Source organism: Oncorhynchus mykiss, chromosome 15 (genome assembly GCF_013265735.2).
Source record: "Oncorhynchus mykiss isolate Arlee chromosome 15, USDA_OmykA_1.1, whole genome shotgun sequence".
NCBI classification, from domain to species: Eukaryota; Metazoa; Chordata; class Actinopteri; order Salmoniformes; family Salmonidae; genus Oncorhynchus; species Oncorhynchus mykiss.
Window position 1 is genome coordinate 15648187 of NC_048579.1, and position 144179 is coordinate 15792365.

Genomic DNA, 144179 nt, shown 5'->3' on the forward strand with positions numbered 1-144179 from the left:
CCGTTCGTCTCTCCCTCTCTCCGCTCCAGTCTCTCCCTCTCTCCGTTCCAGTCTCTCACTCTCTCCGCTCCAGTCTCTCCCTCTCTCCGTTCCAGTCTCTCCCTCTCTCCGTTCCAGTCTCTCCCTCTCTCCGCTCCAGTGTCTCCCTCTCTCTGTTCCAGTGTCTCCCTCTCTCTGCTCCAGTCTCTCCCTCTCTCTGCTCCAATCTCTCCGCTTCAGTCTCTCTCTCTCTCCGGTCCAGTCTCTGTCCGCTCCAGTCTCTCCGCTCCAGTCTCTCCCTCACTCCGCTCCAGTCTCTCCCTCTCTCCGCTCCAGTCTCTCTCTCGCTCCGCTCCAGTCTCTCCCTCTCTCCGCTTCAGTCTCTCTCTCTGCTTCAGTCTCTCCCTCTCTCCGGTCCAGTCTCTGTCCGCTCCAGTCTCTCCGCTCCAGTCTCTCCCTCACTCCGCTCCAGTCTCTCCCTCTCTCCGCTCCAGTCTCTCTCTCTCTCCGCTCCAGTGTCTCCCTCTCTCCGCTCCAGTCTCTCTCTCTCTCTCTCTGCTCCAGTCTCTCCCTCTCCCCGGTCCAGTCTCTGTCCGCTCCAGTCTCTCTCTCTCTCTGCTTCAGTCTCTCCCTCTCTCCGGTCCAGTCTCTGTCCGCTCCAGTCTCTCCGCTCCAGTCTCTCCCTCTCGCCGCTCCAGTCTCTCTGTATTCATGCACATCCCCATCCCCTGAGAGAGCCCAGACACACTGAGGCAGGGATCAGGTTTTCATGCGTAGCCGAACCCTCTCCACCTCACTCTCCAATCATTCCAGCCAGCACGCTCGGAGGATCTCCCCTGATTCTCATTCCACCACCAGGATCCTCTCCTCCACCATTTATCTCTGTAATGTCCTCAGCCTTTAAGTGGATAATGTGGTTATTACTGCATTCTTTGGCTTCATTTCTTCTCTCACCGCTTATCCCCTACTCACATTCACACTCTCTCTCCCTCCTTTTCTTTCTCCCTCCCTTCCTCCACTCTTTCTTTCTGAAACTGTTGAACTGGTAAGTTCAATGCAGAGGCAAGTATTCACAGTGGAAAGGTAATCTAGCAGCCTGTTGAGCCATGACAAATAGGGACAGCTGCCCTAATTGAATCATTTGAGCTAAGACAGCTCAACTTGGTTATCCCCACCGCAGACCACACTGATATTAGTGCAGCGGGAATCATTAGCCATGAAATCATGTCTGCTCCCTCTGACTGCATCCTTTATGATGTGACAGCCTTCCTCTCTCTTGCCCTCTCTCCCTCTTTCTCTCTCTCCCTCTCTCCCCCTCTTTCTCTCTCTCCCTCTCTCTATCTCTCTCTCTCTCTCTCTATATATATATATATATATGTATATATTTTGCTCTCTCTCCCCCTCTCTCTCTCTCTCCCCCCTCTCTCTCCCCCTCTCTCTCTCTCTCTCTCTCTCTCCCCCCTCTCAATCTCTACCCCTCTCCCCTTCTCTCTCTCTCCCTCTCTTTCTCTCTCTCTCTCCCTCTCGCCCTCTCTCTTACCCTCTCTCCCCTCTCTCTCTCTCTCTCTCTCTCTCTCTCTCTCTCTCTCTCTCTCTCTCTCCCTCTCTTTCTCTCTCTCTCTCTCTCCCTCTCTCCCTCTCTCTCTCTCTCTCTCTCTCTCTCTCTCTCTCTCTCTGTCTCTATTGAAAAGAGCACTCCATCACAAACAGGCACAGAGGTAACTAATATTAACTACTCATTAAAGGGATGAGCTTTTATATGACTAAATACAACGCAAAATGTTAGGGTTGTAAAGGATGTACAAGCTCAAGAAAATTGATTATCAGATATGTTTAACACGTGGAGCAACTCACAGCGTGTTAAACTCACATATCATTTAGAGAAAACTCGGAGCTGTGCTTGCCTCAGCAGCAAATCTGAACATTTACAATCTAAACAGATCAAGAAATGTATCAGGTTTTCTTTTGGTCAGTGACTGAACGTCTATTGTCTATCCATGGGTGATTTGGCGGGATAGTCAATGTGCGATTTTGACAAAAGCCAATCTCTGTTTTAGGGTCCTCCTGTCACACTTCACAGGCTGTAATGACACACAATTACACTCATTCCTGAAGACCATTTGCCAGTAATGCAATCAGGTGCGCATGATAGGTTCCTCCATAGCGTGGGGGCCCCCACAGTGGGGTGGTGAGGGGTGCCACATGTTCTGAGACCCCTCCTGCCTTACGGCCTGTTTTCTTTGGTTCCTCTCGGCAAGGTACCCAGCCATGCCATGGGCAACTATAGAGTTGGAGATGGCACAGCAGACAGAGAGACAGACAGAGAGCAGGAAAACAGACAGCAAAGCAGCCATGTTTTCTACAGATTAGGCTAGGCAAGGGATGGTGGCCATCTTGGGTGCTATTGTTAGCAGTTATACAGTATTTTAGGAAGTTCATTTTGAGAATATGAATAGACCTCATTGTTTGGTTACCAACAATTTTGTATTGTTTATTCCTATGTGGCCAAACCCCTTCCCTGTGCCACCAAGCCCCACTCCCACCTTGTTGCTGTGGTGCTGCTATATAGATGGAGTGTAGCGGAGGGGGTTAAGGACACAATGGTGTTATGGTGTTATGTTATGACAGGATGAATGTTCCTGGTCCTCACTATAATCATGGTGGTGTTATGTTATGACAAGATGAATGGTCCTGGTCTCGCTATAATCATGATGGTGTTATTTCGCACGCATGGTAGCATTTCGCTACACTCGCACTAACATCTGCTAACCATGTGTATGTGACAAATAAATTTGATTTGATTTGATTTTTTTGTTATGACAGGATGAATGGTCCTGGTCTCACTATAATCATGATTGTGTTATGGTGTTACGTTATGACAGGATGAATGGTCCTGGTCTCACTATAATCATGGTGGTGTTATGTTATGACAGGATGAATGGTCCTGGTCCTCACTATAATCATGATGGTGTTATGTTATGACAGGATGAATGGTCCTGGTCTCACTATAATCATGATGGTGTTATGTTATGACAGGATGAATGGTCCTGGTCCTCACTATAATCATGATGGTGTTATGTTATGACAGGATGAATGGTCCTGGTCTCACTATAATCATGATGGTGTTACGTTATGACAGGATGAATGGTCCTGGTCTCACTACAATCATCTACATCCATCCCTGCTGGCTTGGCTGGTTTAATGGAGCTCATGCAACCGGGGATACTGTGGCAATGTTCAGGCCCATTTCCCTTCCACTCACATCCCACAGGAGCGCCGTGACCCCAATGAGACGGCTGCTTTATTCTGGTGGCTACCCCCCCAGAGCAGGGTAGCGAGCAGACCGCTTTCCACCCATTTGTCCAGGCTTAAAAACACAGCAGACACCGAAGCAGACACACTCCCACACACACATTTTATAGACACACACTCAGTCAGCCTTTTGCTCACACCCTCAGGGCTCCAGCCCACTTTCAAGGAAAATTTGACACAAGCAATTATTGGGGGCTTGGAAATGACAGGTCTATTCCAGGTTTCAAAAGGAGCGGAGAGGAGAGACGGGATGACAATCGTCTGGAAAGGTAGAATTACTTCCCAGCCTCAGTGTCCTGGACTACCCATGCTCTCTTTCTCTCTCTCTCTCTCTCTCTCTCTCTCTCTCTCTCTCTCTCCCTCTCCCTCTCCCTCTCTCTCTCTCTCTCTCTCTCTCTCTCTCTTCCTCCCTCTGGGCTTTTTGAATGAGTGTTCCCCATGCAGCCTTCTCCTGGATGTTTACCCATCATTAATGGTCCTCCATCTCTCCCCTCTTTACTCCTTTAAAAAGAAGCGATGTGAGTCCAAGGCGTACCAATAGACAGTTCCTGGTCAAGCGTGACAGAAAGGAGAGCTGTAGATATGGGTGATTATTTTACAGGGGAACGAACGGGGTCCATAAGACAGTGAGACAAAGGGACAGTTTATGTCAGAGTGGTGGGAGATGGTGCTGAGCCGTTGGGACAGTTTATAGCAGAGTGGTGGGAGATGGTGCTGAGCCGTTGGGACAGTTTATAGCAGAGTGGTGGGAGATGGTGCTGGACCGTTGGGACAGTTTATGTCAGAGTGGTGGGAGATGGTGCTGGGCCGTTGGGACAGTTTATAGCAGAGTGGTGGGAGATGGTGCTGAGCCGTTGGGACAGTTTATAGCAGAGTGGTGGGAGATGGTGCTGAGCCGTTGGGACAGTTTATGTCAGAGTGGTGGGAGATGGTGCTGGGCCGTTGGGACAGTTTATGTCAGAGTGGTGGGAGATGGTGCTGGGCCGTTGGGACAGTTTATGTCAGAGTGGTGGGAGATGGTGCTGAGCCGTTGGGACAGTTTATAGCAGAGTGGTGGGAGATGGTGCTGAGCCGTTGGGACAGTTTATGTCAGAGTGGTGGGAGATGGTGCTGGGCCGTTGGGACAGTTTATGTCAGAGTGGTGGGAGATGGTGCTGGGCCGTTGGGACAGTTTATAGCAGAGTGGTGGGAGATGGTGCTGGGCCGTTGGGACAGTTTATAGCAGAGTGGTGGGAGATGGTGCTGGGCCGTTGGGACAGTTTATAGCAGAGTGGTGGGAGATGGTGCTGGACCGTTGGGACAGTTTATGTCAGAGTGGTGGGAGATGGTGCTGGGCCGTTGGGACAGTTTATGTCAGAGTGGTGGGAGATGGTGCTGGGCCGTTGGGACAGTTTATAGCAGAGTGGTGGGAGATGGTGCTGGGCCATTGGGACAGTTTATAGCAGAGTGGTGGGAGATGGTGCTGAGCCGTTGGGACAGTTTATAGCAGAGTGGTGGGAGATGGTGCTGAGCCGTTGGGACAGTTTATGTCAGAGTGGTGGGAGATGGTGCTGAGCCGTTGGGACAGTTTATAGCAGAGTGGTGGGAGATGGTGCTGGGCCGTTGGGACAGTTTATGTCAGAGTGGTGGGAGATGGTGCTGGGCCGTTGGGACAGTTTATAGCAGAGTGGTGGGAGATGGTGCTGGGCCGTTGGGACAGTTTATAGCAGAGTGGTGGGAGATGGTGCTGGGCCGTTGGGACAGTTTATAGCAGAGTGGTGGGAGATGGTGCTGGGCCGTTGGGACAGTTTATGTCAGAGTGGTGGGAGATGGTGCTGAGCCGTTGGGACAGTTTATAGCAGAGTGGTGGGAGATGGTGCTGGGCCGTTGGGACAGTTTATAGCAGAGTGGTGGGAGATGGTGCTGGGCCGTTGGGACAGTTTATAGCAGAGTGGTGGGAGATGGTGCTGGGCCGTTGGGACAGTTTATAGCAGAGTGGTGGGAGATGGTGCTGGGCCGTTGGGACAGTTTATGTCAGAGTGGTGGGAGATGGTGCTGAGCCGTTGGGACAGTTTATAGCAGAGTGGTGGGAGATGGTGCTGGGCCGTTGGGACAGTTTATGTCAGAGTGGTGGGAGATGGTGCTGGTCCGTTGGGACAGTTTATGTCAGAGTGGTGGGAGATGGTGCTGGGCCGTTGGGACAGTTTATGACAGAGTGGTGGGAGATGGTGCTGGGCCGTTGGGACAGTTTATAGCAGAGTGGTGGGAGATGGTGCTGGGCCGTTGGGACAGTTTATAGCAGAGTGGTGGGAGATGGTGCTGGGCCGTTGGGACAGTTTATAGCAGAGTGGTGGGAGATGGTGCTGGGCCGTTGGGACAGTTTATAGCAGAGTGGTGGGAGATGGTGCTGGGCCGTTGGGACAGTTTATGTCAGAGTGGTGGGAGATGGTGCTGAGCCGTTGGGACAGTTTATGTCAGAGTGGTGGGAGATGGTGCTGGGCCGTTGGGACAGTTTATGTCAGAGTGGTGGGAGATGGTGCTGAGCCGTTGGGACAGTTCATGTCAGAGTGGTGGGAGATGGTGCTGAGCCGTTGGGACAGTTTATGTCAGAGTGGTGGGAGATGGTGCTGAGCCGTTGGGACAGTTTATGTCAGAGTGGTGGGAGATGGTGCTGGACCGTTGGGACAGTTTATGTCAGAGTGGTGGGAGATGGTGCTGAGCTGTTGGGACAGTTTATGTCAGAGTGGTGGGAGATGGTGCTGAGCCGTTGGGACAGTTTATGTCAGAGTGGTGGGAGATGGTGCTGGGCCGTTGGGACAGTTTATAGCAGAGTGGTGGGAGATGGTGCTGAGCCGTTGGGACAGTTTATGTCAGAGTGGTGGGAGATGGTGCTGAGCCGTTGGGACAGTTTATAGCAGAGTGGTGGGAGATGGTGCTGGGCCGTTGGGACAGTTTATGTCAGAGTGGTGGGAGATGGTGCTGAGCCGTTGGGACAGTTTATGTCAGAGTGGTGGGAGATGGTGCTGGGCCGTTGGGACAGTTTATGTCAGAGTGGTGGGAGATGGTGCTGGACCGTTGGGACAGTTTATGTCAGAGTGGTGGGAGATGGTGCTGGACCGTTGGGACAGTTTATAGCAGAGTGGTGGGAGATGGTGCTGGGCCGTTGGGACAGTTTATGTCAGAGTGGTGGGAGATGGTGCTGGGCCGTTGGGACAGTTTTTGTCAGAGTGGTGGGAGATGGTGCTGAGCCGTTGGGATAGTTTATAGCAGAGTGGTGGGAGATGGTGCTGGACCGTTGGGACAGTTTATGTCAGAGTGGTGGGAGATGGTGCTGGGCCGTTGGGACAGTTTATAGCAGAGTGGTGGGAGATGGTGCTGAGCCGTTGGGACAGTTTATGTCAGAGTGGTGGGAGATGGTGCTGGGCCGTTGGGACAGTTTATAGCAGAGTGGTGGGAGATGGTGCTGGGCCGTTGGGACAGTTTATAGCAGAGTGGTGGGAGATGGTGCTGGGCCGTTTTAGAATTTACGTTTTGCGGTGCGTGTTGGATCTCCTACATCTCCTTCATTGAATCATGGGATATTCCATTTGACTGTTTCTCTTTTAAACTCATATTAAACTACTTGGGAGAAAATTCTGTACTTTAATTTCTATTAAAATATTAGTTGATATTTATTGTGGTTGTTGAATGTTTAGTCAATGTATTCATTTATATGATAAAAAAATAAAGGCAATCTAAAAAACATTCAAAGTCCAAATATCATTCAGAAAAGTGTTTGCGGAATTCTTTGCCCCATTAAAACATCTTTGACTTCAGAAGAAGACAAAAAGAGCTGGGAGAAAGAAAGTCTGCTGTGTGGCAGACCCCTTACACAACACTGGTAATGAAGCATTGGCAGAATGTGATCATTATTTTAATTAATGATAATGGATTTAATTATTCAACATTTTGGCTAATTGATTATGATTGATTGCACATTACTAAACAAGGAGAGTGAATCAGGGAAGTAATCAGGGAGATGACAGCTACAGGTCAACACTACAGCGTGACGGAACATTCAGCACACATACTAATCAGTTCTGGAGGGAGGGAGGGAGGGCGGGAGAGGGGGGGTGGAGGGGGGAGGGGGGGGGAGGGGGAGGGAGGGAGGGAGGGAGAGGGGAGGGGGGAGAGAGGGAGAGAGGTGGGGAGGGAGGGAGAGAGGGAGGGAAGGAGGGAGGGAGGGAGGGAGGGAGGGAGGGAGGGAGGGAGGGAGGGAGGGAGGGAGAAAAAGTAGAGACTAAAATAAATGTACACAAAAGATCTATCAATCATTTCTAAAAAACAATTGTTTTGCATGTAATAACACCTTTTCATTTGTATGATAACTGCAAGCGAGCAAGTACAATTGTCTTTTGTGTGTGCGCTTGTGTGCGTGTAGGTTTAGTGCGTGCACGCGCGTGTGTGTGTGCAGTATGTAACCTTGTGTGGTGAGACTTTTTGTGGCCATCTGAAGAGTCATCTGTACATGATAAGTACAGATGTGGCAGTGCAGCTTGGTTGAGAGAAGACCCAGAAAGACCCAGAAAGACCCAAAAACTACTCTCCATTCACCACCCAGACATTATAACAGAGGAGTCCATGACACCCACATCTCACACACGCCTCATCACAGCATCTCCATGTTTGTTTGTGTCGCTGCGGGATAACCATCCTCACCCCACGTCACCCCCTCCCTGACGCAGGAGGTAATTGTGCTCTCGATCTGTTTTGGGCATCAAGCCTCTCTCTCCGCATTTCCTCCGTCCCTTCCCCCTCTCTTACGGTTGTTTGCTCCACAGAGAGAGGACACTTGTCAGAAGAATTTTGCCTCTTACACTACCCCCCGATGCGAGCGCATGCAGACACTCACACACACACTTATCCGCTCTCCGCAGTCCCCTTCATCAGTAGCTATTGTCTAACCCAGCCCCCCAAAAAGCCCCTGACATGCAAATCTGTCCCCTTTATTTCACTTTGGAGAGACAGTGAGTGGAGTAGTGGAGTGGAGTGGAGTGGCCCTGCCCTCTGCCACCGAACCAACCCCCTCCACTCTATTCCCCTCCACCTCATGGATGGTGCAGTCCTCCTCAGAGTAGATTGACTGGGTTAGGTTTTAATTAATGAAATGTATGATAATGTGATTTCTTTAATAGAATGACATAGTCTAATAGTGTTGTGTGACGATGATTAATATAGTACTTTGGGACGTGGCTACAGTGCCCAAGGGCTAAACGAGGCCCTCCTCTCTCTCTCTTAGTTCCAACCCTGGATTCATTTCAGACCCTGTCTTGGAACCTGATACAGTGCTAATGGGGACTGTGGCTAAGCTCAGGTATATGGACCAGAGAATGCCTAGCTATGCTTCATCAAATCCTGAACCATTACCTAACCAGGTTATATCATGTCCTAATACATTAAGCATATGCTCTTATCCAGAGAAACTAGGTTTAGTGCCTTGCTCAAGGGCAGATCAACATATTTTTAACCTAGTCGGCTCAGGATTCGAACCAGCAACCTTTCAGTTACTGGCTAAATGCTCTTAACCTCTAGGCTATCTTTACACCACATATAACCCTCAACCTCAACTCTGGACCTCAAAACCAGTTCCACTGCATTGTTTCATTGTTCCCCTCTATTCAGGAACTGATTTAGACCTGGGACACCAGGTGGGTGCAATTAATTATCAGGTAAAACAGAAAACCAGCAGGCTCCGGACCTCGTAGGGTCAGAGTTGAATACCCCTGTCATATACGGATTTCACAATCTAACTCTGTGATTGGCTTTAAGTTTTCACTGCATTTGGACTGACATGATTCATTGTGTTTAGAATTCATGTGTGTCACATTCAGGCTGCTTCACTGCCTCAGCTCTCCTCCAGGTCCAATTGTTTGAAGGTGGTGTGAAGGACGGGAGTGTGTCATCAGGAGAAACAGGAGGTTTGAGGGAAGAGCTTATCCACAACCGTTCGTCACTCTGATACCTGGTAAATGTGATAATTAATACTGTAATTTAACTAAACCTACTCTGCAAGGTCTGTAATTAAAACTGATGTACCTACTTAGCGCTCCCAGCATCACAGGTGGGCCCAAATTAATCTACAAATAGAGCTAAATTGCCTGCACTTAGCGTTTTCGTCAACGTCAAACGTTTTCGTCAACGTTTTGGGGGAAATATGGGTAATTAATTCCGATATAACAAAATCATACATTTGAGGTTAAATGCGGTGTTGGTGGCAGTCGTGCTGACAGGCAGGACCTCATCTGATGTTCCCAGATGGGACCCAATACCCTGGTATCTTGGCTGGGAGTCTGGGAGTTTAGAGGAAGATGGGAAGATCACTGAGATAAAGTCCCTTTGCGTTCGAGGATTGTTCAGAACTTTATCGGTCAGTTTGTGTCTGATTCTAGAGCAGAAAGAAAAAATATTTTAATTCCACAACACTTTTGCATCTAAAACCAAAAAGTAGAATATTTGAAGGGGCATCAGGATTGACCATAATCAATATGTATCTATTTCATTGTTCCCTAAATACAATACTATTATTTTGCTAAAATCCCAACAGTATTTTTAGTCAAAAAGCTCATCTTATTTCAGAGAATGGGTTAGGGAATATGTTTGAATCCAAATATAATAATACTAATTTCCTCCTTGGTTTTAGTTTTTGGTGGCATAGACAGCACACTCCAATAGGCTGCTATTGTTTAATGATTATAGTAGATTAAACCGAAACGCAGGGAAATCAAATAAATAATCACACGTTTATGCATATTTTACATCATAGTCATGGCAAATAAGGCGAGTAATTAGTAGTTTCCATAAATTAGCAAATTGTTATTTATGTTATGTTAATGAGAGATCTTCAGTTTTACTCATGAATAATTTATGAATGAACAAAAAGTTTAACGCAAAGATAAAAAAAGTCACAATTTGTCTGTCTATTAATGTGGGCAGAGAAACACGTGTACACACACTGACAGACACATGCACACCCGAACAGCACACAGCTCTCCATCAGTTACTATGTAAGGATTTCCATAGGATGGTGAGGATTTGGGTGGCTGTGGGTTATTGATGATTGTATGAGTTAGAGAGCTGAGATCCAGGCCCCTCTGTGTCCAGTACTAGCTATAGAGACAGAACGTTGAAGGCCCCTCTGTGTCCAGTACTAGCTATAGAGACAGAACGTTGAAGGCACCTCTGTGAGGCAGAGGCCGAGAGAGGCAGGTCAGTCACAGTAGAGACAGTTGATAGTTGCTACTATCACAACAGTTTGAGTGGTGAGATCTCGAATTCCTCACCACCACTCATGGTAGAAAATTCACCAGACATTTTTGTATTCAGGATTCACTCAAACATCGTTTTAAGCTTTGTTTTACTATTGACTGTTACAGCTGATTTTGGAATTGTATATCAATTTGCTTTCCTTAAATATGAGTCATCTGATTTATTAGTTTCAGTCTCTGAATTGCTTAATCACACTTTTCACAGCCAGCTCCTGATATCAGAGCATAAAAACTACAATCTGTCTCCTGAATTATCCTAGTGCTCAGCTGGCAACCATGCGCACTAGGCCTGAGATCATTTTCTCCGGTATTCGCTGGCTAAACTAGCTGGCTAGTTTTCGTCCTCATTGCCAAACTTCACAAATACTGCATGACGAAGGTGACATTAAAATATCATTGCTAACTAACTCAGATCCAAGTTCAGTTTTGAGGTCCACTGGCGTCATTGGCATAGGGTTCGATGGGAGTTTCTGACTGGTCTTGGAACTGTGACAACAGGCAGCGTCTCCCCACTTGGCTCGATGGGATATGTAGTGATTTTGCCAACACAGCCAGATACAGTTCCTTCAGAAAGTATTCATACCCCTTGACTCATTCCACATTTTGTTGTGTTACAGCCTGAATTCAAAATGGGTTAAATAAAATACATTCTCACCCATCTACACTCAATACCCCATAATGACAAACATGTTTTAAGACATTTATGGAGAAATATCTAATTGATCTAATTCAACCCACTGAGTCAATACATGTTGGAATCACCCTTGGCAGTGATTACAGCTGTGAGTCTTTCTGGGTAAGTCTCTAAGAGATGTTCACACCTGGACTGTGCAATATTTGCACATTATTCTTCTGAAAATTATTCAAGCACTGTCAAGTTGGTTGTTGATCATTGCAAGACAGCCATTTTCAAGTCTTGCTTCCGTAGATTTTCGATTGAAGTCCAAACTGTAACTAGGCCACTCAGGAACATTCAATGTCATCATGGTAAGCAACTCCAGTGTATATTTGGTCTCTTCCGTTTTACTTTAGTGCCTTATTGCAAACAGGATGCATGTTTTGGAATATTTGTATTCTGTACAGGCTTCCTTCTTTTTACTCTGTCAACTGGGTTAGTATTGTGGAGTCACACAACGTTGTTGACCCATCCTCAGTTTTCTCCTATCAGAGCCATTCAACTCTGTAACTGTATCTTTGTTTTGCCACGGCATCATGGTGAAATCCCTGAGCGGTTTCCTTCCTCCCCGGGAACTGAGTTAGTAAGGACGTCTGTATCTTTGTAGTGACTGGGTGTATTGATACAGCATCCAAAGTGTCATTAATAACTTCACCATGCTCAAAGGGATATTCAATGTTGGTGTTTCTACCCATTCCAATAGGTGCCCTTCTTTGTGAGGCATTGGAAAACCTCCCTTGGTGGTTGAATCTGTGTTTGAAATTCACTTATCGACTGAGGGACCTTACAGATATTTGTATGTGTGGGGTACAGAGATGAGGCAGTCATTCAAAAAATCATAATAAACACTATTATTGCACACAGAGTGAGTCAATGCAAATTAATATGTGACTTGTTCAGAACATTTTTACTCCTGAACTTATTTAGGCTTGCCGTAACAACGGGGTTGAATGCTTATTGACTCAAGACATTTCAGCTTTTAATTTTTACTTAATATGTGAACATTTCTAAAAACACAATTCCACTGACATTATGGGGTGTTGCATGTAGGCCAGCGACACACAATCTCAATTGAATCCATTTTAAATTCAGGCTGTAACACAACAAAATGTGGAAAAAGTCAAGGGGTGTGAATACTTTGTGAAAGCTCTGTGTGTGTAGTCTTATACCCTTAACCTTTTTTCAACTGACTATCGTATTTGTTGATTAAATCTGACTATATTCATATAATGAGTAATCCAGGAATATCACGAGTTAATTGACACGAGAAAACTGGCGAAAATAGCAACTCTACGGATTGCAATGACTACAATGAATGGCAAAATTTGTTCCGGACACTAAGGGTCCACGAAGCTCCTCCTCCTCACAACTCTATGAAGATCCTAATAAAATGCCAAATACCAATACACTCTCACCTCCACAGTGGCCAGATAGGGAGCTCACTTACTGTAGGGGGTTGGAAGAAGGGGTACAGTAGGAGTCAATATTGTAGTGTTTGTGGGGGCACGCCACGGATGGAGGGATAGGGGGTCTAGTTAATGTGAGGGTGAAGGAGGGGTACCAGGGGAGGCAGTGAGTCAGAAAACAAGAGCAAAACAAATCTGTGATGTGGAACTTTCCGGAGCCAGCCACTCAGGGGGGATAAATGAGGAATAGGAAGCTGTGAAATTACGTGGCCTTTGAGTGGGGAGAATGGCCCTAGCAGAGCATGGCCCTGAAATGAGGTGATAGAAACTTCACCTGATCCACAATTAACAGTGTCACGCACAGGCAAGGGGGGAGCTGAGAGGGGGTCACAGCAGGGCAGGGAGAAATTACAATTCTCTGTGTGTCAAATTATCACCCCCCCAAAAAGCACAACCATGAGAAACTGGGACCAAGCAGAGGGAGGAGAACGAGTATTTATACACCTCCGTTTATTACAGAGAAAGAAACAGGGGAGAGAGACACAGTGATTGAGATAAATTGACAGAGAACAACAGATAGGCAGAGACAGAAGTAGAGAGAGACAGAGATACAAAGAGACAGAGACATAGAGAGACAGGGAGACAGAGACAGAGAGACACAGAGAGAGAGAGACACAGAGAGAGACACAAAGAGACAGGGAGACAGAGACAGAGAGACACAGAGAGAGAGACAGAGACAGAGAGACACAGAGAGAGAGAGCGAGAGACACAGAGACAGAGAGAAACACAGAGACAGACAGAGAGACAGAGATGGAGACACAGAGACAGAGACAAAGAGACACAGAGCGATAAAGAGACAGAGATACCGAGATAAAGAGACTGAGAGACACAAAGGGACAGAGAGACACTGAGATAGACACAGAGAGAAACACAGAGACAGACAGACAGAGACAAAGAGACACAGAGAGATACAGAGATAAAGAGACAGAGACACAGAGACACCGAAACCGAGATAAAGAGACAGAGACACAAAGGGACAGAGAGACACTGAGATAGAGACAGAGAGACATAGATGAAGAGACACAGAGACAAAGATAGAGAGAGATAAAGAGACTCAGAGAGAAAAACTGATAGACAAAGAGTTGGTTCAAGTTTTAATGCCACGTGCACAAGTACACATGAAATGACTTTCATGCAAGCTCCTAATCCAACAATGCAGTAATCAATATCAATGTAGTACTGAAAATAACATAAAATAGAACAAAAACACACGAGAAAGTAAGAAGCTTTATATTGGTCAGGTCCAATACCATATTTACAATATGCAGGGATACTGGAGTGGTAGGGGTATATATATAGGGGTAAGGTGACTAGGCATCAGGATATATGATAAATAGAGTAGCAACAGCATAAATTAAGATTGTATGTGAGTGTGTGCTTGTGTGTAGAGTCAGTATAAATGTGTGTGCATGTTATGTGTTTTTCTGTGTCAGTGTGAGTGAGCGAGTGAGTGTGTAGATTCCTGTGAGTGTGCATAGAGACAGTGCAAAACATAAATACAAGAGTCAACTCAGATAGCCAGTTTGTTAGGTATTTAGCAGCATTATGGCTTGGGGGTAGAAGCTGTTCAGGAACCTGTAGGTGTCAGACTTCATGAGCCAGTACCGCTTGCTGTGTGGAAACAGAGAGAACAGTCTATGGCTTTGGTGGCTGGAGTCTTAACAATTTTCCAGGCCTTCCTTTCACACCGACTGATATAGAAGTCCTGAATGGCAGGAAGCTCGGCCCCAGTGATGTACTGGGCTGTCCGCACCACCCGGCAGCGTATGCGATCGAGGGTGGTGCTGTTACCATTCGAAGAAGTGATGCAGCCAGTCAATATGTTCTCAATGGTGCAGCTGGAGAACGTTTTGATGTTTTGAGGGCCACACCAAACTTCCTATGGGGGAAGAGGAGCTGTCGCGCTTTCTTCATGACTGTGCGCGTGTGAGTGGACCATTTTAAGTCCTTAGTGATTTGGACCCAGAGGAACTTGGGGAGAAGTCAAATTTCAGCGGGTTCATTCTGTTTTGGTAAGAGGGTGAGGTGGTGTGACAGGGTTCATTATGTTGTGGTAAGAGGGTGAGGTGGTGTGACAGGGTTCATTATGTTGTGGTAAGAGGGTGAGGTGGTGTGACAGGGTTCATTATGTTGTGGTAAGAGGGTGAGGTGGTGTGACAGGGTTCATTCTGTTGTGGTAAGAGGGTGAGGTGGTGTGACAGGGTTCATTCTGTTGTGGTAAGAGGGTGAGGTGGTGTGACAGGGTTCATTCTGTTGTGGTAAGAGGGTGAGGTGGTGTGACAGGAGTCACATGATTAAAGGAACACTTGTTTGCCAGGCCCATCTTTGTGTGCCTTTGTTGTCTGTTCTAGCAGCAGGCTTAATCTGTGTGTAATTCTCTCTCTGATGAAATGTGTTGAATTGGGATCGAAGGACCCGTCCTGACATGATTATGAGAGATTCGTCTGAAGCCATCTGTCACCGTTATGAAAAGGGGGTGAGGGAGGACTAACAGAGAGAGATGGATGGGGGAGGGAGAGAGGTAGCGAGGGAGGGAGAGACCAGGAGAGAGGAAGGGATGGAAAGAAAGAGAGAGGGGGAGAGAGAGGGAAGGAGAGACAGGGAAAGAAGAGTGCAGACCTTCTGTTCAACAGCCCTGCCACAAACCCGCAATTACACAGGCCCTCAGCATACAGTGTTACTTTACATCGAGGTCTGGAGGTGAGAGAGACTACAATTCAATCAACACTGATAACCAGCTGGCTGGCTAAGACTTCTAGAACTGTGTAAATTAACATGCAAATTCATCCATAAAACCACATTTAATGTGTATATAAAACAATAGGTAATGAGTCTCATTTAAACATTATGCTCTCTTGCCGATAGAAAAACACTGTCTTGACTACATTAACCTACACTGTACACTATTAGGTTATTTCTGCCTGTAATACAGCCATTTTGTGGGGGAAAACTAATTCTGATTGGCTGGGCCTGGCTGCCAAATAGGTGGTCCTATGCCCTCCCAGGCCTACCCATGTCTGCACTCCTGCCCAGTCATGTGAAAGTCATAGATTCAGGCCTAATTCATGTATTTCCTGATATGAACTGTAATCCAGTAAAACATTTGAAATTGTTGCATGACACATTTATATTTTTGTTCAGTATAAATACTATTTTGACCTGGTTAGGGCCTTGAGTTTACACAATCAAATGAGGTCAGAGGTCAGTTTCCCATGTCCAATGCCATCCCTTTTGGTACCTTGTAGAGTCCATGCCCCGAAGACTTTAAGCTGTTCTGAGGGCAAAAGGGGCTGTAACTCAATACTAGGCAGGTTCCTAATGTTTTGTACACTCAGTGTATATGCCATATCTTCCAGGTAGCAGTGGCTCTGGGCTGGTAAAAATGTCATCTATACTTCATGTTCACACACCAGTTGGAGGAGAGGACACACCAGTTGGAGGAGAGGACACACCAGATGGATCCATTGCTCATCACGACGTCCACTAGCTGTTGAAGAGGAGAAGGCGGACGGAGGCCTCAGCCAACATGCCTGGAGTTGTGTAACAGGCTTCAGTGCCACATGGAAAATGTACACGTTTTCTTTCATGTCCCATATCAGCCATGTACTGCAGCTTCAAATAGATTCCATATCAGCCATGTACTGCAGCTTCAAATAGATTCCATATCAGCCATGTACTGCAGCTTCAAATAGATTCCATATCAGCCATGTACTGCAGCTTCAAATAGATTCCATATCAGCCATGTACTGCAGCTTCAAATAGATTCCATATCAGCCATGTACTGCAGCTTCAAATAGATTCCATATCAGCCATGTACTGCAGCTTCAAATAGATTCCATATCAGCCATGTACTGCAGCTTCAAATAGATTCCATATCAGCCATGTACTGCAGCTTCAAATAGATTCCATATCAGCCATGTACTGCAGCTTCAAATAGATTCCATATCAGCCATGTACTGCAGCTTCAAATAGATTCCATATCAGCCATGTACTGCAGCTTCAAATAGATTCCGTAATTGATATGCTCAAATGTAATGGATTTATTCACAATCTGAAGTTCAACTGTAAAAAAACAAAACAAGTCAAATTTACTTTTGGGGTTATTTTCATGGCAGATTGTCATTGTTCATATCACACATATGTAGAGCACTGGAAGTAAAGTGGATGAAATGACATCAACTTCATCTTTAAGTATAGGAGAAAGAGAAGCCTAAGTACAACTGGTCAACAGTGAATACTAGCTTATCGCATAAACTCAGTTGTCAAACAATCTCCTATAACAAACACAGCCACCCCTCAGCTACTCAACCCTCCCCATATTACCCACCTGTTACAAAGACAAATCCAGAGAGGAAAGTCAGCTGTAAAAATGATCCGGCTGTGATACAAGGTTAGCCCTACTACCTCTCTCACTTTTCCTGTGTTATAACAAAGTGCCTATTTCATTCCCTGCCATTCATTCTCAGCATTACTTCACATTACAGGTCAACGTTATGGTGCTTAATTATGTGCCGGCTGCTTGGCTCTCCTAATAACCTGTCATTGGGGGGAATTCGAATGTCACACCATATTGTTGAGCCCTAATGGTGGACGGCAGATCCACTGATGAGCGGTTTTGGGACAATTACAGCAGATATTCAAATCACAGGTGGGGTGTGGAGAAACCCACCTCACACTGGAATATACATACACACATTGAAGCATGGACACACACACACCCTTGAAGTATCTTGACCCCATAATCCAGCACTCTTGACACTGATAAAACAGACACCTCCCTCCTTCGCCTGCTAAAGAGTTTTAACTGCAGCCTGAACACTTTTATTATCCTCCTAATCCAGATATCCACCATGTCATCAGGCCAAGAGGATTATGCATATCATGAATTATTTTGACACTGGGACCTTTTCATTTTCGACGGCAACATTTCATCCCACCAATCAGTGCCTGGAGTGGTTGTCGCCGGGCGGACGTGGCGGTGTCAGAGGACGAGGCTCCCCTGGCTGCTCCAAATCATCCGAGGGTCATAATGAACTACGGCCACAATTATGAGCTACAGCCTCTCGCTCTCACTTGGTGTGTGTGTGTGTGTGTGGCATGCATCTCATCAGGACCATTTCACAGGGAGCGAAGGAGGACTACTTACACACAGGCAGTAGATATATACGCAATCATAATAATACCCACAATACATCCTCCATAGGCGGAGGGTGGGGCCCACACAGCATTCTAAATAACAAGGGTACATAGTGATAGTCATCTTCTCTGTGCCTTTTTCTGGCTGACAAGTACACTTATTTATGCACTCCAGTGTTGCCCATCCTGGCTGAACTAAAAGTGCCATGACTCCATTGATCCTGTTGTAAGTGTAAAGATTAGCGTTGAATGTTGAGCATGATAATGACATCAATGGCCTCTCAGTGCTCTGCTCCTCCGGTGTCTTTCCACTCTTTATCCCCCATAGAGACTGAACCCTGCATGAGAAAATTGGATCTCCAACCCAGTCTGCCTGTGACCTTCCCTCCCCCCCCCCCCCCCCCATCTAAAGAGAGGCATTACATCTCGTTATACAACAACACGCCGCTCGCTCAGCGCTTAAGATAAAGAAAAATGTCTCAATTAAATCTCCACCGGGGCCCTCAGCCCGAGAGTTATGACGCCTCTGTAACGCTGATTGCTACACTCACACATCCTGAAAAGTTATTTGACATAAATTACAGGAGCCACATCATTTCACGCCGTGCACAGCGCAGGAGGATTTACAGCTGATCTCATTGACTGGATGCTGAACCTGGAATCAAATCGCCAAAGCGGCTCCGCAGATACACCGTTCTTCCCTATCCATCTTCTCACACTCAGACCCTCATCCCTGGCAAGCATAGATTAAAAATGCATATAGCGCTGCTCCTAGTGATATGCACAAATATGCAAGAGGGGGGCTGATATCGCAGACGAACAAGGAGTGTTTAGGAGAAGGGCACTAGTGCCGTTTGATCAGACAAGATGTGGGTGGAAGTGGAATCTTATTTGAAATATCAAAGAAATTAAAACCTTTTTGTGAAATTAATTCTCAAAATAAGATAAGCTGCTAGTTCTCTCCACTATTCCAGAAACCCAGCAAACACAGTTCTAGATCTGCAGGGAGGTGTAGCTGGCTCTGTTACTTCTCTCCCTGGCAAATAGTTGCTTTCTTCAGGATGTGTGGGTGTATCCGTAGGAGTTTGTGAGTGAATATTGGAAGAATATTTAGAGAATTTATGAGACTTGTTAAAAGAAAAACCCTGGTAGAAAATAATATATTTGGTGTTCCTCAATGCTGCATTGCCTACAACCAGAGGACAGGTATTTATAAATGATAATTATGAAACCATGTAAGTCAAGTTTGAACGCGTAGGCTACCCTGTTCAATTACTACTTCGCTCTGCTTACCTTGTACTTTTATTGGGGGGGAACGATACATCCCAAATCTACAATACATCCCAGATCTTTTAATAGAATCATGGGCCTGACTTCAAAGAACTGCTCTAGAACTCTCTATTGCTAAAACAGTTGATAGTCTTAAATCAGACTGAAACTATGTTTTTAGGCAACTATTCTGTTAATGTAGAAACACAGTTGTCAGTATGTTTGTCCATGTCCTCTCCGTTGACATGAGATTTATCGGTGAATTTTGAGTCGTTTTTCACATTTGTTGGTCACAATTTGTCATTTCCATTTTTTCTCAGCCAAGACTCCCTCTAGTGGAGAGCACATCACATTACCCTGAAAACTGGAAAACTGAAAACCAGACAGTATTCAATACAGGGTAGCTTCATCAGAATAGATTATAGGTGGGGCCATGATAGGTGGGTTCATAATAACAGGAACTTAGTTTAAGGTCAAATTATGTACCAGTATGTATAATAAATAACAGAAAATCAATATATTACATTATTGCAATGTTTTACTGAAAGCATTGCATGACCTCAATGAACTCTTGATCCTTCCCTCACTGAGCCTTCTGTGTTCAGGACTGTTCACCTCATATAAAGTTGGGTGAAATTAAGGCCAGATCCTTCCACGTTGATCTGTATGAAAATCAACAGGGAAATACCCAGTCTCCTCTCCAGCCAGTCCACATACATCCAGCTGATAGCTGTGAGATTCACTAACTACACCTCTCTACTTGCCTGACGAAGCCCTCTGGCACATGGTGAACAGAGGAGCACAGCCACCCGGAGATGTGCACCAGCAGTACTGCCTTGGGGGGGGGGGGGGGGGGGGGGGTGTACTGGCTAGGCTGGAGAGGTGAACTGGCTAAGTTGGGGAGCAGCAGGGGGAGGTGGACTGGCTAGGCTAGGGGAGCAGCAGGGGGAGGTGGACTGACTAGGCTAGGGGAGCAGCAGAGGGAGGTGGACTGGCTAGGCTGGAGAGGTGAACTGGCTAAGTTGGGGAGTAGCAGGGGGAGGTGGACTGGCAAGGATGGAGGAGCAGCAGGAGGAGGTGGACTGGCTAGGCTGGGGGAGCAGCAGGGGGGGTGGACTGGCAAGGCTAGGGGAGCAGCAGGGGGAGGTGAACTGGCTAAGTTGGGGAGCAGCAGGGGGAGGTGGACTGGCAAGGCTGGGGGAGCAGCAGGGGGAGGTGGACTGGCTAGGCTAGGGGAGCAGCAGAGGGAGGTGGACTGGCTAGGCTAGGGGAGCAGCAGGGGGAGGTGGACTGGCTAGGCTAGGGGAGCAGCAGAGGGAGGTGGACTGGCTAGGCTAGGGGAGCAGCAGGGGGAGGTGAACTGGCTAAATTGGGGAGCAGCAGGGGGATGTGGACTGGCTAGGCTGGAGAGGTGAACTGGCTAAGTTGGGGAGCAGCAGGGGGAGGTGGACTGGCAAGGCTGGGGGAGCAGCAGGAGGAGGTGGACTGGCTAGGCTGGGGGAGCAGCAGGGGGGTGTGGACTGGCTAGGCTAGGGGAGCAGCAGGGGGAGGTGAACTGGCTAAGTTGGGGAGCAGCAGGGGGAGGTGGACTGGCAAGGCTGGGGGAGCAGCAGGGGGAGGTGGACTGGCTAGGCTAGGGGAGCAGCAGAGGGAGGTGGACTGGCTAGGCTGGAGAGGTGAACTGGCTAAGTTGGGGAGCAGCAGGGGGAGGTGGACTGGCAAGGATGGGGGAGCAGCAGGAGGAGGTGGACTGGCTAGGCTGGGGGAACAGCAGGGGGGGGTGGACTGGCAAGGCTAGGGGAGCAGCAGGGGGAGGTGAACTGGCTAAGTTGGGGAGCAGCAGGGGGAGGTGGACTGGCAAGGCTGGGGGAGCAGCAGGGGGAGGTGGACTGGCTAGGCTAGGGGAGCAGCAGAGGGAGGTGGACTGGCTAGGCTAGGGGAGCAGCAGGGGGAGGTGGACTGGCTAGGCTAGGGGAGCAGCAGGGGGAGGTGGACTGGCTAGGCTGGAGTGGTGAACTGGCTAGGTTTGGGAGCAGCAGGGGGAGGTGGACTGGCTAGGCTGGGGAGCAGCAGTGGGAGGTGGACTGGCTAGGCTGGAGAGGTGAACTGGCTAAGTTGGGGAGCAGCAGGGGGAGGTGGACTGGCAAGGATGGGGGAGCAGCAGGAGGAGGTGGACTGGCTAGGCTGGGGGAGCAGCAGGGGGGGGTGGACTGGCAAGGCTAGGGGAGCAGCAGGGGGGGGTGGACTGGCAAGGCTAGGGGAGCAGCAGGGGGAGGTGAACTGGCTAAGTTGGGGAGCAGCAGGGGGAGGTGGACTGGCAAGGCTGGGGGAGCAGCAGGGGGAGGTGGACTGGCTAGGCTAGGGGAGCAGCAGAGGGAGGTGGACTGGCTAGGCTAGGGGAGCAGCAGGGGGAGGTGGACTGGCTAGGCTAGGGGAGCAGCAGAGGGAGGTGGACTGGCTAGGCTAGGGGAGCAGCAGGGGGAGGTGAACTGGCTAAGTTGGGGAGCAGCAGGGGGAGGTGGACTGGCTAGGCTGGAGAGGTGAACTGGCTAAGTTGGGGAGCAGCAGGGGGAGGTGGACTGGCAAGGCTGGGGGAGCAGCAGGAGGAGGTGGACTGGCTAGGCTGGGGGAGCAGCGGGGGGGGGGGGGGTGGACTGGCAAGGCTAGGGGAGCAGCAGGGGGAGGTGAACTGGCTAAGTTGGGGAGCAGCAGGGGGATGTGGACTGGCTAGGCTGGAGAGGTGAACTGGCTAAGTTGGGGAGCAGCAGGGGGAGGTGGACTGGCAAGGCTGGGGGAGCAGCAGGAGGAGGTGGACTGGCTAGGCTGGGGGAGCAGCAGGGGGGTGTGGACTGGCTAGGCTAGGGGAGCAGCAGGGGGAGGTGAACTGGCTAAGTTGGGGAGCAGCAGGGGGAGGTGGACTGGCAAGGCTGGGGGAGCAGCAGGGGGAGGTGGACTGGCTAGGCTAGGGGAGCAGCAGAGGGAGGTGGACTGGCTAGGCTGGAGAGGTGAACTGGCTAAGTTGGGGAGCAGCAGGGGGAGGTGGACTGGCAAGGATGGGGGAGCAGCAGGAGGAGGTGGACTGGCTAGGCTGGGGGAACAGCAGGGGGGGTGGACTGGCAAGGCTAGGGGAGCAGCAGGGGGAGGTGAACTGGCTAAGTTGGGGAGCAGCAGGGGGAGGTGGACTGGCAAGGCTGGGGGAGCAGCAGGGGGAGGTGGACTGGCTAGGCTAGGGGAGCAGCAGAGGGAGGTGGACTGGCTAGGCTAGGGGAGCAGCAGGGGGAGGTGGACTGGCTAGGCTAGGGGAGCAGCAGGGGGAGGTGGACTGGCTAGGCTGGAGAGGTGAACTGGCTAGGTTTGGGAGCAGCAGGGGGAGGTGGACTGGCTAGGCTGGGGAGCAGCAGTGGGAGGTGGACTGGCTAGGCTGGAGAGGTGAACTGGCTAAGTTGGGGAGCAGCAGGGGGAGGTGGACTGGCTAGACTGGGGAGCAGCAGAGGGAGGTGGACTGGCTAGGCTGGAGAGGTGAACTGGCTAAGTTGGGGAACAGCAGGGGGAGGTGGACTGGCTAGGCTGGAGAGGTGAACTGGCTAGGTTGGGGAGCAGCAGGGGGAGGTGGACTGGCTAGGCTGGGGAGCAGCAGTGGGAGGTGGACTGGCTAAGTTGGGGAGCAGCATGGGGAGGTGGACTGGCTAGGTTGGGGGAGCAGCAGCGGGAGAAGGACTGGCTAGACTGGGGGAGTGGACTGGTTAGGTTGGGGAGCAGCAGGGGGAGATGGACCAGGCTGGGTAGATGGACCTGGCTGGGGGAACAGCAGGGGGAGGTGGACCAGGCTGCGGTAACAGCAGGGGGAGGTGGACCAGGCTGCGGTAACAGCAGGGGGAGGTGGACCAGGCTGCGGTAACAGCAGGGGGATGTCCTATGGCAGTACATTTCTGCACTTGCAAGGAAAACAGATTTGATCATATCTCCTTTCTCTCGGCTACCCTCAGCATTTTGATCTGGAAACACGAGCAGGTTTACAGCTACTATGGCCATGGTAGATGACTGCGTGCCAAGGCCAAAGTATTCTCTTCCAATAAGGATCGTCATCACAGCACACACTCTGCTGACATCAAATTACATTTTATTAGTCAATGCGACGATTACAACGTGTACAGTGAAATGCTTACTTACGAGTTCCTAACCAACAATGCATCACAACCCACACTCGGCTAACATCACAACACACTACTGACAACACCATTCTGCTGACATCACAACACACTACTGACAACACCATTCTGCTGACATCACAACACACTACTGACAACAACATTCTACTGACATCACAACACACTACTGACAACAACATTCTGCTGACATCACAACACACTACTGACAACAACATTCTGCTGACATCACAACACACTACTGACAACAACATTCTGCTGACATCACAACACACTGCTGTACTCTACCTACATGTACATATAGCCTCACTACTGTTATAGCCTCGCTGCTGCTCTAACTATCCAACCATGTTATTTTTTTTGTACTTATTTTTTACTTAACACTTATTTTTATTAAAACTGCATTGTTGGTTAAGGGCTTGTAAGTAAGCATTTCACCTTAAGGTCTACACCGGTTGTATTCGACGCATGTGACAAAATTTGATTTGACAACACACGGCCGACATCACCACACACACTGCTGACATCACAACACACACTGCTGACATCACAACAGACGCAAACAATTGTAATTCTTTTTAATATTTGAATTGGGAATGAACTGTTTTGAGATCTGCAATATATTATATTACGTTATATGTCAGATAAACACTGTATATGAGAAGAAGCTACTATTCTGAGGACTTGATACACGATTCTGTCAGCCATCCTGATGCAGTGGCTATTAAAGGATAGGGTGGGATTAAAAACTGACTGCATATCACATGGGGGATTTAAACAGAGACAAAATAACGTGTTCAAGTATTTATGATAAACAGTACAAGGGGTATAACATATATATTACAATTAACTCCATGGTGCGAATCTTGACTGATTCTGTGGATGTGAGAGAAAAAAGGAAGACTAAGGATTGGGATTAAATATAACACTGAGGATTTCTCAACTTCATCCTATGACTTGTTGTTGTCGTGTTCGTTGTTGTTGGTAAGCACTACTTTTGAGGGCTGGTGCTAGATAAGAGACACTCACTTTAGTGGATATATGTTATTAGGCTAATTCTTTGAGGTCATTTTAAATCATACTATTCGACTAGCCATGTGAGCTGTGAGTATGGCCTCCAGCAGGAGACTATTCATTGTCTGGTCGGCACTTCCTTTACACAATGCATGTCAATCACACTCAAATCAGATGAGATCATGAAGGCAGGATTACAGGCATGAAAGGCTCTCAAAAGAAAATTAAGTCAATCCAAAACCAGTTCTCTGCAAGAACCTACATCATACTTTAAATGTATCGGAAATTAGTCAAAGCCTCTTGATAAAGGGTGTTATCTACATCCAAAAGTATATTCTGTGACATTTTTCAACAAAGTAAAATGCAGACGAAGTTGAACTGTAACAGAAAAAAAAACATGATTTCTGAAATCAGGACAGAGATTAACATAGATTGGAGACCAGGAACCATTTACAAAATGTACCACCCCCCGATGCTGCTTACACCTCTACAGTCTTCCTCTCAGCAGCAATGGTGTGTGTGTGTACTTTGTTTTAAGGACACAGCTGGCTAAAAGGGGGTAAAACAAACATTAAAGTGGCTGGGCCACAATAGTGAAGATGTTGATGAGCTTTAGGTTGAGAGACACATTTAGGGCGAGATACTTTACTCCACTACAATGATTTAGGCCTAGTTGATTACTCTCTGACCTTTCAGAACGCCATATGATAATGCTATACAGAAACCGTGTAGAAGGGGAAAGGAACTAAGAAGTCAATTCAGGACGTCAGTCAATACATCACAACAACGATCTGTCTGAACACACCTCTACTGTACTGTTCAACCAAGGGATTCCCAAGTCCTCGGAGACTAACAAGAGGTAACACGTGGACCAATGCAGATGGCTATAGTAGAACCGTAACCATCACAATGTCCCTTTTCCTTCTGCATCAACAGTCCTCTATGTGGAAGCTAGTGTCATTTGACTGACTGGACCGCAGCCTTCGCTGGGGTCTCGTTTCCTTACGACAGATATGACATCTCCCTGTGAGAGACATGACGTGCTGGGGCAAACAAGCTCCGGACGTAGAGGACCCGAGATTGCATTATTCACAAGGCTTCAGAGGTTTAGAGCAAAGTTCAAATGGACCACTAGATAGTAATACATTGCAGCAAAGCATGAAAAAGGCAACGAGCAAGATCAGCACACACAAAATAATTACAGCACGCTTTAAACAGGCTCCCCACATGAGGGAACCAAAAGTGAATGAGAGGTTGGCAAAAGACAGAAAAAGGTGAAAAAAGCCTCTTTTTTTTAAATGAGGAAAAGATGAGAACTCAAACTCAAGCACAAAAATAACCTATTTCCACAAGCACAGCATCATCCAATGCAATCGCTCCAACTCAGAAGACTACGCAATGCCATGCATTCCCACAATGCAATTTGGTTTCAAAGAGATGATGGACCGCCGGGCATCAGAGAAAGCTCATTTTCTAAAGGAAAAGAAGAGAAGCTGATTCTGAAGTCCTCCGTCGATGGCTTGTGAGGTGCATAATGTGTAACGGTTGAGTGTGTATTTAGTGTGCAGTGCTTTACCTGTGGTACAGTAGCTAGCATGTTCTTAGCTTATTTCCTCTTATATACAAGTGAAGGTTATTCCAGGAACTTTCAATAAATGACCTGGTTTTCCAGAAATCCTGGTAGGAGGTTACCAGCTTTCCTGCTTATTCCCTCCTGATTCCGGGAATCCTCCAACCGGGATATCTGGAAAACCAGGGAGTTTATTGAATGTTCCTGGAATTTTGCAACCCTATTCAGGGTGCGCATGGCAGTCCAGTGCTCCATATAGACACTGAGCAGAGTGGTACTCTGTGTGGCTGCTGAGAGGGACTAGAGAGTAGAAGGGCTGGATGACCGGGGAAGGGGATAGGCAAGGCTGGTGGGCTAAGGCGACCGACCGTCAGTTGGTAGTTTCGGGTTGTGACGATGGGTACTGACACAGGAAGTGGTCACCAGTAGAAGGAGCGGGACAGGAAGTTGGCGGCGGTGCTGAGCCAGCCCACGCCATCTGTGATGGAGCCCACACGGGTCACGGCCTTGTCCTGCTCCTGAGACGGGCTTTCCTCCTCAGGGAGGTAGTCTGGGACGTCCACGTTGTGCTCCACCACCACCACCTCCGCACCCTCCTGGAATGGAAGCATCAGCTGGGGGAACAGACGGTGGAAGGGAGGGTGGGACAGACGGAGGGAGAGGGTGGGACAGACGGAGGGAGAGGGTGGGACGTAAGGACGGTGGAAGGGAGGGTGGGACAGACGGAGGGAGAGGGTGGGACATTAGGACGGTGGAAGGGAGGGTGGGACAGACGGAGGGAAAGGGTGGGACAGACGGAGGGAGAGGGTGGGACAGACGGAGGGAGAGGGTGGGACAGAGGGAGGGAGGGGGTGGGACAGACGGAGGGAGGGGGTGGGACAGACGGAGGGAGGGGGTGGGACAGACGGAGGGAGGGGGTGGGACAGACGGAGGGAGGGGGTGGGACAGACGGAGGGAGGGGGTGGGACAGACGGAGGGAGAGGGTGGGACAGACGGAGGGAGAGGGTGGGACGTAAGGACGGTGGAAGGGAGGGTGGGACAGACGGAGGGAGAGGGTGGGACAGAGGGAGGGAGGGGGTGGGACAGACGGAGGGAGGGGGTGGGACAGACGGAGTGAGAGGGTGGGACAGACGGAGGGAGGGGGTGGGACAGACGGAGGGAGGGGGTGGGACAGACGGAGGGAGGGGGTGGGACAGACGGAGGGAGAGGGTGGGACAGACGGAGGGAGAGGGTGGGACAGACGGAGGGAGAGGGTGGGACAGACGGAGGGAGAGGGTGGGACAGACGGAGGGAGAGGGTGGGACAGACGGAGGGAGAGGGTGGGACAGACGGAGGGAGAGGGTGGGACAGACGGAGGGAGGGGGTGGGACAGACGGAGGGAGGGGGTGGGACAGACGGAGGGAGGGGGTGGGACAGACGGAGGGAGGGGGTGGGACAGACGGAGGGAGGGGGTGGGACAGACGGAGGGAGGGGGTGGGACAGACGGAGGGAGGGGGTGGGACAGACGGAGGGAGGGGGTGGGACAGACGGTGGAAGGGAGGGGGTGGGACAGACGGTGGAAGGGAGGGTGGGACAGACGGAGGGAGAGGGTGGGACAGACGGAGGGAGAGGGTGGGACAGACGGAGGGAGAGGGTGGGACAGACGGAGGGAGAGGGTGGGACAGACGGAGGGAGAGGGTGGGACAGACGGAGGGAGAGGGTGGGACAGACGGAGGGAGGGGGTGGGACAGACGGAGGGAGAGGGTGGGACAGACGGAGGGAGGGGGTGGGACAGACGGAGGGAGGGGGTGGGACAGACGGAGGGAGGGGGTGGGACAGACGGAGGGAGGGGGTGGGACAGACGGAGGGAGGGGGTGGGACAGACGGTGGGAGGGGGTGGGACAGACGGAGGGAGGGGGTGGGACAGACGGAGGGAGAGGGTGGGACAGACGGAGGGAGAGGGTGGGACAGACGGAGGGAGAGGGTGGGACAGACGGAGGGAGAGGGTGGGACAGACGGAGGGAGAGGGTGAGACGTAAGGATGGTGGAAGGGAGGGTGGGACAGACGGAGGGAGAGGGTGGGACAGACGAGGGAGAGGGTGGGACAGACGAGGGAGAGGGTGGGACAGACGAGGGAGAGGGTGGGACAGACGAGGGAGAGGGTGGGACGTAAGGACGGTGGAAGGGAGGGTGGGACAGACGGAGGGAGAGGGTGGGACAGACGGAGGGAGAGGGTGGGACAGACGGAGGGAGAGGGTGGGACAGACGGAGGGAGAGGGTGGGACGTAAGGACGGTGGAAGGGAGGGTGGGACAGACGGAGGGAGAGGGTGGGACAGACGGAGGGAGAGGGTGGGACAGACGGAGGGAGAGGGTGGGACAGACGGAGGGAGAGGGTGGGACAGACGGAGGGAGAGGGTGGGACAGACGGAGGGATGGAGGGGGTGGGACAGGCGGAGGGAGGGGGTGGGACGTAAGGACGGTGGAAGGGAGGGTGGGACAGACGGAGGGAGAGGGTGGGACAGACGGAGGGAGAGGGTGGGACAGACGGAGGGAGAGGGTGGGACAGACGGAGGGAGAGGGTGGGACGTAAGGACGGTGGAAGGGAGGGTGGGACAGACGGAGGGAGAGGGTGGGACAGACGGAGGGAGAGGGTGGGACGTAAGGACGGTCGAAGGGAGGGTGGGACAGACGGAGGGAGAGGGTGGGACAGACGGAGGGAGGGAGGGGGTGGGACAGACGGAGGGAGGGAGGGGGTGGGACAGACGGAGGGAGGGGGTGGGACGTAAGGACGGTGGAAGGGAGGGTGGGACAGACGGAGGGAGAGGGTGGGACGTAAGGACGGTGGAAGGGAGGGTGGGACAGACGGAGGGAGAGGGTGGGACAGACGGAGGGAGAGGGTGGGACAGACGGAGGGAGAGGGTGGGACAGACGGAGGGAGAGGGTGGGACAGACGGAGGGAGAGGGTGGGACAGACGTAGGGAGAGGGTGGGACAGACGGAGGGAGAGGGTGGGACAGACGGAGGGAGAGGGTGGGACGTAAGGACGAACGTAAGGACGGTGGAAGGGAGGGTGGGACAGACGGAGGGAGGGGGGAGAGAGAGATAGACAACAATTGTTCAGAATCCCTGCCTAGTGGCAAACTGGTTTAATTAAACAAGGCAACAGTAAACATGTCATCCCCCACAAATGATGCAGCCCCCACCCCTTGGGCCAATTAGTGACAACAATTCAAACTAGACTATACTGGTAGTAATAAAATATGTCCCCGTTATAGTGCCACCATGTGGTCGATATGAATGTTCTTGCATTTGTTGAGCCTTGACAGTTTTTGCAACATGTTTACCAAATGTTCTTACAATATGAATATCTGTGACTGAATTATATGCATTTATGTGCCAGACCACACCCACGTTAATGTTTATTGGTCAATAGTGGCCATCTTGTTTTAGGTACAAGTCTGGAAAATATTGTGTGTTGGTGGACCTTTGTTCATAGCAGCATATGAAGTTGCATGCAGATCAGTCTTCGGTGCCAGAGGACTGGTGTTTAAAGTTTTTTTCACAAAATTCTAAAAGGCTAAAATCCATCATGGCGGACCTTATGGGTCCCTGAGGTAAATGTGTTCCTTTGTGAGGAGAGGGACATATGAACTGAATTTCAGGACTTCAGGTCAAACGAGGTGAGTGGCGTGAGCTTTCAAGGCTGGCATTTGCAATCGCTTGTTATAGTGCCACCATCTTGACATTCTGTGTAATTATGTAAATGTTAGATCTCTATGGCAAGACGCATCATTCACAGAAGTTACGTCAAAATCGGGCCAGTGCTGTCTAAGATATTGCATGTGACGAACATACGGACGTAGACAGATCCAGTCCCCTCCCCGATTTCATTGTGGGGGACAAAAACAGTGCAGACAAAACAACACCAGGCTCAGGCAATTTCAAGCTATCCTCTACCTCTCCAGGGTCATCTCTGAAACATAAATGAACCAGCTCTGCCCCCTGATGGACATAACAGGAACAGCAGCAGGTCAGTGAGGAGCTGTCGGTTGTGTTGGAGAGGGACATTTCAGGCCACGATTGAGCACCTAAAGGAAGAAATCTCCCCCTAATCTAACTACTTCAGACGGGAGTGGGAGTTCTGTTGCTGGCTCTTCTCCTCTGATGGGGGTTGCAGTTTCCCAAAGATACATGGTGTCGTGCCACACTGCTCCCAGGGCATGCTGGGATTGGTCATGTGACCTGGCGGTGAGTAATCCCCTCAGGTTAGAGAGAGATGACCAGCTAATGGTGTCACTCCAAATAACCAAGATTCATCTGTAATCAAGCTACCATCCCAAGCACACCAGGATATAAACATATTCCCAGCACGCAGCAGCTACACAGACGAGCTCTACCATGCCTACTCCCACTGGGTGTGGACATTTTGAAAAACAATAAGCCCTAGCCAAAGCTGCAACAGCAGACGTTTCAAAACCTACCCTTTTAGCCTGAAGATGAATACATTATTTGACAGTTATTTAGCACAGCCTTGAATCAACCATTTAAATATGATTTTGTTTTATATTATTAACTTCTGTTCACCTTCATTTGATTGTTTTACTGTAAAGTGAGTTGTAATTTAATTTGACAGTACTATCCCTCCCTCCCTCCATTTACCTCTCCTCCATCCTCTCCCTTCACTACCTGTGCAGCCTTCATCACCTTGGTGGAGTTGATCGCCGTGCCCAGCGCCTGAGGAACACAAAGATGGATGTTCTTCATCACAGGATCACAAAGTCATCAAAAAAGGGATGTTCTTCATCTATTTCCCAGTGCCGTGGAATGACATTGTGGAGAGAGCAACTCACCTCAGCCTTGAGGTCAGAGCGGATCCTGACCACACACCTCTTCACAGCCATCTGGAAGGTGAAGCTGATCACCCCTGGGATCTTCAGCAGGGCCTCCTCACACAGACTTCTACGAGTCTGAGGGACGGAGAGAGAAAGGGAAGTTGTGCAGAGAACAAGACCAATTCAGTCTTAAATAAAATGGTCACCCAGTAACCCTGTAAACCTTCACATTCTATTCAGATTAAGGTGTTTAATGCTGCATGCATATGCAACACGGTAATAGACATGAAATGTCAAAAGAGCTCATCTTCCATTGTCTTGTGGTATGAGTGTTGGTCACTGAGGCTGTCTGTCTGGTGTAATGTGATCAGGGACAGGTGCAGCTCTCCTGTGGTGTGATGTTCAGGTTTAATCTCAACACCCTGCTGTTCAATGGCTGACATTTACAACACTGACCCACATTACTTGACAATGTGTGTTAAGACTGCGTGGTCACATTGACAACAGGGCGACAATATGCCGAACTCAAGGGTTCTTGGAGGTGGTGACTTATCGACTGTGTTAACCTATCACAATAACGAAGAAAGCGATTCTATTTTTTCACCTGTTTTCATCCCAAGGAGACACATTAAAAGCAAGAAGTCATGAAGCAAGCAGCCAGTTTGGAATGGAGCCTGGGCCGTTGGTCTGGCAAACTGCTCTCCTCAGGTGTGTTAAGGAATTGTGTGTGTACAATGTGGAAACACCACTATCCACTCACTGAGTCGTCCAGGCCGTCGATGTGCAGCACCACGGTCATGGCCCGCTTGTTGGTGGAGCCCATGAAGAAGTGGGCCTTGCGTCTGCAGGAGACGGCTTCAGCCTCGGCCTGCTCTGCCTGGTCATTACCAGCCACCTGCAGAATCTCATAAATCTCAGACGCCAGAAGCTTGGTCTCCCCTGGGGAGGTGCTCCTGAGGGAGGGTTAGGGAGGAGAGAGGTGGGAGGGGGAGAATAGAAGGTGGGAGAAAGAGAGGTTAAGTATCAAAAGGTAAACATTTTTTCAAGTACTTTTGTGGACAGTCTCAGCAAACTTGCTGTGTGAGATTTTACATTTTACACATGTTATTTCGTCATGTCCAAGTCCTCTCTTCAAATCCAGACAAGGGCAAGATGGTACCAATGAATCCAAGTCAATAAGGAAGTGGACGCATAAAGAGTAAAGTTTCCATGTCTACTCTTCCCCTCTGTGCAACACGACAACGGTGGTCTCCATTACAGCTGGGTGTCCTCTCCTGTGGTCTGGGCCTGTCCAAGTCTCTCCCAGAGCCCACTGGGCTGAGTGGTTGATATTTCTACAAGTAGTCTCATTGCCAGACGCACAGTAAGAGAGCTGTCCAGCTGCATGGAGGAGGTAGGGTGGGATGGGGGGGGTGGTCCCCGACAGAGAGCCAGTGTGACAGGCCTGTCACCACCTAACCTTTCCACTGTATAAATAGCCAGCCTCGTAGGAGGAGAAATGACCACACTACACTCATAAAACGACCATACATTTACTAAGGTCTCCGTCCCTCTCTAAAAGGTTCAATAATAATACTGTTAATGAAAGTATTAGTCTAATGTCATTTAAAAGCCGCAATGTGTCACTTTTTTTTGTTGTTGATCAAATTCACTTGGAAATGTGTGTTCTAGATCTGTCACTCATTGAAGGCAAGTCTAAGAATTGGTAGATCTGTTCTGTGTGCGGTGTCTATGCTTCCCGTGATAAAGATTTGTTTTTGCGTCTTCTACTTTGGTTTTGAAAACAAGCTTCAAAACAGATAGAAATACAATGTGTGTGGTTATGGAACATATATTTCACAGTGGTTTAGATGGTAAAATGATTATCAACACTATATTTGTTTTGTCACAAACTGAAATTAGGCGAACTATTACAAATTTAGCAACCAGGAAATGGCGGAGCAATTTCTACATAGTGCATCTTTAACAGAAAAATGTAGACATAAGTAAATAATCCCTGTCGAATCAGAGAGACTGATCATGATTTATAAAGCATACATGAGCTAAGTACATTGTCTCCTTTGTGGAGACAGAGCATGGCTAGAGGACAGCAGTATTCCTCGACACAGACATACGTGGTCAGTACTGCCATACTGTGATGGTCCCAGGATGCCCCTGCAGGCTAATACTATACATGTCACCAAGACATCATTCAGCCAATATAACCAGATAGGACGTCTGTTGTCTGGCATAGTTGAGTTGTGCAAACCAGCCTTCCAATTCTGGATTTAAAGGTGTCCACATACATACAGTACCAGTCAAAAGTCTGGACACACCTACCCATTCCAGGGTTTGTTTTATTTTTTGCTATTTCCTACATAGTGAAGACATCAAAACTATGAAATAACACATAAGGAATAATGTAGTAACCGAAAATGTGTTAACCAAAATATATTTTATATTTGAGAATCTCCAAAGTAGCCACCCTTTGCTTTGATGACAGCTTTGCACACTCTTGGCATTCTCTCAACCAGCCTCATGAGGTAGTCACATGGAATACATTTCAATGAAAATGGATGCCTTGTTAAAAGTTAATTTGTGGAATTTATTTCCTTATTAATGCGTTTGAATCAATCAGTTGTGTTGTGACAAGGTAGGGGTGGATAGCCCTATTTGGTAAAAGACCAAGTCCATATTATGGCAAGAACACCTCATATAAGCAAAGAGAAACAACACTCCATCATTACTTTAAGACATGAAGGCCAGTCAATCCGGAGGTTTTCAAGAACTTTGAAAGATTCTTCAAGTGCTGTCGCAAAAACTCATCAAGACCTATGATGAAACTGTCTCTCATGAGGACCGCCACAGGAAAGGAAGACCCAGAGTTACCTCTGCTGCAGAGGATAAGTTCATTAGAGTTACCAGCCTCAGCTCACAGGCCAAATAAATGTTTCAGAGTTAAAGTAACATAAACATCTCAACATCAACTGTCCAGAAGACACTGTGTGAATCAGGCCTTCATGGTTGAATTGCTGCAAAGAAATCACTATTAAAGGACACCAATAAGAAGAGGAGACTTGCTTGGGCCAAACTCCTGCAACCTCCTGCATTAAAAAAGAAAGACAAACTAGATAACAGATGTAGAAATGTGAACAATAAAACAGTGAACCTTGAGGGTTACCCTACAGTCAGCTGAGGTCACTGTACAGCCTTACCTGTGGATTGTGCCCCCATGAAACTAATGATCAGCCTACTCAGACACCCACTGATCATAACTATGTAGAGTTTACCCAAATATTAGCGTCTCAGCTTTATTGCAGGACTCTGAAACAAGCCACATTAGCTCACCAGTTAACTTACTATGTGCATTGAACGTTCACAGCTAATGTGGCTCATTTCACAGTGGTTTCAGAGTCCTTCAGTACGAGTTAGAACTAATATGTATGTAAACTCTACATAGTTGCGTTCTGTGGGTGTCACTGAGTAGGACGATACCTATTGCACCCATGAAATGGGGTAAGGCTGTACAGTGAATATAAGTATGCCCGCAATGCAATTATGCAGTCTAATACATCAGTGGGATTTCAATTGGTTTTTTTTCTATTTATTGTCAAATTAATGTGTTTAATTAAATTATGTAAAAACATTGCAAACTTGTTTAGCATTATCTCGTCCAAATATGGCATGATTCCACCATTTGTTCCATTTGCATCACTTTAAATAAGGGACTTATTTTGAAGGCAACCCACAAATTCCACCAATCCACAGACAGAAGTCGTGCCCTGGGACCTGTAGATGCTGGGGTATCACCACAGATAGAACAATGAGACAACTTCACTGGATGGAAACTCAGCAACAACAAAGAAACAGCCCTTTTTCAGGACGCTGTCTTTCAAAGACAATTCGTAGAAATCCAAATAACTTCACAGATCTTCATTGTAAAGGGTTTAACACTGTTTCCCATGCTTGTTCAATGAACCACAAACAATTAATGAACATGTACCTGTGGAACGGTCGTTAAGACACTAACAGCTTACAGACGGTAGGCAATTAAGGTCACAGTTATGAAAACTTAGGACACTAAAGAGGCCTTTCTACTGACTCTGAAAAACACCAAAAGAAAGATGCCCAGGGTCCCTGTGTGAACGTGCCTTAGGCATGGTGCAAGGAGGCATGAGGACTGCAGATGTGGCCAGGGAAATAAATTGCAATGTCCGTACTGTGAGACGCCTAAGACAGCTCTACAGGGAGACAGGACGGACAGCTGATCATCCTCGCAGACCACGTATAACAACACCTGCACAGGATCGGTGCATCCGAACATCACGCCTGCAGGACAGGTACAGGATGGCAACAACAACTGCCTGAGTTACAACAACTGCCTGAGTTACATCAGGAATGCACAATCACTCCATCAGTGCTCACCAGACAGGACTGGCAAAAAGTGCTCTTCACTAACGAGTCGCGGTTTTGTCTCAACAGGGGTGATGGTCGGATTCGCGTTTATTGTCGAAGGAATGAGCGTTACACCGAAGCCTGTACTCAGGATCGATTTGGAGGGAGGGTCATCATCGGACTGAGCTTTTGTCATTGCAGGCAATCTCAACGCTGTGCATTACAGGGAGGACATCCTCCTCCCTCATGTGGTACTCTTCCTGCAGGCTCAACATGACATGACCCTCCAGAATGACAATGCTACCAGCCATACTGCTCGTTCTGTGCGTGATTTCCTGCAAGACAAGAATGTCAGTGTTCTGCCATGGCCAGCGAAGAGCCCGGATCTCAATCCCATTGAGCACGTCTGGGACCTGTTGGATCAGAGGGTGAGGGCTTGGGCCATTCCCCCAGAAAAGTCTGGGAACTTGCAGGTGCCTTGGTGGAAGAGTGGGGTAACATCTCACAGCAAGAACTGGCAAATCTGGTGCAGTTCATGAGGAGAAGATGCACTGCAGTACTTAATGCAGCTAGTGGCCACACCAGATACTGACTGTTACTTTTGATTTTGACCCCTCCCTTTGTTCAGGGACACATTATTCCAGTTCTGTTAGTCACATGTCTGTGGAACTTGTTCAGTTTGTCTCAGTTGTTGAATCTGGTTATGCTCATTCAAATATTTACACGTTACGTTTGCTGAAAATAAACGCAGTTGACAGTGAGAGGCCATTTATTTTTTTGCTGAGATTAGAAATGTGAAGCATCCACTTGGCGATTCCACTCACTACCAAACATGGCGGGCAGTGGGAGAAGATGGCGCAAAATGGATTTTGGCTGACATTGTGCAAATTTTCATTGTTGAAAATTTGATCCCAATACAGTTCTGTCCCCAAAACTAGAATATGCCATGAACAGAGTGGACTAAGGTTTGTAGACTTTACCCTTTGCAAACGTTTTTAAAAATTGGCTTGTTTGGGAGGAGTGCAAAGGCAAATTGAGTTATTGCACCACGAACACACAGAGTAGGCGTTCCTTAACGGAAATATGCAGAGGATGCTAGAACCCTCCAATAGGATCTCGCTACCTTGGCTCTGCCCCCCTCCTTGCTTGTTCTGCAGACTATGACTAATTTGTTACCATTGGAAACGACAGGCTGTGGTCTATCTTGGTTTAGTTATAACAATCTTTGGTATAACCATGCAGGCATTTGTGTCAAGCATGGTGGAATGCAAATGCACCACAACCAATGAAAACGTGGTGTGCTGGACAATAGGGCCTATCTTTTTTATTTTACTTGGCTAATGTGTGAAAGTTACATATTTCAAAAAAATATTATTTTCAGCGGAGTGTTGTCGAGGGGTCCCGCTAGCGGAACGCCTGCCCTAGAAAGGCTAAGAACAAATTCTTATTTTCAATGACAGTGGGTTAACTGCCTTGTTCAGGGGCAGAATGACAGATTTTTACCTTGTCAGCTCAGGGATTCGAACTTGCAACCTACCAGTTACCAGTCTAACGCTCTAACCACAAGACTACCTGCAGCTCCCGTGTCTCTCTAGTTAAAAGAGAGCAAACACTTAATTGAATCATCCTGTCGATAGGTCAACAGTAGGGGTGGGAACTATCACCGACAAAGGGGTGTAGACTTCGGCTACTACACATCGACTTGCCTCAAGAAAAAATTGTGGCGCCGACAGCCGAACACCAAAACTATCAAAAATAACATTATATAAATATATATATTTTAATCCAGTTGAATAAACACTCCAAATAGCCTACACGACAGCTTGGAGGCGTCTGCATGGTCCTAAAGCACACCGTTGCCTCATTTTGTATCGCATTTCAATGATAAAATGGGGGACAAAAATGTAATTTCAGAATGTGTGTGTGGGGGGACGGATATGCGACAGGCATTGTTCTTCTGTGTGAATGGACTAGACAAAGCTCCATTCACAAGCTAAATCTCTGTACCAATAATAATAATGCAGAGCCTTGGGAGTGGTAACTTGGCTAGACTTTCCCTTCAGTCTTGTGTTCACAGTCTCTCCAGCCATTAATGACCTCCACCCAAAGTCACTGTGTGGAATGGGAGCAGAGGGAGTCGGGGTGACCGCAGGACCCATCTTGATAGGGCCTGTTGCTAGCTGAAGTGACTGGCTGGTTAGCCCAGGGTCAGTCTCACAGAGAGTTGTGCCCTGGGAGAAGATCATACAGCCTGATACCAGGCCTGCCAACCGCTGGCACACTTCTGAGAGCCAATCATAAAAAGCAGTCACTTACCACACACCCTCCAGTTCCTCTCACTAGGAGGGGGAGCACACAACAACCCTATCTGGAGGTCTAGCGACCCCACTGGGTGACCAGAATGTGGAAGCAATATTGATTTAGCAAGGTACCCAAAAGGTAACAGAGGGCATACTTTTTAACCATCTTTTTGTTAGTAGTGATAAGGGGGGGGGGGGGGGGATCACAATATTATTTTGGAAGATATTACAAATCCATACTTTGACTCAGTATCAATTAGTAAAAACAAATACTTGTTTTTGTTGCCGCTAGATAGCGTTAGCTAACGCTAGTGGGCTGTACCTGCGCCAAAACTGTATTTTTCATGCTACAGCTGGTTCCCCATATTTTTAAATAGTGAGCTAACATGTTGCTTTCATCACTTTTCTGTCCATGACTGATTTTAAAAAATAAAATCATCCTCTCATATCCCTCTGCAACAGTAACATCAAACTGCAATAAAAACCGCAGTATAAAATCTCAATACATACCGTATCGGTACAAAGTATGGTGATAACATCGCATTGTGAGGTTCCTGGCAATTCCCAGGCCTAGTTTACAGTGAAGGAAAATTAAATGTTTCATGTTTTATGCCTAACTAAAGGGCATTTAATGGACATTAACCTGTATTTATTTGAAGAGACAGATGCAGCGATGAAAGTGTAGACTTAGCTGCTTAGCCAATAACGGTCCATGAGAAAAATACCTGGCAACCCTAACATTATTCAGAATGTAACAAAAAAAAGTGGGGATACTGACTAGATCGGGGCGGCAGGTAGCCTAGTGGTTAGAGTGTTGGACTAGTAACCTGGAAGGTTGCAAGATCAAATCCCCTGACAAGGTAAAAATCTGTGGTTCTGCCCCTGAACAAGGCAGTTAACCCACTGTTCCTAGGTCATCATTGAAAATAAGTATGTGTTCTTAACTGACTTGCCTAGTTCGCTTGTTGAGTGTAGGGGGCAGTATTTTGATGTTTGGATGAAAAACGTACCCAAACGAAACTGCCTATTTCTCAGGCCCAGAATCTAGAATATGCATATAATTGTCAGATTAGGATAGAAAACACTCTAAAGTTTCCAAAACGGTCAAAATATTGTCTGTGAGTATAACAGAACAAATATTGCAGGCGAAAACCTGAGGAAAATCCAACCAGGAAGTGCTGTCTTTCCTGAAAGCTCTCTGTTCCATTGCATGCCTTCCCTCCATTTAAAGGGATATCAACCAGATTCCTTTTCCTATGGCTTCCACATGGTGTGAACAGTCTTTAGACATAGTTTCAGGCTTTTATTCTGAAAAATTAGTGAGAAAGATCACATCTCGTCAGTGGATGGCTGGGTGCCAGCAACGTTTTGCATGCCCCAACAGAGTGGAGCAGACTTTTTCTCTCTCTCTCTCTCTCTCTCCTATTGAAGAAGCTACGGTCCGGTTGAAATATTATCGATTATATATTGTAAAAACAACCTGAGGATTGATTATAAAAAACATTTGGGATTTGTGTCTGCCTGGTCGTGACCGCTCGAGCCTGTGGATTTCTGAACATAAATACCTCCATTTGGTTGGCGCGTTTGGATAGAAAAATAATCTTTTTTAAATTTTATTTTTTTAAGAAAAATAATCTTAATGGAACAAAAGGCACATTTATTGTTTAACCTGTTAGATCTCTAGGGGCGCTATTTCATTTTTGGATAAAAAACGTTCCCGTTTTAAGCGCGATATTTTGTCACGAAAAGATGCTCGACTATGCATATTCTTGACAGTTTTGGAAAGAAAACACTCTGAAGTTTCAGAATCTGCAAAGATTTTGTCTGTAAGTGCCCCAGAACTCATTCTACAGGCGAAACCAAGATGATGCATCAACCAGGAATTAGCAGAATTTCTGAAGCTCTGTTTTCCATTGTCTCCTTATATGGCTGTGATTGCGCAAGGAATGAGCCTACACTTTCTGTCGTTCGCCCAAGGTCTTAGCAGCATTGTAACGTATTTGTAGGCATATCATTGGAAGATTGACCATAAGAGACTACATTTTCCAAGTGTCCGCCTGGTGTCCTGCGTGGAATTCGGTGCGCAATTGCCAGCTGCTCGTACTTTTCCATTTGATATAGGGGAGAAACCATGTGTCCAAGAACGATGTATCAATGAAGAGATATGTGAAAAACACCTTGATGATTGATTCTAAACAACGTTTGCCATGTTTTCAGTCAATATTATGGAGTTAATTTGGAAAAAAGTTCGCGTTTTGAGGACTGAATTTTCGGATTTTTTTTGGTAGCCAAATGTGATGTATAAAACGGAGCTATTTCTAATACACAAAGAATCTTTTTGGAAAAACTGAGCATCTGCTATCTAACAGAGTATCCTCATTGAAAACATCAGAAGTTCTTCAAAGGTAAATTATTTTATTTGAAGGCTTTTATGTTTTTGTTGAAATGTTGCGTGCTGGATGCTAACGCTAATGCTAACGCTAATGCTAACGCTAAATGCTAACGCTAGCTAGCTACTTTTACACAAATGATTGTTTTCCTATGGTTGAGAAGCATATTTTGAAAATCTGAGATGACAGTGTTGTTTACAAAAGGCTAAGCTTGAGAGATGGCATATTTATTTCATTTCATTTGCGATTTTCATGAATAGTTAACGTTGTGTTATGCTAATGAGCTTGCTGATAGATTTACACAATCCTGGATATCTGAGAGTCTCCTCATTGAAAACATCTGAAGTTCTTCAAAGGTAAATTATTTTATTTGAATGCTTTTCTGTTTTTTTGTGTAAATGTTGCCAGCTGAATGCTAATGCTAAATGCTACGTTAGCCATCAATACTGTTACACAAATGCTTGTTTTGCAATGGTTGAGAAGCATATTTTGAAAATCTGAGATGACAGTGTTGTTAACAAAAGGCTAAGCTTGAGAGCTAGCATATTTATTTCATTTCATTTGCGATTTTCATGAATAGTTAACGTTGCGTTATGGTAATGAGCTTGAGTCTGTATTCACGATCCCGGATCCGGGATGGGGAGACCAGAAAGGTTAACTGGGAGTCTCGTGAGTGCAAACATCCGAAGATCATCAAAGGTAAGTGATTAATTTTATTGTTTTTCTGACTTTGGTGACCAATCTACTTTGCTGCTAATGTTTTGTCTGCTGAGAGAGATGTCCTTACATAAATGCTTGGTATGCTTTCGCCGAAAAGCTTTTTTGAAATCTGACACGCCAGGTGGATTAACAACAAGCAAAGCTGTGTTTTGCTATATTGCACTTGTGATTTCATGAAAATTTAATATTTTTAGTAATTTAATTTGAATTTGGCGCTCTGCAATTCAGAGGATGTTGACGAAAATGATCCCGCTAACGGGATGTGTGTGTCAAGAAGTTAAATAAAGGTGAAATAAAAAAATTGAAAAGTGGCAGGTTGCATCAAATCCCTAAATGTGCAGAAACAGCTAATTAATTGTTTAGCGGCAAACTTTAATTCTGGATTGATCAAATTCAACCTGACATGACAACCTTCCGGTCAAGAAAATTTGCAGACAGGCACGGAGGCAATTATTGTCCTCTGAAAACAAGAGAAATATCAGGATCAGGTTTTTAGTGAAAAGTGCAGTGTGTGTGTGCTCAGTCCGATACAGTGCAGTGCGGTGACAGGTAGGGGACTTACTTCTGCATGACATTCTGCAGACTCAGCATCATGCCCAGCTCTCCCTTCATCTTCTCTCTGTTGGACCGACATTCTGCAAGGTAGCGCACTGCCTGGAAGGACAAGGGAAGCCATTACAGCTTAAACAAACCTAGGGCTATCACTCTCTCTGGTTGTGTATGTGTGTGTGTGTGTTAAAACTCAGCCAGGCAAAGATGCATACACACAATCACAGTGAGAGCCAGTGATGGAAAAAGCACTCAAATGTCATACTTGAGTAGAAGTAAAGATACCTTAATAGAAAACAACTCAAGTAAAAGTGAGTCATCCAGTAAAATACTACTTGAGTAAAAGTCTAAAAGTATTTGATTTGAAATATAATTAAGTATAAAAATGAAAATGGAATTACTAAAATATACTTAAGTATCAAAAGTAAGTATAAATCATTTCAAATTCCTTATATTAAGCAAAGGAGATGGCACAATTCTTGTTTATTTATTTACGGATAGCCAGGGGCACACTCAGACATTATTTACAAACACAGTAGGAATGACCATGGATGTTCTCTTGATAAGTGAGTGAATTGGACCATTTTCCTATCAAAATTAATGAGTACTTTTGGGTGTCAGTGAAAATGTATGGAGTAGAAAGTATTTTATTTTCTTTAGGAATGTAGAAGTAGAAAAGTGTAAATAGTAAAGTACATATAGCTGAAAAAGCAACTTAGTAGTACTTTAAAGTAGAGGTTGACCGATTATGATTGTTCAATGCCGCTACCGATTATTGGAGGACCAAAAAAAGCCGATACCGATTAATCGGACAATTTTTTTAATTGATTTGTAATAATGACAATTACAACAATACTGAATTAACACTTATTATACATTTATATAATACATCAATAAAAATCTATTTAGCCTCAAATAAATAATGAAACATGTTCAATTTGGTTTAAATAATGCAAAAACAACATGTTGGAGAAGAAAGTAAAAGTGCAATATGTACCATGTAAAAAAGCTAACGTTTAAGTTCCTTGCTCAGAACATGAGAACATATGAAAGTTTAACATGAGACTTCAATATTCCAAGGTAAGAGGTTTTAGGTTGTAGTTAATATGGTATTTATAGGACTATTTCTCTCTATACCATTTGTATTTCATATACCTTTGACTATTGGATGTTCTTATAGGCACTTTAGTTTTGCCAGTGTAACACTATCGCTTCCGTCCCTCTCCTTGCCCATACCTGGGCTCAAACCAGGAACACATTGACAACAGCCACCCTCGAAGCATCGTTACCCATCGCTCCACAAAAGCCGCGTCCCTTGCAGAGCAAGGGTAACAACTACTCCAAGTAGTGAAACGCTATTATTGCGTACCCCACTACCCAGCCAGCCATTTCACATCGGTTACACCAGCCTAATCTCGGGAGTTGATAGGCTTGAAGTCATAAACAGCTCAATGTTTGAAGCATTGCGAAGAGCTGCTGGCAAAACTCACGAAAGTGCTGTTTGAATGAATACTTACGAGCCTGCTGCTGTCTACCATCGCTCAGTCAGACTGCTCTATCAAATCAGACTTAATTATAACATAATAACACACAGATCTACGAGCCTTAGGTCATTAATATGGTCGAATCCGGAAACTATCATTTCGAAAACAAAACGTTTATTATTTCAGTGAAATACAGAACCGTTCAGTATTTTATCTAACGGGTGGCATCCCTAAGTCTAAATATTCCTGTTACATTGTACAACCTTCAATGTTATGTAATAATTATGTAAGATTCTGGCAAATTAGTTCGCAACGAGCCAGGCTGCCCAAACTGTTGCATATTCCCTGACTCTGCGTGCAATGAACACAAGAGAAGTGACACAATTTCATCTGGTTAATATTGCCTGCTAACCTGGATTTCATTTAGCTAAATATGCAGGTTTAAAAATATATACTTCTGTGTATTGATTTTAAGAAAGGCATGGGTGTTTATGGTTAGATAGTCATGCAAAGATTGTGCTTTATTCGCAAACGCGCTTTTGTTAAATCATCCCCCAGCGTTGCATCGATTATACGCAACGCAGGACACGCTAGATAAACTAGTAATATCATCAACCATGTGTAGTTAACAAGTGATTATGATTGATTGTTTTTTATAAGATAAGTTTAATGCTAGCTAGCAACTTACCTTGGCTTACTGCATTCGCGTAACAGGCAGGCTCCTCGTGAGGCAGGTGGTTAGAGCGTTGGACTAGTTAACCCTAAGGTTGCAAGATTGAATCCCCGAGCTGACAAGGTAAAAATCTGCCATTCTGCCCATGAACATGGCAGTTAACCCACAGTTCCTAGGCCGTCATTGAAAATAAGAATGTGTTCTTAACTGACTTGCCTAATTAAATAAAGGCGTGAAAAACAAACAATCAAATCAGCCAAATCGGTATCCAAAAATACAGATTTCCGATTGTTATGAAAAATTGAAAATCGGCCCTAATTAAATCGGCCATTCCGATTATTCTGTCGACCTGTACTTTAAAGTATTTTTACTTCCGTACTTTACACCACTGGTGAGAGCTAGTACTGTGTGTTGCATAACCAATGCAACAAGTACAGGCTTTGAGTGTACACTGTCCAGGTCACCACTAAATAAGAACAATTATATAAAGCACTCAGATGTGTGTGTATCCTAGGAGATGTGCCCGAGAACACTCTTCTTCAAACACTGACATTGTTGATCGTGTAGCTACAAGAAAATACAACTGTATTTTTGTTGCAGTCTCAGATATGGGTGATGCAACCTATCACTTCTCTTTTTTTCCCCTGTTGATATTTTTTTGTTTATTTTGCAACTAGTTTTAATTAACATCTCTTTCATATCGTCTGAGATCCCCAAGGATTGGAAAGCTGTCGCAGTCATCCCCCTCTTCAAAGGGGGAGACACCCTGGACCCAAACTGTTACAGACCTATATCCATCCTGCCCTGCCTATCTACGGTCTTCGAAAGCCAAGTCAACAAACAGGTCACTGACCATCTCAAATCCCACCGTACCTTCTCCGCTGTGCAATCTGGTTTCCGAGCCGGTCACGGGTGCACCTCAGCCACGCTCAAGGTACTAAACGATATCATAACCGCCATCGATAAAAGACAGTACTGTGCAGCCATCTTCATCGACCTTGCCAAGGCTTTCGACTCTGTCAATCACCATATTCTTATCGGCAGACTCAGTAGCCTCGGTTTTTCGGATGACTGCCTTGCCTGGTTCACCAATTACTTTGCAGACAGAGTTCAGTGTGTCAAATCGGAGGGCATGCTGTCCGGTCCTCTGGCAGTCTCTATGGGGGTGCCACAGGGTTCAATCCTCGGGCCGACTCTTTTCTCTGTGTATATCAATGATGTTGCTCTTGCTGCGGGCGATTCCCTGATCCACCTCTACGGTGGTCTGGACACTGTGCTATCTAACCTCCAAACGAGCTTCAATGCCATACAACACTCCTTCCGTGGCCTCCAACTGCTCTTAAACGCTAGTAAAATCAAATGCATGCTTTTCAACCGTTCGTTGCCTGCACCCGCACGCCTTCAGTCACGTCGCCAAACTTACCCTAGTAAAACTGACTATCCTACCGATCCTCGACTTCGGCGATGTCATCTACAAAATTGCTTCCAACACTCTACTCAGCAAACTGGATGCAGTTTATCACAGTGCCATACGTTTTGTCACTAAAGCACCTTATACCACCCACCACTGCGACCTGTATGCTCTTGTCGGCTGGCCCTCGCTACATATTCATCGCCAGACCCACTGGCTCCAGGTCATCTACAAGTCCATGCTAGGTAAAGCTCCGCCTTATCTCAGTTCACTGGTCACGATGGCAACACCCATCCGTAGCACACGCTCCAGCAGGTGTATCTCACTGATCATCCCTAAAGCCAACACCTCATTTGGCCGCCTTTCGTTCCAGTTCTCTGCTGCCTGTGACTGGAACGAATTGCAAAAATCGCTGAAGTTGGAGACTTTTATCTCCCTCACCAACTTCAAACATCTGCTATCTGAGCAGCTAACCGATCGCTGCAGCTGTACATAGTCTATCGGTAAATAGCCCACACATTTTTACCGACCTCATCCCCATACTGTTTTTATTTATTTACTTTTCTGCTCTTTTGCACACCAATATCTCTACCTGTACATGACCATCTGATCATTTATCCCTCCAGTGTTAATCTGCAAAATTGTAATTATTCGCCTACCTCCTCATGCCTTTTGCACACAATGTATATAGACCCCCCTTTTTTTTCCTACTGTGTTATTGACTTGTTAATTGTTTACTCCATGTGTTGTCTGTTCACACTGCTGTGCTTTATCTTGGCCAGGTCGCAGTTGCACAAAAAAAAAAAAACATTATTACAGCCTGGCATCAGAGAGCCACACCAGGCACCAGACGACACCAATCTCCTGGTTCCTCTACAGGGTTCTTTTAGAACAGGGTTCTTCTAGAAGAGGGTTTCCCAAACTCGGTCCTAAGGCCTATCCTGGTTTTTTTTTTTTTCTCCCCACCTTTATTTAACCAGGTAGGCAAGTTGAGAACAAGTTCTCATTTACAATTGCGACCTGGCCAAGATAAAGCAAAGCAATTCGACACATACAACGACACATGGAGTAAAACAAACATACAGTCAATAATACAGTATAAACAAGTTTATATACGATGTGAGCAACAAAAAAAAAGGCCATGGTGGCAAAGTAAATACAATATAGCAAGTAAAACACTGGAATGGTATATTTGCAGTGGAACAATGTGCAAAGTAGAAATAAAAAATAATGGGGTGCAAAGGAGCAAAATAAATAAAATAAATACAGTAGGGAAAGAGGTAGTTGTTTGGGCTAAATTATAGGTGGGCTATGTACAGGTGCAGTAATCTGTGAGCTGCTCTGACAGTTGGTGCTTAAAGCTAGTAAGGGAGATAAGTGTTTCCAGTTTCAGAGATTTTTGTAGTTCGTTCCAGTCATTGGCAGCATAGAACTGGAAGGAGAGGCGGCCAAAGAAAGAATTGGTTTTGGGGGTGACCAGAGAGATATACCTGCTGGAGCGTGTGCTACAGGTGGGTGATGCTATGGTGACCAGCGAGCTGAGATAAGGGGGGACTTTACCTATCAGGGTGTTGTAGATGACATGGAGCCAGTGGGTTTGGCGACGAGTATGAAGCGAGGGCCAGCCAACGAGAGCGTACAGGTCGCAATGGTGGGTAGTATATGGGGCTTTGGTGACAAAACGGATTGCACTGTGATAGACTGCATCCAATTTGTTGAGTAGGGTATTGGAGGCTATTTTGTAAATGACATCGCCGAAGTCGAGGATTGGTAGGATGGTCCGTTTTACAAGGGTATGTTTGGCAGCATGAGTGAAGGATGCTTTGTTGCGAAATAGGAAGCCAATTCTAGATTTAACTTTGGATTGGAGATGTTTGATGTGGGTCTGGAAGTGCACGTTTTGTTTTTTGCCCTAGCACTACACAGTTGATTCAAATAATCAAAGCTTGATGATGAGTTGGTTACTTGAATCACCTGTTTAGTGCTAGGGCAAGAAACAAAACATGCACCCGGGGGTGAGGGGCAGGACCAAGTTTGGGAAACCCTGTTGTAGATGTTGCTGGGTAAATATCAATGTTCCTGCCTGGCGCGGACACAGTGGGAGGAATTGCCCTTCGCACCGTCACTCTAACCTAACCTAACCTGTCACCACCGGACGGATGGTTATGAATGACTTACCGCATGTTGCACTCAAGATTAGACTGTCCTTCTTCCCGGTTCCAATTCCTTTTGATAATTGTATAATAGGCGCAGGCCACATTTCTGCATAATAGGGCCTGGAGTTTTTCCAGGTCATATGTTCAGGAAAAATTCCTGACCTTATGCATTGCCAACAAAACGGTCAAATGGTGGTGGATGAGCCTTACCAATAATGCGGAGTAGACAACCTGAGGGTTGGGGTGGTCCAGAAAGAGGATGAGCCCCGGTAAGCAGCCATTGTCCTGTACTATGGCTCGTCTGTTGAGGGGGTCAGCTGCAAGATCTCGTAGCTGGTTCACCACAGTCAGCGCATCCAGCTCCCCACTCATGGTGCCTCCTCTCTCTGTGCCGTGCACATCAAACCAGCCTCTTCACACTGTGTACATAATAGGATCAAGTCAGATGTAGCTGTACAGTACCAAACCTATTAATTACAATGACATCCATTTCAGTGACAAGTCTCTAAATGCTTTTATTTTTGGCAAACTGCATGACCAAAACAACCTGCCAATATTAAATGGTAATGATGTATCAACCTGTTCAAATACTGTAATCAATATGAGCAACATATTGTGATTTGTGAAAAACAATCAGTTTGACAGGTCACTTGAAATGCATTACCATTATTATCTTGGTGTGTAGACCTACCGATATTTCTAGCTATGTCAACTAACTAGCTAGCTAACTACAGCAGTTAGCTAACGTTAGTTTCTTTCTTTGGACACTTGGCTGAAAAAATAACGCGTGGGGGTCCACATTGAAACATGATAACAGAGGTTAAAGCAATGTAGTTAGCTACCAATATGGTATCAGCAGAGTGTTCTGATATCTGGCCCTGCCCATTGTGAAGATAGATGTGCATAGCAAATAAGGGCGCTAACGTTTTATGGAGGCTAACATGTTATGGCTGCAACAAAAGGCCCAATTAGCCTAACGTTAATGCCATGGGCCAAAACCAAGTGAATATAGCATTTTTTATCTTTTTTTGTTGAGAATGCCCGTGTTTTTATTCTGATAAACCAGGCAGTTGCACTCCTCCGTGCACATGAAACATAGCGTCGCAAGCAAGACCAATAGCTAAAAGCAATAGTTAAAATAGTTAGCAAGCTACCGAACAACAACACATAACTAGTTATCAGGTTAAGACTGTCAGGATAATTACAGTGAAGGGCCATTCATGTTTATTATCAGAACTGCAAGAGTTGCTCATTAGCTGGCAACTTCACCTTGCTTGTGTAGCATTGTTTTCTACGCAGAACATCTGAAAACACGCCCAGGACAAGCAGGAGCTGGGCTAGAGATCTAGCTAGTTATCGTTAGCATATTATTTATTACCTTTTCTCCAAGTGATCTTCCCCTGTTTGAATTATATTTAAAAAAAACGCAAATATAATGCGGTTGAAATAACAAAATTTCGGCAAAAAGCTAGCTAGCTAGCTGGCTAACTGGTACATTTTACGTCCATATTGAATTCGTCACGGTCTCAGTTTGAAGACAGCTGATTGGACAGTTCAGTTGTGACCGACAAGGTGAAGAGCCATTCATCGAAGGTTTTACGTTAGCAAATTGTCACGACCTTGATTGAATGTAGCTGTATTCAAGAATGTAATGTATTTGACCAAATTATTCTACAAAGACAGTGACAGTAAACTACTAACAATTAATTAATGTTACTTGACATTTCACAACTGTCCACGTTATGCAAGACTTGCTACATTAACGGCGTAAAACGAATGACAAAGACGGTGGGTCCGCCTCCTTTCTGACAATACTGCAGGTGGTCAGTTGATGTGCTGCTATTCATTATAATCAACCAATAATATTATCATAAAGTTATTGTACACGCCCAAACCTAAACGATTCCTCAATGCCTATTGGTTTATAAAAAAAATCTACCAACCCATTCGTCAAGAAATAAACATGTTCCCGCCTACTCACTTTGCCAGGACTAAGGAGATTTAAAAGTGAACATTTTAGGGTTGTTTGAGGTGAACTGAAAGCTGTTATTGGACGTTGTCGTAAGGGCATGAGTAAGTTTTTATTTGATCAAATTCGATCTACGAATGTAGCTATGATTTAGCCTTTGCTACTGCTAAAATTCGTTAACCAACTGTACACCACGGAACACTCAACCCCTTGGTTAGGAAGAAGTTTCGCTAGCTACTGCTAGTTAGTTTAGCCGGTAGCTAACTAACATGTTATAGGTATCCAAACCATTCATTCACTATGCTTGCTTACATATGGAAATAGAGGTTTGTGTCAAGATACTCAACCTAACTACTATAAGTTGTTTGTCACGCAATATATATTTACAGAAAAAAAAACAGTTACTGTCTTTCGTCCCTCGCGAGTTAAGTTACTTCAGACAGTTTAGGATTCACGTTAGCTATTTACACGCAGCAACTTGCTAACGTTAGTCAGGGATGCTGGCAAGTTGTCTGTCTACACACAATAACTAGCTACAGTCTGCACTGGTCGATATGCAATGAGGTTTAGAGTACAGTGTTGCATATCAAGCACATTATTGCATGTCAGCCGTTGCAGACAAGCAGTAGCCACACACTGTCAAATCAACATTTTCATTTATTCTCAGCCAGGGGGCCTTTTGAGAGCTTTAAGCCAGGGGGTCCTAAAAAAGCAGGTATAAAACTTGTCATCACTATTATGAATACAAAGAGAAGTCTGGTGATGGCTAGGATAAGATAAAATGAACAACTTAAAAATAACTGGAGGAAGGCAAAAATCTATCATATGGGAAAACCTTTGACTGTAATGACTGACAGCTTGAGTCTCTGTCTAATGATCTGTGAGTGTCAGTACTCTTAATAAGAATATGGAACGGACTCTAACCCTGACCTGTGAGCGTTTAGTCATGGTAATTAGGTTTCTCCAAGCTCTGATGCTGGTCATTAGTAGCCTACTGAACTTGCTCACTGTCTGGTACTCAGCACTCTATTGTCCCTCTAATCACTCTGACATCAATGCAAATGTATTTGAAAATCTAATCAAACACTTCATGAGAGCTCATGAGCTCATGTTGTGCAACATCTCTATAGGCTATACAATTGTGTGAGGAAACAGAGTGATGGCCTCTTAAAAAGAGGAGGCTCCCATCAGCTTTCTATAGGCTAGGCCTACAATATTTATTAAGTTTTCTAATATTAAGCACATTGCTTATATTTACAACAGGTGTATAGCCTACCTGGCTGGCATGAAAATGAACCACAGGAAAAGCGTCCTCCATTCACTATTTAAGTGCATAGATGACATGTATTTTTTTCCCCTCTGTCCCTGTTTTGAGACAGGTGCATGATAATGGTCCATTCTAAATCTAAACTAATTTCACACATATATTGTTTAGTTTATGTAAAGACAAGATTAAATCAAGAATAGTATGATGGGTGATATTAGCCTCACTTATAAATTATATATTATCACTTGTGAATGATGCCCAGCATAAAAAAGGCCTTATTTTTTTTATTTTTCATAATCGCACACCTCATGTGGCCTAACCCATAGGCCTATATGTTTTGATAAGGTTTGTATCACAAATAAAGTGGCCAAATAACTTATTAAAATTATGCACATTAATCCACTTTACAAAGGGTGTAGAGCCTAACTGGCATACATAAACAGCGTGTAAGTTTCAAGTTTGGGGAAGATCATTTAAACCATAAGAATGCACCTTTATGGGTCTCCTGAGTGGCGCTGTGGTCTAAGGCACTGCATCGCATGCAGTGCTAGAGGCGTTACTACAGACCCGAGTTCATTTCCCTGGCTGTGCCACAACTGGCCGTGGCTGGGAGTCCCATAGGACGGTGCACAATTGGGTTAGGACAGTTGGACAGTCTGGGACAGTTGTGGGATGCAATAGAGCCCAAATTAATACAACCACTAGCATTAAAAAAAAAAACTTTTTTTTATGCAAAGTGGCTGACGCAACAGATCAGAACGTTAAGCTTAAAAATCTTGTTAAACCATTACGCTATTTCTTCACATTATAAGCACAGCAATGCGCACACGGTAGTAGGCTATAAGCGCAAATGTTCCATTACCGTAAAACATTATTATCAAAAGTGACTGCAAATGTAATTATACACGTAATGTTTTTATTATAAAAGGTACTTTGTAAATTGTTTCTCTCGTCTCATCGCTGCAATCCCCCAATGGGCTCGGGGAGGCGAAGATGGAGTCATGCGTCCTCCGAAACATGACCTGCCTAACCGGCATGCCACAAGGAGTCGCTAGAGCAGGATATGTTTTTTTTAATGCTAGTGGTTGTATTAATTTGGGCTCTATTGCATCCCACAACTGTCCCAGACTATGTTTGGAATATTTCTCTCACACAGAATAGAGTAGGTCAACTTTTGTACTATTGGGTATAGTACATTGACATAGGATAGTGATTTTGTTGTTCGTTAGGCCTACTCATCTTGTTGGCTGACGAAACAAATGTGGACAGTTCTTCCAATATCTTCAATATGCACCTAGGAATTGGATAAGGACGCGTGCAGTTGTCCCCAATGTGTGTGTCGGTAGCCTGTGAGAAAGACCCAATCACGTGATGGAGAGCCATGTGAGTGAGAGGTGATTTTTGGAGCACTCGGGGAGAAGGGAGCTTAACAGCCACTGGCTGGAAAAGGCATAGATATATATTTTTTAGGGTACATTACAGCCACACAAAGGGGATGCTGCCATGAAATTCAAGCTATTATCAAGTGCTTGTCAAATTGTGAATGAGTGACTGATGTTGTGTACAGCCTGCGCAAAACAAAACAAAGCAGAGCTCATGCTTTTTAAGTGACTATTTTTCAAATCATAATTAGTCGCATCATGCAGCCTTGCAATGTATTAAAAATGAAAACGTATAGCCCAATGTTTGTAGAACAAGTTACATTAACTCTAAATTAAGCATATAGGAATACCTGTTTCTTTGTTAACTGCTCAACACAGAATAGCCAAATGTGCGCACTCCCTCAAATCGTTTGGAGAAAATATCCTTTCTATTTTATTCAGCTTCGTTTAATTCTATTCTCCATACTAGAAAATAATTCCATGGAATTCTAAGTAAGTCTACTAAAGGAACTAGTGTAGCCCACAGCCATTTGGCATAGCCAGATCAGGACCCAAGCGTAAGGACAACTCAAGTGTATGCTTTTCTGTTCTTCTGAAATAGACATTTTCTTCATATCATGCTTCTTTAGACTTGCCTAAAATAAATAATGGACTTATTGTGATAGTGTAGGCTATATTAAATGGATGTATTACTTTTTAAAATTGTAGATGTTCCAAAGGTCTGCATCAGTGGCTTGTAGGCTATGTGTGGAAGCCAGGAGATGCTAAATGCATTTGTTAATTAATGGTCAAGTACCATTTATTTGCTTGACAATCTCCGTCTGGGGAAATTTCGTGACTGCCACAGCCCTATCGTGGTCAGACCAGATATCTGTCATCTCAACTGTCACCGATCAGACTTTTTAGCTTTTTAAAATTTTTACAGTATATTTATAAGCAGCATGGGGCTCCAGACAAAGTTAAAGCTTCTTGAGATCAACATTTAGCAGATGCTTTTATCCAAACCAACTTAGTCATGCGTGTATACAGTTGAAGTCGGAAGTTTACGTACACCTTACCCAAGTACATTTAAACTCAGTTTTTCACAATTCCTGACATTTAATCCTAGTAAAAATTCCCTGTCTTAGGTCAGTTAGGATCTCTACTTATTTTAAGAATGTGAAATGTCAGAATAATAGTAGAGAGGGATTTATTTCATCACATTCCCAGTGGGTCAGAAGTTTATATACACTCAATTAGTATTTGATAGCATTGCCTTTAAAATGTTTAACTTGGGTTAAACGTTTCATTTAGGCTTCCACAAGCTTCCCACAATAAGTCGGGTGAATTTTGGCCCATTCCTCCTGACCGAGCTGGTGTAACTGGTTTGTAGGCCTCCTTGCTCGCACACATGCTTTTTCAATTCTGCCCACACATTTTCTATGGGATTGAGGTCAGGGCTTTGTGATGGCCACTCCAATACCTTGACTTTGTTGTCCTTAAGCCATTTTACCACAACTTTGGAAGTATGCTTGGGGTCATTGTCCATTTGGAAGACCAATTTGCGACCAAGCTTTAACTTCCTGACTGATGTCTTGAGATGTTGCTTCAATATATCCACATTTTCTGTCTTCATGATGCCATCTATTTTGTGAAGTGCACCAGTCCCTCCTGCAGCAAAGCACCCCCACAACATGATGCTGCCACCCCCGTGCTTCACGGTTAGGATGGTGTTCTTCGGCTTGCAAGCCTCCCCCTTTTTCCTCCAAACATAACGATGGTCATTATGGCCAAACAGTTCTATTTTTGTTTCATCAGACCAGAGGACATTTCTCCAAAAAGTACAATCTTTGTCCCCATGTGCAGTTGCAAACCGTAGTCTGGCTTTTTAATGGTGGTTTTGGAGCAGTGGCTTCTTCCTTGCTGAGCAGCCTTTCAGGTTATGTTGATATTTGACTCGTTTTACTGTGGATATAGATACTTTTGCACCTGTTTCCTCCAGCATCTTCACAAAGTCCTTTGCTGTTGTTCTGGGATTGATTTGCACTTTTCGCACCAAAGTACGTTCATCTCTAGGAGACAGAACGCACCTCCTTCCTGAGCGGTATGACGGCTGCGTGGTCCCATGGTGTTTATACTTGTGTACTATTGTTTGTACAGATGAACGTGGTACCTTCAGGCATTTGGAAATAGCTCCTAAGGCTGAACCAGACTTGTGGGTCCGACAATTTTTTTTTCTGAGGTCTTGGTTGATTTCTTTGATATTCCCATGATATCAAACAAAGGCCTTGAAATACATCCACAGGTACACCTCCAATTGACTCAAATTATGTCAATTGGCCTATCAAAAGTTTCTAAAGCCATGACATCATTTTATGGAATTTTCCATGCTGTTTAAAGGCACAGTCAATTTAGTGTATGTCAACTTCTGACCCACTGAAATTGTGATGCAGTGAAATAATCTGTAAAAAAACATTTGGAAAAGTGACTTGTCATGCACAAAGTAGATGTCCTAACCGACTTGCCAAAACTATAGTTTGTTCACAAGAAATTTGTGGAGTGGTTGAATAACGTGTTTTAATGACTCCAACCTAAGTGTATGTAAACTTCCCACAACTGTATATGTTATTTGTGGATCACTAAAGTCTCCACGTTGCACATCTTGTCCTCATGGCTCTTTCACTATACTGTCTTTAAGGCATGATTTAATTGTGACGTACCCATTATCTTGGTTGTAGTACGTAACCATAAGCCTATGTGTTTATTTTTGGCAGGACTTTGGCTTTTCAGGCAAGGCGTATGGGTCCTCAAGGAGTATTGTGAGAAGAATAGCCACCAATCTTCCACTTAAACCATGCCCCAGGGTCCATTTTCAGGTAAGACTGTATCTGCGACAGAGAAGGCAGGCACACTATGTCGGAAGTCTCCAATGATCAATGACATGTTATAGAACTAAAAGTGATTGATACTATTCTTTGTAGACTGTCTGCTGCCATACTTTGACAGAGTATGATCTGTGTGTGACATTGTTTCAATAACTATCACTTTGTCAGCGCTTAGTGACTCTGTCCTCTCCAAGCCTTGTGTCATGTTTTCTTAGCGTTCTGGCCTGATGTATTCTGATCTAATGGTTAAGTCACTTTCATCAAGAGTGGTTTCCTGCTTGTTCATCTGTTTTGATGCTCCAACTCTAAACAGAATGGAAAACATGAACCTACGTGCTGATTGTTTGGGATTATTAGTAGGACTGGGACGATGCCAGTATCGCGATACTCATTAGTGTCATGGCAAAATAAATTAAACAAAGTGTATTTAACTTCTTTAGAAAAACAGCCCTAATGTTGGAAACATCAATATTTTGTCATTCAGGGCCCTATTTATTTTCCAAGTTATAGTACACTATTTTACATTCAGAAGGTTTTTAAAGGACCAAAGAGTTTTTTTGTTTTTGCCATTTGCCCCAATTTGGTGAAAACGCATTACGGGGCCTTTTGAATGTTTAGATAAAACATAAGTCTGGTAAAAAAACAAACATTTTTGCATTAGTCACAGGAACAGTTGTTTTTAAAGTTTATTTAGGTAGTCATGTTAGTTCCCTGTTCTCAATCTTTAGATTCAGTTTTTCTTTTCAACACTTTTCTTTCTCCCTCTCTTTAGCTGTCCTTCCTTTCTGTGAGGAATGCATTGTCTGCTTTAGGTCAGTTCACCTGGAAACCTGTAATAGTAACCTTGTGCTGCTGACACATTTCTGGTAGCATACCAGCATACCAAAGGTCCTCTTATTAGGACTATCCACTGTCCTTATTTCTTCTGTTTTCTTACCTTTCCTATGCTGAGTTTTTAGAGACGGCATAAGAATCAGCCTTGACAGGCTATTGATAGACGGCATAAGAATCAGCCTTGACAGGCTATTGATAGACGGCATAAGAATCAGCCTTGACAGGCTATTGATAGACGGCATAAGAATCAGCCTTGTTGCCGTCTTGTACCGTGAATGCTCTCCGTTGGCTTTGGTTGACAAAAAAAATCTAATGTCTGTCAGAATACATTTCCAAGTCATAAGATGAGAATAGCACGTGTGTGGCTAAACAGGACTGAGTTTTTTTGTTGTTGACCCAATCCTCTGGTATGTAAGGAGAATGTTTAGGTGTATTGTTTAATATGGGTGCCCTGTGTCTCAGCTCAATCTTTACACTGAAGACTGTAGTGTCCTGAACAGTGCTGGGAGACGGAATGGACTGGTTGCCTCTTTGGCTGATGTTGTCTGGATCGACAGGGAAGATGAAAATGACTGGTTTGGATTTGGAAGACTGAGGTAAGAAGAGGAGTGGGCCGTGGAACAGCCACACTTTCTCAAGCTGTGATGCTGCCCTTAGAAAGCTGTTCATTGACCCATACACTGCTCATGTGTTAACTATAACATCTTCCTCTCTTCTAATATGGTGCTTGTTTACCATTGGTCGCATTCAGGTCAGAAGCACCGTCCCTGCTCATGTTCCGTTCTCACCCGCCTCAGCCCAAACAACAACCTTTGCCCAGACGTAGATCATTACCCAGCCTGCACCAGGGTCAAACCCGCAGCAACGATGAGGCCATCCAGAAGATCAGTGCTCTAGAGATGGAGCTAGCCAAACTCGGAGCCCAGATCGCACAGGTAGTACTGACCCAGGAGCAGAACGCACAGACACCAGGTATGGAACAGAGAACCCCGGAACACACACTAAAGGGTAAAGAAATAATCTTCAAAACAAACACACAAAGTTCAAACAACTCATAGCGGTCTAAGGCACTGCATCTCAGTGGTAGGTGTCACTACAGACCCTAGTTAGATTCCAGGCTGTTTCACAACCGGCCGTGATTGGGCGGTGCACAATTGTCCCAGTTTCGTTGGGGTTTGGCCAGGGTAGGCCGCCATTGTAAATAAGAATTTTAACTGACTTGCCTAGTTAAATAAAATTTGCTGGGTAAGATGCGGTACTTCTACATTTTCCTCTAATGACCGATCTGCCTGAAGATGGAAGCTTTATGGCATAATTGTCTAAGCTATACATGTCTAACCAAGTACTCTCCTGCCCCAGGTGGTCCTCCTGCCCCAGGTGCCCCTCCACCTCCTCCACTCATGGGATTCCAGCGGAGCTTCTCGGTCGTTGACCTCATCCAGGAGCACCGTTGGAATAAGACAGATGGCCAGACACTGCTGGACCAGGAGCCCAAGCAGGCAGAGGTCCCCAACATGCTGGATGTGCTTAAAGACATCGGCAAAGTCAAGCTACGCCCCGCTAAGAGGTGGGCACCATGTTCGTCTGACTTCTACATTAGATGGGCACAACTCTGTTTTACTAACTGAAAACTTGACTAATTTCCAGCTAAAACAGATTTTCCTTATTTCCTGTGTATTATTGTCCAGTCGGCTAGAGAGCCAACAGATGCTGCGTCTCTCATCGCTAATGCCTTGAAGCGCAAGTTCGCCCATCGCTATCGCCACGACAATGAGAACAAGGAGTTTGACTTCCCAGCCTCTGAATTCCCCAAGACTGACAAAGTAGAGGTTCCCCTGGTAAGAGCAACACTGATACTACTATTACATCAACCATGAATCCCCAGTTTGGGCCTTATAGTTTCAAACTACACTGTAAAACCTTAATCTGTGCATTTCTGGCTATTGTGTGTCTGGGTTGTCATTTGCTTAACTTTCTCTGGCCTCTAGAGTCAGCACTGGCTGAAAACCCCAGCCCCTGTAGTGAAACTACACCGAGACACCCATGGTAAGAGAAGTACAAGCATGACTAAAATCTTAGATTTTATAAAGTAATCTGATCTAATATTTGATGCGAGTTTGGAAACTAATTTGCTCCTGTCTCTTTTACCTGACCTGTAGTTTGGGCAGCACATGTTGAAATCTACTGGCCAGAGAAAGCTCCTCTGAGCACCCAGAGATGGTTTGACCTCCAGACACCCATGGACACTTAAGTGCCTTATCAACCTGTTTGTCACCCGTCTCTGGATGGCCACGTTGTTTGACTAGATATACAATCAATCTGCTCTCTGTTCCTACTCACCAACAGTATTGCCTCAGTCTTCAGTTCTTGTACTTTGATAACATACCATATGTAATTATTTGTTTTACTTTCATTTAAAATATCCTTTTTGTTAAACTGATGCCAGTTTCAAAGTCTTCGATCTTAAATTAGGACGGTCCAAGATTGGTTGTTAGATTTTGTTTTAATGTAGATTTTTGTACCACAACTAAATTCCAATGAGATTCACCCTTGTGTGTTCTGGATATAGTCGAACACTACAAAATCCTAACATTCCTCAACTGTTAACTACATGTATTAAAGGGGATTGAACGGTTTATAAATGCACATCCATTTTGCATGCCCTTTAAGGCAGTTGTATTTATTTTTGCCTCACTGGGTCTTTGCTGTCTACTTCTTACCAGGGATAGACATGTATGCAGAGAAGAGGGATCACTTGTGTAATAGGCAATTTAATATTTTTGTAAATTGCATCCTAGTCGGTTAAATGTATTTCTAGTCAATACCAATTTATCAAAGCGTCCATGGTTGATTTAATTGTAGACTAGCTCGCTTTGAGTTGTACTGGGACAAGTTCCGGACCAAACGTACACTAATCTACAGTCTTTAGCCAGTCTTTTTATTCATTACTTACCGATGCTGGGCAGGAGGACGTTTTATTAGTTCCAGATCCATGACAAGCCCATTCTGAGGTAATGCTACTCCATGACCAGCTGTATCCCTCTTTTTAAACCACAAATGTCTTCATGTTAGTTTCATACCGTAACCAGTTCCACTGATGGTAAACAATTGAAGACATTGGCCAGTTTTATTTCATGGAAAAATACTAAGCTTTGAACCTTTGCATGGTGGGAGTATAAGGGAACATAGACAACTGTCAATAATACTTGATTTAAAACCTGAACTCAAACATAGGGATTGTGTGAGGAGAAATGTCATCTACATTTGACAAACCTAGAATCAAATTTATGAATAAAACCAATAACTGTGTACATGAAATGTTTTTTTTCCAATTCTCAATTAAAGATACATTTCAGGTAAATAGGAACTGTTTGCACATTTATAGTAATCTGTGCACAAGCAGAGACCTTGAGGGGTTGAACAATGAATGACCGAGGGCTCTTACAATCGATCACTGAAGTGTTATGTAAAAAAGGTCATTTCCAAATGAGTTGACATGCAGCGGTCTCCGCTAACATGGGACCCTTTCAGTCTACATAGTCGAGCCCTGAAGCTCCTTCATACCGTTCTGAACATAAACCGATGTAGAACAGAGTTGCCTGTCATGTCAGCTCTGTTCATTACATTTCAAGCTGCGATGTTGAGTATCACTCAATACAGCCCTGTTTATGACGCCGAACACTGAAGTTCAATTGGATCATTGAAATTTGTCAACTGTTTATTAATCAAAAACTGCAACAGGCATGTATCAAAAAGGTCAACACAGCAAAGCCTTTACAAAACGGCTTGATACTGAAGTCATCTTCCCAAAATGGCTGCTGCAAAAAAATTGTAAACAGTCTATCAACAGTCTAACAGCGAAATTACAAATCAGCTAAAATAAAAAGCACCCGTTATTGTTCAAAACATCTGTGCCGTCTATACAGAATCAGAAAAAAACCACCTGAATTAGATGGAATGTTCCCATGTAAAAAAAGGATTGAGTTTACTCACAAAAGGCAAAGGGGATCAGAGTGCAAGCATACGATGCACTTAATGAGTAGTAGAAGCTGGTTTGGTCACTTAGCGTAGTTTGTGCATAGTTAAGGCATCGGTAGAGCAGTCCTCTAGGTTGCATGTGGCTATGATGAGACATTCAGAGAGAGTCCCATTCAGTAGACGTAAACATGTTTACCAGGTAGCTAAACTACTACAGTCCAACCTATACCTTGGGATAGAGATTGGCAAAACCCTGAGCGAGTTGCATTGTGATGGAGTTCAGATGAGATGCGTGTGAAAGGATCCAGGGTGACAGAGATCGAGGTCACCCATGCTCTACAGTCTACAATAATGCTTTTTCATATTGGTTCTATTCTACAATACCATTGCATTCTAGAATACAATTCCGTCTGTCCCAAATTCTTTCAGAACAGAAGTGGTGTCCAACGTCAGTCTTTTGGGAGTGCAAGGAGAAGAGGAATACAATGGAGCACAGGTGGTGTTTCCTTTATGGCATCTGGTGACTGTCCGTCTGTCAGACGGAGGCTTTGTGCTCGACTTCAGCAGTTGGGCGACAGTTCAAACGCTAATGTTTCTTCACATCTGTGCTTAGAAGGCGGAACCGAAATGATTCATTTCGATGTGACAACAAAGACGTCTGTAAACAGTCTTCGTAGAGGCAGCAAAAGGACTGGGCATGTCACTTTTTTTACATGAGGAAGAAGATTCGTTATAAAATCAACACACACCATGTCATTTCTGTGCAGTCTTTAGAGAGCCTCTTCTCAATACGTTTGAAATGACTTTCAAAGCATCCTGTAGAACTTGGTTTGAAAATGGCACTTCAACTAGAAAAGTGTATTCTTTAGTTACTGTCATTCCCTTAGATTCACTTTGCCACCAAAAAGTGTCAAATTAGTAAGGCCTAAACTTCAGAGGACAAATAAATAAAACAAGCTAATAAAAATAATATAATACAGCAGTAGCCAAATGAGGTATCTAGGTGTTTCTCCATGTCAAGGAAATGAATTAAAAATTAAATAAAATCAGTGGTTTGTCAAAGACGGGACGCAAAAGCAACAAACTTAAAGTTCAGGTGGGGGGGTGGGGTTTGAAGTCCACACCCTGCCCCTTCCACCACCCAGTGTGGTGAGGCCCGGGGTTAAGGGTCAGGGTTGTAAGGGCAAACATGGAGTGTCAGGACTCTTTCCTTCCCTGAGGTATTTCTTTGGAGTTAGTTGCTCCTGTGGCTGTTGCCGTGGTGACAGCTGTGGGTTCCACAGCAGAGGCAGACTCTGGTTCTGACTCAGTGATGGCAGGTGTTGGCATGGTGACGGAGGCAGGGCTGCTAGGTTCCAGCTCGTCGGGGCTCGACGGCCGCTCCTGCTGTACTAACCCACCCCAGCTGGCCTTGTTCAGCCCCAGGTGGCCCAGCATGGTCTGGGACAGACGCGTGTCAGAGAACCGACCCCACTCGGCAAACAGAGGCTCCACCACATACGTCATGAAGCCTGGGGAAGGGAAGACAGGGAGACACACAGGGTTCAAAAGGCAGGCCTAATAGAGCTTCTGGTTCTATCAATGGAATGTAGCTAGTACTTACCTAGGAACCATCATAACTTACCAATCTGAATGTTTCCCATTGAGTTTCTCTGGCTATCACACAGTGGACTGACTTCAAGTTTGTGCTTCTTCTCAATGTCTCCTACAGATGGATAGACAACACACACTGATCAGAAATCAACAGGATAGGTGAAGAGAAAATTAGAGATTAATGAGAGGCTACCTTGGTGAAAAAACTCTTGAGTCACTTTCTCGCTCCACTGTTTGCTCAGCTCCCAGGGTCTGCAGGGGTTGCAGATGTCCGCACACTTCAGAGCCATCTGCAAAGAGTTATTGACAAAAACAGCCAGTTCTACAGTTTCCCCATGCACAACTAAGAGCCACAATTACTGGTTAGTTATCACAGTTTCCCCAGGCCCAACTCTAAACCTATGGCCCAGCTGGTAACTGACCTGGAGGATGAAGTGTCGGTGGCTGGCGTTGCTCAGGCACAGGTCATCCTGGTTCAGGTGTGTTCTGAACTTCCCCAGGTACTCGTTCTGTCTGCTGATGTCAGTGGCCAGGATCAGAGATCCCAGCTGGCGCTCCATCTTCAGCCTGATGAGCTCATGAGTTTAAATAAAATGTATACTACAACAACCAACTCATTACCTTGCTCTTTAACAGAGTAATGTTTATTGATGAAACATTTGGCACTGGAAAAAGAACATGACTGACCCTTCCTCAGCAGGCAGGTGGGAGAACAGGCCAGTCTCTCTGAGCAGACCTACTGCAGACCGCCAGTGGTGGTTCTCCAGAACAGAGGAGTTCTACAGACCAGAGACAGATTTTGAGAATGCTGTCATCTTGAGCTACTAACTGCATTCAATCATGGATCTCAACATTACATGGCCATCTATTGATCTCCAGCCAGGTCTAAAGCTACAGGAGCTTGGATTGCTTTACGTTCTCCCCTCTAGAGCTTGGCCAACATGACAGCGTAGCATTAGCCAGAGGGTTATACTACAAAGCAGGATCAAAAAGTTGTCCTAAATATTCTGATAACATTTTATTTTTTAGGAAAGATAAGCTTGTAATGGGTTTGGGCTGATTGATATCTAAGATGAGCTTTTTATTATTCATCTTTATGCCCCCTTGTCGCTGGCTGTAACTCCCCTCCAGCCTTGTCGCTGGCTGTAACTCCCCTCCAGCCTTGTCGCTGGCTGTAACTCCCCTCCAGCCTTGTCGCTGGCTGTAACTCCCCTCCAGCCTTGTCGCTGGCTGTAACTCCCCTCCAGCCTTGTCGCTGGCTGTAACTCCCCTCCAGCCTTGTCGCTGGCTGTAACTCCCCTCCAGCCTTGTCGCTGGCTGTAACTCCCCTCCAGCCTTGTCGCTGGCTGTAACTCCCCTCCAGCCTTGTCGCTGGCTGTAACTCCCCTCCAGCCTTGTCGCTGGCTGTAACTCCCCTCCAGCCTTGTCGCTGGCTGTAACTCCCCTCCAGCCTTGTCGCTGGCTGTAACTCCCCTCCAGCCTTGTCGCTGGCTGTAACTCCCCTCCAGCCTTGTCGCTGGCTGTAACTCCCCTCCAGCCTTGTCGCTGGCTGTAACTCCCCTCCAGCCTTGTCGCTGGCTGTAACTCCCCTCCAGCCTTGTCGCTGGCTGTAACTCCCCTCCAGCCTTGTCGCTGGCTGTAACTCCCCTCCAGCCTTGTCGCTGGCTGTAACTCCCCTCCAGCCTTGTCGCTGGCTGTAACTCCCCTCCAGCCTTGTCGCTGGCTGTAACTCCCCTCCAGCCTTGTCGCTGGCTGTAACTCCCCTCCAGCCTTGTCGCTGGCTGTAACTCCCCTCCAGCCTTGTCGCTGGCTGTAAGATGGAGCCATGCGTCCTCTGAAACACGACCCTACCAAGCCACACTGCTTCTTGACACACTGCTCGCATAACCCGGAAGCAAGCTGCACCAATGGTGGAAATACCTTCAACTGACGACAGCTTGCAGGCGCCCGGCCCGCCACAATGAGACAGGAAAATACCTTCAACTGACGACAGCTTGCAGGCGCCCGGCCCGCCACAATGAGACAGGAAAATACCTTCCAACTGACGACAGCTTGCAGGCGCCCAGCCCGCCACAATGAGACAGGAAAATACCTTCCAACTGACGACAGCTTGCAGGCGCCCGGCCCGCCACAATGAGACAGGAAAATACCTTCCAACTGACGACAGCTTGCAGGCGCCCGGCCCGCCACAATGAGACAGGAAAATACCTTCAACTGACGACAGCTTGCAGGCGCCCGGCCCGCCACAATGAGACAGGAAAATACCTTCCAACTGACGACAGCTTGCAGGCGCCCGGCCCGCCACAATGAGACAGGAAAATACCTTCCAACTGACGACAGCTTGCAGGCGCCCGGCCCGCCACAATGAGACAGGAAAATACCTTCCAACTGACGACAGCTTGCAGGCGCCCGGCCCGCCACAATGAGACAGGAAAATACCTTCCAACTGACGACAGCTTGCAGGCGCCCGGCCCGCCACAATGAGACAGGAAAATACCTTCCAACTGACGACAGCTTGCAGGCGCCCGGCCCGCCACAATGAGACAGGAAAATACCTTCCAACTGACGACAGCTTGCAGGCGCCCGGCCCGCCACAATGAGACAGGAAAATACCTTCCAACTGACGACAGCTTGCAGGCGCCCGGCCCGCCACAATGAGACAGGAAAATACCTTCCAACTGACGACAGCTTGCAGGCGCCCGGCCCGCCACAATGAGACAGGAAAATACCGGCCCGCCACAATGAGACAGGAAAATACCGGCCCGCCACAATGAGACAAGAAAATACCGGCCCGCCACAATGAGACAGGAAAATACCTTCCAACTGACGACAGCTTGCAGGCGCCCGGCCCGCCACAATGACAAGAAAATACCGGCCCACCACAATGAGACAGGAAAATACCGGCCCGCCACAATGAGACAGGAAAATACCGGCCCGCCACAATGAGACAGGAAAATACCGGCCCGCCACAATGACAAGAAAATACCGGCCCGCCACAATGAGACAGGAAAATACCGACCCGCCACAATGAGACAGGAAAATACCGGCCCGCCACAATGAGACAGGAAAATACCGGCCCGCCACAATGACACAAGAAAATACCGGCTCGCTACAATGAGACAAGAAAATACCGGCCCGCCACAATGACACAAGAAAATACCGGCCCGCCACAATGAGACAGGAAAATACCTTCCAACTGACGACAGCTTGCAGGCGCCCGGCCTGCCACAATGACAAGAAAATACCGGCCCGCCACAATGAGACAAGAAAATACCGGCCCGCCACAATGAGACAGGAAAATACCGGCCCGCCACAATGAGACAGGAAAATACCGGCCCGCCACAATGAGACAGGAAAATACCGGCCCGCCACAATGAGACAAGAAAATACCTTCCAACTGACGACAGCTTGCAGGTGCCCGGCCCGCCACAATGACAAGAAAATACCGGCCCGCCACAATGAGACAGGAAAATACCGGCCCGCCACAATGACACAAGAAAATACCGGCCGGCCAAACCCTCCCCTAACCCAGACAACGCTGGGCCAGTTGTGCGCCATCTTGTGGGTCTCCCGGTCATGGCCGGCTGTGAGATCAAACCAGCCTGAGATCGAACCAGTCTGTAGTGACGCCTCAGCACTGTGATGTAGTGCCTTAGATCGCTGTGCAACTCAGGAGGCCCAAGTTTATCTTTTTAATTAACCAGAAAATCAATAGTTAGCCACCTCAGTGATACTGCTTTGTAGTATAACCCTCTGGTCTAATATGGCTTCTAAAGTAGCTGTAGACTGCTCCAGCTATGGGCTCTCACCCTGTAGAGCTTGGCCAGGTAGTGGTTGGTCTTGATGAGGAAAGGCTGGTTGACTCCCGGGTGGTCCAGGTCATGAGTAGCAGCTGCTAGCAGGCCCAGGAGGATGTCACAGGACGTCAGGGACTTGGCCAGCTATGGAGAGACCGGGAATGTCAGCTCAATTTTTATCGGCTCCAGGAGCAAATGCCTAGGCTTTAGCTCAGTGGGATAACCCAGTTCAAACACCCAGTAAGCTACTTCTGAATACTTTCTGTACAAATCAAATCAAATTTTATTTGTCACATACACATGGTTAGCAGATGTTAATGCGAGTGTAGCGAAATGCTTGTGCTTCTAGAAAACTAGCACGGTCAATCTGTCTGCTACCTTGGGTTCTCGCAGGTAGCAGTACATGGCCTGTGTGACATCAGCAGCATGCACAGCGTTGTGGTAGGGGTTGAGGCTGTGGTAGTCCTCCTGCACCATGACCAGGAAGCGCCACAGCTTCACCATGTCCAGCTGAAACAGCTCCAGCAGACCATACTGGTTCAGGAGGTGGAAGGTCATCGTCACCAGGCTGTTTCCTGCATGGAGAGGGATGTGAGATCTAGTTTAAGAGCTGGTCAGGAATAGTGTTCAGGGGCGGGTAGTTGTGTTTTTTGTGGTGGAGTTTAGCATGGCAATGACAATCTATGGAGAATGACTTAAGAGTCCCCACCATCCCAGTTCTACACAGCATTCAGCAAAACAAACACCAGAGGGCATCATTGTCTATAAATGTCTGATGAGTTGAAAGCAGGCCTATGCAGTCATGTCACACTCATTCTGTGAGGATGAGGACATTACAAAAATGTAGGTAAAGCTCTGGGAGAAAAAGTGGACATCTGTTAGAAATATACCATTCGTTAATCTGTCGAAGAGGAAAATGTCAAAATTCCAGCTCCCGACCCTTTCCAGCATACACTGCAAGAGAAAAACACATGTACATGTAAGTGTGTGTTTAGCCATGCACATAAACATGAATTGTGTATGCATACGAGTGTATGATTGGCTCAGAGCGTATGGTCTGCGTGAGCATCAGACCTTGGCCTGTCCAATGTAGTCCTCATCCAGGATGTGGAGGGGGTTGAGGTGGGTTGTTCCCCAGAGCAGACGGGACGAGTGCAGGTATCTCTGGAAGCTGAGCAGTCTGCGGAGCCGCCTACCAGACACGGGCCCAGCCGAGATGAAGCCAGGACCAGGGATAAGACTAGAGGCTGAGGTGGATTCTGAGCAGGCTGAAACCACAAGGGTTTATTCAGAACATTGGAGTTGTTTAAAACAGTGGTTCTCAAACTTTGGGTCCAGGACCCTTTTTGTTATAGCAAATTCATCAGGGACCCCCTCATAACTCAGGTGATATAAAACTAGAATACAAGGAGTGTTACTTTGACCAGTAGTATAAAGTACTTAAGTAGTACTTTAAAGTATTTTTGTGGGTATCTGTACTTTATTTAGATTTGACTACTTTTACTTCACTACATTCCTAAAGAAAATAAATGTACTTTTTACTCCATACCTTTTCCCTGACACCCAAAAGTACTAGTTGCATTTTGAATACTTAGCAGGACAGGAACATTATCTAATTCACACACTTATCAGGAGAACATCCCTGGGTCATCCTTACTTCCTCTGATCTGGCGGACTCACTATTTGTAAATGATGTCTGAGTGTTGATGTATGCCCCTGGCTATTCGTAAATAAAAATAAAATCGTGCCGTCTGGTTTGTTTAATGAATTTGAGATGAGTAAAAGTAATGACACCTTAAAAGAAAATGACTCAAGTAAAAGTGAAAGTCACCCAGTAAAATACTACTTGAAAGTATTTTGTTTTAAATATACTTAAGTATCAGAAGTAAAAGTATTAAATCAAGGTTACTTTTTCCACCACTGATTGACTTTGGCAGTGCATGGCCGGACAAACCTTCAGGCCCTGGGAAGGAACATTTTAAAGATCCACCTCTTGGCATCAGAGAAAAATGTGCCGTTTTCAAGCAAATGTCCTGCAATTCTACACATTTTGTCACGAGACAAAGAACATTTTGCAGTTTTAAAGCTTAAAATTAGTGCATTGCCAAAAACAAATAGTACCTTACTGTGACTGTTTTAAATGACAAAATGGTAAGAAATAAACAAAACACCTTCTTAGCGAAGTACAATTTCTCAAGCAAGAATTTTGCTAGGACTGTCTGGGAGTGGTCGGAGTGAGGAGGAGAGAACTGAAAACTAGCAGCAGTGGAGGATGCGGAGGGAAGGACGGCTCAAAATAATGGCTGGAACATATGGAAACTATGTGTTTGATACCATTCCACCTATTCCCACTCCAGCGATTACCACGAGCCCATCCTCCCCAATTAAGGTGTCACCAACCTCCTGTTTAGGACTCTTTCTAATGTACCACCTATGATGTCACCAGGCAGGCCAAAACGGCTGAAACTTCAAGCAAACAGGTCTCACACAAAGGGCATCGATTTTCAGTATTATTCCAACCTCAGACTAAACTGGGCCTTAAAGTTGAAAAATGTATGGCGTACAGTGGATACCAATATCCCTGTGAGCCTCCCAGGCCAATGTTACCAAGGGGTAAGAACATGAATTGTGGATTAATATTATATTACACCCTCAACTATTCCATTGCCATTTTTTGTTTGTTATCCGTTAGTAATGGTCATAAAATGTTTGTCGTCAAAAACACGGATATGGCCGAGGACCCCTTGCAGTACAAGGTTTACAACAGAGGATAGATTCAACAGAAACAGGGGGATGACATGGCGTGTCTGGTTTACACAGTAGAGGTCTATCTAATAATTTAGTAATGTACTCTGCTTGATAATCCCCAGGCACTAGTCACAGACATCTGCTCCAAATCTTAAATCAGGAATGTTGCACGGATGTTTGGGTGGACTTATAATTGAGACAAAGAGCTATCCAAATGTCCAAAAAGTTCAATACGTGAATGAGAACGCTGATGAAACCAATAAGAATACTGATGAATTGTGAAATGGCGCCTAACCAATTGTGCCATGTGTTTTTTTTCCCCCACGTAAGAATTTCACTGTAAGACTACACCTGTTGTATTCGGCGCACATGACAAATAAACTTTGATTTGATACCAATAAGAAGACTGACGAAACCAATAAGACTGACGAAACCAATAAGAAGACTGACGAAAGCAATAAGAAGACTGACGAAAGCAATAAGAACACTGATGAAAGCAATACAAATTAAATCAATAAGAATGAAAGAAGTGGACAAATGATTGATGTACATACACATTCCTGTGAGGTCACTCTGGATTCAAGACTGGTCAACTATGAACACCACTGCCTGAGGATGGACACTTACACTGCCTACACTTAGCCTACTGCTTGGACACACACACACACACACACACACACACACACACGTCACAAGTCATGCTTCGTCAGTGGACACATACACCATGGCTGGAAAGTCATGGTACAACTCAGGAAGCATGTCAGCATTCCGAGGAAGGCATTTACTTTTAAACCAGGAAGTGAACACATGGAACGTCTGTCAGAGAGAGAACTCCACTGGACTGTGAGTCACTAACGTAGCAGGACTCACATTCAGGGTTGGCGGTCAGATTACAACTTTCTTTTCAATTCATGAACTGAATGTCACAGTATTTTCTCTACAAGACTTTGTCCAAATTAAATATCACTCCACTTCCTGAACTAGAACAGTACCCCACCCTGCTCAGTCACATAAGTATTATTCAGGTTGACTTATTTACATAAAAGACAATGATGTCAACTAATCAGTGTGTGAAATAAATAAGATTATTCACCAACATCTGTCAGGTATAGCAGATCTACCGACTTAAGACCGGTAGTACCCGCAGGGGTAGGGCTGTATGCCGGTACCAGCTATCTCTTAACTGATCAGTGAGGGTAACTAGAGGAAAGTCACACCACAACTACTACGCAGTGAGGAAATATGTTTTTTTTGTTGTCGTCATGGTTCATACTCACAGTGTAGGGTCCGGAAGTCAATGCACAGGTACGGATAGGAACCTCTTCCTTCTGGTTCAAATCCTACCTGACTTCTCACTCGAACATCTCCTAGAGGGAAGCAAGACGCACACACGTCCTCAAGAGTCATGAAACGTACAGTTGAGAAAGAGCGCTCCCACACACAGGTCACCAACATGCTGTACTCACACACATGCACTCTCCCTCTCCTCCTCTCCCTTTGGAGAAAGGGCAGCAGCATGTAGACCACTAAAGAAACTAGGAACAGCTGAGCATGCAATGCCAGGCAAGGCTACAGTAACACTAGTATTAGTAGTCAGAGCAGCAGAGCAACCTACAGTAGAGTACAGTAGACAGGTTTGTGCTTCATACTCAGAGGCGAACACTGACTATTGCTATGGTACTATGGCACTGGTCCAGGCAACCCAGTCAATACTGGTCTCCTAGATGAGTCATTCAGCAGCACAGTCAGACTGACAGGCTAATGCAGCTCTTCAGCACTGATTTGTACATCAGATCAGTCATTCAGTACAGTCTCACTCCCACCAGCTTACTTACTTGGGAACAGCTGTTTGAATATAACACAAGCCCCTAGCAAAATAGCAAAACTGGGAATTACCATTAAAGGACGGTCACATACAGATTTCATTTAAATATACAAAAAGGTATGCATGATGTACACAAACTCAGATATACATGCAGTCACACGGTGTCTGTGTGTGAGCTGCACGTTTAAAATGTGTGATGAGATGTGGAGAGTCACGTTTTCCCATTCTATGTGCCAGCGGGCCTTGACGTCAGGGGAATATGGGTCAGACAGTTGATTTGCAATGTGCACTGACCTCTACGCTGTAATGCTTTTAAACCCACTGTATGACAGACTGGACTAGTAATTTATCACAGGCCCTGGCAAATAGCCTACATGTCCTGAACTGAGATGTTGCAGCACCTCTTATTATACATTTTAATATCCACCCTCCACAAAAACACATTGTCTCAAAGTAGGCCTAATACTAGAGCCAGAGATAACCAGGGGAACGCTAGTAGCACCAACTCTACAAAAACACATGGTCTCAAAGTAGGCCTAATACTAGAGCCAGAGGTAACCAGGGCACGCTAGTAGCACCAACTCCACAAAAACACATTGTCTCAAAGTAGGCCTAATACTAGAGCCAGAGATAACCAGGGGAACGCTAGTAGCACCAACTCTACAAAAACACATGGTCTCAAAGTAGGCCTAATACTAGAGCCAGAGATAACCAGGGGAACGCTAGTAGCAGCAACTTGTTGTTACATCATTGAGTTAAAATGGTCCTTTAAATAGTCTTCTTGAGATGATTGAACTACTGAAGATGTCAGTAATCGGTGTTTAATTCGAACAAAATTGTATCCGAAAATAGTTAATCAAACTATTTGCAGCACAAACCATCATAGGTTCCTCCAGACAGGAAGTGAGGTCAGTGACCTGGCCAGTTGTAGGTTATAAACAGGGCCCAGAGTATTTCCTGGAAAACTCCTGGCCCTATGTACATAATCTCCCATGACAACAGAACAGGCATAAGGGTCTGGTCTGCTAGACTGACTGCTGGGTAGGCAGGGCAAAATCCAACTCAATAAACTATTATCCCCAAATGTTACGTGGCAGTGCAGACAACATAATATATACATAACCAACAAGACAGGACAGACTCTTACAAACAACCACACAGACATAGTGGTCTAAATCGAGTGGACTCCTAGCATCCACACAGAGGACCCAGAACATTCCACTGACCTATGTACCCAGCACAACACAGAATTAAACCTCGGCCTCAGTAAATCTGCTCAAAAAGCAGAGGCTTAATTCTGTGGCCCAACGGCTGGCCTGGACGGCTGGACGGACTCAGACATGACTTAAACCTTATGTGATGGAGAGATTATCAAAGAGATCAGACAAGTGAGTCACTCTGCATCCATCTCTGTCTGCCTGAATTCCTCTATCCCTTTCTAAAATGTATTTATCCCTTTTACGTTGTTACTTAAGCTATTATGTAATATGACAAGAACAACAATATTTCAACCCTTTCCTTGATGTGCAATCTAGAGGCCTGATGCCTGTTCATTGTAAATGTGGGGACAGTGAGCAGTACTTATAGTTGCTAGTATTGAAATGCTAGTTGTACTACAACAAAATGGCTGGTGGTGCTGCTGAGTGAGTGTGGGTGGGGACAGTACTCACAGTAACTAGCATAACGCTAGTTGGTGTGTACTGTATGTGACAGGGGGCAGTACTTACCGAGCATACGAATGTACAGAGCAGTCTGATCTGAGCTGTCATACGAGATGGCCCCTCGTCTCTGAAGGAGAGGAAAGACAAAAAAAAGATTAAACACTTGAATAATACGAGTGGTGCTGGCCTTCCGTCTACTAAAGTCATCTAGGTTCAACCATCCATTTCATTCCTCTGAGGACTGTTAGGCTGCTGAACGGTTGGGTTCAACTGATAGACTTTCACACAGGCCCACAAGGTGCGTCATCTTTGTAATGGTACACACACTCTCCATCTATTTATCAGCCAGTGTGAGAAACATGCATGCTGCGTAAGCAGCAGAAAACACTCACACGGAGTGTGTGTACACATGACATATGCACGGAGCGTGTGCGAGCGCGTGTGTACACATGACATATGCACGGAGCATGTGCGAGCGCGTGTGTACACATGACATATGCACGGAGCGTGTAGTGAGAGAGCTGGTGGGATATATGGTGTGGGAAGCTCTGTACTACATGTAGGGGGAACATGCTGCTCCAGACAGACTGGGTTGAGATGTCCATCTGGTAAAACCTAAGAGTTAATCACACCTCATTTCCCCAGTAATAGGCTCCTTGTTACCGTGACGATAGAGCAAAGCTGCTTGCTGATTAGGACAGCAGCAGACAACACTCCCAACGACACTAGGCTTACCGAGCACGCAAGACAGAAAGAGGGGGGGGAGAGTGGCAGCGAGACTACCACACACACACGGAGGGGGGGGGGGGGGGAAGTATTCATAGAGCCAAGAGGGGGGGGGGGGGGTAAGATTATTCATACAGCCAAGGGGGGGGGGGGGGTAAGAGTATTCATACAGCCAAGAGGGGGGGTAAGAGTATTCATACAGCCAAGAGGGGGGGGGGGGGGGGGGGGGTAAGAGTATTCATACAGCCAAGAGGGGGGGGGTAAGAGTATTCATACAGCCAAGAGGGGGGGGTAAGAGTATTCATACAGCCAAGGGGGGGGTAAGAGTATTCATACAGCCAAGAGGGGGGGGTAAGAGTATTCATACAGCCAAGAGGGGGGGGGTAAGAGTATTCATACAGCCAAGAGGGGGGGTAAGAGTATTCATACAGCCAAGAGGGGGGGGGGGGGTAAGAGTATTCATACAGCCAAGAGGGGGGGGGGGGGGGGGGGGTAAGAGTATTCATACAGCCAAGAGGGGGGGGGGGGGGGGGGGGGGTAAGAGTATTCATACAGCCAAGAGGGGGGGGTAAGAGTATTCATACAGCCAAGGGGGGGGTAAGAGTATTCATACAGCCAAGAGGGGGGGGGTAAGAGTATTCATACAGCCAAGAGGGGGGGGTAAGAGTATTCATACAGCCAAGAGGGGGGGTAAGAGTATTCATACAGCCAAGAGGGGGGGGGGGGGGGGGGGGGGGGGTAAGAGTATTCATACAGCCAAGAGGGGGGGGGGGGGGGGGGGGTAAGAGTATTCATACAGCCAAGAGGGGGGGGTAAGAGTATTCATACAGCCAAGAGGGGGGGGTAAGAGTATTCATACAGCCAAGAGGGGGGGGGGTAAGAGTATTCATACAGCCAAGAGGGGGGGGGGTAAGAGTATTCATACAGCCAAGAGGGGGGGTAAGAGTATTCATACAGCCAAGAGGGGGGGTAAGAGTATTCATACAGCCAAGAGGGGGGGTAAGAGTATTCATACAGCCAAGAGGGGGGGGTAAGAGTATTCATACAGCCAAGAGGGGGGGGGTAAGAGTATTCATACAGCCAAGGGGGGGGGGGGGTAAGAGTATTCATACAGCCAAGAGGAGGGGGGGGGGGGGGGGGTAAGAGTATTCATACAGCCAAGAGGGGGGGGGTAAGAGTATTCATACAGCCAAGAGGGGGGGGGGGTAAGAGTATTCATACAGCCAAGAGGGGGGGGGTAAGAGTATTCATACAGCCAAGAGGGGGGGGGGGGGGGGTAAGAGTATTCATACAGCCAAGAGGGGGGGTATGAGTATTCATACAGACATAGGTATTCATACAGCCAAGTCAAACCTGTTTTCAAAAATGCACACAAACATAGACCTAGGACAATACTAGAGAGCAAGAGAGAGATATATCTGGTGCCTGGCCCTAATCAGCAGGTTGCAGTAACAGAGGAACCAACCAGGGGATATCCTCAACCTGCTGTCACCCACAGACAGATGCTCAGGCCTGTACACGGTCTTGGCTCACCTCCCCTTGCACCACACACACACGATCCAGAGAGGGGAGGGTGGTGTCTCCAGAGCTAGTTTCCCCACAAGACTCCCCCTCCCTGGGCTGAGCTTGCCTTGGCTCTCCTCCCCTCCAGCCAGGGTGTCCCCAGATGGCACATCACTCAGGCCCGTGACGTCAATCGGCTTAGCCTCATTTGCATTCATGATACTTTACCCATTTTCATTCCCTCACTCTGTTTATTTCTCCCTCGCTCATCCCCTCTGGGCTCCACTCTCGAATGAAAAACAAAACGCTTTGAAGCCATATTCTCCTCACAATGCAGTGGAGAGGCCTTTAAAAACAGCAATTTATTGATGCTTACGGGTGTCAACTGAAGGTGACAGAATTATTATTAACAAAATGTCTAAGCAGCTTGTTATGGCCTAGTCCCATTGGGATTGATCACATCTGAAAAACAGTCCAGAGTTATGGTAACCAGTTTAACAACCACCATCTCACACACACACGTCTGTAACCACTTAGAAACCCAGATAAGGATCAGGGTTCGTCTCCACCAAACTGTCGTCACAGACACCCTCTCTCTCTGGGTGTGTCCATCTTCCTCTGACCATAAGTGTCCTCTAATTCTAAGCTCCCATGACGGCGACGGCCAATCCAAGATAATATTTGACCGGCTTGCAAACAGGCTTGTGGTGCAGTATTTTACTGTCAACACGCCGCTGTGTTCACACACACAGCACCAGCGCTTAGCGGGAGTAATATCCACCCTGTGTGCGTGGGCGGGGGATAAACAGACTGGCATAACCATAAGCAGAAAGACCCCAAACTACTGCATATAACCTTTTCAATCACAAACACACACAGACACACCCCCCTTTGGCTGACAGTACCGTCACTCATCACTTCAGTGTCAGTTAGCAGCCAACTGGCAGGATTACCAGGTCCCCCTCAGGCAGGGTCAGGCAACTTCTCCAAGATCGGTCAGACAGGTCAGAGGTCAGACTGGACTGAGGCATCAACCCCAGGCCATGTGAAAGGAAAGGGGGATACCTAGTCAGTTGCCCAACAATGCATTCAACTTAATTGAGTCTTCCACATTTAACCCAACCCCTCTGAATCAGAGGTGTGGAGGGCTGCCTGTGAAACAGAGATCAGGTTAGTGTCTGTAGTTTGTTCAGTTTTACACAAGTAAACGACAAACAAAATGTGTGTCCTAAACCTACCTTGTCTGAGAGAACAGTTTAAGTGAAACAAAATGTTTTTAGATGGAATTCAAGTGTAACGCATCTAGAGACTTTTTCAGCATCAGGTTTGATCATGTGTAGCCTAGTTGACACTACTGTAGGTGTACTTGAAGCTAAATCTAAACCCAACCAGACAGCTCTACAGAGCGAACCCTGTGAATGATCATTGATGCCAAGTCTAACAGCTCCAGGCCTTTAAAGTGGTGTTAAGCAGATGTATGCCGAGCAAAAATCATCGATTTCAAAGATTAACAAAAACCATACAACTCATGAACAAGGACTACTTTTAACAATTTACACTGACGATTTTACAAAAACACATTTACTGGAAGAGCTGTGCAGATGCAAAATTTGGTAACAGAATTTCGGTAAAATCTTTGTGTCCGTGCTTTCCAGAAACTCTTAAAATATCTGTTCCAAATGAAGATTCAACAATGTTTGCAGAAATAATGCGGTGTCAGCTATGACGTACACACTGACTTTGAAAAACCTCTTTTGGTTATTGAAAGAGTAAGTGAAGTGATGTACACACGTTAACTGAATTTAATCATGGGTCCCTAATCTGTACTACACAAAAAATGCAGAATTATGGACATGAATGTCATTAGCTTCATCGTGATGTATCCTAAATAGGTACACAAAAAAAATATATATATAAATATGCAAGATCCTCTTCTGCATATTTGGGTATCATTCGCCACACTGGCTAATTGTTTTAATGAACTCTGCCCCCAAACATTACCAAATTTGGGTCATCCGGACCGGAAACAAATCTGAACCAATCATAGTCGTCTATGTTTCACAAGTTTGGACAACAAAGTACAGCACATTAGTGTACGCAACTTGTGTGCTCTGTACACTACTCTGAGCTGTACTGTCCAAACTTGTGTGCTCTGTACACTACTCTGAGCTGTACTGTCCAAACTTGTCACAAACCACAGTTTGGTTCACTACTATGATTTCCCATTGTAGCCAAATCAATTGCAGAAGTTGCGTATTACCCATTTTTTTTTTATACCAGAATTTGTTTTATTCACTTAATTCATAAACAAAATGGATATCAGTAAAAACACTAATTGATAGCTCTACCTTTCCTTGTTCTGTGAACTTTCATTATTCTCCCTCACGAGGGAGAGAAATGAGAAAATATCTTAAAAGATGTGGGTTTTTGGTAACGGAACTTCAAAGCACAAGGAAATGTTTCATAGAAATCCCCCCCAAAAAGTTGATATTAGTTAGAAGGGGTCTTTACTTCAACATTGTGTTTTGATGTAATTCTAATACCTTTTAAGACCCCTTTGCCATCGGTTTGATCAGAAATCAAAGCCTTCGCTTATTACACATTTTTAGGATAGAACATGTATACGCCTTCCTCTCTCAAACATGGACTCTAGGCTTTAATTTGACACCCAATTTAATATGCTCCTATTAACTTCACTTTGGTGCTCATTGGTCCTTCCACATTGAAATGACCCCCAGCGATAAAACTAGACTTCCTCATGCTGTCAGTGGTAAAAACACTGGGTTCTAGCTGAGGACAGCCCACAGACGGCATAAAAACACTGGGTAATAGCTAGGGCTGGGTGATATCGAATTAATATATTTTAGCACGATGTTCCAAGAATCGAGGTTGTCTTTTTAGTCTCATCCCATTCGCTCCTTTGGTGCACCTTTCCACTCGCACAGGGACACCAAGCCTCTCCACCTGCCACTCACAACAATGACAAAAGAGATCTTCCTCTCTGACAACAAGCAGTTTCAACTCGCCATTTGCATTTATGGTTTGGTCCAACATATAAAAAGGCCAGCATCCTGGAGACGCCTCTTCACTGTTCACATTGAGACTGGTGTTTTGTGGGTACTATTTAATGAAGCTGCCAGTTTCTCAAACCACACACTAAATGTACTTGTCCTCTTGCTCAGTAGTGCACCGGGGCCTCCCACTCCTCTTTCTATTCTGGTTAGAGACAGTTTGTGCTGTTCTGTGAAGGGAGTAGTACACAGCGTTGTACGAGATCTTTGGTTTCTTACATTGAATAGCCTTCATTTCTCAGAACAAGAATAGACTGAAGAGTTTCAGGAGAAAGTGCTTTGTTTCTGGCCATTTAGAGCTTGTAATCAAACCCACAAATGCTGATGCTCCAGATACTCAAATAGTCTAAAGAAGACCAGTTTCATTGCTTCTTTAAATCAGAGAAACAGTTTTCAGCTGTGCTAACAATTGCAAAATGTTTTTCTAATGATCAATTAGTCTTTTAAAATAATAAACTTGGATTAGCTAACACAACGTGCCATTGGAACACAGGAGTGATGGTTGCTGATAATGGACCTGTTTGCCTATGTAGATATTCTATTAAATATGAGCCATTTCCAGCTACAATGTCTACACTGTAAGTGATCAATTTGATGTTATTTTAAAATGGACAAAAAAAGTGTTTTTCTTTCAAAAACAAGGACATTTCTAAGTGACCCCAAACTTTTGAACGGTAAATGCATTTCACTATACAGCCTTACCCCATGTCATTGATCCACAATCCATAGGTATCAATCTACTCAGTGACACCGAGAACATTAGTGTCATAGCTCTTATTGCAGGACTCTGAAACAACTGAATTGAGCCACATTTGTCAACCTGTGTATTTTACACTATTCCTGAGGAAAAACACTGTGTGGATGTCGGAGTTTGATAACGCAGAGGACATTAGGAAAAAATATATTGGGTATCGAGTCGACTGTTATCCCATTTCATAGATCCCCAATCCTTAGGTAAAGCTGTACAGTGCATTATGAATAATAGGCTGACTGGGGAGGGGATTTCACAGTCACGCGATAAGAGCTACAACGCTAATATTTGCGTAAACTCTTCATAGTGGTGTTCTGTGGGTGTCACCAAGTAGACTGATACCCCATTTCATTGTGTCACATTCCAACCTTGTTTAACATGATCTAGTCTAAATATGGCATGATTCCACCAATTGTAACCTTCTGCATCACCTTTAAAAAAAAATTTTTTAAAAATAGGTACTTTTATTTGGAAGGCAAACCACAAATTCCACTATTGTGCCCAATCCTTATTGTGGCTAGCTTCACAACATAACTCGGTCTGGTCGAGCCTCACTAGCCAGATGAAGCTAGCTGGCTGCTTATAACGTTAGCTTTGGGCAACAGGGTTAAGTAGCTGGCTAGCTATTTATTGTCATGAGCTGAATTTCAATAACCCATTGAAATCACTTAGAATGTATGTGTTGTCACCCATGGGTCACACTACTCATTGTATTGTTCAGATACATAAAATACCGTAATATATATTTTTTAAAGTGATATGATACTTTTGCCAATATCGTCCAGCCCTACCTAAGATGTACATGGTTATTTTTTGGAAAAAGCAACAGGGCAGTGTGGTGCCAGGACTACAAACTCTCCCTCAACATGACCAAGAGAAAGGAGATAATTGAGGACTACAGGAAAAAGGGAGGGCCGAACACACCCCCATTTGCATCGACGGGGCTGTAGTGGAGCGAGTCAAGAGTTAAGTTCCTTGGTGTCCACATCAACTATCACAGTCCAAACACACCAAGAAAGTCATGAGGGCACGACAACACCTTTTCCCACCCTCAGGAGACTAGGGTAGTGCGTACGGCCCAGTACGTCACTGGGGTCAAGCTTCCTGACATCCAGGACCAGTAAAAAGTTTGGACACACCTACTCATTTGAGGGTTTCTTTATTTTTACAATTTTCTACATTGTAGAATGGTGAAGACAAAACTATGAAATAACACAGGGAATCATAACCAAAAAGATATATATAATAATAATTATGAGATTCTCCAAAGTAGTCACCCTTTGCCTTGATGACTGCCAAGCGTGTTCAAAGCTCTCTCTCAACCAGCTTCATGAGGTAGTCACCTGGAATGCATTTCAATTAACAGGTGTGCCTTGTTAAAAGTTAATTTGTGGAATGTCTTTCCTTCTTAAGCCAATCAGTTGTGATGTGACAAGGTAGGGGTGGTATACAGAAGATGGTCTTTTACCAAATAGGGCTAAGTCCATATTATGGCAAGAACAGCTCAAATAAGCAAAGAGGGAAAAAACTAAAAACAGTCCATTACTTTAAGACATGAAGGTCAGTCAGTGCGGAACATTAAGAACTTTGAAAGTTTCTACAAGTGCAGTCGCCAAAAACCATAAAGCTCTATGATGAAACTGGCTCTCAGGAGGACCACCACAGGAAAGGAAGACCCAGAGTTACCTCTGCTGCAGATGATAAATTCATTAGAGTTACCAGCCTCAGAAATTGCAGAGTTCAAGTCACATCAACTGTTCAGAGGAGACTGCGTGAATCAGGCCTTCATGGTCAAATTTCTGCAAAGAAACCACTACTAAAAGGACACCAATAAGACTTGCTTGGGCCAAGAAACATGAGCAATTAACATTAAACCGGTGGAAATTGAGATTATTGGTTCTAACCACCGTGTCTGTGAGACGCAGAGTAGGTGAACGGATGATCACCGCATGTGTGTTTGTGTAACGGATGTGAAACGGCTAGCTTAGTTAGCGGTGGTGCACGCTAAATAGCGTTTCAATCGGTGACGTCACTTGCTCTGAGACCTTGACGCAGTGGTTCCCCTTGCTCTGCAAGGGCCGCGGCTTTTGTGGAGCGATGGGTAACGATGCTTCGTGGGTGACTGTTGTTGATGTGTGCAGAGGGTCCCTGGGTCACGCGAGGGGATGGTCTAAAGTTATACTGTTACATGTGGTTCCCCACCATGAAGGAGGTGGTGGGATGGTGCTTTGCTGGTGACATGGTCAGTAATTCATTTAGAATTCAAGGCACACTTAACCAGCATGGCTACCGCAGCATTCTGCAGCAATTGCCATCCCATCTGGTTTGCGCTTAGTGGAACTATTATTTGTTTTTCAACAGGACAATGACCCAACACACCTCCAGGCTGTATAAGGGTTATTTGACCAATAAGGAGAGTAATGAGTCCTGCATCAGATGACCTGGCCTCCACAATCACGCAAACTCAACACAATTGAAATGGTTTGGGATGAGTCAGACTGCAGAGTGAAGGAAAAGCAACCAACAAGTGCTCAGCATATGTGGGAACTCCTTCAAGACTGTTGGAAAAGCATTCCAGGTGAAGCTGGTTGAGAGAATGCCAAGAGTGTGCAAAGCTGTCAAGGCAAAGGGTGGCTAACTTGAAGAATCTCAAATATATTTTGATTGGTTCAACACTTTTTGGTTGCTACATGATTCCATGTGTTATGTCATAGTTGATGTCTTCACTATTATTCTACAATGTAGAAAATAGTAAAAATAAAGCTAAACCCTTGAATGAGTAGGTGTGTCCAAACTTGACCTGCCGTGTTTATGACTTGGCCCCCTCAAGTCATAGACACGGCAAGCGGTACTGGAGCACCAAGTCTAGGTCCAAAAGGCTCCTTAACAGCTTCTACCCCCAAGCCATAAGACTGGTGAACAGCTAACATAATATTTGCAATGATCTCTCTCCCCAACCCCCCCCCCCTAAACTTGTATGCATTTCACTACTAGATGTTTGCTATCAGATATCCTATAAAATGGCTTTCTGCCAGAAGTCCAAGTGCTCTGAATGAGTTCTGTTCAGTTGCCACCCCCCCCCCCCCCCCCCCCCCCCCCCCCCCCCCCCCCCCCCCCCCCCCCCCCCCTTCAAATCAAATTTTATTGGTCACATACTTAGCAGATGTTATTGCTGGTGTAGTGAAACGCTTGTAGTGTAGCAAAATGCTTTCCCCCCTATGCTCCGTGTACACCTGCTGCTCTTCATTCAGAAAAGCATGCGTCACAACTTTTGTTCGCTTTTCACGTAAAATGACATTCAGTAGCTACTAGCTATGCTTGTATACAGTGGGGCAAAAAAGTATTTAGTCAGCCACCAATTGTGCAAGTTCTCCCACTTAAAAAGATGAGGCCTGTAATTTTCATCATAGGTACACTTCAACTATGACAGACAAACTGAGGGATTTTTAATGAATTTATTTGCAAATTATGGTGGAAAATAAGTATTTGGTCAAGATTTCTGGCTCTCACAGACCTGTAACAACTTCTTTAAGAGGCTCCTCTGTCCTCCACTCGTTACCTGTATTAATGGCACCTGTTTGAACTTGTTATCAGTATAAAAGACACCTGTCCACAACCTCAAACAGTCACACTCCAAACTCCACTATGGCCAAGACCAAAGAGCCGTCAAAGGACACCAGGAACAAAATTGTAGACCTGCACCAGGCTGGGAAGACTGAATCTGCAATAGGTAAGCAGCTTGGTTTGAAGAAATCAACTGTGGGAGCAATTATTAGGAAATGGAAGACATACAAGACCACTGATAATCTCCCTCGATCTGGGGCTCCACGCAAGATCTCACCCCGTGGGGTCAAAATGATCACAAGAATGGTGAGCAAAAATCCCAGAACCACACAGGGGGGACCTAGTGAATGACCTGCAGAGAGCTGGAACCAAAGTAACAAAGCCTCCCATCAGTAACACACTACGCCGCCAGGGACTCAAATCCTGCAGTGCCAGACGTGTCCCCCTGCTTAAGCCAGTATATGTCCTGGCCCGTCTGAAGTTTGCTAGAGAGCATTTGGATGATCCAGAAGAAGATTGGGAGAATGTCATATAGTCAGATGAAACCAAAATATAACTTTTTGGTAAAAACTCAACTTGTCGTGTTTGGAGGACAAAGAATGCTGAGTTGCAGCCAAAGAACACCATACCTACTGTGAAGTATGGGGGTGGAAACATCATGCTTTGGGGCTGTTTTTCTGCAAAGGGACCAGGACGACTGATCCGTGTAAAGGAAAGAATGGGGCCATGTATCGTGAGATTTTGAGTGAAAACCTCCTTCCATCAGTAAGGGCATTGAAGATGAAACGTGGCTGGTCTTTCAGCATGACAATGATCCCAAACACACCGCCCGGGCAACGAAGGAGTGGCTTCGTAAGAAGCATTTCAAGTTCCTGGAGTGGCCTAGCCAGTCTCCAGATCTCAACTCCATAGAAAATCTTTGGAGGGAGTTGAAAGTCAGTGTTGCCCAGCAACAGCCCCAAAACATCACTGCTCTAGAGGAGATCTGAATGGAGGAATGGGCCAAAATACCAGCAACAGTGTGTGAAAACCTTGTGAAGACTTACAGAAAACGTTTGACCTCTGTCATTGTTATATACCCTTTGTTGGCAAAGTATTGAGATAAACTTTTGTTATTGACCAAATACTTATTTTCCACCATAATTTGCAAATAAATTCATTAAAAATCCTACAATGTGATTTTCTGGGGTTTTTTTTCTCATTTTGTCTGTCATAGTTGAAGTGTACCTATGATAAATTACAGGCCTCTCTCATCTTTTTAAGTGGGAGAACTTGCACAATTGGTGGCTGACCGAATACTTTTTTGCACCACTGTAACTGTGTGCTGGATTTGCAATACATTTGTTTATTTCCACTCGTTGCATATAGCTAACAGCGTCTGTGATTTAGCCATTACTGGTAATAGACGGCCAAAGGGCTTTTTATTAACTTGTCCATGTTGGTGTTTTTAGCACCCCTTCAAATCACATTGTATTTGTCACATACACATGGTTAGCAGATGTTAATGTGAGTGTAGCGAAATGCTTGTGCTTCTGGTTCCGACAATGCAGTAATAACCGAGTAATCTAACCTAACAATTCCACAACAACTACCTTATACACACAAGTGTAAAGGGATGAAGAATATGTACATAAAAAAAATATATGAATGGGTGATGGTACAGAACAGCATAGGCAAGATGCAGTAGATGGTATAGAGTACAGTATATACATATGAGATGAGTAATGTAGGGTATGTAAACCCTACATTACTCATCTCATATGTACATTTGTGTGCAATGCCAGTAATACAGTAAATCCCAGATGGCAGATGAACAGAATTCAATGTAAAAAATGGGGGGGTGATTGGGATTTTTCTATTATTTTCTCTCTCTACATTGTTGGGAAGGGTCCGTAAATAAACATTTCACTGTTATATTTCATAACCATCTTACCCAGATAGGCCACTTGATTTCAACATCTAAACAACATGAACAGGCCATGTTGTTAAAACACTTGGAGGGGGTCTTAGGGTTGAAGGCTTATATATAGCAGAGTTATAAAATTAAAAAAATGACAAGCCCTGAATTCATTTGATTATTCCCAACTGCTTGAAATGCAGTGTATTCGTCTTTAATTGTGCAACTAAGCTTATTTATAGAAAAATAATAATCATAATAAAATCATGAACTGCCACTAAGTTAAATAATAATAAAATAAAGGGAGATGTGATTTTTAGTCCAGCTCACCCAGCCCTAGCTGAGACAGACAGCACGTCAAACTATGGAGGAAGCCAGCAGTATGCCAATCAATTCTGGAATATCAGCCACAAACAGTGTCTGTAAACTTAGCACTAAAAGCAGCTGGAGTCAGCAGAGCTTCATGAAGTGAAAACGTCCTCCTAAGAGTTATACCCTTGCGGTGCAATGCTGTAATAAGCCATGGCACATTCCAGTAAGGCAATGCTAAAGCCATAAACCTGGACTTTACTGCAATGCAGGTTGCTGCATGTGTGTGCCAGCCACTGCTTACACAAGGCCACAGATTGAGTCTACCTACTAACACTGGTTTATGGGGGGACACTCCAGTGTCAGAGGTCATTAGGTGGGTTTAGAAGGGTTCACTGGCCTGTGAAGGAGAGGTGCACTGGGTATCTGGTATCAGCTCATCCTACACAAACCCATTGGTCAAAATAACTTTGATCAGTTTCTAGGCCATAGAGGCAGTTTCATGGTACTATAGGCCAGGCAGAGCAGGTCATGGTGTTCCAGTAGAACACTTCCAGACACATGGTGAGAGAGCACTGCAGACAGCAGCCAGACATAGTTCTCCAGAGTAAAATGCCCTGGTTGACTGTCACAAAGTCATTGAAAATATTTTTATAGGGAGAGGTTTAGAATGGGGTTGCAAATGTGCTCTGTGTTGAGTCATATCTACGCAAGATCAGAGATGGGGGGGATTCATAGGCAGGAAGTGGCTCAGGCATTGAAACACCTGTAGTATGTGAAGTGAATCAAGGTAGAAATTGAATTATTCAAAACCTCCATTCCAACACCAATGTTTCTAGAATGTGTTAGTGTCAGTCAACTTAGTCTATACCTGGCCAAATAAGAGACTTGTTGAGAACTGTATGGTTTGTTAAGGTCCTTTCTTTCCTACTATAGAGGATCTCCTGAAGTTAGGTCCTATACTCCTCCAGGGATAGAGAGAGATGACAGTTAATTGAGTTTAGACCCAAACCTTTCCAGTTGAATGCCTTGATCAGGTGAGTACAGCATTTCACCAAAAGCTGACAAGGAACCACAAGCAGAAGAGTCATGTGAAGACAAATCTAATGAAAAAAAGGACAGACCACGTACTAGTCCTATAAGGTCTACACTCATTCAGATAACCTTCATGAGAATAGTCCGTGTGGCACGTCAGGGGTTAAAGCCCCGTGGTTGTGAAAGAATAGCAGCAAGACTCTTAACAGCTCCTTCGGCATTCTTACCACATCCTGAAACTACGTCAATCCAGCCACGCACACCACTACGTCAAAACCTTATCGCTTCAGTTAAGATCAACGCGCGTGCTCATGATGTGATCCCCTCCGCCTGCAGAAAAACAAGTGGTGCTATCTCGTCCTGTTGCGTAGCACGCTGGCTCATATTTGCCAAATCTCCTTTTTCCTGTCGTAAATCTGCATGGGCCTAACCGCTGCAACTCATCAATACTGTGTTTCTGTTTACATATTGACTTTTATATCTCGGATACACACAACAAGACAAATCTCAATTGGCTCTGTGGCCTGGCCTTATCAGTGGAGGTGTGTGTTTCAGTTATCAATCAATGCACCAGGCACATGGTACTGACAGCTGCACTCTTCCCTGCATTGGCCTGGCTCTCTGGATGTAAACACCGAGTCAGATGAGGCAATACTGCCTGCCTCTGTGCGTCACACACACCCACTTCCTCTCAATGTTCGGTTGGCGACCTAGCCATTGGCCACTCCGCCGTCGAGGCCAGAAAAAAAACCCTGGAAGCCCTACAGACAAACCAGCTGAGACCTTTGGCCATTATCCTCTACTAGAGCATATTTTACACCCATCCACATGCAGACAGCGAGCACAAAAATGCACTTCTCATCTTTTCTTAAACCCTACACTTTCACCCTCTGTTTACAAGAGGAAATGTCTTCATCAGAGAGCAAGAGGGCCTGAAACTCTGGCCATCTGGGAGTTTGGCGGAGAGCCAAACCACTACCCTCAGGCACATGTTGAACCTGCTCCCTCAGTAATGCTAGCTCTAGCCCGTCCCCTGTCCCCGCTTAAACAAACACCAGGAAGCGAGCACACTGGAACCAGAACACAGCAGTGACCACAGAGGAAAAGACTCACCCTTATGGCCACACAGAAGGAGAGAAATTATGTTTAGAGAGGGACAGTAGTCACTCCATGGCAAGTAGTGTGTGTGGAAAAAACCCATATAGCAAACACGTCTCCATTCCATACCCTGGTGTCCAACTACAGTGGGAAGGTCTTCACTTCTGCACCCATTCTCATCTGCTGCACAAACCAAAACCTGATGCAAATCATTGTTTCAAAAGAACCCCACTTAACACTACAAAGCCTGTGGCTCATTGCAAGTGAGCCGTTTCTCCCAACAAAAGGGCCAAAAGAATAATAATTTAAACACAGCCCACCAATTACAAATGAACTGTGGCACACTCAAGAGAAACAAGGGGCAAACACGACCCAGGAGCACAATGGCTCCTACAGTGTTTGTACACAGTGTGATTGTACTACAGGTTTCGCATGGGTGCATAAAACTAGAACGAGCGTTCCCCGTTCAAAACAACGTTCCATAGTGCAACATGGCAGCCATTTGGAATATTCAATAAACTGATGATCATCGCGTCAGAAAACTAAGCAGGACTTTATGCATCCAATTCTATGCCAGGACATTGATAGCCTTTGACAGAGAGGGGCTGTATATCTGTTGTTGAGTGGAGGGTAATGGTGTGGATATTTGAAAGCAGACACAGGGGTGATTATGTGATGTGGAGCAGTGGGCTTGACAAAAGACTAATGGATATCTCACCGAAGAGGGACGCGGCTCGCACACGCACAGATCTCACTGCCTGGTTAATGTGTTCGGTATACAATGACATGTGAGCGTCGGACACGAGTTATTCACCCCCGATTTAACATACACTTACTCTGTAGGGTGGCTAACTATCAACTACCAAACACGTGAATCGATGTCCTCATCATTTGGTGATTGTGTTAGTTAAGGTTATCAGTTCCCGCTCATATCATTGTTTCCTTGCGCCAAAGTTTCCTTAACAAAAAACTGTAACTCATGGGTCTAAGTAGCTTAGGCCCATGAGTTACAGTATTTTGTTAAGGAAACTTTAGCATTGCACAACTATGCCATGAATAGGCCTACTATACAACGTGATGAGAAATCAAGGAGTAGCCAATGTGGCTCACCTATTTAACGAGTCTGTTAAATGTGTCTAGACTGGAACACACTAGATCGAATACAAACTAAAGTATCCAGGCAGCACGTTCCTTGGCGCACAAAGTAACAAGTAGACAGCTGTTGCCACTAACACTTGAAGGCGTTGCAACAATTCAGACAATGTAGCTTAACAATACATTGAGTTGAAGAGTGACTGCATTTAACCACTTGAACATTTTTACTGATCATTTCGTAGTTTCAGAGTGACATTGCAAATCGATAGGCTACCACCTGCAGGATTCCCATACCACTCATATGAATCTGAAAGAAGCGATCCAATAGTTAGTTATTAGGTAGTGCATGAGATGTCATCAAATTGATTATGTAGTGTCATTATGGAGAGCCGAGAGTTCATTTGAAACCGATCCAGTTGAAGTAATGAGGCATTACCTGTGACAGCTGCCTTGGATCAGGAGCGCCGAAGAGAGACGAGCTGGAGCTGAAACTGATGGCTCCTCTCCGGCTGAGGACATGCTTAGGAACCGGCCTGTCTAGAGGCAAAACCGGCAGCTGATAACATACTTCCATTGAACAAAGTCAGAGTCGGATCCAGATTTAAAAAAAACGAATAAAAATCAGTTAAAATGGGAAATGAATTGATCAAATGGAAAGTAAAATGCAGGAAAATAAGAGGGTTGATTGCAGAGCGGTATTCCTCCTTTATTGTGTGGAGGGAATCCGTTGTAATACTTCAGCAGTGAAGAAAGCTACTTATCTTTGTTCTAGGCGACTTTAAACTTGCCAAAATCGCCGTCATTAATACATTGCCTATGCCGCTAGTCTCGTTTGTTCCCATTCTAACCGGGGATGTTATTCATGCTGCTACTTAGCACCTTTTTCTACACAGATTTGGGCCCTCAAAGGACGAGGCCTCTATATTTTCTCTATCTTCATAAAAACGTTTCCTCATTGTCTTCTCCAAAACTCGTCTCAGACGTGCTTCGTCGTGATATGGCTCCGCATTGTCTCCAAATCAAAACAAAAAGGCAAGACCACTTAAAAAAAACAGCTGCCGATGTACATCACTAGTGGGTGAAGTGAAAGGAATCATACGAGGAACATATTGGAGCAGTGGTTCGGTGGTATTCATTCAAGATTTTCGGTGCGAGAAGAAACTATCAATATCTATCGTTTTTTCCTCAATGCAAGCATAAATAGCACCCGTGATTCACCACACATCGGTCTCACTCAATGCAGCACTGTGTGATTTCAAAAGAAAGTGGCTGGCTCAAGGGGAAACCCGAAGTCCATCTCACCTAAACCCGTCGTCCGGGAAAAATATTGGCACATCAAGCAAAAATAAACTGCAACGAAAAAGCAAAAATGTGAACCAAGGTAAATTGATTTCCTTTAACTACCTAGCTACCTTTCTAAACATGAGGCTTCTCTCGAACACACCACCTGCCAGAGATGGAGCTGCTGGAGAGAAAACAAGACGCCCTTGTCCAAGTTATCCAATTGCAGCATGGCTACCAGTGTCACATCTATAGTGATTGGACAATGGCGTAGAATTTGTTTGCAACAAGCCACATTATTGGCTACGTGTCCAGGGCGATCCCCAATACCGATTTGAGCAGTCGTACACCGACGGCGCAGACCTCCACAAGGGTATTCCACCACAATGGGGTTTGCCCTAGAGAGGTCCACATCATTGCCTGTGATTACCTTTCTTGCATGAGTCACCCAGTTGTACTTGAGAAGTAGTACTCAACAGTTTTCAATGTGAGGCTATGGTGGAATTTAGTGGAATACTCTTCAAAAATGTTTTATGATCTGTTAATAAAAGCTGTATGGTGTCTCATAGTTCACATTAATAATACAAATAATAATAGGCTACTTACTTGAAAAGTGACTTATTGACTACCCTACCTTCCTTAATTATCTGAAATGTTTTTATTGTTTCTAGACAGGTGTCGGGGTAGGAATAGTATTTGAACAGTCCCCCTATCAAATACACATATTATTATTCATGATATTCATTTGAGATCACAGTGAATGTCTGTCACACTCAGTGGGGAGGAGAACTTCCCACAAATGTATGAGAGAGAGAGAGAGAGAGAGAGAGAGAGAGAGAGAGAGAGAGAGAGAGAGAGAGAGAGAGAGAGAGAGAGAAAGGAATTCATACTACTCCTCCATCAATGTCAGGCTGACATACAGTGCCTTGCGAAAGTATTCGGCCCCCTTGAACTTTGCGACCTTTTGCCACATTTCAGGCTTCAAACATAAAGATATAAAACTGTATTTTTTTGTGAAGAATCAACAACAAGTGGGACACAGTCATGAAGTGGAACGACATTTATTGGATATTTCAAACTTTTTTAACAAATCAAAAACTGAAAAATTGGAGGTGCAAAATTATTCAGCCCCTTTACTTTCAGTGCAGCAAACTCTCTCCAGAAGTTCAGTGAGGATCTCTGAATGATCCAATGTTGACCTAAATGACTAATGATGATAAATACAATCCACCTGTGTGTAATCAAGTCTCCGTATAAATGCACCTGCACTGTGATAGTCTCAGAGGTCCGTTAAAAGCGCAGAGAGCATCATGAAGAACAAGGAACACACCAGGTAGGTCCGAGATACTGTTGTGAAGAAGTTTAAAGCCGGATTTGGATACAAAAAGATTTCCCAAGCTTTAAACATCCCAAGGAGCACTGTGCAAGCGATAATATTGAAATGGAAGGAGTATCAGACCACTGCAAATCTACCAAGACCTGGCCGTCCCTCTAAACTTTCAGCTCATACAAGGAGAAGACTGATCAGAGATGCAGCCAAGAGGCCCATGATCACTCTGGATGAACTGCAGAGATCTACAGCTGAGGTGGGAGACTCTGTCCATAGGACAACAATCAGTCGTATATTGCACAAATCTGGCCTTTATGGAAGAGTGGCAAGAAGAAAGCCATTTCTTAAAGATATCCATAAAAAGTGTTGTTTAAAGTTTGCCACAAGCCACCGGGGAGACACACCAAACATGTGGAAGAAGGTGCTCTGGTCAGATGAAACCAAAATTGAACTTTTTGGCAACAATGCAAAACGTTATGTTTGGCGTAAAAGCAACACAGCTCATCACCCTGAACACACCATCCCCACTGTCAAACATGGTGGTGGCAGCATCATGGTTTGGGCCTGCTTTTCTTCAGCAGGGACAGGGAAGATGGTTAAAATTGATGGGAAGATGGATGGAGCCAAATACAGGACCATTCTGGAAGAAAACCTGATGGAGTCTGCAAAAGACCTGAGACTGGGACGGAGATTTGTCTTCCAACAAGACAATGATCCAAAACATAAAGCAAAATCTACAATGGAATGGTTCAAAAATAAACATATCCAGGTGTTAGAATGGCCAAGTCAAAGTCCAGACCTGAATCCAATCGAGAATCTGTGGAAAGAACTGAAAACTGCTGTTCACAAATGCTCTCCATCCAACCTCACTGAGCTCGAGCTGTTTTGCAAGGAGGAATGGGAAAAAAATTCAGTCTCTCGATGTGCAAAACTGATAGAGACATACCCCAAGCGACTTACAGCTGTAATCGCAGCAAAAGGTGGCGCTACAAAGTATTAACTTAAGGGTGCTGAATAATTTTGCACGCCCAATTTTTCAGTTTTTGATTTGTTAAAAAAGTTTGAAATATCCAATAAATGTCGTTCCACTTCATGATTGTGTCCCACTTGTTGTTGATTCTTCACAAAAAAATACAGTTTTATATCTTTATGTTTGAAGCCTGAAATGTGGCAAAAGGTCGCAAAGTTCAAGGGGGCCGAATACTTTCGCAAGGCACTGTAACAACTAGTACCTGCAGTAAGTGGCTATTGTCCGTTGTGTCTCTATTGTCTGGTGTGTCTCTATTGTCCGGTGTGTCTATATTTTCAGGTGTGTCTCTATTGTCCAGTGTGTCTCTATTGTCCAGTGTGTCTCTATTGTCCGGTATGTCTCTATTGTCAGGTGTGTCTCTATTGTCAGGTGTGTCTCTATTGTCCGTTGTGTCTCTATTGTCCGTTGTGTGAGTAGTAGGCTAGATGTAAATAAGACCTTATTTCCAGGTAGTCAAGGAACACACCATTCCAGATTTCTCCCCTGAAAACACTGTTCTAAGAACCACCTCTACTTACATTCCAATTAGACAATTTTTTTGTTTCCTTATGTAGGAGAGCTGGGGGCAAATCCTGAGCTGCACCATGGCAACAGTCAGGCTGAATGCCAGTTGAGGGGCATAATGAGTAGGGCTATACCCCTCGACTCCATCCTTCCATCTCTCCCTCTCTTCTACGGCACTCTGAATGCAATTCCACACAATCACACTCCCTGCCACGAGGTCCTGCGTCTTTTCCAGGCAACAGAAGCAACATTGTGCCAAATCACTCCACCAGCCAGTCACTCACCCTCAGCAAAGGCTAGGCACATGATAGTGGAACCCCATATTGCCCTTAGCCAAGGACAAGCGTATCTAGCCTCATTCGGTTGGATATCAACTGAGAATGACTGGGTTTAGCTGTGGTGGCTGTTAAGCTGCATTTTTTTAATAGACATTTCTAAAAGTGTAGTGGAGGTTGATTTGGTAGGTTTTACAAAATGTTTTCAACAAACCACTTAACCACTCTAAATGAGATGTGTGCACACTCCCATGAGTGTGACTGTCTGCGGGAAAGGGTAGGAAAGCATTTCTTAATTAATTCCTCCTACGGTCTCTTTAAAGCACACACATATTGGTCCCTAGGTAGACATGCTTAGCCACACAAGTCAGTGTGCAAGCCCAGGAAACACGGAGTATAGAGAAGGGAGTCCAGGGACAGGTGAGCTGCTTACCTGCTGTTTCCCCAGGGGCCACAAGTATCTTCTTTCAGATCAGGAAATAACCGTCAATAAAATGTGACTCCAATCTGTTGTTTTGTATGGACTTTCAACACCATAAACAATACATTATAACTGCGATATGCCACTCCTTGAAATAATCACTGATTTGCAAACTTTACCCAATCTAAATTATAAGATACAATATTACTGTCATTATTGTAGTCTTTATATACATGCAGCTTAGGTGAATATAATGCATATTGGTCATGGTAAACTTTGTGTCCACCTGCAAACCCTTTTCGACCTACTTTTTTACCCCTTTGTCATGTCACTCTGTAAAATCTGCATGTATGTATCGCCATCTTGTGGAAGAGGAGGATTCAGGACAATACTTTTTTTCTGCGTTTCTTCTATCTTCCACTAGGTGGTGGTCTTCTGTCACTGAATGCAGAGGCTTTGTGAAACCCATGGTGTAATCGTATCAATCCTACTAAAACGATAGTAGACTAAAAAGCACAGCATTACGGTCAATATTTTACCTTATCTTTCACCCTCTCTCAGAAAGTCATCAATCCGTTGACACTACTACTATTCTACCCAGACACCTCAGTATCCTGCAATATAGTAGACCTACTTCCAACTCCCCTTTAAACCCCAACCCAACATCCAGCCAATCATGTTAGGGCCACTGGCGGCTGGGCCTGCTGAAACGTGAACACATGACTATCTGCCTGTATGTTTTCTTCATCTCACCCTCTGAACTAGTCCTGCACAGAGCAGACACCTGAATCCACTGACCTGTCTGTCTCTCCCAGGGACGACTGGAGCACTGAAGCTGACGGTCTGGACAGAGGAACAGTTAGGAGAGAGAGGAACGGGAAAGAGGAATAACTGTGGACAAATGCAGAGGATGTGATTGGCTAAAAGTTCTCTTAGTTAAGTATTTTCGGTTCTGTTGTTTGGTGTTTGCGTTCGTAGTCCATGTTAAAACAGTAAGGTGACAAGTTCTCTCATGTTGGTGTTCTCTGATGAATTTTGACAATGTCTTTAGCAACTCTTAGATCGAATAGAGTGTTGGAGATAACATAGTGATAAAACAATGGAACGGTACAATCCCTGTGGAAAATTCTTTGTTACTATTTATAGCAGTTCTATCAATGCTGAATAGAGATGCTGTGTGAACAGTATACCATTACTGATAGATCAGTGGATCAGCTGAACAACCACACAGTCAATATCAAGAATCAAATCATTGTGGTTGCTGTGTTGTGCAGGTAATGGTGAGAGAATATGTCGGAACAAAGGCAGCGTTCCCTGTCCACCTCAGGAGAGGCCCTATACTTAGTCCTGGGCCTCCAAAAGACCTGTACACTGGACGACATCAATAAGTCCTACAGGCACACACAGACACACTTTCACCTCACTTCTTGAGCTGTGTGCTTGGTTAAACCAGTGGGTGACCCACTTAAATATTTGGGCCGACCCATCAGGTTGTTTCTATAGGACACACAATTTGGGAGTCATTTGGCTAGTTAGTGGAGTAACCAGACAAACAACAGACAACAGATAACCAACCGTATGCCTCAATGGAGAAACTGAACTGCATACTACATCACTGACAGCAACCCTTTGAGCATGTTAACCCATATAAAACGTTCCATCCATTTAATTCTATATACTCTGCACTGTTTTTGTTAGTATACGAAGATCATTTTCTCCACAGAAGCAGGTTATACGTTGATCTGTGACCATGCAACGTGTGCTGGAAAGCACAAACAAATGGCATGTAACAACCCATGTCTATTGAGGTCAGTGGGAATGATTTTAATGGGCCGTTTTTCAGGAGACAAAAAACAAGACTTTGTGAGTCAGACAGACACTCTGACTGACTGCTACAAGACCTTTTATAATCACAGACAGTTATTGTCAGATAGCTGCATGAATACAATATTACTTCCATAAAACTAAAATATTAATACTACAGAACAGATGGCACCCCTTGTTGTACTCAGGTCAGGGCTTATACAAGATTCCTGTGTGTGTGTGTGTGTGTGTGTGTGTGTGTGTATGTGTGTGTGTGTGTGTGTGTGTGTGTGTGTGCGTGTGCGTGCAGGCGTGCGTGTAGGTGTGTGTGTGTGCGCCCGCCATATGCAAGGGCGGGTGTACTCGGAAGCTTGTCAGAACACGTTGGGAATAGACCCTAGCGTTATGGCTGCAGCCCCACTTTCTATGTACCCACACAACAAGTAGTACCTGAACCTTACAATAAAACAGAAGAACAGACTTCCTACAACATGAAGAGCTTCTGATAAAAACCTACTGGTCCCCGTACTCAACCTTAATCTAGTTATTGTGTCATGACAGGGGCCTTTGATGCTTACTCAAGATCAATTCACTCAGCAATAACCCAAGCTGTTTTCAATTATATTTTGCAATGTAATTCCGCATTTTAATGTAGATTTTGTTTAGGATAACTATTTTAACCTACATACTGTAACTTACATTTCAACCAAAATATGTCTGTCAAGACCTCTTGCATACCTTGCCTTCTCTCTCATTTCACCAATACATTTCCATTGGAAGCACTCCGACACGTACAGTAGTAAGTCAGAATCTAATGACTTATAATATGAATTCACTTCAGACGCATACAGGTGCCATTACAATTAGTCGTTCTTAATTAGTCTAATTGGAATTCACTTTCAGGAACCATCCAAATGGTTAGCTTTTGAGCAGCCCTTGTTTGTTGTTAATGAATATGTAAACATAGTGGCATTTTCCGAGCATGTTGGCATCATGAAAAATGAACAAGCAGACGTGCTTCGGAGCATCATCAAATGTTAATGTCAAATTACAATATACAGCAAAAAAAGAGAGAGCGAGAACATTTTTTTTACGTAAAGCTGACTGTAGTTACATGTATTATTTTATGTAAAGCTGACTGTAGTTACATGTATTGTTTTATGTAAAGCTGACTGTAGTTACATGTATTATTTTATGTAAAGCTGACTGTAGTTACATGTATTGTTTTATGTAAAGCTGACTGTAGTGACATGTATTGTTTTATGTAAAGCTGACTGTAGTTACATGTATTATTTTATGTAAAGCTGACTGTAGTTACATGTATTATTTTATGTAGAGCTGACTGTAGTTACATGTATTGTTTTATGTAAAGCTGACTGTAGTTACATGTATTGTTTTATGTAAAGCTGACTGTAGTTACATGTATTGTTTTATGTAAAGCTGACTGTAGTTACATGTATTGTTTTATGTAAAGCTGACTGTAGTTACATGTATTATTTTATGTAAAGCTGACTGTAGTGATATTTATTGTTTTATGTAGAGCTGACTGTAGTTACATGTATTATTTTATGTAAAGCTGACTGTAGTTACATGTATTGTTTTATGTAAAGCTGACTGTAGTTACATGTATTATTTTATGTAAAGCTGACTGTAGTTATATTTATTGTTTTATGTAGAGCTGACTGTAGTTACATGTATTATTTTATGTAAAGCTGACTGTAGTTACATGTATTGTTTTATGTAAAGCTGACGGTAGTTACATGTATTATTTTATGTAAAGCTGACTGTAGTGATATTTATTGTTTTATGTAGAGCTGACTGTAGTGATATTTATTGTTTTATGTAAAGCTGACTGTAGTTACATGTATTATTTTATGTAAAGCTGACTGTAGTTACATGTATTATTTTATGTAGAGCTGACTGTAGTTACATGTATTGTTTTATGTAAAGCTGACTGTAGTTACATGTATTGTTTTATGTAAAGCTGACTGTAGTTACATGTATTGTTTTATGTAAAGCTGACTGTAGTTACATGTATTGTTTTATGTAAAGCTGACTGTAGTTACATGTATTATTTTATGTAAAGCTGACTGTAGTGATATTTATTGTTTTATGTAGAGCTGACTGTAGTTACATGTATTATTTTATGTAAAGCTGACTGTAGTTACATGTATTGTTTTATGTAAAGCTGACTGTAGTTACATGTATTATTTTATGTAAAGCTGACTGTAGTTATATTTATTGTTTTATGTAGAGCTGACTGTAGTTACATGTATTATTTTATGTAAAGCTGACTGTAGTTACATGTATTGTTTTATGTAAAGCTGACGGTAGTTACATGTATTATTTTATGTAAAGCTGACTGTAGTGATATTTATTGTTTTATGTAGAGCTGACTGTAGTGATATTTATTGTTTTATGTAGAGCTGACTGTAGTTACATGTATTATTTTATGTAAAGCTGACTGTAGTTACATGTATTGTTTTATGTAAAGCTGACGGTAGTTACATGTATTATTTTATGTAAAGCTGACTGTAGTGATATTTATTGTTTTATGTAGAGCTGACTGTAGTGATATTTATTGTTTTATGTAAAGCTGACTGTAGTTACATGTATTGTTTTATGTAAAGCTGACTGTAGTTACATGTATTGTTTTATGTAAAGCTGAATGTAGTTACATGTATTGTTTTATGTAAAGCTGACTGTAGTTACATGTATTGTTTTATGTAAAGCTGACTGTAGTTACATGTATTGTTTTATGTAAAGCTGACTGTAGTTACATGTATTATTTTATGTAAAGCTGACTGTAGTTATATTTATTGTTTTATGTAGAGCTGACTGTAGTTACATGTATTATTTTATGTAAAGCTGACTGTAGTTACATGTATTGTTTTATGTAAAGCTGACTGTAGTTACATGTATTATTTTATGTAAAGCTGACTGTAGTGATATTTATTGTTTTATGTAAAGCTGACTGTAGTTTCATGTATTGTTTTATGTAAAGCTGACTGTAGTTTCATGTATTGTTTTATGTAAAGCTGACTGTAGTTACATGTATTATTTTATGTAGAGCTGACTGTAGTTACATGTATTGTTTTATGTAGAGCTGACTGTAGTGATATTTATTGTTTTATGCAAAGCTGACTGTAGTTACATGTATTGTTTTATGTAAAGCTGACTGTAGTTTCATGTATTGTTTTATGTAAAGCTGACTGTAGTTACATGTATTGTTTTATGTAAAGCTGAATGTAGTTACATGTATTATTTTATGTAAAGCTGACTGTAGTTTCATGTATTGTTTTATGTAAAGCTGACTGTAGTTACATGTATTGTTTTATGTAAAGCTGACTGGGGTTATATGTATTGTTTTATGTAAAGCTGAATGTAGTTACATGTATTGTTTTATGTAAAGCTGACTGTAGTTACATGTATTGTTTTATGTAAAGCTGACTGTAGTTACATGTATTGTTTTATGTAAAGCTGACTGTAGTTTCATGTATTGTTTTATGTAAAGCTGACTGTAGTTACATGTATTATTTTATGTAAAGCTGACTGTAGTTACATGTATTGTTTTATGTAAAGCTGACTGTAGTTACATGTATTATTTTATGTAAAGCTGACTGTAGTTACATGTATTGTTTTATGTAAAGCTGACTGTAGTTTCATGTATTGTTTTATGTAAAGCTGACTGGGGTTATATGTATTGTTTTATGTAAAGCTGAATGTAGTTACATGTATTGTTTTATGTAAAGCTGACTGTAGTTTCATGTATTATTTTATGTAAAGCTGACTGTAGTTACATGTATTATTTTATGTAAAGCTGACTGTAGTTTCATGTATTGTTTTATGTAAAGCTGACTGTAGTTATATTTATTGTTTTATGTAGAGCTGACTGTAGTTACATGTATTATTTTATGTAAAGCTGACTGTAGTTTCATGTATTGTTTTATGTAAAGCTGACTGTAGTTTCATGTATTGTTTTATGTAAAGCTGACTGTAGTTACATGTATTGTTTTATGTAAAGCTGACTGGGGTTATATGTATTGTTTTATGTAAAGCTGACTGTAGTTACATGTATTGTTTTATGTAAAGCTGACTGGGGTTATATGTATTGTTTTATGTAAAGCTGACTGTAGTTATATGTATTGTTTTATGTAAAGCTGACTGGGGTTATATGTATTGTTTTATGTAAAGCTGAATGTAGTTACATGTATTGTTTTATGTAAAGCTGACTGTAGTTTCATGTATTGTTTTATGTAAAGCTGACTGTAGTTTCATGTATTGTTTTATGTAAAGCTGACTGTAGTGATATTTATTGTTTTATGTAAAGCTGACTGGGGTTATATGTATTGTTTTATGTAAAGCTGACTGTAGTTACATGTATTGTTTTATGTAAAGCTGACTGGGGTTATATGTATTGTTTTATGCAAAGCTGACTGTAGTTACATGTATTGTTTTATGTAAAGCTGACTGTAGTTACATGTATTGTTTTATGTAAAGCTGACTGTAGTTTCATGTATTGTTTTATGTAAAGCTGACTGGGGTTATATATATTGTTTTATGCAAAGCTGACTTTAGTTGTATGTATTATTTTATGCAAAGCTGACTGGGGTTATATTTATTTCATGGTGTCTGTCAACAATATCTACACATTTTCTAGCCTGACTTAGAAAACTTTTAATTGTGCTATACATGCTATTCCAACTAAAACTGTGCTTATATCAGTATTGTACTAATGTACTAATGCCTGGCAGGTGTGTGTGTTGACAGATGTGAGGGTTGAGGGTTCTCACCCCATCTTTGTCACTAGTTGCTAAGGTGCTGACTGCTGACTGGATCTGATCTGCAGGTATTGAGAGTGATCTGCAGGTATTGAGAGTGATCTGCAGGTATTGAGAGTGGTCTGCAGTTATTGAGAGTGGTCTGCAGTTATTGAGAGTGGTCTGCAGTTATTGAGAGTGGTCTGCAGTTATTGAGAGTGGTCTGCAGGTATTGAGAGTGATCTGCAGATATTGAGAGTGGTCTGCAGGTATTCAGAGTGATCTGCAGGTATTCAGAGTGATCTGCAGGTATTGAGAGTGATCTGCAGGTATTGAGAGTGATCTGCAGATATTGAGAGTGGTCTGCAGGTATTGAGAGTGATCTGCAGGTATTGAGAGTGATCTGCAGGTGATCTGCAGGTATTGAGAGTGATCTGCAGATATTGAGAGTGGTCTGCAGGTATTCAGAGTGATCTGCAGGTATTCAGAGTGATCTGCAGGTATTGAGAGTGTAGACAGGAATGCGTCTAGAGATGCCAGGATACACACTGAAACATGGGAAAAGATCTCAACTTGGAAATGAGAGATAATAGTGCAGCCTCTTACTGAAAGCATTAGATAAGACCATAAAGTAGCAAGATAGTAACAATGAAGAAGATGGCATTTCGGCTAGCTTAGCCTTCTGGAGTGAATAATCTTTTCCATTTCGTAATAAAAAAAATTATTTTCAAAAAGCTTGCTTTGAAACATCATCCAGACAAGAACCCAGAGAACTTGAACGCCACAGATAAATTCAAGGAGCTCAACAATGCCCACTCCGTCCTGCCAGATGCTTCCAAGAGGAACATCTACAACAGCTTTGTCTCCCTCAGGCTGTACGTGGCTCAGCAGTTTTGAGAGAAGTTCAACGTTTATTTCATGCTCTCCAGTTGGTGGGCAAAGGTGGGTTTCGTCAGGTAGAAATTGTGTGTGTGTGTGTGTGTGTCTGTGTGTGTGTGTGTGTGTGTGTGTGTGTGCGTGTGTGAAAAAGGAAATCTAGTCTATGTTCATGTGTTAATAGTGAATAGTCTATGTCCATCCTGTTTATGGTCTGTAACATGCTAACAGGCTGCTACTTCTGCTGCTGCCTGTGCTGCCGCTTGAACTGCTGCTGTGGGATGTGCAAAAACCAAAACCCCTGGGGAGGAGGACCCCGACACCTACATTTTCCCTGGCAACCTGGGGGAGCAGATCCGCACAGACATGGAGACAGGTGAGCAGCACACACCTGGAGGGTGTTCGCAGCTACAATGTTCAGCAGGGTTTTGAAACAGAGAGCCAGGTGAGCCCCACTGAGAAGGATGAAATTGCCCCTTGACACTGAACTGAGGTCAGTTTTGCCTTTCATCTTCCTAATAAGGTTAGGACTCTGGGAGGGTAAGCTAATGCTGTGCCTAAGGGCAACTTCTACCCTGAGCAAGCCGCACACACTATCTCTTACTGCTTCAGAATTAGCCTATAGTTCGCAGTTTTATTATCCTTCTGTTGAAACAACAGCAGCAACCCTTTTAATAAGCTCTTCCTACATCACTCTCCTACCGTATCGATACTTCCTCATCTATTAAAGGGAAAACATTTGATGCTGCGAAGTGACTTTGATGTGAAAGCAAAGTCACGAAGACAGCGGAATGGCATAGACTGTGAATTCGATGTTTTCTCCAACGCACCAAGTCAGCCTGTTAATGAAAATAAAGAGACTTGATATATTTGGGCCAGATATTTGGATATGATACATTGCTCTGGTGCCAGTTAGCTGTGGGAGGTTGGGTGTGATTTTATTCTTCATGTCTGCTGCAGTTCTCCAACATAACTGATAATTACTGCCTCTGAGTCACATCTCTAAATGTGTTTCCATAAGCAGTTATTTTGAGCCCCATCTCACAATGGCCTTTGTTTCCAGCACTCACTGCAAAGTCTCTCAGCCATCATGGGGGGATGATAAGAAGGCCTACTCATATATTTGGCTTCAGAACACATTGCTTATGATAACATATTTATTGTGAGCATGTACCAATAGGAATTGTACCTACTACTGTAGGGATAGCCCAGGGTAATTGAAGTGATTAAAGCCGCCCTTCAAGCCAGCCAGGCTGTGCCTAGTCTGTGGTGCCAAAAGGACAACCGGCAGCAGGAGGCAGGAGGCTAGACGTCACTTCCTATAGTTAGTGTACAAATGTAGGATCTTAACTTGATCACTCTTTTTGCAAACTTGTAGAGTAGTTAAGGTTTAAAAAGCTTCTAAAGTTTGTAATTTCCACTTTAAATATTAGACTTGATTTGCCCCTACAAAAAAAATTCCATTCATTATAAACCACATAATAATTCACATTTCCTGTTGCTGCAGGATTATTCCTGCTGTATCAAACTGGCTCAAATGAAGATCCTACACCTGTAGTAGGCTTATTTCTAGGACAGTTTTGGAGGATATGACATATTTTCATAGTTCTGTGTAACATTACAACATAAACTAATGCACTGATAAATTGATCAGATGCTGGCGACATCCCCATAATACAGCAACCAACCAATACCAGCAAGAAGACCAGGTTGATTGGTGACGGATGACAGGCCTATCCCTAACACACCTGAGAGCAGACATTAGAGGACTGGTGATGTCATAGGGATTCCAGCCCTGGGTTCAAATACATGTGTATTTAAGTATTTGTTATTTACAGTGCATTCAGAAAGTATTCAGACCCTTTTACTTTTTCCACATTTTGTTACAGCATTATTGTGAAATGGATTAAATAAATATTTTTCCTGCTCCATCTAAACACAATACCCCATAATGACAAAGTGAAAAAAATGGTTTTTAGAAATGTTTGCAAATGTATATATTTTTTAAAACAGAAACACCATATTTACATAAGTATTGAGACCCTTTGCTAATAGACTCGAAATTGAGCTCAGGTACATACTATTTCCATTGATCATCCTTGAGATTTCTACAACTTGAATGGAGTCCACCCGTGGTAAATTCAATTGATTGGACATGATTTGGAAAGGCACCTACCTACCTATAAGGTCCCACAGTTGACAGTGCATGTCAGAGCAAAAACCAAGCCATGAGGACAAGCCTTTTATTTTTAATAACTTTATTTTTTTAAACAGTTTTTGCTTTAGCATTATGAGGTATTGTGTGTAGATTGATGAGGGGAAAAAACTATTTAATCCATTTTAAAATAAGGCTGTAATGTAACAAAATGTGGAAAAAGTCAAGAGGTCTGAATACTTTCTGAATGCACTGTAAATACTTATTTTCTGTGTGTTTTAGCATTTTTAAATAATGTGCCCTGAATTATCTACTTATATTGGAAGTATGTTCAAGTTTTTTCAAATAATTCCCTAAAATAGCCTACTATTTGAAATTATTTTCAAATAGTTATTTAAAATACTATTTTCAAATACCTGGGTTGAATGCATGGGATGCAGACGCTCCAAGTGTATTTCCAAATAAATTCCAATATTCAAAAACTTGTCTTTTCAACAACAACAAAAATATATCTAAATAATTCCTTCCTTAATACCCTAAATATTATTTGAACCCAGGTCTAAGGGGGATTCATTCCCTGATGTAGATCCCAGAAGACCTCCATTCCACCCCTTGACTACACTTTGTAAATTATGAATGAGTGTTCCTTTGTGTGCAATGTGTTTTGTGTTTGTTATTGTTTTGTGTTGTTTGTTATACAGTATAGTAGGCGTAAGTATGGCTGTGAAAGGATTGAGAGATTTAGAATTGTGTCATGTGGCAATAGACTTTCCTTTTTGAAAAGTTACTTCAACAACGTTTTTTGTAATTACATTACGCATCTTACAAACATATAGGCGTACAAATTATACTTAAATTTGTTGTTAGGTCTGGTTTCACAATCAGGTGAGCAAAAAAATCCTCCTTCGAGCCGGATTTGAACCAGCGACCTAAGGATCGCTATGTAACCTCTACAGTCCTCCGCTCTACCAACTGAGCTATCGAAGGGAGTACATGAAGCTGTTGACTAGCGGGCTATCTATAAGTAACAATGTGTGTGCATGTATTATTATATATATGGATATATGTGGCTGGTTAGTGTCCGAGTTTACTTTCTGTAATTAATTACTTAGCGTCGAATAATATATCCGAGTAGACGACATTTTAGCAGTCACATATTTAGATTGCGAATTATAAAAACAAACGAGATATGCACATAGCTAACGGTAGCTAGCTACATCTCACTTCAAACGCATTCAACACATTTAACGTTACGATTTAACGTTACGAGCTAGCGAGAATGAGCCGTGTCAAATATACTGAGGCCGTGTGCAACCATTAATCAAATCTAGGACAGTACTCTGTATATTCCTAGACTAAAACTAAACTAGCTGTAACGACGTTAGCGAACTTTTCTAATAAGGTTGACATGGTGGTAATGAACTGTTTCCTAAATTAAAGTGTCATATAAGCTGTTGTTACTCTGACGACAGACTAAAAAGTTTAACTTCGAGAGGGAGGTGGCAACATAGTATCTAACCAGCTACTCACGTTCAACGCGTCATTCTAAATAGCCTGATGCATTTATATGAGTCACTGCTGCCATTGTATAGGAAGGGGAATTAGCTCAAATGGTAGAGCGCTCGCTTAGCATGCGAGAAGTAGCGGGATCGATGCCCGCATTCTCCAAATCTTTTCCCGACCTTCCCAATCAGTGTTGTTGTCTATTTTCCATAAATAAACATTGAAATTACTTTGTAGCCAGTCATGTGTTGCTATGTATTCATATGAAAAATTCTGATACGATGTATCTGAATGATTAACATTATAATGTTTTGAAACATGAACTGGATGAACGTTCCTTCCTTGATCTGCGAGATACTGTACTGTTTACACTACGACATACTGTTCATGATGCTGATCATATATTCTGATACGTTTTATATGCGTAAATATTATTTTAAAATACCATAATACATCAAATTGGCTCATTATACTGCTTTTATACTCAATCATAGTGTGTATGCCACTGTTCATCAGACACAGGTGGATTCTAATTTGCAAATGTAATAATCACAAACTCAAATGGTAGAGCGTTCGTCAATTTTTTACAGTTTCAGGGCGCCCACTGAAAGTCTAGTAGGTTTACTGAACTCCCCTAGGATTACCAACAAACTGCGATGCTCATCAAAACATCAGTTGAGTCCAAAATGTAAATCCTACCACAGCCAATATAAATAGCCTGTTATGTCACATTTTCATGTTGTTCCCCTGAACAACACACCCTCAGTCACTTTTGTTATACAATGATATTTGCATATAGGCTAACAGTTTGATGACACACAGCTTTACATTAAATGGGGTCAGTTTAAAGACTACTGCGAGGAATCATTAACTGCCCAAGCCCTATCTAGACTCATTTTCATATATGGGCAAGTAAACATGGCAACCTTCGACCTGACACTTTCTAAAAACAGCCCTGACACCCGCTCGAGCAGCCAGTTTGGGTGCCACACTATACTCAGTGTGAGGAACAGCTTGAACCGGAGCAATTACCGCGGGCCTACTTTTCAATTTTACTCCGAAATAAGCGGCTTGGGACGTTATAATGCCGAATTAACAATTTCTTATTATTCATTTGACACTTTTAACGTCTTAACGGAGTGAGTGGGTGTGTATCAGAAGAGAAACGTCATGGACAATTTGGAGAAGCAGTTGATTTGTCCCATCTGCCTGGAAACATTTACAAAACCAGTGGTCATTTTACCGTGTCAACACAACCTGTGTAGAAAGTGTGCCAATGATATCTTTCAGGTAAAGTAGTCCTGCAATAACGTAAGTAATAGCTATGTATTTTCTGGTAGACATATATATTAAACCATGTTTAATCTACAAACTATATTATTTGTTGGTCTATAACAACTAGTTTTACTGTATATCAGGGATATTGTTTTTGTTTGTTTCTTGTCCATGCCCATAGGCTATGTACACCAAAACCTCTGCACTGTTCTCATTTTGTGTTTTATTTTATCTTGTTGTTGTTGTTTCCCATGAGCCATTGCAGTGTTCAATCTCAGCTATGTGCACCCATGTCATTTTTGTGTAGCCTCAAATGTGACTATAGTATTACACATTAAATATTAGGCATAGACAATAATAGGTATTACATTTGGTATACATTTTAATATGCCCCTGTCTGTTCTATCCTATCTAGGCCTCCAACCCATACCTCCCAACCAGAGGGGGGTCAGTGACCTCCGGTGGCCGTTTCCGGTGCCCGTCCTGCAGGCACGAGGTGGTCCTGGACCGCCATGGGGTCTACGGGCTCCAGAGGAACCTGCTGGTGGAGAACATCATCGACATGTTCAAACAGGAGTCCACCAGGTGAGAGAGTCGTACACTATATAGGAGTCCAAAGGAAAAATAATACTTCCAGTGCCTGTACTTCACTTTCCAGCCAAGGTGCATGAACAGATGAGCAAACTGGGGGGAAACCATTTTCTCCATGTTCTCACTAGCTTGTTACAGTACTTGTTACAGGAATCATTTTAAATAGTAATTATAAAAGAAATAGAGTCTGTCTCAGACACTACCGTCACTACCACCACCACTACCATCACGGTCCTGCTGTACCACAAACTAAATACAAACATCCACTTACTCTATTTTGTGAGTTCAGGGTAAAATGCTTTTTTTATGTGTAATTTCCTTATCTTATTCACCCATCTTATTACATTCCCAGGCTCTAATACTACTTGCAATATGTTAGTGAATTGCTTACATGAAGACGAACAGTGAATTGTTAAAATAGGCCGGTTAGGGCATTGACAGTGACATATACAGTGGGGCAAAAAAGTATTTAGTCAGCCACCAATTGTGCAAGTTCTCCCACTTAAAAAGATGAGAGAGGCCTGTAATTTTCATCATAGGTACACTTCAACTATGACAGACAAAATGAGAAAAAAAATCCAGAAATCCATACTTATTTTCCACCATAATTTGCAAATAAATTAAAAATCCTACAATGTGATTTTTTTTTCTAATTTTGTCTGTCATAGTTGAAGTGTACCTATGATGAAAATTACAGGCCTCTCTCATATTTTTAAGTGGGAGAACTTGCACAATTGGTGGCTGACTAAATACTTTTTTTGCCCCACTGTATAATGATAGCTCTGAAAAACTACATACAGCCTACATTAAAAATGTGTTGAAACTCCAGTGTTGAAACGTGTTATTTTTCCTGATTCCTCATCACATGACCTGACACCTGACCAAGACAAAGCTGGGCCTCAATCTTTACTGTGGAAAAACTCCTGCTGCCACTCATACTGAATGTTTTCAACAATCTTGACTACTTTTCTGGCCTCGTGTACAAGTATTCCAGGCTGCCTTATAAAGACAAATGGTGGCTGATGAAGATGACTAGTAGTAGATCATAAAATAGTGTTGATAAAGAAATAATGAAATACAGTAGTAGATGACGTCCTTCAATCAGATGTTCTCCCTCCAGAAGCCACAGCGATGACAACAGCTGGAGCTAAATACAGTCAAGGAAGTACGTAGATCACAAACATCACATTTACATGACGGATTACTGTTTATATTTAACTCCCGCTAGCTAAAATGAGCTAAGTGTCCGCGTTTTTGTAGTGAGAGTGTCATCTTATCTATGGTGTCTGCTAGAGGGTTTAGTGCTATACGAATCCATCAGATGAATGTGTTGCTATGAAGAATAGGAACCCTGAGGCAATGTAATCTAGCTCTCTACTGTCCTTTCACTCGACATCACGCTTAACGCTTCAGACTTTATTCACGAGACAAAACTCTTTCGCTCGACATAGAGAGGGATAGAGTGGAATGGAGGTGAGGGGTGCTCTGTGTGTTTGAGGACATTCACTAGCTTGATAGAGGAAAAAAGAGAAGGAGAGGTACGCTTGCTTATTGTGTAGTTTTGCGTGCTTAAAGGCAGTGTATATGTCACCCAGCCGCTGGTGCCCATATTAACCCATGGTCCCACAGTGAGTCAGAGGGGTGATTTGGTTGGCAGGAGGTCTCTGGTCCGAGTCATACAATGATATACTGCCAGCCGACGTGTGTGTGTGTGTGTGTGTGTGCGCGTGCGTGCGTACGTCCGTACGTACGTACGTACGTACGTATGTGTTGGGAGGAAGGGTGACTAAAAACTAAGGTATGACACGCACGTCACTCAATTTAGATACTGTTTGTACAGATGCTTAAGGTTTAGGATGTGATGTAGCCTATCATGACCTTGATAGGCTATCATGACTGAATGATGTTCAGTTATCATGGGCAGGCAGCCTGATTCACAACAGCCAGTGGAAGGAAACAGATCAGGAGAGGAAGCCACTAAACTATTACAGTAAGATGCACCCCTAGTATTGGGAGTCTCATCATGTCTCCCTCCCCCTTCCAGCAGCGCCAAGCCAGCGGCCCCAGAGAGGACAGAGGAGCAGGCCATGTGCCAAGAGCACAAGGAGGAGAAGATCAACATCTACTGTGTGACCCACAGCGTGCCCACCTGCTCCATGTGCAAGGTGTTTGGAGCCCACCAGGACTGTGAGGTGGCGCCTCTCAAAAGCATGTACCAGACACAGAAGGTGAGGACCCAACTATCTGCTGTATGGTCTTGACTGATGTAGGAAAACATCTTCAGGAGATGCACAGTAGGTGAAATGGGACAGTTGCCTCCTGCGCATGTCAGTGCATTGCAACTCTCTCAGTGACTGATCCGTTTTGGCTCTGTGTGTGTGTGTGTGTGTACGTGTACTGCGTGTCCCCAGACGGAGTTGACTGACGGGATAGCGATGATGGTGGGGAACAACGACAGGATCCAGGGCATCATCAGTCAGTTAAAGGAGACCTGCCAGACCATAGAGGTGACTGGGCCAGTGTGGCAGCACCTGTATTTCTGTCTCTGTCTGTCTGCTTCTCACTAACACAGCCAACTGAAACCAGGATGTTACTGTATTGAGCCCCCCTATACAAAAAATAAAAGGTGTTCTAAATCTGTTTGTTTCTATCACCCACAAAAATAAATGAATAAGTTTGGACACTTTGTCCTCCCTCACACATACCAACAAACACACTAAGTATTGTGCCGTTTCTCTCTCACACTGAGAAACCAAGAGGAGAGTTGATGGGGAGAGAGCGGACACACACACATACACACACACACACACACACACACACACACACACACACACACACACACACACACACACACACACACACACACTGGAGTTGATGAGCTAGTAACAACTGTACTGGGGAGGAAGCTGGAGTGGCTCCAGTCCCCTCTGTGTCACCCGTGGTGGTGTTACCCAGGATTGTCATGCAGAGCTGGTTCTTGTTCAGAGCTGGGTCATGGTCAAAGCTGGGTTGTGTTCAGAGCTGGGTCGTGTTCAGAGCTGGGTCGTGTTCAGAGCTGGGTCATGATCATTAGGCAAGGCAACTGGAGAAAACGCTTGTGTGTTTGTGTCCGTCTGTCTGTCCGTCCATGTGTGTGTGGTTGCCTGCGCACAGGAGAATGGCAGGAGGCAGAAGTCCCAGCTGTGTGAGAAGTTTGACCATCTGTACGCCATCTTGGAGGAGAGGAAGAGGGACTTAAGTTCTAAGGTGGTGGCCGAGCAGGAAGAGAAGCTCAACTACATTCGTGGTCTAACCAAGAAGTACAAAGAGCACCTGGAGCAGAGCTGTAAGACCGTAGAGACAGGCATACAGACCTTGGAGGAACCAGAGATGGCTGTCTTCCTACAGGTGACTGACACAAACACTCTCCCTTAACATTCAGGCTTCAATCCTGATTCAACTTTTCACATAAATCAGGAATTTAGAGTAACCCTTTCAATTTCTCTGTCTTACAGACTGTAAAAGGCCTCCTTAAAAGGTGAGTACACATGCTGACGGAACAAAGTGTGTATCATGTACCGCATTATGTACATATCTCTAAAAACCATACACAATAAGGTAAAGCCTGACTCTCTCCCTGTGTGTGTGTGTGTGTGTGTGTGTGTGTGTCAGGACTGGGGAGGCGTCGAGTACCTCCCACCTGGAGAAGGTGGAGCAAGGATATGAGGCGATGGATCACTACACCGTTAATTTCTGGAGAGAGGGCAGGGCCCTGCGTAGCATTGACTTCATCTCAGGTAGGAAGAGTTGGTAGTGAAACATCATATTGTGTCTCATTCTGTCTGCTCCTGCAGGGTGGGGTGCATCTCAATTGTCTTGTGTGGTTTACTTTCCTTGTTTCCGGGCTGTCATCTTTATTTAACTGAAAACAGGCTAGGCGAAAGCTACAGTTCAAGTCGGAAGTTTACATAGACCTTAGCCAAAAACATTTAAACTCAGTCTTTCACAATTCCTGACATTTAATCCTAGTTAAAATTCCCTGTCTTAGGTCAGTTAGGATCACCACTTTATTTTAAGAATGTGAAATGTCAGAATAATAGTAGAGAGAATGACTTATTTCAGCTTTTATTTCTTTCATCACATGGGTCAGAAGTTTACATACACTCAATTAGTATTTGGTAGCATTGCCTTTAAATTGTTTAACTTGGGTCAAACGTTTCAGGTAGCCTTTCACAAGCTTCCCACAATAAGTTGGGTGAATTTTGGCCCATTTCTCCTGACAGAGCTGGTGTAACTGAGTCAGCTTTGTAGGCCTCCTGGCTCGCACACACACTTTTTCAGTTCTGCCCACAAATCTTCTACAGGATTGAGGTCAGGGCTTTGTGATGGCCACTCCAATACCTTAACTTTGCTGTCCTTAAGCCATTTTGACACAACTTTGGAAGTATGCTTGGGGTCATTGTCCATTTGGAAGACCCATTTGCGACCAAGCTTTAACTTCCTGACTGATGTCTTGAGATGTTGCTTTAATATATCCACATAATTTTACTTCCTCATGATGCCATCTATTTTGTGAAGTGCACCAGTCCCTCCTGCAGCAAAGCACCCCCACAACATGATGCTGCAACCCCCATGCTTCACGGTTGGGATGGTGTTCTTCGGCTTGCAAGCCTCCCCCTTTTTCCTCCAAACATAATGATGGTCATTATGGCCAAACAGTTCTATTTTTTGTTTCATCAGACCAGAGGACATTTCTCCAAAAAGTACAATATTTGTCCCCATGTGCAGTTGCAAACCATAGTCTGGCTCTTTTATGGTGGTTTTGGAGCAGCGGCTTCTTCCTTGCTGAGCGGCCTTTCAGGTTTTGTCGATATAGAACTTGTTTTACTGTGGATATAGATACCTTTATACTTGTTTCCTCCAGCATCTTCACAAGGTCCTTTGCTGTTGTTCTGGGATTGATTTGCACTTTTCGCACCAAAGTACGCTCATCTCTAGGAGACAATGTGTCTCCTTCCTGAGCGGTATGACGGCTGCGTGGTCCCATGGTGTTTATACTTGAGTACAATTGTTTGTACAGATGAACATGGTACCTTCAGGCGTTTGGAAATTGGATTAACCAGACTTGTGGAGGTCTACAATTTGTTTTCTGAAGTCTTTGCTGATTTCTTTTGATTTTCCCATGATGTCAAGCAAAAATGCACTGAGTTTGAAGGTAGGCCTTGAAATGCATCCAAAGATACACCTCCAATTGACTCAAATGATGTCAATTACCATATTAGTAGATTCTAAAGCCATGACATAATTTTCTGGAATTTTCCAAGCTGTTTAAAGGCACAGTCAACTTAGTGTATCTAAACTTCTGACCCACTGGCATTGTGATACAGTGAATTATAAGTTAAATAATATGCCTGTAAACAATGTCCTTACCGACTTGTCCTAACCGACTTGCCGATGTCCTTAACCGACTTGCCAAAACTATAGTTTGTTAACAAGAAATTTGTGGAGTGGTTGAAAAACGAGTTTTAATGACTCCAACCTAAGTGTATGTAAACTTCTGACTTTAACTGTATATTAAGCTTTCCATGGGCAGTATATGTAGTTCTTGCGTTGTTGTTTATCAGACATTTATCTCTCACTTCCATATCCCTCTGTCTGTAGATGACGAAGATGAGTATGAGGAGGTAGATGGGGGAAAGGCAGAGGCTGAAGTAGGAGGTGGAGCCTCAACAGCTGCCCCACTCCCATCCCCCGCCCCTTAACTCAGCCAACCACAGAGCACAGCCAACCATCAGCCATGGCCCAAACAGAGATGGAGAGGAAGTGAGACATCAGACTCCCTCATTTTTTTCTGGTTCATATAGAGTCAATGAACTAAGCAGACCAAACCCAGCTGCTAATGCATTGAAGCCTATGTGAGAGCCACCTCGTTAATCAGACCGGAACTGATCCTTTTTTTTCAGTGGTAAACGGCCTGAGAGGGACATCTTAATTTATCCACCATCTTTGGTCCAGACTCATAGATACTTCCTGCAGGAGTAGGATGAAGTTGCCCCTGGACATTGGTCTAATGTCAGTTTTGAGTTTTCCCTCCTCATGGTTAAGGTTAGGATTGGGGAAAGCTAAGCTGATCCATGATCAGTGCCTATGGGCAACATCTACCTGAAGCACACCTGCACAGGTGATAGATAGAGCCTTCTGACACAAAACTCTCCTGGGACTTCCTCCCAAAGCTGTGGTTGGATGCAGCTGGATGTGGACATGTTTTTTTCCCAATAGGAGTGCATTTCAGGAGTCAGGAAGTTCACTATAGGAAGACTTTTTAGCCTGATTTAAATTTGATCAGTTAAAGAAAAATGCTAACAAGGTAGTTTTTTTGTGGCTAATTTTAGTTTTCCCTCAGACTGCCGTTGTAGAGTTTTGTCTAAGCAGCAGTGTTGTTTCTTTAATGAATTTGGCAAGATGCCACCGTCTGAACTACATCATTAGAGAATATCATCAGCTGAACATCTCAAACAAGAACTTCCAGAAGATTTTTTTGCCTTTTATTGTTATTTTTTTACTGAAAAAGTATAAAAAAATATATATATTTGGTTACATTATGAATTCACATAGTATAATAATATATACAGTACCTTCAGAAAGTATTCACACCCCTTTACTTTTTCCACATTTTGTTGTCACAAGGTGGGATTCAAATTGATTTCATTTTTGTCAACGATCTACATAAAACACTGTAATGTCTATGTGAAAAATTAAATTAGAACATTTGTAAAATATTTATGAAAAATGTATGAGTCATGTTAGAATCACCTTGGCAGCAATTACAGATCAGTCTTTCTGGGTAAGTCTCTAAGAGCTTTCCACACCTGGATTGTACAATATTTGCTAATTTAAAAAACTTAAATCTCTGTGAAGTTGGTTGTTGATCATTGCTAGACAGCCATTTTAAAGTCTTGCTATAGATTTTCAAGCCTATTTAAGTCAGAACTGTAACTAGGCCACCCAGTAACATTCAATGTTGTCTTGGTAAGCAACTCCAGTGTATAATTGGCCTTGTGTTTTAGGTTATTGTCCTGATAAGAGAATTTTCCTCCCAGTGTCTGTTGGAAAGCAGACTAGATCAGGTTTTTCTCTAGGATTTTCTCTGTGCTTAGTTCCATCCTGTTTATTTTTATACCTCCTAAAACTCCCTAGTTCTTGTTGATGACAAGCATACCCATAACATGATGCAGCCACCACCTTGCTTGAAAATATGAAGAGTGGTACTCTGTGGTTTTGTTGTGTTCAATTTGCCAACAATATAATGCTTTGTATTCAGGACATAAAGTACATTTCTTTGCATATTTTTTTGCAGTTTTACTTTAGTGCCTTATTGCAAACAGGATGCATGTTTTGGAATATTTGTATTCTGTACAGGCTTCCTTCTTTTTACTCTGTCAATTAGGTTAGTATTGTGGAGTAACACAATGTTGTTGACCCATCCTCAGTTTTATCCTATCACAGCCATTCAACTCTGTAACTGTTTTAAAGTCACCATTGGCCTCAAGGTGAAATGGTTTCCTTCCTCTCTGGGAACTGAGTTAGGAAGGACGCCTGTATCTTTGTAGTGACTGGGTATATTGAGACACCATCCAAAATGTAAATAATAACTTCACCATGCTCAAAGGGATATTCAATATCTTTTTTTTTTTTTTTTTTACTCATTTACCAATAGGTGCCCTTCTTTGCGAAGCATTGGAATAACCCTGGTCTTTGTGGTTGAACCTGTGTTTCAAATTCACTTCTCGACTGAGGGACCTTAGATATAATTGTATGTGGGGGTACAGAGATGAGGTAGTCATTCAAAAATCATGTTAAACACTGTTATTGCACACAGAGTGAGTCCATGGAACTTATTATGTGACTTGTTAAGCAAATGTTTACTCCTGAACTTATTTAGGCTTGCCGTAACAAAGGGGTTGAATACTGATTGACTCAAGACATTTCAGCTTTTCATTTTTGATCCATTTTTTAAAATGTCTAAAAACATTATTCCATTTTGACATTATGATGTATTGTGTGTAGGCCAGTGATGTAATCTATTATAAATTCATGCTGTAACAACACAATGTGGAGAAAGTCAACAGGAGTGAAAGCGCTCTGAAGGCACTCCAGGTTTAATATATACATGGCTAGGTTTTTCAATTACTGTAAGAGATGGCAAGCAGACTTCTCTCAAAAATAGAAGAAGAAAGAAGATATTTTGCCTGCATTTTGTCACAGTGTACATTATATTGCATGCATAAAGTGTGTGAATAAAACCGCTTGTTTGTTCAGGTGTCCTTCTTCCTTTGTGCAGAAAATCGTAATGCACCATTGTCTTTACTGCCTCACTGTAGATACTTTGTCTTCCAGCAGAGTATAGACCATTCAGGGCATGTGGGCCAAAGTCATTTCCATTGGCCTCCAGCACCATTTCTCTATGTGGTATTTCCCTTATGCCTCCCCTTAGCAGTAAACAGGCGTTAGTTCACACATCTCACTGCATCAGTTCAGCTAACGATGTCAGGGAGCTTGTTGCGTAATCCAAATAGTGTCTTCCAGCCCAGTGAAGGGCGTGTGTGTGTGTGTGTAAGGTGAATCTTGTGGTGGTGCTTTAACAATCCACACACCCGGATCCAGATCCATCATTTACTTATCTTGTCAATCAGGTTTGCAGCATAGTTTACTGTTCACAGAATAGTTCACTGTTCACAGCATGGTTCACTGTTCACAGCATGGTTCACTGCAACATTTACAATTTAGGCTCCACACTGTAATGAGCCCCCTGTTGCTATGTAGGGCAGACAATAAGCTGAATGACTCACAGACACAGTTGTTTTGTTTATGTTGACACTACGGATCAAGCATCAGGGCACACAGACGCGTGCCACTCTCATCTCACACAAGAAAGAGCGTATCTGGTGTTCCTGACTTTTTGTTGTCTTGTCACTAATGAAGCAGTGCCTTGGACTGTGTAATGAGTGGCGCTCCTTCATAGAGGAGTGCTTTGAAACAGCTAGGTAGATGAGGCTTGAATTGTAAGGAGGCTCCTTTGAGGCAATGGTCATCTCACTAACTCCTCTCAGCTTGTTATTGTGCTCACATGTCCAGTGATTCTCTGACTTTGATTCTAATGTCATTTTTTCTTTACCTTGTCTGGATCAATTTGGTGGCACAAATCATCAGTAGGTTAATATAAATGCATTAACAATAGTCATTTCACTATATGTTTCTTGTTTTGAATTCTGTATCCTTTTGTGTGAGTGTTTCAGACTTGTGGCAGCGAGCTGATCCTAAATCAGTTCAAGGACAGGAAAAACAAATTTTGTTTATCTTTATGATTAAGAGTAAACATAATCTCTCTTTCTTTTTGGACTTCTTTCTCACTGCATGACACATGGTATAGCGACTATTGCCATTGGACAGGTGCTGCTTTTCAAAGCACATGCAATTAGACATCTGCAGGATTGAAAGAAACGCTCTTGCTCCATCCTCAAACGCTATTCTATTGTACGGACTACTGTAGGCTATACAGATAATCATGTTTAGGTTTTTTTGCCAGACACTTCAGATCAGTGAAAAGTTTGTGTCCAGTATTTATACAAAACCAAATTTAGATTCAAATGGCTAACTATATGGGCGATAAACTGTAGAATTTACAAATATCCACAGAGAAGTGCAAACAACTTTTCAGATTTTATTGAAAAATATAAGTATAAGACATTCTCTTGCACAACAAAAATGTACTCGTTGCTCATAAGTTTATTAACAAACTTAAATAACATAACATACAATAAAACGTAATTTCCTAAGCCTATAAGATCTACCAAAAAAATATGTTTTTGTCTTAATGAAAGAGAGACAGAATCGTGTATATTCTACAGTTTTGACGTAGAACTTCAACAACAATAGCCTATTACAAATTCAAAGGACATACTTTATCTTGCATGATATAGGCTACAATCATAATTACAAGTAACCTACAAGCCCATTTAGTCTCCACCGTCAGGTTAAAGCTATAAAATAAATAATTCTAAACAAAGATGGAAAAGCAGCACTATGGTACAGAATACTGTGTGTTTTGTGCTAAATGTAAAAACAAATCTTTGGCGGATGGATGGATGTAATTTTCATTTCCCGAAGATCTCCATCATTTTTCTGTTGCTATGGGCTTGTTGCTGTAACTGTTCAGCTCTGGACATCTCCATCATCTGTCGGAGCATGTGGAACGTAAGATCTAGAGATATCGGCGGATCATCGGACCTCCTCCCCCTCTCAATCGAGTCGTCGAGCTGGTTCGCGAAGCCGCTGACGAACCGGCTGATGTTCCCAACTTTGCCTTGTAGAAGACGCTGCGTCAGTTGGAGCTGCAAGGCTCTGTTGTAGACCGCTGGGGAGCCCTCTGGGTACATGCCTTCAGGTGCGGACGCAACAGAGTTGCGGTTCCCGTTTCCCAGTCGGATGTAGTATTCCTCTCCATGTCGCGTCAGGAGGGGAAGAGACTGTTGCTGCGCGTCGTGATGTGGAGCGGTGGCGCGCTGGACAGCGCCAGGGCTCTCGATAGCCCTACACTCATAGCGCGGTAAGAAAGCAATGAGCAGAACCACGGTGGTGACGAGGAAATTGAGCTTCATGTCAGGGGTTCAACGAGATCTGAAGAAGAATGGAGACAATTAACTTCAAGTCTCCCTCAATCATTATAATTTTTGTACAATACGTTTTGTTCATAAAATTGAGAGGCATTCGTTGCATGCGATGAAGTTGCAGGATAATATAAACTACATGTGCATGACTTAAGTAAAAGTTTTTCAATTGTGATGAGAATACACTGTCTATCATTTTAAATTCCTGTCATCTCAGCCATTATCAGACTAGGAATTTACAGCCAGAAATAAATTAAATAGAATGTGTACATGCAAAGTAATCCATTTAGTGGGCCATAAATCCAGGGGTTGGTGAAACGTCCACAAAATCAAAACGAGATAGCAGAGAGGGAATATATGAATTATGCGTGCATCTTTGCGTATCCATCAAGTTAATGTGGAAATCTATGAACAGCTTTCCATGTTGAGGAATAACATGTAATGGCACCTTCCAACACACAAGTGAAAATAACATTTTAAAATGAAGTATGATCTATGCATGGACTTGTTGCCAGCATATATGGTCTCATACCTTCAGTTGAGTCGTTGTGTCCCTGGATTTTAGGTATTTGTTGAGAACTCTCTTCCTCTTCCACGAGTGATGGATCAAGAAATGTGTATAAGGAGTTCTTCAAATAAAGCACGGCAGTTTGGATTTATATAGCCAAGACCCGCGACAAGTGTCACGCTCTGAGCTCAGAGATTGCGTATGCGCGGAGTTACATTGGTGTAACTTGAATGAACGCATCTGTGAAAGTCTGGGGTAGTTTGAATGAGATGAGTCATAAATGTTGGTTGTGTGCGTGTGTGTGTGTGTGTGTTTAGAATACAACATATTTTCTAACACGCACACAGGCTTGGATGCAGACATAATTATTTGTCTATAGTTGTTCTTTATCTCAGTGGCTGGTCTGTTCTACAAAAAGGAGACCTGTATTATGTCATGCACAAGTCCTGTTCAGAAAATGGGCAGAATTGTAATTTTGGTGGTGCACTTCTCAAAATGATTCTCACTCAGACAATCAAATGCCAGACTTTGTGCCCTGAATTAGAAATTAGAAATAAAATATTGCTGAGACATGATGAATATTTATAACAGATTACCTCAGAGTACATTCTAAATTAATATAATTGTACTAATCAACTTCAAGAACAACAGATTGGTCTGAAATGCATTGTCCAATATTTAATGGCAATCGCTTAAAATGTCTTGAACAGAATGTTCGGAATGCTATAGGAGCTTACTAGCTCAACTTTTTTTTTAAATACAAATATATGGCCCTTTTAAAGCACTGTCTGTTGATTAGAGTTCCTCAACTTTTCTTAAACATGATTACACACCAACATACACTGAATGGCCAGTTTATTAGGTACACCACCCCATTCACAAAAAGACAGTGAGTCACGTGGCCGTGGCTTGCTAGATAAAGCAGGCAGACAGGCACCAAGGCATTCAGTTACTGTTTGATTGAACATTAGAATGGGCAAACCAGTGACCTAAACGGCTTTGAGAGTGGTATAATCGTCGGTGGCAGGCGCGCTGGTTCCAGTATCTCAGAAACGTCCGACCTCCTGGACTTTTCACACATGACAATGTCTAGGGTTTACCGAGAATGGTGTGACAAAAAAAAAAGTGTCAGCGTCAGTCCCGTGGGCAAAAACAGCTTGTTGATGATAGAGGTCGAAGGAGAATGGAATGAATTGTGCAAGCTAACAGGCTGGCCACAAACAGGCAAATAATGATTCAATAGCTCAGAGTGGACTGGTGGTGGTGGCTATTGAAGCAGACGACCAAATCAAATCAAATCAAATGTATTTATATAGCCCTTCGTACATCAGCTGATATCTCAAAGTGCTGTACAGAAACCCAGCCTAAAACCCCAAACAGCAAGCAATGCAGGTGTAGAAGCACGGTGGCTAGGAAAAACTCACTAGAAAGGCCAAAACCTAGGAAGAAACCTAGAGAGGAACCAGACTATGTGGGGTGGCCAGTCCTCTTCTGGCTGTGCCGGGTGGAGATTATAACAGAACATGGTCAAGATGTTCAAATGTTCATAAATGACCAGCATGGTCGAATAATAATAAGGCAGAACAGTTGAAACTGGAGCAGCAGCACAGTCAGGTGGACTGGGGACAGCAAGGAGTCATCATGTCAGGTATTCCTGGGGCATGGTCCTAGGGCTCAGGTCCTCCGAGAGAGAGAAAGAAAGAGAGAATTAGAGAGAGCATATGTGGGATGGCCAGTCTTCTTCTGGCTGTGCCGGGTGGAGATTATAACAGAACATGGCCAAGATGTTCAAATGTTCATAAATGACCAGCATGGTCGAATAATAATAAGGCAGAACAGTTGAAACTGGAGCAGCAGCACGGCCAGGTGGACTGGGGACAGCAAGGAGTCATCATGTCAGGTAGTCCTGGGGCATGGTCCTAGGGCTCAGGTCCTCCGAGAGAGAGAAAGAGAGAAGGAGAGAATTAGAGAACGCACACTTAGATTCACACAGGACACCGAATAGGACAGGAGAAGTACTCTAGATATAACAAACTGACCCTAGCCCCCCGACACATAAACTACTGCAGCATAAATACTGGAGGCTGAGACAGGAGGGGTCAGGAGACACTGTGGCCCCATCCGAGGACACCCCCGGACAGGGCCAAACAGGAAGGATATAACCCCACCCACTTTGCCAAAGCACAGCCCCCACACCACTAGAGGGATATCTTCAACCACCAACTTACCATCCTGAGACAAGGCTGAGTATAGCCCACAAAGACCTCCGCCACGGCACAACCCAAGGGGGGGGGGGAACCCAGACAGGATGACCACATCAGTGAATCAACCCACTCAGGTGACGCACCCCCTCTAGGGACGGCATGAGAGAGCCCCAGTAAGCCAGTGACTCATCTCCTGTAATAGGGTTAGAGGCAGAGAATCCCAGTGGAAAGAGGGGAACCGGCCAGGCAGAGACAGCAAGGGCGGTTCGTTGCTCCAGAGCCTTTCCGTTCACCCTCCCACTCCTGGGCCAGACTACACTCAATCATATGACCCACTGAAGAGATGAGTCTTCAGTAGAGACTTAAAGGTTGAGACCGAGTTTGCGTCTCTGACATGGGTAGGCAGACCGTTCCATAAAATTGGAGCTCTATAGGAGAAAGCCCTGCCTCCAGCTGTTTGCTTAGAAATTCTAGGGACAATTAGGAGGCCTGCGTCTTGTGACCGTAGCGTTAGCAGTAAAACCTTGAAATCAGCCCTTGCTTTGACAGGAAGCCAGTGTAGAGAGGCTAGCACTGGAGTAATATGATCAAATTTTTTGGTTCTAGTCAGGATTCTAGCAGCCGTATTTAGCACTAACTGAAGTTTATTTAGTGCTTTATCCGGGTAGCCGGAAAGTAGAGCATTTCAGTAGTCTAACCTAGAAGTGACAAAAGCATGGATGAATTTTTCTGCATCATTTTTGGACAGAAAGTTTCTGATTTTTGCAATGTTACGTAGATGGAAAAAAGCTGTCCTTGAAATGGTCTTGATATGTTCTTCAAAAGAGAGATCAGGGTCCAGAGTAACGCCGAGGTCCTTCACAGTTTTATTTGAGACGACTGTACAACCATTAAGATTAATTGTCAGATTCAACAGAAGATCTCTTTGTTTCTTGGGACCTAGAACAAGCATCTCTGTTTTGTCCGAGTTTAAAAGTAGAAAGTTTGCAGCCATCCACTTCCTTATGTCTGAAACACATTCTTCTAGCAAGGGCAATTTTGGGGCTTCACCATGTTTCATTGAAATGTACAGCTGTGTGTCATCCGCATAGCAGTGAAAGTTAACATTATGTTTTCGAATAACATCCCCAAGAGGTAAAATTTATAGTGAAAACAATAGTGGTCCTAAAACGGAACCTTGAGGAACACCGAAATTTACAGTTGATTTGTCAGAGGACAAACCATTCACAGAGACAAACTGATATCTTTCCGAAAGATAAGATCTAAACCAGGCCAGAACTTGTCCGTGTAGACCAATTTGGGTTTCCAATCTCTCCAAAAGAATGTGGTGATCGATGGTATCAAAAGCAGCACTAAGGTCTAGGAGCACGAGGACAGATGCAGAGCCTCGGTCCGATGCCATTAAAATGTAATTTACCACCTTCACAAGTGCCGTCTCAGTGCTATGATGGGGTCTAAAACCAGACTGAAGCATTTCGTATACATTGTTTGTCTTCAGGAAGGCAGTGACCACACTGGGTTCCACTCCTATCGGCTCCAGTGGGCATGCAATCACCAACACTGGACAATTGAGGAATGGAAAAATATAGCCTGGTCCGACGAATCCTGGTTCCAGTTGCGTCATGCTGATGGCAGAATCAAGATTTAACATAAGTCTATGGCCCCTTCCTGCCTGGTGTCAACAGTACAGGCTGGAGGCGGTGGTGTAATGGTGTGGGGAATGTTTTCCTGGCACACGTTAGTTCCCTTTGAATGCCACACCTTGTAGAATCCATGCCTTCGAAGAATTCAGGCTGTTTTGGAGACAAAGGGGTATCCCACCTGGTACTAGATGGGTGTACCTAATAAACTGATGTACACAATGTAAGCTAGTGAAGTCTGGTGAAAGTCTACACACCCCTTGTACAGTCTTCACATTTTGCTGTCCTAAAATTAAATCTATAAAAGATTTCATTTTTCCCTACAGATCACATTGTCAAAGTGAAAGAAAGTTATAGAACATTTTCCAAATTAATAGACAAAAGTAAAAACAATGTATTGATTGCTTAAGTCTTCACACCCCAGAGTTCATTCTCGGTGTAAGCATTTTGGGCAGCCATTACAACTGTGAATCATTTTGATCTCTTTGTATATTCTTGTATTGTGGTGACAGAATCATGTTATGGGTATGCTTGTTGTTGGCAGGGACTGGGGATTTTGTCAGGATCAAAAGAAACTTGAAAGGTATCACAGTGGTGAAGAAACAAAAGTTTATTCCTCAAACAGGGCCAGGCAAACGACAGATCAAGGCAGGCAGGGGTCAATAATCCAGAGAGGGTGTAAGGTACAGGACAGCAGGCGGGCGGGCTCAGTGTCAGGTCAGGCAGAGGTCGGTAATCCAGAGTAGTGGGGCAAAGGTACAGGACGGCAGGCAGGCTCAGGGTCAGGACAGGCAGAACGGTCAAAGCCGGGAAAAACTAGACAACAGGAACTTAGACAAGATAGGAGCAAGGGGGAAAACGCTGGTAGGTTCAACAAACAAAATGAACTGGCAACAGACAAACAGAGAACGCAGGTATAAATACACAGGGGATAATGGGGAAGATGGACGACACCTGGAGGGGGGTGGAGACATGTACAAAGACAGGTGAAACAGATCAGGGCGTGACAAAAGGAGCAAAGTTAGAGGAAAACCTGCCTCAGTCTTCTGAAAACCTAACTCTTGAATAGAGTTTTATTTCAACAACACAATTACACATATTTGAATGTCAAAGACACACCACAATGGCTTTCCAAGAGGTGTTGAGTGTTCCTGAACGTCCATTCTTTGTCGTGCTTAAAATCTGCATAATTTTTTTTTGCCAAAATGTGAATATTGCTGTCCATCAATGATTCCCAGCCATATTTACTGAGGTTGAGCTGTTTTGACAAAAAACAATATATATATGTTCCCCTAAAAGTGCAAGGTTTGTTGGTAGAATCTTATTCAAAATGATTCACAGCTGTAATGGCTGCCAAATGCGCTTCCATCAAGCATTAACTCTGAGGTTTGAAGACATCAATACAGTTAATACTTGATGGAAGTGCATTTGGCTGCCATTACAGCTGTGAATCATTTAGCTTCTTTCAAGTTTCTTTTGATCCTGACAAACTCCCCAGTCCCTGTCGACAACAAGCATACCCACAACATGATGCTGCCACCACAATACAAGAAAATACAAAGGGATCCAAATGATTCACAGCTGTAATGGTTGCCAAAAATGCTTCCACCAAGAATGAACTCTGGGGTGTGAAGACAAGCAATCAATACATCGTTTTTAATTTAGTTTATTCATTTGGAAAATGTTTTATAACTTTCTTTTACTTTGAAAATGTGGAGTATGTTGTGTAGATCATTAGAGATTAAAACAAATAAAAAATAATTTAAAGGCAGCAAAATGGGAAGATTACAAGGGGTGTGTAGACTTTCAATAGCGACTGTATGACCTAGTTCTTCTTAAGGTCTCCTCCATCATTTACTGTGGGTAGAAATAGCATACATGCTGCACTTCAGAGCCATTATCACCCATCTCAACTAAGCAAAGACATTACTGTTTGTTAACATTCTCCTAACCTTTCCAGCTGACCTGTCTTGCTTTCTGGTGGTGAACCTACAAATGGGGTGGCAGGTAGCCTAGTGGTTAGAGTGTTGGACTAGTCGAATCCCCAGGCAGACAATAATTTTTTTAATCTGTTGTTCTACCCCTGAACACGGCAGCTAACCCTCTGTTCCTAGGCCGTCACTGAAAATAACAAATTGTTCATAACTGACTTGCCTAGTTAAATAAAGGTAAAACAACAACAAAAAATGTCACAGAGAAGGGTGTTCACCAAGACCATCTCAATGATTCATTACTGCTGCATACATGTACATCACTAGCTCTGTCACTCCTGTGTTCTTGGCCTGCCAGACAGGAGTGATTCTCTCACTTGATCCAAATTTCACACTGACTGCCATTAGAATCCCAATCAGCTTCATAGAGAGCACGGACTAGAACTCTGCTTTTTCCATTCTTTGTCTTTCTGCTTAGGCTTTGTTTCAGGTTCTTTATTTTGCCTTCTTATATTTGTTTCTCATTTTCTCTGCCAGTTTGTCGCTTTCTATCTACCTATCTCCCTCCCTCCCTCCGTCCGTCCCTCTCTCTCTCTCCCACACACTCAGATTTATTTTAGTTCTGGTTCATAGTATTTTTCAGGAAATGTAATCAACGGTGCAAAGGAAAAGGTGCAACACTCGCTCAGCAAAAAAATGCTATGTTTTATTTAAACACTGTTTTTTTTTTATTGACTCTGACGAAGGACATTGTAGGCCGAAATGTTTTATCTTTTAACCTTGCTTAAATAAATCATACATTTTTTAATGGTGAGCGAGAGTTGCGCATTTTCCTTCATAATAGTTTTCTAACATTTCTATATATCTATTAGAACCCTAATAGAAAATCCATCTGGCTGTTAGTGTGTAATTGTCTAGACGTCTACACCTTACATCCCCACATTTTGAGAAAAGGACAATTTTCTATATACCATGTCTATCTCTCTCACATCATTCAGACGTCTTGAGAATGAAAAAGCAGGGAAAACAATATATCTATGGTTTACAAGGAACCCTAGGGAATAATGCAATGAAATAACATGAAAGAAGTGTATTCTTCTCCAGAATATCTTAATGTTATTACATTTGATAACAGCATCCATCTTCTGACTAAGGTGACGGTCTGACAGCAGAGCTGGAGAAAATGGGAGATGTGAGGATTTCCAGTTGCAGAGCGTGATTGCAAATTTAGCCATGATAAGCTGAATCAGGTGTCATATTGGTACATGGCTGGAACTAAATCCTGTACACCTGTAGTTATTCAGGACTGGATCTGTACACCCCTGCCTTAGAATAATATAGAAGGATCCCAATCCCAACATAGCTCTGTCATCCCTCGTCTAAAAAATCTTAACCGCTATTGACTGACTATAAATGGTAAATGTTGGTGTATGTAGTCCTGCTTAGAGAACCTCTGCACCCTGCCAAGGAAAACATTGAAGGGAGTCACTGTCCCATAGCATCTTCATCATACTACACTGTGTGTAATAGTGATTGCCCCCCTCTCTCTCCATCTCCTTCCCCCCTCTCCTCCAGTAGCGGTGTCAGGTCCCATCATGAGAAGCACATGCTGTCCGACACAAATAGAACACACTACCATGTCAGACAGGGGGAGCGAGCGCTTTCGGTCACCTCACTGTCAAATCAACGCCCCGCTCGACCAATCACTAAGTCGTGTGATGCAAAACAGGAAGGGCTCAAGGCCCGGATTATGGAATCACTAGCCATCCTTTTTTGTATTGTAGAATTTGACCCAACACAGTGATGAGGTCCTGTTATGAGAAAGTGAGACTGACAACAAGTAAATGACTATGCGAGACTGAGACACTGGCCCGCTGTAAGTCTGTGAAGAGCATCAGCTACAGTAAATGACTATGCGAGACTGAGACACTGGCCCGCTGTAAGTCTGTGGAGAGCATCGGCTACAGTAAATGACTATGCGAGACTGAGACACTGGCCAGCTGTAAGTCTGTGGAGAGCATCAGCTACAGTAAATGACTATGCGAGACTGAGACACTGGCCAGCTGTAAGTCTGTGGAGAGCATCGGCTATGGTAAGTGACCCAAAAGAGAGGACACTAATTCGCCATGGAAACAGATGTCGTTTAATTGATGATCATTTGCTTTCGTAATTGTAATGTGGAACAGCCTGCAGGTACATGCACTTATCTGTGGTGCCATACTAGATTTGCCACCCCTGGTACCAGCCACCACGTACTACGTTTACTTAACGCAGTCAGTGTTGTGGTCGACTTGGAAGAACTCATCTCAATAAAGGAGGTGACAGTGGCCTTATGACTGTTAACGGGTCCTCCTCCCACTGCTTTTATATGAGGTGGCTAGGCCCAAGGGTCCCCAGAGGCAATGCCTGACATTAATGGGCAAAGCTCATGTGTCCAGAAAATATAGAGAGCAGTGATACGGCCTGGTTTAAAACGGACAGTAATTGAATTCAGAGTGTATTCGAATGTATTCCTCCACTTTAACGAGGTACTAGAGGTGGGTGACACTGGTGGTAGACTCTGACATCTATTTTACAGAGGACTGGGAAGACAAATAGGCCGAACGTTGGTGGTGAGACATTTACCTCCAAGTTGGTATTACTGCCAATGAATGGATCTTGGTTTATTTAATGACTAATATAAACAGCCCTAACTTTGGCACAGCCAGGCTGGCACATGCAGGAGCAAACTTAACTCATTGTCCTGTGTGTTTTTGTTTGTTTGTTTGTTAGTTGTCCCTCTCTCTGTCATTTTAGCCACTCCAGTATTTTTTACTTTTTACACATCAAGTCCCTGCTTTGTTTGGTAAATTACATGTACACTCGGTAAATGCTTAAAATAAATGAGTGACAGATACAATACTTCGCATGTGTCCTTGAGGACAGGTAGATTAATTATGCACAGGTAGGCCAACTGATCAGCTGAATTAATTAGATACCAACTCCCTGTTGTCTGTCAGTATCTGTTATACAGCTCATTCAGAAAGTATTCAAACCCCTTGACTTATTTCACATTTTGTTACGTTACAGCCTTATTCTAAAGTGGATTAAATCGGTTACACACAATATCCCATGATGACAAAGCAAAAACAGGTTTTTAGATTTTTTTGCAAATGAAAAAAATAAACAATAAATTAAATATCACATTTACATAAGAATTCAAACCCTTTACTCAGTACTTTGTTGAAGCACCTTTGGCAGCGATTACAGCCTTGAGTATTCTTGGGCACACCTGTATTTGGGGAGTTTCTCCCATTCTTCTCTGCAGATCCTCTCAAGCTCTGTCGGGTTGGATGGGGAGCGTCGCTGCACAGCTATTTTCAGGTCTCTCCAGAGATGTTTGATCGGGTTTCCGTCCGGGATCTAGCTAGGCCGCTCAAGGGCATTCAGAGACTTATCCCGAAGCCACTCCTGCATTGTCTTGGCTGTGTGCTTAGGATCATTGTCCTATAGGTAGGTGAACCTTTGCCCAAGTCTGAGGTCCTGAGCACCCCAGTCTGAGGTCCTGAGAACAGGTTTTCATCAAGGATCTCCCTGTACTTTGCTCCATTTATCTTTCCCTATATCCTGACTAGTCTCCCAGTCCCTAACACTGAAAAACATCCCCACAGCATGATGCTGCCACCACAATGCTTCACCATAGGGATGGTGCCATTTTTCCTCCAGATGTGATGCTTGGCATTCAGGCCAAAGAGTTCAATCATGGTTTCATCAGATCAGAGAATCTTGTTTCTCATGGTCTGAGAGTCCTTTAGATGCCTTTTGGCAAACTCCAAGCAGGCTGTCATGTGCCTTTTACTGAGGAGTGGCTTCCATCTGGCCCTCTACCACAAAGGCCTGATTGGTGGAGTGCTGCAGAGATGGTTGTCCATCTGGATGGTTCTCCCCTCTCCACAGAGGAACTCTGGAGCTCTGTCAGAGTGACCATCGGTTTCTTTGTCACCTCCCTAACCAGGGCCCTTTCCCCCAATTTCTCAGTTTGGCCAAGCGGCCAGCTCTAGGAAGAGCTCCAAACCTCTTCCATTTAAGAATGAAGGAAGCCATTGTGTTCTTGGGGACCTTCAATGCTGCAGATATTTTTTGGTACCCTTCCCCAGATCTGTGCCTCAACATAATCCTGTCTCGGAACTCTACGCACAATTCCTTCATGGCTTGGTTTTTGCTCTGACATGCACTGTCAACTGTGGGACCTTTGTATAGACAGGTGTGTGCCTTTCCAAATATCATGTCCAATCAATTGAATTTACCACAGGTGGACTCCAATCAAGTTGTAGAAACATCTCAAGGATGATCAATGGAAACAGAGACGTGTTTCTTTGATTTCCCCAGGGGATTGGTGGAGATCTCCAGTGATTCTAATAATGATAATGATGAATGATATGAATAGGGTGAAATGCAGGTGGAGTGGGTGTGCTAATGATGGAGTTATCCCCATCTCACTCCTGCTATGTGTGACAGGTTGAGATCGTTCCTATTTTACTACACAGAAGAGCATCACTGTCTGCTATTACATGTTATATACAGTGATACGCCGTCCCATCTAGTTTGCGCTGAGTGGGACTATCATTTTTCTTTCAACAGGGCAATGACCCAAAACACACGCCCAGGCTGTGTAAGGGCTATTTGACCAAGTAGGAGAGTGATGGAGTGCTGCATTAGATGACCTGGCCTCCACAATCACCAATCTCAACCCAATTGAGATGGTTTGGAATGAGTTGGACTGCAGTGGGAAGGAAAAGCAGCCAACAAGTGCTCAGCATATGTGGGAACTCCTTCAAGACGGTTGGAAAAGCATTCCTCATGAAGCTGGTTGAGAGAATGCCAAGAGTGTGCATAGCTGTCATCAAGCAAAGGGTGGCTACTTTGAAGAATCTCAAATATAAAATATATTTTGATTTGTTTAACACTTTTTTGGTTATAACATGATTCCATGCGTGTTATATCATAGTTTTGATGTCTTCCACAATGTAGAAAAGAGTTTAAAAAAAATAATGAAGTGTGTCCAAACTTTCAACTGGTACTGTATGTGTGGCTGCACATATCCTTCACATGTGAATCTTAGGCTCAAAATGTGGAGCATGGACGGATTACTCGTTTTAAAAAAAAAGGATTTTCCCCCAAAATAGACATGTATCTATTGCTGGTCTTCTTCTTTTCGTCATTGTTCTGTGACTCCTGTTCAGCCAGCCCAGAGTGGCTTCAGTCAGGCCTGTTTTCTGCCTCACAGCGGTGGGCAGTGGACTACTAATAATCTGATTTAGTCCTGGGACACTGAGTGTCTGATCTGGATACGCATTTGCAGAGACTCGTTTGACTAGTGATGTCCGTGTCAAAGCATATCAACACCATTCAAATGAGATCGCTTTAATTCCTGTATTACATAACTTGTGTATTGATTTATTTCATAATATGGTAATTTTGTTATGAAAGGCTTGATAATATGACTGAAGCATTCACTGGAAGTGATTGTAGTTGATTTCTAAGTATTTTTTCTGTTGACCATAACTGTTGCTTAGTCACTTTATTCCTAGTTATATGTACATATCTACCTTAATTACCTCGTACCCCTGCACATTGACTCAGTACTGGTACCCCGTGTATATAGCCAAGTTATTTTTACTCGTTGTGTATTTGTTATTACTTGTTTTATTACGTGTTTTACTTTTTTATTAATTCTCTATTTTCTCTCCTGCTCTATTGTTGGTATAGGCCTGTAAGTAAGTATTTCACTGTTAGTCTACACCTGTTGTTTTACGAAGCATGTTATGAATACAATTTCATTTCACTTCATGTTTTTCACAATTCTCAGTCTCCGAAGTGTATATGAGAATATATATGAAGTGTTTGTGGAAAAATAAAGATCTTTCTCCTCCATCTGTTTCTGTGCTCCTCCATCATGTCTTGGTGAGGGCGGTCGATGCCGTGTGGCCTTTTTCTATCCTACCCACAATGGAAGCTGCCTGCCACCAAGTCTTAGTACCATTAGTGTTATCCAAGATCATTGGGACATCCCTAACCTAAACCTTTAACCTTAACCCAGACTCTAAACCTAACCTATTCCATAACCCTTACCTAACCCTTACTTAACCATTTTAAATGTCAACGTCGATGTGTTTACGTCAGAGTCTTTGTGTGATGACTTCACAGTTTTAATCTTAACGCATTTCACTAATTCTGTTTAGGATTTGCACGTACCGCCTCTTCCCATTATTTATCTTTCCAGGTTCTCGCTCTTGTGACTTAACCATGTTTGCCATCTCTGTTTGCTTCCATAAGAACAAACAGTGAATGCTGAGTTGAATCTGTAATAAGAGGACTTGAGGATGGCTGACAACTGCATCAGAGCTGGGATTGTTTTCTTACCAGCTGCAGTCCAATAGGACACGACTTGTCTTTCCACAGATATAGGATTAGTTGATCCTGCCTCAACCCTAACCTTGACCATAAGGGGGCCAATCATAACACTGACCACGTATCAGCCCTTGAGGCTTAGTAGCAAGTTTATATGTCTCCTATGGCGCTTCCTGGGTCAGCTTTACTTAAGTAACACTTTTTGGCCATGAGTGGCCAAGACAACATCTAAGTGACATCAGAGCCTAAGTCCGTCTCACGCTCATGTGGCGACCACGGATGCTTAGTGTCCGCTTCAGTCACAGCACATTTGCATAATTCCCATCAGTCTTTGCAGATGATTGCTCTGTGAGTATTTGTCCCACAGTGCCCATAATGGTTGCACAACGTCATGTTACACAAGATGCTGCCCAGTGAGGAAAACAAGGACAAGCGCTATTCTTAGTACAGGGTCAAAAGTCATTGTTGTTGAAAACAAAACTGCATTAAAAGAGTCAAATGAGCTAAACATGAATGTTGTGGGTTTTGTTTAAATGTTTTGACCCAGTAACTTCATAGGTGAGCAGAATGCAGTAGGATTGCATGCTATTGCTTTAGGACCAGGTTTGATGACCACTGCCAAAGGGGGACAATCCATCCTGAGACCACAATCCTCTTTATCTCCATGAAGGTGTCAATGTAACTTCTGGTGGATGATGCCAGTAATGCTTTTAACTGTTTTGGCTAAAATGTGATCAAGCAAAAGGAGAATTTAAGAGTCATAATTGCCCGTATAAAAGCTCAAAACAAAAGTTACCTTGATTGACACCATCCAGAAGAAAACCTGGTATTCTTAGAACCATTGAGTAGGTTTACACACACACTAATAATAAACTGATTATGGCAGTAGGCCGAGTATTGCATTAGTCATGTAAACACCTTAGTCTGCTTATCTTAATCGGTGTACGGTCATTATCAAAGTAAGCATACGATGATTAAAACACCATGTTTTCTGAGAAATCTTTTGAATTATTAGGACATTATTAGGACACCTTAATCGTCCGAGTTTCAGTGGTGTATTTGATCTGCATGTGCTAGCACCAGCCGAAAAAGCATCCCTCTTTTCCACGAGTGAAGTGAGTTCGGGAACAACTGAAAGTATGCATCTTAGAAGTAGTTTTCACATACAAACGTTATTTATGTTCGTACTCGGAATCAAATAGGCTTCCCAAAACGAACATGTTGCAGTGGTAGAACATTCATTTTGATTGAGATTTTCTGCATTCATCAAAGTCCCATCAGGTAGCCTGAATTCAGATGTGTCCATGTAAACATGCAAAGCATGTAAACGTTTTAATCTAACTATTATATTAATCTGACTGTCCACAATAATCATATTATTAATTATTCTTAATTATTGTGCATGCTTCTAACCATTTGCTCTTAATTGAGCGCTTGTTTATTGCTTGATTCATTGAGTAATGTGATGGGCTCCCTGTTTTTCTCTGCCCCTTTATAACCCTTGTTTCCATTGGTTGAGATGTGGCTGTCCTGGGGAAAGTACAGGTGTTTGTTTGGAGGCTGTGGCAGAGCTTTTTAGATTTTTTTCTAAAGCCTTGGTTTTGCTAAGAGAACCTCTTGGCGCACCAATCCCTTTAGGAGGGATCATTTTCGTCAACATCCGCTGAATTGCAGAGCGCCAAATTCAAATTGAATTACTAAAAATATTAGATTTTCATGAAATCACAAGTGCAATATACCAAAACACAGCTTAGCTTGTTGTTATCTGGCGTGTCAGATTTCAAAAAAGCTTTACAGCGAAAGCTATCCAAGTGTTTATGTTAGGACAGCTCTCTCAGCAGACAAAACATTACAAACAGCTAGCAGCAAAGTAGATTGGTCACAAAAGTCAGAAAAGCAATCAAATGAATCGCTTACATTTGATGATCTTCGGATGTTTGCACTCACGAGACTCCCAGTTACACAATAAATGTTAGTTTTGTTCCATAAAGATTATTTTTATATCCAAAAACCTCCATTTGGTTGGCGCGTTTTGTTCAGTAATCTACAGGCTCATGCAGGTCACAACGGGCAGACAAAAATTCCAAATAGTATCCGTAAAGTTTGTAGAAACATGTCAAACGTTTTTTATAATCAATCCTCAGGTTGTTTTTACAATAAATAATCAATAATGCTTCAACCGGACGGTAGCTTTTTCAATAGGAGAGAGAGAGAGAAAAGGTCTGCTCCAAGCTGCTCGCGCACCAAATCAAATCAAATTTTATTTGTCACATACACATGGTTAGCAGATGTTAATGCGAGTGTAGCGAAATGCTTGCGCTTCTAGCTCCGACAATGCAGTAATAACCAACAAGTAATCTAACCTAACAATTCCACAACTACTACCTTATACACACAAGTGTAAAGGGATAAAGAATATGTACATAAAGATATATGAATGAGTGATGGTACAGAATGGCATAGGCAAGATGCAGTAGATGGTATCGAGTACAGTATATGCATATGAGATGAGTAATGTAGGGTATGTAAACATAAAAGTGGCATAGTTTAAAGTGCCTAGTGATACATGTATTACATGTATTGGCAAGATGCAGTAGATGATAGAGTACAGTATATACATATACATATGAGATGAGTAAACATTATATTAAGTGCCATTGTTTAAAGTGGCTAGTGATATATTTTTTACATCAATTTCCATCCATTTTCATTATTAAAGTGAGCTGGAGTTGAGTCAGTATGTTGGCAGCAGTCACTCGATGTTAGTGGTGGCTGTTTAACAGTCTGGTGGCCTTGAGATGGAAGCTGTTTTTCAGTCTCTCTGCCCCTGCTTTGATGCACCTGTACTGACCTCGCCTTCTGGATGATAGCGGGGTGAACAGGCAGTGGCTCGGGTGGTTGTTGTCCTTAATGATCATTATGATCATTATGGCCTTCAAAACTCTGGGGGGACACAGCTATCCACTGACGCGATGTGATCATTCTCACTAATTTTTCAGAATAAAAGCCTGAAACTATGTCTAAAGATTGTTCACACCATGTGGAAGCCATAGGGAAAGAAATCTGGTTGATATCCCTTTAAATGGAGGGAAGGCATGCAATGGAACAGGGTTTCAGAAAACAGCACTTCCTGGTTGGATTTTCCTCAGGTTTTTAACTGCAATATCACTTCTGTTATACTCACAGACAATATTTTGACAGTTTTGGAAACTTTAGAGTGTTTTCTATCTGCCAATTAAATGCATATTCTAGCTTCTGGGCCTGAGAAATAGGCAGTTTCATTTGGGTACGTTTTTCATCCAAACATCAAAATACTGCCCCCTAGTCTCAAGAGGCTAAGAGAAGTATTACTTGGTTGCCTCTTACTTGGTTACCTCTGATTTTCCTTTCATCAATTTCCACTCAAGCCCATTCTCAAAGAACCTGTGTTATCTATGGTAAAACTGTTACTCCCTATGCTCTTGGTACAATCCTAGGGTGGTGTAGTTGGATCTATGGTACTGAACTGAGTTTAGTTACAGCCCCTCTCGGCCAGGGTGAGACATTATTAGTGTATCAAACGATATGATGGGTCCTCCTTGCTCTTTCCTTGTGTGTAGAGATAGTATTATACTTCATTAAAGAAGTCTTATGATGACACATTGTACAACTTTCTCTCTTCCACTCCAGGTCAAATTTGAGGAAGGTGACATGTGGAAGGGCATAAAAGACTGCAGAGCTACTTCTCTTCTCTAATTGCTGTTCGTTAACTCTGGGGTCATCTGTTAGTTTTCTCTCTCTACCACAGTCTCTCTGTGATCATCTGAAGTTTAGTTTAAGTTAGTAGGTTCCCCATTAGCTACTGTATATGCAGAAGCTACTCTTCCACATACAGTGCATTCAGAAAGTAATCAGACCCCTTGACTTTTAACACATTTTGTTACGTTACAGCCTTATTCTAAAATTGATTAAATAGTTTTTCTTCTTAATCAATCTACACACATTACCCTATAATGACAAATCAAAAAGTGAAATATCACATTTACTTAAGTATTCAGACCCTTTACTCAGTACTTTGTTGAAGCACCTTTGGCAGCGAATACAGCCTTAAGTGTTCTTGGGTATGACGCTGCAAGCTTGGCACACCTGTATTTGGGGAGTTTCTCCCATTCTTCTCTGCAGATCCCCTCAAGCTTTGTCAAGTTGGATGGGGAGCGTTGCTGCACAGCTTTTTTAAAGTCTCCAAAGATGTTTGATTGGGTTCAAGTCCGAGCTCTGGCTGGGCAACTCAAGGACATTCAGAGACTTGTCCCGAAGCCACTCCTACATTGTCTTGGCTATGTGTTTAGGGTCGTTGTCCTGTTGGAAGGTGAACCTTCGCCCCAGTCTGAGGTTCTGAGCACTCTGGAGCAGGTTTTCATCAAAGATGCTTTGCTCTGTTCGTCTTTCCCTCGATCCTGATTAGTCTCCCAGTTCCTGCCGCTGAAAAACAACCCCACAGATGCTACGACCACCATGCTTCACCGTAGGGATGATGCCAGGTCTCCTCCAGATGTGGCACTTGGCATTCAGACCAAAGAGTTCAATCTTGGTTTCATCAGACCAGAGAATCTTGTTTCTCAAGGTCTGAGAATCCTATGGGTGCCTTTTGGAAAACTCCAAGTGGGCTGTCATGTGCCTTTTATTGATGAGTGACTTCCGTCTGGCCACTACCATAAAGGCCTGATTGGTGGAGTGCTGCAGAGATGATTGTCCTTCCGGAAGGTTCTCCCATCTCCACAGAGGAACATTGGAGCTCTGTCAGAGTGAACATCGGATTCTTGGTCACCTCCCTGACCAAGGCCCTACTGCCCTGATTGCTCAGTTTGGCAGGGTGGCCAGCTCTAGGAAGAGTCTTGGTGTTTCCAAGCTTCTTCCATTTAAGAATGATGGAGGTCACTGTGTTCTTGGGAATCTTCGATGCTGCAGAAATGTTTTGGTATCCTTCCCCAGATCTGTGCCTCAACACAATCATGTGTCGGAGCTCTACAATTTCTTTGACCTCATGGCTTGGTTGTTGCTCTGACATATAAAGTCAACTATGGGACTTTATATAGACAGGTGTGTGCCTTTCGAAATAATTTCCTATCAATTGAATTTACCACAGTTGGACTCCAATCAAGTTGTAGAAACATCTCATGGATGATCAATGGACACAGGATGCACCTGAGCTCAATTTCGAGGCACATAGCAAAGGGTCTGAATAGTTACAGTTGAAGTCAGAAGTTTACATACACTTCGCTTGGAGTCATTAAAACTCCTTTTTCAACCACTCCACAAATTTCTTGTTAACCAACTATAGTTTTGGCAAGTCGGTTAGGACATTGTTTACAGACATATTATTTCACTTATAATTCACTGTATCACAATTCCAGTGCATCAGAGGTTTACATACACTAAGTTGACTGTGCCTTTAAACAGCTTGGAAAATTCCAGAAAATTATGTCATGGCTTTAGAAGCTTCTGATAGGCTAATTTACATAATTTGGGTCAATTGGAAGTGCCCCTGTGGATGTATTTCAAGGTCTACCTTCAAACTCAGTGCCTCTTTGCTTGACATGATGGGAAAATCAAAATAAATCAGCCAAGACCTCAGAAGAAAAATTGTAGACCTCCACAAGTCTGATTCATCCTTGGGAGCAATTTCCAAACGCAAATGGTTCTTCCAAATGGACAATGACCCAAAGCATACTTCCAAAGTTGTGGCAAAATGGCTTTAGGACAACAAAGTCAAGGTATTGGACGGCTGACCTGAAAATCACTGACGTCATGATTTGACCGCATATTTTTCTGGTTCCAAGTCCTATGTCTACTATTTTTGTTGTGTGTAGTAGGACCGCCGTGCCTTAGTGCGCATAGAAACAGGCTACGTGGCCAGCTCCTTTTTTCCGAGTTCCCAGTTGTTTTGAACGCACTGATCTCGGAAGAAGGAGATAACTCAGACATAACCCAGAAAAGGGAAATATGAACAAAGGAAACCTTATAAATGTAATTAAATAAACGTAACTTCTACCTCATGAGTCATGCGAACTTTAATGTGCACTATAAACATCACACCCACTCAGAGCAGGTTAAGAAATGGTTGGCTATAAAATGAAAATGTATCGTAGGCCTATCAAACATGAAAAACAAATGTGTTGCAATAAACGGTAAGGGGATGAAATGATGAAACGCTAGCAATTTTTGTAGTATTGGATGGAATCTATATTTACCACATAGGGTTTATGCAATGAAACGTGTGAAAGCAACAGCAAACATTTCAATGAGAAAAAAGGCACTCTCCACGCCTATGGGGCATCTTTGCCACAGTAATAATTAACTTTAACAAAATCATTCCAAATGCAAGCTTCAAAAGTAAATCAATTGTTAGGGTGCATACCAAAAGACCAGTAGGCATATATGCTAGTAATTGTTACATATCCAAAGACCAGTAGGCATATATGCTAGTAATTGCTGCCCCATTGCTGGTGAGCTTGCAAAGTAAACAGTTCATATTTTTGATCAGTATTGGAGCTACAAGTTTTTTATTATGGCAATCCTCTCTCCATACAATTTGCATTTGTGCTGCACCCAATCCTATAGCAGTACAGCAAATCAGCAACATGTTCGCTAGCTCACCCGATCTGTATTGATTGACAGTCTGCTGGTCCAATCAGAGTCCCGAGTGTGTGTTTTCCAAACCAATCTTTTTTTGCAAGGGCAATGCTGCGGCTACTGTCTCTGGCTGCGTGTAAAGTAATCCATGTAGACTCTGTGCCAAAAAAATGAGTGACAAAACGTTACAAAACCTGGTCAGATAATTTCAAGTCCATGTCAAGTGTCAAGTTATTTTATTTTCTATCAAGCCGAGTCTAAAGTGATCAAATTTGTGACTTGAGTTAGACTCGAGTCCAAGTCATTTGACTAGAGTCCACAACTCTGCTATGGGCTACTAGGTTCCAGCCTAGCATCAATCACTTAAATTAGCCAAATAAAATGAATGTCATCACTCAGGTGACTGAGATATGAAAATATAAATCTTTGAAGCTTCCTTCACTTTAAATGAACTTTGGATCTGTTCCTGAAGGAGTGAGAGAGGGGGGGAACGAAAAAGAGAGAGAGTGAGAGAGAAATCAAATCAAATTGGTCACATACACATGGTTAGCAGATGTTATTGTGAGTGTAGCGAAATGCTTGATCTTTAGTTCCGACAGTGCACTAATATCTAACAAGTAATCTAACAATTCCACAACAACTGCCTAATACACACAAATCTAAGTAAAGGGATGGAATAAGAAAATAGACATATAAATATATGGATGAGCGATGACCGAGCGGCATAGGCAAGATGCAATAGATGGTATTAAATACAGTATATACATATGAGATGAGTAATGCAAGATATGTAAACATTATTGAAGTGGCCAATGATTTCAAGTCTGTATGTAGGCAGCAGCCTCTCTGTGTTAGTGATGGATGTTTAACAGTCTGATGGCATTGAGATAGAAGCTGTTTTTCAAGTCTCTCGTTCCCAGCTTTGATGCACCTGTACACATGGAGAATGTGTTCCTGGGCAGAATGAGAGAAAACCAGGATGTCGTCGAGGAAAACAAAAACAAAACTATTCAACATGTCCCGGAGCATATCGTTGACCAGGGCCTGGAAGACAGCGGGCGCGTTGGTGAGTCCAAACGGCATAAACAGGTACTCATAGTGTCCACTGACAGTATTGAAAGCTGTCTTCCACTCGTCTCCTTCACGTATCCGCACAAGGTGGTAGGCATTTCGAAGGTCCAGTTTGGAAAAGGTAGTAGTCCCCTGGAGAGGTTAGAAAGCTGAGGAGAGGAATGGTAGAGGATTTTTAATTGTAATGTCATTGAGGGCCCGGTAATAAATACATGGACACAGGGTCTTGTCCTTCTTCCCCACAAAGAAGAATCCTGCACCGGCAGGAGAGGCAGAAGGGCGAATGCTCCCAACAGCCAGTGAGTCCTTGATGGCCTTGGTATCAGAACCAGACAGAGAATATAGCTGGCCCCGAGGTGGTATGGTGCCCGGAAGGAGTTCAATAGCACAATCGTAAGGGTGATGTGGAGGAAGGGAGGTGGCACGACCCTTGCTGGAAACCTCTAGGAGGTCATGATACTCTGCGGGCACGGCAGAGAGATCCGAGACCGTACTTAACCCTTGAGGCAGATGTTTCGGAGAAGGCTGTGCCACCTTTAGGCAGGAGCCAAGAAAAACCCAAAGCAATGGGTATGTGAGGGGACTCAATGAGGAGGAGCTGAATTGACTCACTGTGATTTCCAGACACCTGAATATTAATGAAAACTGTGCTGTGCGTGACTCTACCAATGGAGAGGCCTTCTAGTGCCCTGGCATCCATGGGAACAGAGAGGAGTTGAGTAGGGATACTTAGTTCTGATACCAGGGTAGCGTCCATGAAACTCTCATCTGCCCCAGAGGCAATAAGCACCCAGAGAGACTTAGACTGGTCTCCCCACAGCAAGCCCACGTAAAAAGGAGTTTGGGTGATGGGACATAGAGGGTTTCCAGTCAGACTCACCAGAGTACTTGCACCTACTAAGGCTTCAGGTCTCTTTACTGGGCAGGTGGCTATGTATTGCCCTACAGCTCCACAATACAGACAACAATTGATGCTTAGCCTGCAGGAACATTCCCTAGGTGATAACCTAGCTCTTCCCAGTTGCATAGGTTCAGGTGTATCAAGCTCACCCGTCATTGATGATTCTCGAGGGAGCTCGGGTGGCTTCAGATCCTCTCTGAAAAATAGCCTTCGGGGACTTCCGGATTCCTTCGAAGATGAGCGAGCCACTGCGGATGAACGAGTGTGACCTAGGCCAGACCTCCTCTCACTCCTGCATTCCCTTAGAAGTCCATCAATCCTAATGGTGAGGGCGATGAGGGAATCGAGGTCCACCGGTAACTCCCGAGCAGCTAGCTCATCTTTTATCACCTCATATAGTCTGTGAAGGAAGGTATCGAAAAGGGACTCCGGATTCCAGGCACTCTCGGCGGCCAATGTGCGAAAATCAACAGCGTAGTCTGCCACACTATGGGAGTCTCGACGTAATTCAAGAAGTTTTCCGGCTTCCTCCCAAACTGCCGTAGCTCAGGAGAGCGCCCTTTCCGATATTAGCGTAATAATATATGCTATCTTCGATCGGTCTGAGGGAAACGAAGATGGCTGTAGCTCAAAAATAAGGCAGCACTGAGAGGTAGGTACCAGGATCCCCAGAATATCGCTCCGGAGGAGGTAAGCAGGGTTCTTAGGGAGCTGGGGTAGGCTGTACAAACTCACCACTAATAGGAAAAAAGTTACTAGATGGTTGTGGATTCTCAGAGGTGGCAGGCTGCGTATGAGCTAACTCCCTGATTTGCTCCATAATAGCCTTAAACCCTTGGTTGTGGCGTTCCGTCAGGGAAGGAAGCCCTTCCAGAAGGTCCGGTAGTAGCTCCTTATGCCTCCCAATGGTGGCTCACTGCAGGGAGATAGCATGGTGGAGCTGGTCCAAGTCTGCTGGGTCTGTCATGGCCAGTTCGTACTATAAGGGCACAAGGCGAGACCCAGATGCAGACACTGGAGGCAGAGGGCTTGAGTCTTTGATATTTATTATAATCCAAAAGGGTAGGCGAGAGAATGGTCATGGACAGGCAAAAGGTCAAAACCAGTTCAGAGTCCAGGAGGTACAGAGTGGCAGGCAGGCTCAAGGTCAAAGCAGGCAGAATGGTCAGGCAGGCGGGTACAGAGTCCAGAAACAGGCAAGAGTCAAAACCGGGAGGACTAGCAAAAATAAAATAGAAAAATCAGGAGTATGGGGAAAACAAGCTGGTTGACTTGAACATACAAGATGAACTGGCACAGGGGAAAATAAGCAACACCTGGAAGGGGTGGAGACAATCACAAGGACAGGTGAAACAGATCAGGGCGTGACAGTTTCAGCATGATAATGCACGACTCCTTGTCGCAAGGATCTGTACACAATTCCTGGAAGCTGAAAATGTCCCAGTTCTTCCATGGCCTGCATACTCACCAGACATGTCACCCATTGAGCACGTTTCGGATGCTCTGGATCAACGTGTATGACAGCATGTTCCATTTTCTGCCAATATCCAGCAACTTGAAGAAGAGTGGGACAACATTCCACAGGCCACAATTAACAGGCTGATCAACTCTATGTGAAGGAGATGTGTCGCACTGCTTGAGGCAAACGGTGGTCACACCAGATACTGACTGGTTTTCTGATCCATGCCCATACCTTTTTTTTTAAGGTATTTGTGAAAAACAGATGCATATCTGTATTCCCAGTCATGTGAAATCCATAGATTAGGGCCTGATTTATTTATTTCAGTTGACTGATTTCCTTATATAAACTGTAACCCAGTAAAATCTTTGAAATTGTTGCATTCATATTTTTTGTTCAGTGTATATTTGTATATAGGCATTTTGTCATATTCAATAACAAATCACTGTGCATCATTAATAATTTATTCAAGTCTGTTTTAATTTCACTTGTGTAACTGTTGGCATTTTTCCAGTCAATTTATTTTTTATTTTACCAGGCAAGTCAGTTAAGAACAAATTCTTATTTTCAATGACAGCCTAAGAACAGTGGGTTAACTGCCTGTTCAGGGGCAGAACGACAGATTTGTACCTTGTCAGCTCGAGGGTTTGAACCTTCCGGTTACTAGTCCGGTTACTAGTCCAACACTCTAACCACTAGGCTACCCTGCCGCCCCAATAACCACAGCCAAACAAATGGATTAATTTATATAGAGTGCCTCCATGCTACATATTAGCAATTAATTACTTAAATTAAAATAATTAATATTGATTGAATATTTAATAAACATCAGAAAACACTTCCATGTTTTGTACCAACTCCATAGTTACCTGTAATTACCCATGGCATGGTTACAATTACTACAACAGGTAACAGATAATGTTCTTTATCAAAAGCAATCAGTACTTTTATGCAATTACAGTATTTGAATTGCATTTTTTGACTATTTAAATCAGAAAGTACAAAATTAATAGACTTAAAATGAGTATTAATTTACAGTACAGCATTATGCTATGGAGAGAAACATATTTGTCATCCAAACTGCTGAATACCTTCCATTGTCAAGATGTTTTAAGATGTTTTAAGGACACAAGAAAGAAATGGCAATTTAGAGCAATTAGGATCTCAAGAAATTTCCAGAAGTCGTGCCACTTAAATATATTTAAGTGTTCTCTGTTGACAGTTGTTTGTGACAAGGTTAATGCTAGACGTATTCTTGCAGATTATATGGGGAAAATGCATTTAATTCATGGCTGTTTTATGTGAGTGTTCACATGATGGTAATACTGTGCTTTTGGAAAGTATTCAGACCCCTTCCCTTTTTCCACATTTTGTTACGTTACAGCCTTACTCTAAAATTGATTAAATCGTTTTTTCCCCTCATCAATCTTTACACAATACCACATAATGATAAAGCATATTTTTTTGTGCACATTTCTTAAAAATGAAAAACTTTATATCACATTTACATAAGTATTCAGACCCTTTACTCAGTACTTTGCTGATGCACTTTCTGTAGCGATTACAGCCTCGAGTCATCTTGGGTATGATGCTACAAGCTTGTTACACCTGCATTTTGTACACAAGCTCTGTCAGGTTGGATGGGGAGCGTCGCTGCACAGCTACTTTCAGGTCTTTTCAGAGATGTTCGATCGGGTTCAAGTCCGGGCTCTGGCTGGGCCACTCAAGGACATTCAGAGACTTGTCCCAAAGTCACTCCTGCGTTGTCTTGGCTGTGTGCTTAGGGTCATTGTCTTGTTGGAAGGTGAACCTTCGCCCCAGTCTGAGGTCTGGAGCAGGTTTTTATCAAGGATCGCTCTGTACTTCACTCCGTTATTGTTTCCCTTGATCCTGAAAATCTGCCAGTCCCTGCCACTGAAAAACATCCCCACAGCATGATACTGCCACCACCATGCTTCAACGTAGGGATGGTGCCAGGTTTGCTCCAGATGTGACACTTGGCATTCAGGCCAAAGAGTTCAATCTTGGTTTCATCAGACCAGAGAATCTTGTTTCTCATGGTCTGATAGCCATTTAGGTGCCTTTTGGCAAACTCCAAGCGAGCTGTCATGTACGTTTTACTGAGAATTGGCTTCCATCTGGCCACTCTACAATAAAGGCCTGATTGGTGGAGTGCTGCAGAGAGAGTTGTCCTTCTGGAAGGTTCTCCCATCTCAGCAGAGGAACTCTGGAGCTCTGTCAGAGTGACCATCAGGTTTTTGGTCACCTCCCTGACCGAGGCCCTTCTCCCCCGATTGCTCAGTTTAGCCTGGCGGCCAGCTCTAGGAAGAGTCTTGATGGTTCCTGTAACGATTCTCTTCTTGTGAAGTAGAGGCGGACCAAAGCGCAGCGTGGTGGTTGTTCATTGTATTTATTCACGACACTATACATGAACAAACTAACGAAAAAACAAGAAACGTGAGAACTCAAAACCTAATACAGCCTATCTGGTGAATACTACACAAAGACAGGAACAATCACCCACAAACACACAGTGAAACCCAGGCTACCTAAATATGGTTCCCAATCAGAGACAATGACGAACACCTGCCTCTGATTGAGAACCATATCAGGCCGAACATAGAACTAGACATGAAACATAGAATGCCCACTCAGATCACACCCTGACCAACCACAACATAGAAATATACAAAGTAAACTATGGTCAGGGTGTGACAGTACCCCCCCCCCAAGGTGCGGACTCCGGCCGCAAAACCTGAACCTATAGGGGAGGGTCTGGGTGGGCATCTGTCCGCGGAGGCGGCTCTGGCGCTGGACGTGGACCCCACTCCATAATAGTCTTTGTCCACCTCCTTAGCGTCCCTAGATAGGTGACCCTCCTAAGAGACAGCTCGGGACAGAGGGACAGCTGCTCGGGACAGAGGGACAGCTGCTCGGGACAGAGGGACAGCTGCTCGGGACAGAGGGACAGCTGCTCCGGGCGGAGGGGCTCTAGCGGCCCCTGGCTGACTGGCGGCACTGGCGGCCCCTGGCTGACTGGCGGCCCCTGGCTGACTGGCGGCACTGGCGGCCCCTGGTTGACTGGCGGCGCTGGCGGCCCCTGGCTGACTGGCGGCACTGGCGGCCCCTGGCTGACTGGCGGCACTGGCGGCCCCTGGTTGACTGGCGGCGCTGGCGCTGGGCTGACTGGCGGCACTGGCGGTCCCTGGCTGACTGGCGGCACTGGCGGCCCCTGGCTGACGGGCGGCACTGGCGGCCCCTGGCAGACGGGCGGCACTGGCGGCTCCTGGCAGACGGGCGGCACTGGCGGCGCTGGGCAGACGGGCGGCACTGGCGGCGCTGGGCAGACGGGCGGCACTGGCGGCGCTGGGCAGACGGGCGGCACTGGCGGCGCTGGGCAGACGGGCGGCACTGGCGGCGCTGGGCAGACGGGCGGCACTGGCGGCGCTGGGCAGACGGGCGGCACTGGCGGCGCTGGGCAGACGGGCGGCGCTGGGCAGACGGGCGGCGCTGGGCAGACGGGCGGCGCTGGGCAGACGGGCGGCGCTGGGCAGACGGGCGGCGCTGGGCAGACGGGCGGCGCTGGGCAGACGGGCGGCGCTGGCGGCGCTGGGCAGACGGGCGGCACTGGCGGCGCTGGGCAGACGGGCGGCACTGGCGGCGCTGGGCAGACGGGCGGCACTGGCGGCGCTGGGCAGACGGGCGGCGCTGGGCAGACGGGCGGCGCTGGGCAGACGGGCGGCGCTGGGCAGACGGGCGGCGCTGGCGGCGCTGGGCAGACGGGCGGCGCTGGCGGCGCTGGGCAGACGGGCGGCGCTGGCGGCGCTGGGCAGACGGGCGGCGCTGGCGGCGCTGGGCAGACGGGAAGCTCCGATGGCGCCGGGCAGACGGGAGGCTCCGGCAGAGGCGCCGGACAGGCGGGAGGCTCCGGCAGAGGCGCCGGACAGGCGGGAGGCTCCGGCAGAGGCGCCGGACAGGCGGGAGGCTCCGGCAGAGGCGCCGGACAGGCGGGAGGCTCCGGCAGAGGCGCCGGACAGGCGGGAGGCTCCGGCAGAGGCGCCGGACAGGCGGGAGGCTCCGGCAGAGGCGCCGGACAGGCGGGAGGCTCCGGCAGAGGCGCCGGACAGGCGGGAGGCTCCGGCAGCGCTGGAGAGGAGGAAGGCTCTGGTAGCGCCGGAGAGGCGGGAGACTCCGGCAGCGCTGGAGAGGAGGAAGGCTCTGGACGGATGGGCCGGAGAGACAGCCTGGTACGGGGAGCTGCCACCGGAGGGCTGGGGTGTGGAGGTGGTGACGGATAGACCGGGCCGTGCAGGCGCACTGGAGCTCTTGAGCACCGAGCCTGCCCAACCTTACCCGGTTGAATGGTCCCGGTCGCCCTGCCAGTGCGGCGAGGTGGAATAGCCCGCACTGGGCTATGCAGGCGAACCGGGGACACCGTGCGCAAGGCTGGTGCCATGTAAGCCGGCCCAAGGAGACGCACTGGAGACCAGATGCGTAGAGCCGGCTTCATGGCACTTGGCTCGATGCCCACTCTAGCCCGGCCGATACGCGGAGCTGGAATGTACCGCACCGGCCTGTGCACCCGCACTGGGGACACCGTGCGCTCCACAGCATAACACGGTGCCTGCCCGGTCTCTCTAGCCCACCGGTAACCACAGGAAGTTGGCTCAGGTCTCCTACCTGGCGTAGCCATACTCCCTGTTAGCCCCCCCCCAAGAAATTTTTGGGGCTGACTCCCGGGCTTCCATCCACGACGCCGCGCTGCCTCCTCATACCAGCGCCTCTCCGCTTTCGCCGCCTCCCGTTCTTCCTTGGGGCAGCGATACTCTCCTGGCTGAGCCCAAGGTCCTTTACCGTCTAATTCGTCCTCCCATGTCCATACCTCCTCGCGCTGCTCCTGCTGCTGCTTTTTCCTTTGCCCATTACCACACCGCTTGGTCCTGTTGTGGTGGGTGATTCTGTAACGATTCTCTTCTTGTGAAGTAGAGGCGGACCAAAGCGCAGCGTGGTGGTTGTTCATTGTATTTATTCACGACACTATACATGAACAAACTAACGAAAAAACAAGAAACGTGAGAACTCAAAACCTAATACAGCCTATCTGGTGAATACTACACAAAGACAGGAACAATCACCCACAAACACACAGTGAAACCCAGGCTACCTAAATATGGTTCCCAATCAGAGACAATGACGAACACCTGCCTCTGATTGAGAACCATATCAGGCCGAACATAGAACTAGACATGAAACATAGAATGCCCACTCAGATCACACCCTGACCAACCACAACATAGAAATATACAAAGTAAACTATGGTCAGGGTGTGACAGTTCCAAACTTCTTCCATTTAAGAATGACGGAGGCCACTGTGTTTCTGAACCTTCAATTCTGCAAAAAAAATTTGGTGCCCTTCCCCAGATCTGTGCTTCAGCACAATCCTGTCTCGGAGTTCTACGGACAATTCCTTTGACCTTATGGCTTGGTTTTTGCTCTGACATGCACTGTCAACTGTGGGATGTTATATAGACAGGTATGTGCCTTTCCAAATCATGTCCAATCAAACACATTTTCCACAGGTGGACTCCAATCAAGTTGTAGATACATCTCAGGGATGATCAATGGAAACAGGATGCACCTGAGCTCAATTTCAAGTCTCATAGCAAAGGGTCTGAATACATATGTAAATAAGGAATTTTTATTTTTTATTTTTAGAGATTTGCAAAAAAATCTAAAAACCTGTTTTCACTTTGTCATGATGGGGTATTGTGGGTAGATTGATTAGTAAAAAAGTAATTTAATCCATGTTAAAATAAAGCTGTACCGTAACAAAGTGTAGAAAAAGTCCAGAGGTCTGAATACTTTCTGAATGCACTGTATGTTGTCGTTGTTCATCATGTTGTTTCCATTTATCTACGTTTGACTTCCTCAATATGAAAATGAAGTGAAGTTGTCAGGATAAGGGGAAATCAGTGTCACGTTCTGACCTTAGTTCGCCGCTCTAAAGAGGCCACGGAGGCGGGTTAAGAGGCAGACAAAGACTATGGTGGAGTGGGGTCCACGTCCCGCGCCAGAGCCGCCACCGCGGAGAGACGCCCGCCCAGACCCTCCCCTATAGGTTCAGGTTTTGCGGCCGGAGTCCGCACCTTTGGGGGGGAGGGGTACTGTCACGTTCTGACCTTTATTTCCTTTGTTTTGTCTTTGTTTTAGTGTGGTCAGGGTGTGAGTTGGGGTGGGCAGTCTATGTTCTTTTTTCTATAATTTGGGATTTCTGTGTTTGGCCTGGTATGGTTCTCAATCAGAGGCAGCTGTCAATTGTTGTCCCTGATTGAGAACCATACTTAGGTAGCCTGGTTTCACCTTTGAGTTGTGGGTGATTATACTTTCTGTGTAGTGTGTGTTGCACCTGACGGAGCTGTTTCGGTTGTGCTTTTTGTTTCTTTGTTAGATGTTGTTCAGTTTAAATAAATAACATGAACCAGTACCACGCTGCACTTTGGTCCTCACCTTCTTCCACCGACGACCGTTACAATCAGGCATCAAAGCCAACAAGGTCAAGGCGATCCTGATCTTGACATCTTGACAAAATAAGTGCAGTAAATTGCCCAAATCAAGTATACAATGGATTCCACTCCCAACCTCACTAGAATATTTTGCTTTGAGAAAAATGTGTTACAGTAGACAGTTACAACCCAGAATCTGTTCAAGTCAAATGTACACTCGCATGTAGAGTACATTGCATTGTTAAGAGGTGGCACTGTATTGTCATTTTGTCACTTATCTGGGATCCTAACTGTCCCTTGCTGTAGCCTTGAGACAGTTAACTTTGTGTAGGACACTGCAGCTCCTCTAACTGCATTATTCCAGTGTGTGACTCATAAACGATAGGGGCGTTATAGATTATCCTATGACAGGAACCAAACAGACAATGGTGTTGGTTTGTGAAAGAAATGCTCAAATTCTTTAATCATCACCAAAATTACATCAACAATCAACCAAAACCACAAAACTTTTAATTTGATTAGCTTAGGAGGACATTCATCCACGTAAACAATTCTGGCCTAAAGTTTGTTGTTGCAGTATGTTGTAATTAAAGTGACGTTTTTTCAATCTCTTTTGATTAGTTCAGTTCACTGGGCTGTGCAGCTACACCCACACAGATTCCAGGTGGAAGGTCAACTCAGGTGGGCTGCCCTCAGTCGATGTTCCTCAACAGAAGCTAATAAGAATGATGTTTTCCGTAGTAACACTACAATTTGATTAGGGATTTAGAATTGCACTCTGAATGCTTACGGACATATAGTCTG

General features: G+C 44.2%; 5 protein-coding genes, 1 non-coding gene and 1 pseudogene across 17 annotated transcripts; 3 read left to right on the top strand and 4 right to left on the bottom strand.

Moving 5' to 3' along the window:
* Nucleotides 1-23850: 23850 nt before the first annotated feature.
* Nucleotides 23851-48461, bottom strand: LOC110489683 (armadillo repeat-containing protein 1). Of its 4 annotated transcripts, none has more exons than XM_036943857.1 (7): nt 48441-48461; nt 46950-47158; nt 41029-41120; nt 31443-31635; nt 30701-30817; nt 30510-30584; nt 23851-26485 (listed from the first exon to the last, which is right to left on the bottom strand). In XM_036943857.1, the coding sequence occupies exons 2-7, from the start codon at nt 47109-47111 to the stop codon at nt 26291-26293; spliced, it is 834 nt and encodes a 277-aa protein (XP_036799752.1). In that variant the 5' UTR covers nt 47112-47158; nt 48441-48461; the 3' UTR covers nt 23851-26290. The 4 variants fall into 4 exon arrangements, with proteins under 4 accessions (XP_036799752.1, XP_036799753.1, XP_036799750.1 ...); XM_036943858.1 differs by lacking the exon at nt 48441-48461 and adding an exon at nt 48118-48421 and having other exon boundaries at nt 30537-30584; XM_036943855.1 differs by lacking the exon at nt 48441-48461 and adding an exon at nt 48118-48418.
* A 248-nt stretch (nt 48462-48709) lies between these two features.
* LOC110489686 (mitochondrial fission regulator 1) lies at nt 48710-58364 on the top strand. 5 transcript variants are annotated; one of them, XR_005036051.1, is made up of 8 exons: nt 48710-48812; nt 54111-54212; nt 55518-55651; nt 55807-56027; nt 56415-56622; nt 56744-56893; nt 57044-57101; nt 57215-58364. XR_005036051.1 is itself a non-coding variant. In XM_021562453.2 (6 exons), exons 4-6 carry the CDS (start codon nt 55829-55831, stop codon nt 56790-56792), a joined length of 456 nt encoding a protein of 151 aa, XP_021418128.1. In that variant the 5' UTR covers nt 48710-48812; nt 54111-54212; nt 55518-55651; nt 55807-55828; the 3' UTR covers nt 56793-58364. The 5 variants fall into 5 exon arrangements, 2 of the variants coding, with proteins under 2 accessions (XP_021418128.1, XP_036799758.1); XR_005036052.1 differs by having other exon boundaries at nt 55807-55990; XR_002468612.2 differs by having other exon boundaries at nt 56744-57101.
* A 391-nt stretch (nt 58365-58755) lies between these two features.
* On the bottom strand, nt 58756-87190 carry LOC110489684 (high affinity cAMP-specific 3',5'-cyclic phosphodiesterase 7A). Of its 4 annotated transcripts, XM_036943860.1 has the most exons (14): nt 87009-87190; nt 86143-86243; nt 70724-70784; nt 69007-69039; nt 68449-68538; nt 65498-65691; nt 65314-65377; nt 64802-64998; nt 64436-64567; nt 61314-61405; nt 61049-61193; nt 60820-60916; nt 60658-60738; nt 58756-60544 (listed from the first exon to the last, which is right to left on the bottom strand). In XM_036943860.1, the coding sequence occupies exons 1-14, from the start codon at nt 87040-87042 to the stop codon at nt 60231-60233; spliced, it is 1635 nt and encodes a 544-aa protein (XP_036799755.1). In that variant the 5' UTR covers nt 87043-87190; the 3' UTR covers nt 58756-60230. The 4 variants fall into 4 exon arrangements, with proteins under 4 accessions (XP_036799755.1, XP_036799754.1, XP_036799757.1 ...); XM_036943859.1 differs by having other exon boundaries at nt 86143-87178; XM_036943862.1 differs by lacking the exon at nt 69007-69039 and having other exon boundaries at nt 68449-68535; nt 86143-87178.
* Nucleotides 87191-91837: 4647 nt separating this feature from the next.
* On the top strand, nt 91838-99714 carry LOC110490928 (annotated as a pseudogene).
* A 1328-nt stretch (nt 99715-101042) lies between these two features.
* trnay-gua lies at nt 101043-101128 on the bottom strand. Its single transcript is given in 2 exon segments — nt 101043-101078; nt 101092-101128. It is a non-coding gene; the product is annotated as a tRNA-Tyr (tRNA).
* Nucleotides 101129-102602: 1474 nt separating this feature from the next.
* Nucleotides 102603-110916, top strand: LOC110489687 (tripartite motif-containing protein 55). Of its 2 annotated transcripts, none has more exons than XM_021562455.2 (8): nt 102603-102934; nt 103335-103504; nt 105558-105738; nt 105922-106017; nt 106664-106897; nt 107005-107027; nt 107162-107286; nt 109151-110916. In XM_021562455.2, the coding sequence occupies exons 1-8, from the start codon at nt 102815-102817 to the stop codon at nt 109249-109251; spliced, it is 1050 nt and encodes a 349-aa protein (XP_021418130.2). In that variant the 5' UTR covers nt 102603-102814; the 3' UTR covers nt 109252-110916. The 2 variants fall into 2 exon arrangements, with proteins under 2 accessions (XP_021418130.2, XP_021418129.2); XM_021562454.2 differs by having other exon boundaries at nt 102605-102934; nt 105555-105738.
* A 2341-nt stretch (nt 110917-113257) lies between these two features.
* On the bottom strand, nt 113258-114792 carry LOC100135941 (corticotropin releasing factor precursor). Its single transcript, NM_001124286.1, is given in 2 exon segments — nt 113258-114166; nt 114689-114792. A coding segment is annotated over 1 exon segment (504 nt). The 5' UTR covers nt 114148-114166; nt 114689-114792; the 3' UTR covers nt 113258-113643.
* Nucleotides 114793-144179: the final 29387 nt, after the last annotated feature.

Coding starts and splice junctions, on each gene's coding strand:
- LOC110489683 (XM_036943857.1), bottom strand. CDS start 47,111: ATGAGTGGGGAGCTGGATGCGCTGACTGTGGTGAACCAGCTACGAGAT. Junction 31,636..41,028: donor CTGCAGAATGTCATGCAGAA/GTAAGTCCCCTA, acceptor ACCCTCCCTCAG/GAGCACCTCCCCAGGGGAGA. Junction 30,818..31,442: donor TCGACGGCCTGGACGACTCA/GTGAGTGGATAG, acceptor TCCGTCCCTCAG/ACTCGTAGAAGTCTGTGTGA.
- LOC110489684 (XM_036943859.1), bottom strand. CDS start 86,280: ATGGAAGTATGTTATCAGCTGCCGGTTTTGCCTCTAGACAGGCCGGTT. Junction 65,692..68,448: donor TGACTTCCGGACCCTACACT/GTGAGTATGAAC, acceptor TTGTGGTTTCAG/CCTGCTCAGAATCCACCTCA. Junction 60,739..60,819: donor TCAAGAGTTTTTTCACCAAG/GTAGCCTCTCAT, acceptor ATCCATCTGTAG/GAGACATTGAGAAGAAGCAC.
- LOC110489687 (XM_021562454.2), top strand. CDS start 102,815: ATGGACAATTTGGAGAAGCAGTTGATTTGTCCCATCTGCCTGGAAACA. Junction 103,505..105,554: donor TTCAAACAGGAGTCCACCAG/GTGAGAGAGTCG, acceptor TCCCCCTTCCAG/CAGCGCCAAGCCAGCGGCCC. Junction 107,028..107,161: donor GTAAAAGGCCTCCTTAAAAG/GTGAGTACACAT, acceptor TGTGTGTGTCAG/GACTGGGGAGGCGTCGAGTA.
- LOC110489686 (XM_036943863.1), top strand. CDS start 55,829: ATGTTCCGTTCTCACCCGCCTCAGCCCAAACAACAACCTTTGCCCAGA. Junction 56,028..56,414: donor GCAGAACGCACAGACACCAG/GTATGGAACAGA, acceptor CTCCTGCCCCAG/GTGGTCCTCCTGCCCCAGGT.